Source organism: Brienomyrus brachyistius, unplaced genomic scaffold (genome assembly GCF_023856365.1).
Source record: "Brienomyrus brachyistius isolate T26 unplaced genomic scaffold, BBRACH_0.4 scaffold175, whole genome shotgun sequence".
NCBI lineage: Eukaryota > Metazoa > Chordata > Actinopteri > Osteoglossiformes > Mormyridae > Brienomyrus > Brienomyrus brachyistius.
In genome coordinates, this window is record NW_026042450.1 from 47,161 (window position 1) to 191,339 (window position 144,179).

General features: G+C 41.6%; 3 protein-coding genes, 1 long non-coding RNA gene and 1 pseudogene across 6 annotated transcripts; 3 read left to right on the forward strand and 2 right to left on the reverse strand.

Moving 5' to 3' along the window:
* Nucleotides 1–5,271: 5,271 nt before the first annotated feature.
* On the reverse strand, nucleotides 5,272–9,549 carry LOC125728155 (uncharacterized). The gene is made up of 2 exons (XM_049005229.1): nucleotides 9,412–9,549; nucleotides 5,272–7,872 (listed from the first exon to the last, which is right to left on the reverse strand). The coding sequence occupies exons 1-2, from the start codon at nucleotides 9,417–9,419 to the stop codon at nucleotides 7,107–7,109; spliced, it is 774 nt and encodes a 257-aa protein (XP_048861186.1). The 5' UTR covers nucleotides 9,420–9,549; the 3' UTR covers nucleotides 5,272–7,106.
* A 54,870-nt stretch (nucleotides 9,550–64,419) lies between these two features.
* Nucleotides 64,420–77,033, forward strand: LOC125728153 (cytohesin-2-like; annotated as a pseudogene).
* A 23,754-nt stretch (nucleotides 77,034–100,787) lies between these two features.
* Nucleotides 100,788–115,090, forward strand: LOC125728157 (uncharacterized). 2 transcript variants are annotated; one of them, XR_007388942.1, is made up of 3 exons: nucleotides 100,788–100,875; nucleotides 102,562–102,615; nucleotides 114,968–115,090. It is a non-coding gene; the product is annotated as an uncharacterized LOC125728157 (long non-coding RNA). The 2 variants fall into 2 exon arrangements; XR_007388943.1 differs by lacking the exon at nucleotides 114,968–115,090 and adding an exon at nucleotides 104,018–104,093.
* LOC125728156 (uncharacterized) lies at nucleotides 106,131–108,635 on the forward strand. The gene is made up of 2 exons (XM_049005230.1): nucleotides 106,131–106,239; nucleotides 107,762–108,635. The coding sequence occupies exons 1-2, from the start codon at nucleotides 106,232–106,234 to the stop codon at nucleotides 108,525–108,527; spliced, it is 774 nt and encodes a 257-aa protein (XP_048861187.1). The 5' UTR covers nucleotides 106,131–106,231; the 3' UTR covers nucleotides 108,528–108,635.
* A 15,505-nt stretch (nucleotides 115,091–130,595) lies between the features above and the next one.
* LOC125728154 (uncharacterized) lies at nucleotides 130,596–133,848 on the reverse strand. 2 transcript variants are annotated; one of them, XM_049005226.1, is made up of 12 exons: nucleotides 133,759–133,842; nucleotides 133,486–133,654; nucleotides 132,901–132,937; nucleotides 132,344–132,459; nucleotides 132,225–132,266; nucleotides 132,063–132,134; nucleotides 131,920–131,985; nucleotides 131,706–131,794; nucleotides 131,500–131,611; nucleotides 131,025–131,133; nucleotides 130,842–130,912; nucleotides 130,596–130,739 (listed from the first exon to the last, which is right to left on the reverse strand). In XM_049005226.1, the coding sequence occupies exons 2-12, from the start codon at nucleotides 133,534–133,536 to the stop codon at nucleotides 130,644–130,646; spliced, it is 861 nt and encodes a 286-aa protein (XP_048861183.1). In that variant the 5' UTR covers nucleotides 133,537–133,654; nucleotides 133,759–133,842; the 3' UTR covers nucleotides 130,596–130,643. The 2 variants fall into 2 exon arrangements, with proteins under 2 accessions (XP_048861183.1, XP_048861185.1); XM_049005228.1 differs by lacking the exon at nucleotides 132,901–132,937 and having other exon boundaries at nucleotides 133,759–133,848.
* Nucleotides 133,849–144,179: the final 10,331 nt, after the last annotated feature.

The following is a 144,179-nucleotide window of genomic DNA, read 5'->3' on the forward strand; positions in this document are numbered from 1 at the left end:
GAACTGTCTATATTATATGTCTATATTATATTTTTATTTATGTCATAATATGTGAATTTGATCTGTTGTTTTTCAGTGAGTTGCAGGGATTTGACAAAAGCATCCTTTTAGAAATGCGTGAGGAAGTAAGTTCTTTTCTTTTTGACAAGTAGTGTATCTGTCAGGTCACACAACAGAGAAATTAAATATTTTATTTCACTCCTCAGGGTCAAGACTCTGGTCTCCAGCTCACCGCTCTTTCTTACATTTCCATGGCCATTTTGTCCGATAGTATTATTGGATTTTTCTATGCTATATATATATTTTTTATGTTTAGTTATTCTGTGCTCCATAATTATAAATAATAGTTTATTTTCCTTGTGACGTGTCTGTGCTTAATAGTATTAAATAAGAGTTTAAACAACTACAGTTTCCTCAGTAATGTATTTCATGAACTGATACTTCCCCAACAAAACCCATGCATGCATTCAAGTCTCTGTCATGGTTTGTACATAATATTTGCAACAACCATTATGAAATTTTTGCAGAATATGTACTACAAGCCTCTCCAGTTGCAGCCACACCCATATCCAAACTCACATATAAGGTATATTTGTATATGTGTGTTTCCAAGGTACCAACATTCCTACAGAACCATGTTACATAATATATCCAAATATAGGGAATTTCAGCGTGAGTCCTGATGCATTATGCATACTGCTTTCAAATCTGTGATCAAAGCACTGACTGCAAAAAACATGGAGACCATAACGTCTCTAAAAGGTGAAAACTCTACATGTCAAGCGCCCCCTACTGGCTAGCTGCAGTACCATTATTAGCACCACCCATCCCCATGTGTTTCAGTGGTAAGAGGCGATTTTCCACATCACTTTCATGTCTTTCCATCCACATAATGACAAACCTTTTGTAAACCCCACAAAGACATGGGGGGAAACCGGAGTACTCAGAGGAAACCCCACGACGACATGGGGGGAAACCGGAGTACTCAGAGGAAACCCCACAGCGACATGGGGGGAAACCGGAGTACTCAGAGGAAACCCCACGACGACATGGGGGGAAACCGGAGTACTCAGAGGAAACCCCACGACGACATGGGGGGAAACCGGAGTACTCAGAGGAAACCCCACGACGACATGGGGGGAAACCGGAGTACTCAGAGGAAACCCCACGACGACATGGGGGGAAACCGGAGTACTCAGAGGAAACCCCACGACGACATGGGGGGAAACCGGAGTACTCAGAGGAAACCCCACGACGACATGGGGGGAAACCGGAGTACTCAGAGGAAACCCCACAGCGACATGGGGGGAAACCGGAGTACTCAGAGGAAACCCCACGACGACATGGGGGGAAACCGGAGTACTCAGAGGAAACCCCACGACGACATGGGGGGAAACCGGAGTACTCAGAGGAAACCCCACAGCGACATGGGGGGAAACCGGAGTACTCAGAGGAAACCCCACGACGACATGGGGGGAAACCGGAGTACTCAGAGGAAACCCCACAGCGACATGGGGGGAACGTGCAAACTCCACACACATGGAGCCATGAAGACTGTGAGGCAGCAGTGATAACCACAGCACCACCATGCAGGCCCTCAAAAGTGAATCGCTTCAGGAAATGTTTAAACAGACTCTCTACCAGCAGTCATACACATGAGTTCGCACCGCTGACAGGTGACCAGGGGAGGAAGCATAATGCCTCAGCATGCAGTGCTGGGGGGCTGCAGAGCAGCTACATAAATAAATCATCCATTCTTATTATTGTTAAAAACAATCCACTGCCAGTTCTGACAGTTAAAATGTGTCAAGGTTTTTAATGATTTGACTCCCTTAATAGAAATATTTTGTTACCCACCTCCATATAATAGTAATAGAATTTCTCTGATGTAGTTCGTAGTGTATTGCTAGAAGACACTGCAAATAATTTCATCTCAAACTTTTCTCTTTTTTATTCCCTCATATTAACTGGGGAGTCAGAGTGCAGAAATACTAGCATTCAGATCTTTGGAATGGTTCCTGTATCCCACTGGGTCGCGGGGGGTCCGGGGCCTATCCCGGAAGCAATGGGCACGAGGCAGGGAACAACCCAGGATGGGGGGCCAGCCCATCGCAGGGCACACTCACACACCATTCACTCACACATGCACACCTATGGGCAATTTAGCAAGTCCAATTAGGCTCAGAATGTATTTGAACTGTGGGAGGAAACCGGAGTACCTGGAGGAAACCCCACGACGACATGGGGAAAACATGCAAACTCCACACACACGTAACCCAGGTGGAGACTCGAACCCGGGTCCCAGAGGTGTGAGGCAACAGTGCTGACCACTGCACCACCATGCCGCCCCCCCTAGGTCAATCCATTCAACAGTTATTAGCCACAAGGCATGTTTACTTATTGCAACACCACCTAGTGGTGGAATGACACTCTTTTTGTTCTTATTCCTCAGAATTGGCCCCAAGTCCAGTCACCAAATCAATTTTAACCAATCAAAGTTTTGTTGAGATATGGCCACACATCCTGTTCAGTGGCTTTGTCATCAAATTCATTGGATGATAGTGGCCATAGCATCTGACTTTTAGTAACTTTTGGTCACAATCCCTTCTAGATGATGCACCCCAAATTTGATGATGATTTGATCAACAGCTTAGGTTTCCAAAAAACATTTTTTCAGAAAAATTCAAAATGACAATATGACAGACTTAATTAATGAGTGCAATCGAAGTTAGACAAGCCATGGCTTTAAACACACCAAAGATCATAATCCCAGGTTTAAGAATTCAGAATTTACATGCAGAAACATATCTTGAAATTTGACCTGATGGTGTTGGTACAGGAATGAATGGATTAAACCCAAATTTGGTGAGCCAGTATTTTGGATGGGCCTCTGTCAGGGTGCCAAATTACAAAGTAGAAGATTGGACAAAATTTTTGGCCTGTGCAAAATAAGTAGGTTTTCTGAAAAATTCAGAATGACAGAAAATCCAATAAAGAAATTAACGGCAATGGATGAATTTGAATGGGGATGAGCAAAGGATTCAGAGGAATGAAAGATCACAAATCTAGGCCAAGGGGTGTTAACATACTTCATATATCAAGTATAATACCCGTAAGAAATGAGTTTATTATAAGAACGTCCGCTAAAGTCAGCTAAAACTGCTTAATTTCATTCTTTTTAGCTTTGCTCTGACTTTAGCTGAGTATTTTGTTCACCCTGGTGCTTGTTGGTAATACCCCAGTGAGTACAGTGCACACCCCCTCCCCCAAACAGATTCTTCCCCAAAAAATGCGCCAACTTCCTTCACGAGGGAAAGATTTGGGATCCATTTAGCCTTTATTTATTTTTAATAGAGTATAAACGACTGACATATTTTAATTAATTACTTACATTCAGTGCTGTGTGTGGTTGTGGATTGACTTTAATAGGAAGGAGTGTCTGCAGGTTTTCTGCCACACACAGGTACCAGCCCGTGTCCTTCCTCTCCAGTCGCCTCATTGTGACGCTGAGCACTTTATTAACTCTTTCATCACTGACCTCCACAGGCCTCCCATCCAAACTCCCAGAATTCCCTACCCAGGAGCCCCTGCCCATCCTACACCACATCATGTCAATGTAAATGTCAGTATAGTGACACTGAATACTGACAGTGTCTCCTTTCATAGGCGTCACCTCCTGTTTGTCCACAAGCTGCCCTGGAGATCCTGAAGACACAAATCAGAAACAAAGGAAGCACTAACGTTTGCATAACAATAAGATATTCTCACTATGATTATGAACCAGTAACAAGATGTTTATATCGTCTTTCCGTACATTTTATGCATATCTATAGCTAAGCTATGACATTTGTCATATTACTTATCATACTTAACACGGGGGCAGCATGGTGGCACAGTGGTTTGCCCTGCTGCCTTACAGCAAGAAGGTCCTGTGTTCAATCCCAAGTCCTTTCTGCGTGGAGTTTGCACGCTCTCCCTCTGTTTGTCTGAGTTTTCACCAAGCGCTGTAGTTTCCTCCCACGGTCCAAAAGCATTCAAGAGGGGTTGAATGGTGAGTCTAAATTGGTCCTGTAGTTGTGTGTGCACCCTGTGGTGTGTTGGTGATTCCCCAGGGTTGGTTCCCACTTGTGCCCAGTGTTCTTGGGATAGGTTCCAGTCCCCAGGCAACCCCAGTTGGAATTAAGTGGCTTCAGAAAATGGATGGATGGATACTTAACCCCCTGTAGAAGCCCATGTAAACTGATATGGTTACTTTTTCCACGCTACATTTATCATATTGGGAAAAATTTAAATGCATAGCAATGCGGCCCTTCTACCTTCGACGAGCTAAAAGGTGTGGCACAAGTCCCCTTATCCTCAGGACACTTTATAACTGTGTCATCAAGAGCATCCTAACTGGATGCGTCGCCGGCTGGTATGATAGCCACACCACCTACCCCAGCAGAGCTCTGCAAGAAGTAGCACGGTGTGGGGAATATCATTATGAGATGAGCTTCCTGTCAGGGTCAGCTCCTGTTGTCCCAGTCTTGCATCCATAGCTTCTGGCTTTGACCTTGAATAGGATAAGTGCTACAGCCAATGGATGGATATTCCATACTTACATGCACTTCACACATTAATGTCAAATGAGAGTATAATTTTCTTTACATGCATTGTTAAGTATTAACATGGTCTATATGAGTAATTATGTAACTAATATTTAATAAATTTAAAGAATATATACCATGCAGTGCTGGCCTCCCATCTGCAGGGTAGGCCACACGAATCCCAGCCATAGTCTGTGCCTATGTGTATAGACTTTGCATGTCCTGAATATGTCACATTAGACATGGATTGATATCAAGCTTGGTACTTCATGATTAAAGCTAAATCAATAACGTAAAACATTCCCATTTAAATATTCAATTGCTTGGAAAAAGGCCTATTTACCAATTAAACCAGTAGCAATAGCACATAAATCCATTAAATACACAGATTACGTTTAATTTGGTCTCAGATATTACAAAACTTCATGAATAATACACTGACATTAGGTCTATATATTTGTGTGTTTTTTTCCCCATTAGCCTAGCCTACTTTTTGTCTCTGGGGAAAAGGATACGAATGAACTCGCATGTCCGCTAAACATGACTTTATACACAAACACGGAATGTAGTGTCCAGTGTTCAAACTCATTGATTTCAGGTCATTTTCACCTGTTGAAATGATTGAAGACAACAAAAAGATCATTTAAAGCATAAATGCATTTATTTTCTAATTAGATGTCAGCAAAACATTAAACATTTGTATGTAGTAATTGCAAGAAAACAAAAAGAAAACAAAATGTACCATTTTAAGTTTCTGGTACTGTGACATAACACTGATATCAGCGCATTTAACAACGTTACACATGACAGGTTAAACTATTCCTTCTAAGCTAGGAATCCTAAACTCAGTACGTCCAAACAAAAGCAAAAACATAAATACTGTCACAGGTCCAGGGCGGATTGAGAGCGACAGCGTGTCATGGAGCAAGCAGAAACAGAGAGTGGACGACTCACTCAGGGATTCAAAGGAGGAAAGGGGAAAAACACTAGAGACACTAATAAAAACAAAAGCAGACCACGAGGGGTCAAAAACAAGACAAGGAACAACAGTAATCAAATAAGAAATCGGTCGGTGGGTCACAAGCTTTTTTTTTTTTTTTTTTCCCTCCACCACCCCCCCTCTGCGGAGGACCACTTTATTGTGCCCGAGATGTTATTTCAGGTGGAGTCTAGGACCCAACCTGACACGTGTGTATAGACAAACAGGCACACACATATACAAGCATACGTTCCCACCCTCATGCAGACATAAACAAATATTTACACATTCACCCAACATTTAGACACACAGAAATGAACGCTGTACACATACTCTCACTCCCCATGTATACTCTATGTGGACCCCTATTTTTCCTCTGGGGAGGAGACCAGAAGATCACCCCGGACCCCGCAGTAGCCGAGAAGCCCACCAGCCCAGACCCCGACCAGACGGCCAGCTCTTCCTCTCAGCCCCAAATGGCGAACAGGGAACGGGGGTGTGAAAAGACCCCATGCCCCCCTTCGCCCGCTCAGATGTGGTGTTGGTGTGTGTTGTTCTAAAGTGCTTTTAAAACAGGTGAAGGGCATGGCACTAACCACCCCCTGCCGACCAACAGCTGGTGTTAGCTCGGCCTCTCCCCAGAGCCCTCAATGTCTATGTGTGATTAAAATTGAGATGTGGGCCCTGGCACCAGAGGTAAGGCTGAATGAACAGACCGCCCTCTGGATGCCATTCTGTGTGCCCATCCCCAACGCCCTAAATGTATGTGTCATGAGAGAGTAAGTAATGAGAGTGTCTACGTTGTAGTGTATGAATGAGGTACAGGTGGTCGCGAGGGGACAGAGGAGGAATACCTACCCTGCATCCCAGCAACGCACCTACACCTCAAAGCCCTACATGTGTGGTGGTGTGATGGAGCGGGAGGAGGGAAGCATTTAGGGATGGGGAGGAAAGGAATGGGGGGGGGCAAAATACCTCCCCCCCAAGGCAGCAGCACCACCGGGCCCCACAGAGCCCAAGGCGCCCCACCGGACCCCACTACAAAGGAAAAGCTACCCCCGCCCCAGCATTCAGTCAACTCCCAGACTGCACAAGACAAAAGACATCCAAAGACATTGTACCTCTCTGAAAGGTAGAAACGTTTCACCGCTCGTCCAAGCAGCTTTGCATGTGCTTCAACAGAGGTAGAGGCATTAGGCACGACCTGTCTCCAATTTAACCTGCGGCCCTCTCATCATTTGCCAAAACAAAAATTATTCCCAGGAAAAAAACAGACCCAATTCACACCTCCACCAGGTGGACCACCCTTAACGACCCACTCTATTGGAGTAGGAGGGACTGGTTACATCTACCCGCAACTCCCCCCCCCCCCCACTTTGTTTCACTCAACGAGCCCCCTTAGACTACTTACCCAGGAGGATAAATATGTGGACACTTACTACCTCCCTCAGTCTGAAGAAGCTGCTTGGATGAGCAGCGAAACGTTTCTAACTTTCAGAGACAAGTCCAGTTGCCACGAGTCAACCACCAGAGAGTATGGTCTAAGGTTGCCTGGTCCTTCTGTTCCTCTGTGGCGAAGGGTACCTTAAGGGTACCTTCACCACATTGCCATTTGACACTGACACCTTCACATTGCCTGCTTCTAAATCGCCAATGATCAGTTCTTCCAATAATAATTTGTCCACCTTAGTTTCAACAATATCCAAATTTATAGCATTCAGCTGGATTTCACTGTTTATAACTTCTACTGCCACATCCACAATTTCCAATTCAAATGCTTTTTCAAAAGCCTTTTCTCTAGTCTCCTCCACTTTGACTTCTCCAATTTGTACTTGTACAATTTCAAAATTAAATTTACTTTGATCTAAATATTCGAGATCAAACTGGCAGAGGTCTACCAGCACAGCTCCTATCTCCAGACTGTCTCGATGGTTGTCTACAGGCTTTATGGAGATTGTCCTGTTATTTATCACAAAAGCCTCCAACCCATGTACATCTATCCCCTTATCCCTCCCAAGCTGGCTAGTGGGTGGAGTTACTTGGGAGCACTCCTCTTCATCACCCCAGCAGATGATCTCTTCCCACTTGTCCCAGGCTGCCCAATAAGCATCATCCGTCCAGCTAACTGCCTTGGCAATTCGCCTTCGGGAATGTGACTCAGTGGAACTGTCAGCCTGGTCAGAAGGTGATTCTGCTGGGGAGCACAGCTCTTTCTCATCTCCCCAGTCAATCACCTCTCCCCACTTGTCCCAAGTTGCCCAGTATCTGTCATCGCTCCAGCAAACAGCTTTCTCAAATCGTCTGATTCTGAATGAGGAAAAACAACATACAGGCAATGCAATGGAGCTGTCAGTCACTCCTGACATGTGGACTACACTTCTGCACTGACCCACACCTTCCCAATCAACAACCGCATTACTGCACAGGCAGAGCTGCTATCTTTGGTCAGCTGGCTGGCGTGAGATTCTCAATTCCAGACAAGTCTGCACATTCATCTCCATATGTGTAACAGTCTTACTACCTTGTAAATAGTCTGGAGGGTTTGCAGACTACCCCAACACTTTTGATGCAGCTAATTTTAGGCTTATAATGGAACAAAACAGATTGACTACAAGACATCTTGAGTGAGGGTTGGCAACCCTGCATATGACACTAACTAACCTGCACATAAAATTTAAATATAATCCAAACAATATACGGAATTTTACACAAACATATTTCAATATACAGTCATACCTCGGCTTACGAACTTAGTTCCTGACGTGAAAAGTGCGTGACCTCAATCAATTTCTCCCATTTCAAATAATGTAAATATGTATTATGTTCAATATGTTTAAACTTCAGAAACGCTGCATTTTCTTCAATTTTTAATATTTTTCTGTGACCAAGAATCCATCCATCCATTTTCCAAACCGCTTATCCTACTCGTTTGCCTATCCCGGAAGCAATGGGCACGAGGCAGGGAAAAATCGAGGATGGGGGGGGGGGGCAGCCCATTGCAGGGCACACTCACACACCATTCACTCACACATGCACTCCTACGGGCAATTTAGCAAGTACCCGGAGGAAAGCCCACGACGACATGGGGAGAACGCGACCAAGAATATAGACTTAAATTAAAATAACCTTACTTGTAACAAATAATGCTGTTGGCACGTCAAACTGTCGGTGCAGCGGTAAGAAAATCGGGAGAAGACTAACAATAATAGAGGATTTATGAATGGAAAAATAAGTTCACACAACACGTTATTCACCATGAACTAGGACATATCGCCGTCTTTCGCTTTAGGTCACTCTATACATACATATATACAATTCGAGCACACGCAGTACAACTCAACACCCCCTACCGTACAATCAAATTATGACAGACTGTGCACATATAACTGAGAGCATACATTTACATTTACATGCTAACAAATGCTAAATTAAATAAAACATTAAAACTGAGCATACGCTGGTCGCTCGAAACACGCCAAAACACGGAAAAGAACCACAAAACATCCCCCCAAAACACTAAACAATCAACATTAAAAGACTGAGTAACAGTCAAATGCAGTAATTTCGAAAATATGATTTTTTTTAATTATTATTATACTGGACATTTCTTCGCGTTTCGGGTGGTTCTTTGGGGAGCTTTCATTGGACCCTTTTGGGGACGTTTGTGTGTTCGCGGCCGAAACACGGTTCGAAACCGGTACAAAACATTTTGGAACATCTGGTTCGTAACCCGATTTATTCATGATCAGGACTGTTCGTGGGTCGAGGTACCACTGTACATACAAAGACAGATACTAAATAATAAGATAATTTATACGATAAAATGGGAGCAGAAATGCAACGTACCTTGCCATCTTGGTGCAGAAAAGCAAGTGAAGCCGCGTCTTTCAAACCGGTAGCTTCCCACGTGCGGAGGCATCAAATGTAACCAAGCAACAACATAACTAAATAATAACATCATAATACGTATAGTTGTTATATAATAATGACAGTTTTATAAGTTTTTTTATTTACTTTTAGAAGTAAATAAGAAAAAAAAATTGTGTAAGAAGTGCAAAGCAAGAATATAGTAGTAAGCATGAATCACACATTCAGCTCTGGATAATATCAGACAATGACTTAAAGACACGTGAAATGAACTGCACTCTTGGAGTCTGTCTCTCCCCAAAGCACTATGCACGGTAACTTGTTTAATATGGGAATTATAAAATGACACTTTGGTAACATTGCAAACTGTTGTATCGCGATACATAGCGATCAGTATGTCGAACTGTCACGCCCAGCTCGTACGATCCTCATGTGTGCCACGCCCCCCTAATTATCCACATGTGCTTCCCCCTTGTACTCAGCTGTCTGATTATTTTCGCCCAGTCCTGTCTATTTCAGTCCATGTCTTGCTTTCGTTCCTGGTCCGCCATTGATGTTAGTTAGTCGATGTTCGTGCTTCGTCCCGTTTTAGTGCTAATAAATCCCAGTTTCCCCGTGTTCTGCCTGCCTGTTTCCTGCCCATGCGATCGCGCTCGCAACCAGCCCAAAACCTGACACGAAAAAGGTTATACATCACACAAGCTTCCCACAAGAACCTGTAATTAGACTAAGCGCGTACCACACTGGGCCCGGCTGCCTTATACGGCAACAGAGCACGATCGCATCCTGCCCCCCTCCCCAGTTCTGCCCCCCTGTTGCACTTACTGGTCCGGACGCGAGCACGTTTTGTCATCAACCTGCAACTTTTTGTGTGAAAGAAACATAAGAAGCAAAGCTGTGTACCACAGTAGGGTAGAATTCATGGTTAATTTCGTGGCTTATTTGGGGCGGTTTTGAGTATGATGACACACACAGATTTGTCAAGTATACAAAGCAGAGGTTTTTATTTATTCGTGCTGCACGTATAAGAAGATCCACACTTTATCAAATATCTCAGGCAGACTGATGCTGCGCGGGATACCGGTGCCAAAAAGGTATTGCGGTACCGCATTTTTGAAAGCTGTTCGGTATTACATTACATTACATTTCTTTAGTACTTGTACTAATTACACTATTTTCGCTTCCGCTAACTATGGGATCATGACGATGGACTCTATATTTCAAAACCACTGCCGAAACTAAGTTATACACTAAGTTAGATCTGCACCCATCATGCTATATAAAATACTAAAACGTCAGCTAGTTAAGTATGATGTCCATAGCTTCACGTCAGTGATTTATGTCAGGGATATCCATTGACGTCATCAAAGTTTGATGTTTGAATAATAAATAGATAATAAAGCATAATGTGCTGCGTGGGAAGTGTTTTATATGTGATCAGGTCATCAGAGCTGTATTATGGGATGTCACCAAGACAGGTAATGCTAATACTTAAAAGTAAATAGCATAATCATACAATGATAAGAAAGAGAATAAGGCAAAAACATTTCTTGAAATTTGGCCTGAGGGTGGCGCTAGAGTGATGGATGGATTGAACCCAAATTTGGTATGAATAGTTGGAACTGACCTCTATCGATGTGCCAAATTTCAAAAAAGTTGCCAATCAGCTCTATGGGCTGCCATAGACTCCCATGGCAAAAAGCATAATAATAGTGAAAACTACTAAAAACTATAGGTATCCTAATAATAATAGACTGTCATCTCTAAATTGCCCACAGTGTGTGAGTGAGTGCATTCCCTGCAATGGACTGGCATCCCATCCAAAAGTATACCACTGTGTCCTATGCTACCTGGGATAAGCTGCAGGCCCTCGTCTCCAGGATATGCGGTACGAGGATGGATGAATAATAATCATGTTTATTTCAATTTCAATTATTGGCAAATATAAACATGTACCAAGGATAATAGCAATAAATACAGTATGCCAAAATAAATGCTAGAGGAGAATCCTGCAATTCCTGCCCCAGTCCTGGGTCTGGGGAGTTTATTCTCACTGAGATTGCATAGGATTCCTCTGGCTGCTGTTTTTCTCCCGTACACGTGAAGTGCTACTTCTTCATTGCCCACATGTGAGCCAGTATGTGAGCCCTGATCCGGGCTACCATCCCGCCCAAGGCATTTCCTCTGTATGCTGCTTCCTGCAGCCCTGCAGTGGATAAAAGGAAAGGACAATGGTTTGTTGATTTATAGCACATATATTATTATATTTTATATTGTTCAAATATACATTACTCAGTAATAACTCAGTAACTACTCAAGTACAAATGATGAACAAATACAGTAACTGTTATGATTAAGAATGAACGAACGTGGGATCAGTATATAACTAATACTTTCTGGTTAATTAATAAATTAAGTAAGAGTGTACTACTTCAGGAGCGGCATGGTGGTGCTCTCATGCCCGGCTCGTACGATCCTCGTGTGTGCCACGCCCCCTGATTACCCACGTGTGCTTCCCTGATCTTATTTTCGCCCAGTCTCGTCTATTTCAGTCCATGTCTTGCCTTAATTTCTGGTCTGTCATTGATGTTAGTTAGTCTTAGTGCTGTCTGCTCCGTCCCGATCCCGAATAAATCCTCGTTTTCCCCGTATTCCGCCTGCTTCCTGCCCGCTTGTCAGACTGTGCGCACTACCCACTTTAACCAGCGAACTCTGACAGGTGCACTGGTTAGCACTGTTGCCTCACACCTCTGGGACCCGGGTTCGAGTCTCCGCCTGGGTCACATGTGTGCGGAGTTTGCATGTTCTCCCCATGTCGTCGTGGGGTTTCCCCCCACAGTCCAAAAAACATACTGAGGCTAACTGGAGTTGCTAAATTGCCCGTAGGTGTGTGTGTGAGTGTGCCCTGCGACAGGCTGGCCCCTCATCCTGGGTTGTTCCCTGCCTTGTGCACATTACTTCCGGGATAGGCTCTGGACCCCCCGCGACCCAGTAGGATAAGTGGTCTGGAACATAGATGGATGGATATACTACGACATTATTTGTGCCCCCTCAAGTAAAGTGTTGCTCCTAACTCATCTGCTCTTTTTATATGTTGTTAAAACATACTGAATTAATCCCTGCAAGAAATTCTTTGAGGGGGTTAGAGAGAAAATGCAGGAGACTGAATCCAGGACCTCAGCTATATCTTTTTTAAGTGTTTACGTGTAAACAGTCAAGACTTAACTATATGGGCTCATACTAAAATTAAAAATTCATGGCAAAGTGTTACTCCATTTTGAACAATATGAGCAGAGTATGCACAACCTTTTTATGTGAGACACAGCTATATGCACTATATATTTGTGCTTCCCCTAGACTTCCTGAGACCTTAAATAGTGTGACATTTGCAATAGCGAAAGCCTTTGTTTTAAAGATGACTTTTCATGTTTTCACTTGAAATCATGTGGAAAGATCACATCTCCACCCACAAAGCTCTTTCATATTTCCTGCGAGCCTGCTCCAGTGGGCTCTTGGGCAGGCAATATTGTATGTTACAGACCAATAAAGGAGGATCACTGTTTGAGGGTACTATTATAGCACTTGAATTATATTACTTATTATCCTCAGTCTTGATAGAATGGTACACTTCATTGATAAGGACCTACAGTGGTCTGTCAGTAAACCTACAGCTTGGACCACTACCTTCATTTCAGATCAGGTCAGGTCAGGTCAGGTTGGGGAGATTGCACTGGAATAGGGTATTAGGGACCCTGCGAGCTGGATCAACCTCAGGGAATCATGCCACATGGTCATAGTGCTGTACCTGACACTTACAATGCAGGTAACCTGACTCACGCGGGACTCCCTGAGCAACCACTCATTTGACACGAAGTCAAACCAGTGGTAGCCAAGGATTCTCCGAAGAGACACAATACCAAAGGAGTCCAGTCTTCATCTCTGGTCACTGGATAACGTCCATGTCTAGCAGCCACACAGCAAAATAAGGAGCACCAGGAGTCTAAAGACCTTCACCGTCTTACAAAAATATCAGGAGTGCCACAGACCCCATTCCAGCGACTACATGATCCCCATGCTCTCCCAATCCATCTACTGACATGATAGGAAGAGGCACGAGAGACATGAATGTCACTGCTGAGGTAAGTGATCCTCTCAAGGTTGACAATCTCTCTTTTTCTGAACTACATTTCACTGTAAACAGTACATCTACTGTAGATTCCCATTCATATTCCATTACTGCTTCTCCAGTACAGGGAACTGCTGTGCTGGGAGCTTACAACAGGACCCAAGGTACCCAGAGTAGTATACACACAGTCACAGTTCACACAGTCTGTTGATGGAAACTAGTGAACACAGAAAACTTGCAACATCATACTGATTTTTTGTCAGGGTCAGAACTGAACTCACAGCTCCGTAATTGTGGGGCCATGGTGTTACTCACTGAGCAAAACAAGCTCATGTCTGGATGTCTGCAAAGACCCCTATGAAGAGAAACAGAGAGGACCCTGTAACTTTGCCAGGATTAGGGTTAACAGGGTCCTGCCCAGGGGCGATTTTAGCCCATTTTTGTGGCTGCTTCAGCACCCCCAAAATGAATAAAAGCACCCCAAGGATTTCTAAAGATTTCTAACTTTTTTTGACAGTTCATGCTGTTTATGTGAGACAGTATTAAAATATGAAAAATCATTCAGATGTAATATTTCAATAACTAGTATAGATACCCCCCCCCCCCCCCCAGCCCCGAAAAATGGTTCGTTCCAGCTTCACTCTCCGCTACTCTGACTGGCTCCAGCGCTCCTGCCAGAGCAATGGTGGCTGAGACCCATTGCAGCAGTGGTGTGAGTACTTGGCTTAAAACAGGACATGTTAGCTGCATTTAACCTTCAGTAACTCTTTCTTTATATAGTTAGGTAGTAGGAGTCTGACCATGTCTCTTATTAGCTGAAAAACATTACCTTCACAGGTAAACTGCAGTGTTGAAAACACGTTTTCTGACGATGTTTGCTACCCTACAATCCGCCCTACTCTGTAGGAAAATCAGCAACATTTTGACCGTCCTGTTGCTCCCATTGAAATTTATATAGCCTAAATCTACAAACTTAAATTGCCAACCGTTTCACCAGTCCTCTTTGAAATGGAACGAGAGAAGCTGGTTATTTTTTCATGTTCCGAATATTAAACCTAAGGTAGCTAACTGACTGGATGCCCATTAACTTAATAACTTCTGGTGTGTGTGTGTGTATTTTGCACAGAAAGACAGCCAGGTTCATAATGGATATAAGGAAGTTTTTTCAAAAAAAGGACGGGCATTCAGGTAAAAGTAGAAGATCATGATCTGTCAATCAAGAATAATGTTGGATCAGTGTTTAAATAGTTATATATTTTATTAAATGTACACGTGGTTTGGTTATTTGCCTTTTGATTGAAAGTACACTGAGAGAAGAGTTTTTTTATTAGTGATGTTAATAGTATTTTTTTATATTAATGTAATTTCTTTATCTAATTGAATACAATATATTTGTGTATGATTGTCAAGAGGGAGAGAGGAAAGAGCAGACAGTGAGGAGAAAGTACAAGGTCAGGAAGAACCAGGTAAGAAAACAAACAGGGAATAGTCAGTGACAGGCAAAACAGAAACTGTTAAACTGACAGAAAAAGATCCTAATTTTACTCATACAATCTGGAAGTTGTGTTCTCTCTATATTAAAGCTGCTATACAGAATCTGCAAAACAAACTGTGTTGAAGCAGTTTTTGCCTCTTTAACAATATTCCAACATAACATTATTATCATTAATTGGGCAGAATAAAATTAATGATATATTTTTCTGTGGTTCAACCACAAATCTACAAAACCTCAGCCAATAGTAGGTAGGTCAACTTTTGGACCATCTAGTCTGTATGACTGCTGCAGTACGTGCCCCCCACATTTGCGCACTATCAGAAAGTGCCAAACAGTGTCCTGGTGGAGTGAGGAGTTGTAAAGAGAAGCATAGTGCTCAGTTTATATATATACTAAGAATGTTTTAAGCTAGTTTATTTCATAGTTTCTGTACAGCAGCTTTAAATGTTTTCCAAAAGCACATAAACTTGCCTTATCAGTGTTTCTCACACTTTTTACAGCGTGTACCACCTGAGAAAATGTTAAGCTCTCCCAAGTACCACTATGAAAGCATGAAACTCATAAATCTTACAAGACAAAATTCCAATTTGTTCCTAAAATGAAAAGTTACGCTAAAAAGTAAGTGCATTAAGTCAGAATGAGCATCCTAAGAACGTGAAAATTTAGCAGGCTGACATTGAAACAAGAAGAAAAGGGAAGACAATGCTTAGTATATTCGAAATATGAATTTAGTGTACTTTAGGTATTTTAATTCAAAGTTTTGTACTTTTTTGATTGAATTGTACACGTTTGAAGTATTTTTATTTTCAAAAGATGCTTATAACTTTCCTCCAAGTACCACAATGGGGAGCTCACGTACCAGGTACCACAGTTTGAGAATCATGATCTTATATCATTAGACTTCATTCTGAAATGTAAACAGGACACCTTCATTACATTTTCCTATTTATCGATATGATTTACTGTTTGGTTAATCTCATTACACAAGGAGGCGAAGAACAGGGAGAGACTCTGAGAAAGCAGACCAGGGAACAAGATGAGGAGAGGCAGAAAGAACCAACCAGTGAAAGAGATGAGGAGAGACAGACAGGGCAGAGTTCCAGTCAGCAATCCAAAGATGTTCAAGATATGGCTCTTGATTTGGGGGATAAGACTACTGGTCCTAAACAGTTAAAACTGTCCCAGTACCCTCTCACTCAGTTTGGCACACAAAAAAGATCCTTCCAAGAAAACTGGTTCAAAAGCTTTAAATGGTTAGAATATTCTTCCAAAAAAAATGCTGCTTTCTGCTACGCTTGTCGAGTCTTTGGCAAAAGTCTTAGATATGACACATTAGTGAACGATGGAGTCAGTAATTGGCAAAAGGCACTGAGCAAGTTTCAAAAACATGAATGCACTCAGTCACACAAGGACAGTGTAGTTTGTTGGAACAGCTACGAAGCAAGTCTGTCACAAGGCAATATTGTGGAACAGATAGAGGCAGCAAGTGCCGCAGAAGTAAGTGAAAGAAGGGAGTACCTAGAAAGTTTGATCGATTCTTGCAGAGGTACACACCCCCATCAAACACAACATACATCTCTTGTAGTAGTCAGAATGAGATGATTGAATGTTGTTCACAAGAGGTAACTGCAGCTATTGTTCATGAGATGACGGAATCACAGATGTATGCCATTATGGCTGATGAGGCCAGAGATGGAAAGACAGAACAGTTGGCCCTCTGTGTGAGGTATGTGTCTGTGGAAGTTAAAGAGAGCTTCCTAGCCCTGACAGAGATGCCAAAGTTTGATGCTGCCTCAATAAATGCTGCTATTGAGAATCAGCTGCAAGAAAAGGGAATTGAGCAGTTGAAATGTGTGGCACAGACCTATGATGGAGCAGCTGTCATGAGCGGAACAGTTGGGGGGGTGCAATCCCATTTTCAAAAGAAGCACCCTGAGGCCATATATGTTCATTGCTATGCACATGAGTTAAATCTCATCCTATGTCACACATGCAGAGCTGTTTCTGAAACTGTAGAGTTCTTTAACATGCTTGAAAGTCTCCATTCCTTCTTTAGTGTGTCTCTTGTAAACCATCATAAGTTCATGGACACTCAGAAGAAATTAGGATTGGAGCAAAGTGAACTTGTGCAACTGTCAAACACACGCTGGGCATGCCAGGTTCGTTCAGTAACGGCTGTGCTTAACAACTTCCATGCCATAATTGAGTGCCTCTCCACTATCAACACACCTATTGCGGTGGGATTAAAGGCAAAACTCAGTAAATTCTCCTGTGTATTTGCTGATTGTTTTCAAGGATCTACTGTCTGTAACCGCATGTTTACACAGATACCTACAAAAGGAGACCATAGATATTGCCCAGGCACAGACATACAAAGATGCGGTGGTTGAGACTCTGAAGCAGAAGCGCAGTGATGCCACTGCTACTGATATTCATGCAAGGACAAAGGCTTTGTGTGAGGCAAACCAGGTAGCTGTTTTGGAGCAGTCTTCTGGACAGAGGCAGAAATGAAAGAAAATGGATGGATTTGCTGTTGAGTCAACCTGTGGGGCAGGCAGTGAAGTCTGTGGCTCTTCTGTGTCAGAAGAGCTTAAAAGGAAATTGTTGTTTCCTTGTCTGGACAGAATGATCTCTGAACTTGAGAAGCGTTTTCTGGTGTTAGTCAGGAATTGCTTAATGGGATTCAGGCGTGTAGTCCAACCTCAAACCAATTCTTGTCTGAGCCTCATTTGTCAGCCCTGGCACTGCATTAGCATATTGAACTTCAGTTAGAGGAAGTTGCAGTTGCCAAAAACTTTTTGAAGCTCCAGAGTGAAGCTGGTGCCATTCCAGATATGTTAACATTATACAAACTTCTGGATAAGATCTTCCCCACACTGAATACTGTTATTCAGGTTGCCCTAACAATCCCAGTTAGCAGCTGTAGCTGTGAGAGATCTTTCAGTGTCTTGCGTCGGCTCCATACCTGGCTGAGAAGGACCATGGGTCAAAGCAGACTCCAGCACCTGGCTGTGATGTCAGTTGAGAAGGAGATGCTTGAGAGAGTTGACCATCAAAAAGTGACAGACAGATTTGCCAGCCACAAGGTGAGGCGACATAGGTTAAAATAAAAAAACAAATCTGCAGAGTCATAGTAGTATCTGCAGTAAAGATCTTTTCATACATTGCATACATTGTACCATAGGCAAAGTTGCCTCCATCTTTATAATTTTTTTTATTAATATTTTGTACATTTGTGTATTTCACACTGTTCTATTTTTTGAGGGTATTTTTTATGTATCTGTATTATATTATACATACACATTAAGAGTGAATCCCTGTCCAAAAAATGCACTCCGTTTACTTTTTACTCACTATTAGCATCATTCATTACTCTCCTCCAGTAATTAAGGTTAGGATATGTATTTTTTATTCCAATCCATTCTTCTTTTGCAGTTGTGGTCTTTTGCAGCATTTAAAAAAAAACTTTATCAAATTTGATGGTCTTGTTAAAGACTTTTCCAAAAAATGTTTTGCTTTTCTTACACAAATGTTGGAATTAAATTGTTAAAATGTACAAAACAGTCATGTCATGTTTTTTGACAAGGACCCAGGCACAGAGAAACTCTTAGGATTTAATAAAGAAATTTGCAGACTTGCACAGAGATGGTAAAATGATGACTGATGACGGAGACAAAGACAACAGACGAAAAGGACAGGGAGGAACAGGGGTTTAAATGCAAAAAGGAGACAGTCAGATAGAACTCGGGACAACTGGAGACATTTAAGGATGCGGGGACTGAAAGAGGCAGGGAAAAAGTCTCATTGTGACAAGTAAAGTGTATCTTGCCTTGCTGGGCAGCTCTCTGGGTGCTCAGCACCCCCAAAGCTCTGAACCTAGAATCGCCCCTGCACTACAGTTTTGCAGTCTGTTCTGCCAAACAATGTATTAAAAAGTGTAGTGTTATACATGACACTGTAATTAATTCAAGAGATGTACAATCAAATTATAATAGTGTGATTATCATAATCACACAAATATATGAATTCCTCCGATGCTGAATTAAACAACCCGTCATGCTGTCCCTTATGTGAATTAGTAAAAATTTCCACACCTTTTTCACTATAGCCAACCATTCTCTCCATAGTCATATGCAATTCCAATTCCCCCTTTTATTTATTTTATGGCAGACAGACAGCAGTGTTTCCCCTATCATTATATTAGGGTGCCCCCCCCCCCCCCCCCCCCGCAGAAGGTCAAGTTCATCTTATTTAATTACATTTTCTATATAGCGTCAGATCACAGCAGAAGTCATTTACTGAAAGGTTACCTTTACAATGGAATAGCTCTATACATTGTCCTTTTAATAAACAGATTAAATAGCCTTTTGTTATTTATCTTCTTTGCACAACAGCTTGTCATTTTTGTCTCTATACCAGAGGTGCCCGATACATCGATAGCGATCTACTGGTCGATCGCAAAGAGTGAGTAGATCGCATGACATAAAAAATAGAGGAAGGATGACGCGATCAACCGCGCCAGCTGCTGCAAAACTCCAGTAAGCAACCGAGTCGCCTCCAATTTATTTCTACTAAACTTAAGAGAGGGTATAAAACTGAATGGGGGAGCAGGACCAAGTACGAAGCCAATAACCTACCACTTCCATACGGAATGAAAGGAGGAGTATTTTTTCCCCACAAGGTCATATTCGAAGTGCGTTTGTTGCATCTGTCAGTCTACCACTGCTATTCCGAAGAAGGGAAATGTGGAGCGGCATTTTCGGACTGCTCATAAAAACTACGGCATTAACTTCCCTCCGAAAAGCGAGCTAGAAAGAGAAAGGTGAAGGAACTAAAATCCCAGTTCAATTCAAAAATGCTTCATTTATGCCAAAGGGAAATTAATAATAATGATAAACAATATTAAATAATAACAATAATAATAACAACAATAAATAATAACGAATATCTATAAATATATAAATAACAATATGTTTTGCATTTTTATAGTAGATCATTTTGACTTGGTCATTCATAAGTAGCTCGCAAGCTGAAAAAGTGTGGACACCCCTGCTCTACACTTTCGCGCATGGCGGAGTTCCGTCCCGATGCGCGCTCACAGACACGTGCGCGCACACACAGGTGAGCACACTCCCACCAGCGGACAGAGAGCGCACGTCAGAAAATATGTAGCGTCAGCCACCTGAAAAGCAGAGAAAAATATCTGCGTTTTTTAAACGCTCCCAGGGTGATAAAGGCGTTTCACAATGGAATTTTCTGCTTTAAACTATCACCATTTTATGCTATCAGCTATCGTTTTTAAAGCCTAACAGTTAATATATTTTCAGCTCGAGCCAAACATCCGCAATAGGCTGCCAGGAGACCACCTTGTAGCTTTCATGCGGAACATACTTGCTTTACCATAAGGGGCTCTATAAACTCTGTATAGACCCCTCATGTTGATCTATTTCTTTTTATGTTAATTTAATTTATTTATTTCAGTTTCATCATGTAAAAACATTGCAGTGGGTGAGCTGGCCGTAGAGGAGGGACATATTAGGAGGGGAAAAAAGAAGGAAAAGGAGAAAAAAAAGACAGGAAAAAGAAAAAAAGGAGTGATAGATTCAGAAAGGAATAAACAAAATTATAGCGTGCAGAAAGTAACACAACTATACAAGCATATAAAATCTTAGTGTGTGCTTGGATGGGTGCGTGCAAGTATATGTACATGTGTGCTCAATTGTGTAGGCGAGATGCAGGCTAGTGTGCGTGCCCACTCACTCAGAGGTAGAGTGTTGGATGCGTGTGGAGATGTATGGGACTGTATGTAGTGTAGGGGTGAGTATGACTGTTGAGAAACTAAGATGAATTTAAAATTGACGGGCGCTGCTTGTGAACAGCTCTCCTCCACATCACTCCCCCATCAAGACCCTGAATGTATATGGTCTGAGTAAAATTGGGGGGCGGCAGCAGCACAGAGGCGAGTGATACCACCAGCCTCTGAGTAGTGCCCCCGCCCCCAAGGCCCTGTGTGTATACTGGCATGTGATGACTAAAGTGCAATTAAAACAGGGGGAGGCAGAAGGCCGCACAGCACAGTGAGTCAGGCCACGTAAATGGCCCTCCCCACCGTAGTATGCACGGCATACACCCCCCCCTTCCCCCGAGGCCCTACATGTGTGCGCGGCATATTGTGAATGAGGGGGGAGAGGGGCTGGGATTCATAAGGCCAGGGGGCAGATTGCTCACCCCCTGGCAAAAGAGAGCCAGCTAACCAGCTGGCTCAGTAGGCACCCCAGCCCCCCACCGCCGAGCAGGAAGGAGCGGACCCGGGGCCCCCGGCGACCACACCCCAGGGCACTGCCAGCACCACTTGTGTATGCTTGTGTACACTTTGCTTGGCGTTGTGTACACTTTGTGTCATTATTTATGCTGTGCATTGAGCATATGGCAATATGGAGAAAATGGGAAGGTAACAGAAATGTGATGCAGAGAAAAAGTAGTGAGAAAACGTGGGAGGAGCCTTAAGTGAACTAAAACAGTGCAGGAGCCAAAGCAACATCGCAAAGTGACAACAGCAATCAACAGGGGAAAAACAAGGGACAAAAAGAAAGAGAGAAGAAAAGGATAATAATAATAATAATAATAATAATAATAATAATAATAATAATAATAATAATAATAATAATAAAAGAAGAGAGACGATGACAATGCCTTAAGCTCATTAGACCGGCAATTATTATTACATCTAGATCTCTTAGATAATCTATGGATTATTACATCAAGAATGTTGGTGTGGATACAGATCACCTGTTGCAGATTCAGAACAGCCAGGGGGTGGAATTCTGGTGGCAACAGAGCCGTCCGCTGACGTACAGTTTGTCGACCGCAATGACAGCAAGGGAGCCTCCGTCGATGAATGTTTTCCGTATAGGGAACAGGATCTTCCTTCTTTCCAGGATATCCTTGGGAAACTGGTCGTTGATACTAAGGTTCGTTCCTTTTAGTTCCCGGCCGCGGCTTTTAACCAGTTCTTTTTGTTTAAAGTGCTACAATTTGGCCACTATTGGTCTGGGTCTGCGTCCGTCGGGTCTCTTCCCTCCTAAGCAGTGAACTCGATGGAAACTGATGGTTTTTACTGTGTCCTCCGGGAGTTTTAGCTGAGTTTGGATGAACTCTTTCACCGTAATAATAATAATAATAATAATAATAATAATAATAATAAATTTTATTTGTAATGCACTTTATATTTTAACAATTTCAAAGTGCTAAACTCTGCTTTCGTAATAATGCCTGAAATTACTAAATTGTCTCTCATGCTGCAGGCCTGGAGGTCAATGATAGTTTCTTTAATTTTTTTTTTTTCCTCCGAAAGGCACGTCAATCTGTGAGGGATTTTACCGATTCCCTGAAGGTCGCATTCTCTGCAGCGAGTGATTCCACCTGCTGTTGGCTGTACTCCACTGACTCACGCAAAGCCTGGAACTCTTTATGGAGAATTTCCATTAGGGACAGATGCGCATCTAAGCTGGATAGTCGTTTATCTATAGACTCCAAAATGTCTGTCACGTCGTTGGTATTAGGAGAAGCCGCTTTCGGCGGATTCCTCGGGGCGGCTTCTCTTGGAGGATGAGTTGTTTTTACAGGTGGAGGAAGTCGGTGTTTTGTCTGATTTCCCCATAGCAATTCTCTCGAAGCACTCGTCCATAAAAATTTATAAACTGTTCAGAATTTCACTGTGCTCCAACATGCTAAAGTTTTTACGGATACAACTGAAATGTATTTTGATTACCTTTAAGGCTGTCTAGAGATAAGTTGGCGTGGAAAGAATACAATTGATAACCTTTTTGTAGTCAGTTGCGTGCCGCCATGTTCAATACTGCCGTGGTTCTCGTGGTCTCGTGTTGTTACAGCATGCCGCTATCCCAACGGAGGACACTGCTCGTACGATCCTCCTGTGTGCCCTACAACAAAGACGGCGAAATTGAATTACAAACCTTCAATTAATTCAGTATAGCGTTATTTATAGATCACATATAACTCAGTATGAAATGTCCAATGTGGGCCTTGCTGATGCAGACATGTTCTGGGCAGCAGTAACTCAGACATTACCATCTATACTGAGTTATAGGATATATTAATGCCAAAATTGGAAGCACATAATTGTCTAAAATGCCATGGTATGTTGAAATTTCTCAGTGCACAGTTTTTCTGCAATTATTGAGTCAACAAAGCATTAGCAACTTTGCACCTTAGCACTCTGTTACATTATGTGGCCTGCCACTTTTTAGCACAGTTTTTGTTATTCCTAAAGACATTCACTTTGCAATAATACCACTGACAGTTCACTATGGGATATATAGCAGGAAAGGAATTTCAAAAACTGCCTAATTGCAAAGGTGGCATTCCATGATAGTACCATGCTTGAATTCACTGAGGTCTTCAGAACAACCCATATTTTCACAAATGTTTGTAAACCTGTCTGCATGGCTAGGTGCTTGATCTTATGCACCTTTGGCAATGGGTCTCAGTGAAACACCTGAAAAGTTTAAATCTAGCATGTGTCACGCCCAGCTCGTACGATCCTCGTGTGCTTCCCTGATCGTGCCCAGCTGTGTCTAGTTATTTTGATCAGTCCTGTCTATTTCAGTCCATGTCTGGCCTGAGTTCATTGTCTGTCATTGATGTTAGTTGGCGTCTGATGTTTCCCGCACCTAGTTCATCCAATAAATCCCCGTTTCCCCGTCTTCCGCTTGCCTGCCTGCTTCTTGCCTGCTCGCCTGCCCGAACGGCCGCCCGCTTCACCCAGCGATCGCGACCAACCCTGACAGCATGTTTCATGGGTTCACTGCATTTCCCTCCACAATGATCATCTAACTGATGAAGTTGAAGACAGAGCTAAAAATTTGTTAAATTATGACTTCAAGAGTTATCCAAGGGACAAGAGATTCTGAAAAATCAGAGATAGAACTACTGGTTGGGCTGGTCATTGCCTCCTTTTTCTAAATGAAGTTTCAAACTACTTAATTAATGTATGTAAATCTGTTTTATAATGTTTAAACAAAAAAGCTTTTTAATGGATTTGCATCTTATATATCCTACAGTGTGCTTGCGCATTTGATTCCTCCTTGATTCAGGTGAAACAGAAAATAACTGGCAAGAGAGACAGAGAGAAACGTCTGGGAAGATTTGTTGTCCAAAGTTGAACTGAGTGTCCAAACCCTTTTGGATGTCAAATTTACATTTACATTTACATTTACAGGATTTGGCAGACGCCCTTAGCCAGAGCGACTTACATAAGTGCTTTGAGACTCTGCAATGAATTTCCAATGCTAGCTCAATAAGGACCCAAGCTATGAATACTATCTCTGAGAACTCCATTGAGTAGTGCAGAATTTATTTTTTTTATTTTTTTATTTTTTTTAAACACACACCAGAATAAGAGTCGAGAAAGAATATAGAAGTTCTACGTCAGGTATTTCTGAAAAAGAAAAGTTTTGAGTCGTCGCTTGAAGACAGTCAAGGATTCAGCTGTTCGGACATCTAGGGGGAGTTCATTCCACCAATTAGGTGCCAGGACAGAGAAGAGCCGAGATGCGTGTCTTCCTTGTGCCTTGAGGGGAGGAGGGACCAGTCGAGCAGTGCTGGAGGATCGGAGAGATCGTGGTGCAGAGCGGGGTGTGATGAGGTCCTTTAGGTAGGATGGTGCCAGAGAATTTTTGGCTTTGTATGCGAGCATCAGTGTTTTGAATCTGATGCGTGCAGCTACAGGAAGCCAGTGGAGGGAGCGCAGCAAAGGAGTGGTGTGGGAGAACTTGGGAAGGTTGAAAACAAGACGAGCAGCTGCATTCTGAATCAGTTGGAGGGGACGGATGGCACTCAGTGGCAAACCCGCTAGAAGCGAGTTACAGTAGTCAAGGCGTGAGATGACGAGGGACTGGACGAGTATCTGGGTAGCCTGAGTGGAACGAAATGGACGTATCCTCCTGATGTTAAAGAGGAGAAACCGACAAGAGCGAGAAAGACTGGCGATATGTGAGGAAAATGACAACCGATCATCTATGGTAACTCCAAGGTTTCTAGCAGAAACCGAAGGACGGATCAGGGAGTTGTCGAAAGAGATCGCAAGGTCCTGGAGGGGGGATGAGTCAGCCGGGATGTAAAGCAGCTCAGTTTTACTAGTGTTGAGTTTTAGCTGGTGAGTGGTCATCCAAGATGAGATGTCTGCCAAGCATGTAGAGATCTTAGTGGAGACATGAGTGTCTGAGGGAGGGAAGGAGAGGATGAGTTGAGTGTCATCGGCATAGCAGTGGTAGGAGAAGCCATGTGAGGATATAACTTCGCCAAGAGATTTAGTGTAGAGGGAGAATAGGAGAGGGCCAAGAACCGAGCCCTGAGGGACACCGGTGGAAAGACAACGTGGAGTAGATGTGGATCCATTCCATGTCACTTGGTATGTTCGGCCTTCTAGGTAGGAAGCCAGCCAGCGCCAGGCCAGGCCACCAATGCCAAGACTCCTAAGGATGGATAGGAGAGTTTTGTGGTTGACCGTGTCAAATGCTGCTGATAGGTCAAGAAGGATGAGGACAGATGACAGTTTGGCCGATCTGGCAGCATGTAGCTTCTCCGTGACTGCTAAGAGGGCAGTCTCTGTAGAGTGAGCTGCTTTAAAGCCAGACTGATTAGGATCCTGGAGGTTGTTCTGAGAGAGATAGAGAGAAAGCTGGTTGTAGACTGTACGTTCGAGGATTTTTGAAAGGAAGGAAAGAAGCGATACTGGTCGGTAGCTGCAAGTGTCTGAGGGATGTAGAGTGGGTTTTTTTAGGATGGGAATGACCCTGGCTATTTTGAATGCTGTTGGTACATGACCGGAGGTTATGGAGCCATTAATGATAGTCGTGATGAAGGGGAGAAGGTCTAGAGAGATTGTCTGAAACAATGCAGAAGGGATTGGATCAAGTAGGCAGGTGGTAGGGTTGGAAGATGAGATGACTTTCATGATCTCATCTGCCGTAAGACCGGAAAACTGGGCCAGTGAGGGGGGAGGGAAATCCTTAGTGTGTAGTGTAGTGGATGAGGGAGAGAATGTCTGACAGATTCTGTCAATCTTCTCGGCAAAGAAGTTGGCAAAATCTTCAGCAGTCAGGAAGGAAGGAGCAGGAGGAGGGGGAGGGTTGAGAAGAGACGAAAAGATGTTATGGAGTTTGCGAGGATCTCGTGAGGATAATTCAAGTTTGTCTTTGTAAAAGGCAGTTTTAGCTGCAGTCACGTCCATAGAGAATTTGGATAACAGAGTACGGTAGGAAGACAGATCTGCATCAAGCTTAGATTTCTTCCACATCCTCTCTGCTACCCGCAATTCTCTTCGGTTAGTACGTAATGCAGCTGAAAGCCAAGGAGTAGGCCGAGTTTTCCTTGGTTTGGAAGACAGCGGGCAGAGGTTGTCCAAGGATGTGTGAAGTGAGGAGATGAGAGTATCAGTTGCAGACTCCAGTGCCAAGGAGGAAAAGGAGTCAGGGTCAGGAAGGTAAGACAGGGTGCAGGAAGCAACAGAAGAAGGGGAGACAGAGTGGAGGTTTGGTCGAGTGGGGAGGAAACGTTGAAAACTGGGATTGGGCAAGACGGGTAGGGCAATGGTAAAGGATACAAAGTGGTGATCAGAAATGTGTAGAGGAGTAGAAGAGATGTCAGTAGCCGGAGAGGGGCGGCTGAAAACCAGGTCGAGGACGTTACCTCCTTTGTGTGTCGGAGAGGAGCTGTTGGATGTTAGAGAGAAGGAATCGAGAAAAGGGAGGAGACCAGAAGAAGGGAGCTTGTCATGGGGGAGGTTGAAGTCACCAAGGAGAATGAGAGAGGAGCTGTCAGTGGGGAAGAGACTGAGGAGAGTATCAAGCTCCTCTAGAAAGCAGCCTAGGGGGCCAGGAGGGCGGTAGACAACAATGATCCGAATATCGAGTGGAGAGGTAACAGCAACTCCATGGAATTCAAAGGATGAAATTTCATCTAGGTTCATCTAAATCACCCATTACCCACTGTAATCCTTTCAATACCAACCTCTGTAGACGTCACACAGCATCACTGCCAACAAAATAAGAGGGTTATAGTTAAATTAGATAAAGGAATTTTGCGTAAAATTTGCCAATCCGGGTTTTCAGCACCATGGACAGCAACCTACTGTTGCTTAAAGGTGCATTATTATGCTCACTTTCAGTTTAAAATTGTATTTTTAGGCTCTACTAGAATAGCGTTTGCATGCTTCAGTATTCCAAAATCACATATCATTTCTCAATAATGCACATCTCTATTCACCCTCTGTCTAATCCCACCCCCAATGAGTCCAGTGTGGTTTGATTGGTCAGCTTACCCTTCATTCCCCTGTCTTGCAGTCGGCAGATGGATCCTTGCAGGTAGACAGCCAATAAGGATTGTGTTATGAAGAGACCTCATCATGTTGTAAAAGTAAGGGCTGGAATTCCAATGAGGTGTTTTAGGCAGATGAGAGAAGAGTGGTTTCTGTGGTGAGAGTTACTCCCTTTGCTATGTACTTTGCGTCTTAAGACTTTGCAGACTGTTTACATGCACCTGAAGCCATATAACACACGAATAGAAAGGGAAAAGCATAATAGGTCACATTTAGTGAGTGTTATACCAGTTTCCAGTACATTATTTTATATTTATACTACGGGACCGTTGAATGCTTTAATCTGATTGGCTGACGAACGTTTTGAGGTGTGCAATTATTTTCAGATAAACGCACGGTGAACGTAGTTCCAGGTAGCTCTCTTGACCGCATTACAGTTCCATATCACTTTGCATAGTTAACTGTAATAACGAAAATTAGCATACAGTACCTATACAGCACACAGGACTAACAAAAACAACAACATGACAGACGATTTTCCGAAAGTAAATTTTAATATTTACGGTGAATATGAAACTTTCAACAACTGGGCTGCAGCAGTATTAGTTAGCCTAGTGTAGCAACTTAAAGGCTACACATGACATTTCTCACTAGCGAGGTAATAACAGCGCTGCATCTTAAAGCAGACTTACAGTTTAGAGACGGTGCTTCAGAACACTGTTGAGGGACACACAGAGGTAGCCTAATTCATACAAGTCTCTTTCGCTCTCTTTCTAATAACTTCATTATTAACTGTATTAGTCTGCTATCAACGGCTCAAGCCTCCATTGCCAGCTTTAAAATGACGTTTTGGAACTAGCAAAAGAGTCGTTGGATGAGATGCGGAAGAAATAATCCTACTCACAATAGCGATTTAAGTAGAAAAACTGGACGAATCCCTTGAAATATATCATCTGATCGATGTATTGAGGTGTGGCAACCGTAGTATAAGCGGAATAATTGACTCCGGACCGTTGAATTATTAGAAAATAATGCACACCCGAGGTGTAACAGCATTACACCTCGGGTGTGCATTATTTTCTAATAATTCAACGGCCGTCGTCAATTATTCCTTACGTAAATCTCTTTTGATGTTGACCAGAAGGTATGTGATATCTTTCTCCCCTTACCCCATATCGGATAAGTAAGAGCTGCTGTCAGCTGAGACAAGCTGGTGTGATTCATTTCAATTTAATTCAATGTTACTTCTGTCGCGCATTTTCACAACATTATATTGTCTCAAAGCACTTTACCTCATCCCTGCCCAAAGCCCCCAGAGAGCAAGCCAGTGGCAAGGAAAAACTCCCTAGAAGGAAGAAACCTTGGGAGGAACCAGACTCACAGGGGAAGCCCATCCTCCAAGTGCCGGCACAGGACGTGATATGAGCAAAATGGCAAAGTCCCAATTCACACTGTCTATATTTTAAGATTTGAGTCTCAAAGTGGGCAGGTGATGGCAGGCAGGTGCTGGTGCTGCTTCCGATGACAGGAGGAACTGTGGTACAGCAACAGGGCATAAAGGAGAGACGTTACAGGCTGAGAAAAAAGTGGGCTGTCCTGATTTCATGTCTTTCATCAAGATGGTCACTGATTGGTGGGCTTTGAGGGGGAGCTGTGATCTGAAAACCACAACCATTTACATTTAATTTTGAAATATTTGTAAAATATAAATTCAATCAGAATATTTATTAAATCAAAATCATGAGAAATATTGAATTTTTAAGAATTAATAAGCAATGCAATAAGATTTTTACTTTCACTAATGAATAAACCAATTTTAATCTTTGACCAGAAGGTGGCAGCAAAGCACGTGTGAAGAAGAGGCCATCAGCAGTACAAAGCACCGGCTGTACAGGTTCCCAGCAGACAATCCAAACCTCCTTGATTAACTGACTCTCATGGTATGACTAGACAGACTGAGCAGGGCTGCGTGAAAGAGGCCTCACTGCAGTTAGCATAACCATTTATTTTACAGCTCTTCTGTCTCATTCTACTCCATAAAGGTCACATCCCCCTTCCAGCTTCCTCTGACGCAAGGAGATTCATGCACAAATAAGTAGCTAGAGCCCTTTATGTTTCTACTGATTAATCTATCAATTATTTTAATGATTGGTCGATCAATCTAAGCAATTAATTTTCCTGCAGAAAATCACATTGAGCGTGTAATTTAAGTTTAATTTTGACAACAACAAACTGTATGTTGCAGGGCTATAGAGAATAACTACTCCAATAATTACATAGTGATATTGAAGAAAGACATGTCATGGACTACGTCACGGAAGCCTTAATGCATATATCAAGAAAATGGTGTGTATATACAAAATGGTACTTTAATACGTATTATATCTGTTTACGTGATAAAGACCTAAATATATAAGCTATTTGCTGTAGATATGTGACTCATGTTTGAGAAAAACGCAATAACAGGAATGACCGACATATAGTGCCAAACAGATAAGGTGCAAAGACAGAACTCGTAGTACAAACAAAGTAAACTGAGCACAGAAGCGCTTAAGATAGTCGGCGTTGCTGGTGGAGGGAGCTGCATTTATGGGTTTCTATTCTGTAATGGCTTGAATGTCCTGTGTATTAAGACGAACTCGCGGACTAATACGTCGCCCACATAACATAGAATGAATAAGAGTTGTTTACTGTCCGCCTGTTACTGTAATATTCTGGGAAGTTGTGATTGTTCAACTCCACTACGCACGGTTAGGAGCAACTCCAACTTCACCTAGGAGAAATTTGTAGTCTAACAAAACGCAGTTTAAAGAAAGTAGCTTACCTGGCGAAATTGCAAAAAAACATATAATCGGGGTATATCCAACAAAAAGCAGTTTTTGAAAACCTAGCCTACATGGCGAAATTGAATTACTTTCTGGACCAACAAACGCAACCAGGCATGAACATTATGCACCTTCCTAGTCTTGATGTATGTCGTCAGACGGATGAGGACGTTAGGGAGCCTTTAGATCCTACCCATAATACACTACAGTTTTATGCAAATTCATCAAACAGAAAACTACTAAATCCAAAAGGAGCAGCTTAGTTTGACTTCAAAACATTACTATGTATTATATTTTAAGTTTGTTGTAGTGATTTTACAGAATTTCTTTACTAAAACGTACACCATACGTCCACCACAATAAGAAGGTATACAACAAATGACAGATATATAAGATTAAAAGTTAAAGCTTGAGAAAAAAAAGGTTGCTTTACCAGTCAAGAGCTTCGGGGAAGTGATATCAGTATAGTAAGTGTACTTTGAAGGTAGAGAAATGGACTTTGAGGAACATCCCGAAAAGACAAACAGCATTAATATACCATCAATGGCACAGAAATGTTCCTCAGAGTTCAATTAACTACAACTAGGAGTACAATTGGAAGACCCTTGAGGGTTTGGCCTCAGTGAGAAGCAAAGGTACAAATTTTTAGTGTAAAAAGTGTACTTGGGCCTGCAGTATCGTAAAACAAAGAGCTACTGCACACTGCCGCACATCAGCTGAGCCTAACCTGAGCCTTCATACGGTCTGGGTCTTTGCCGTGTATATAAGTGTCTGCCTTCAGCACACTCTCCAGCTCATCACTGAGGTCAGTGTTAAGTGGGCACAGAATGCTGCAGCTGCTATGAATAAGGCCCATCAGCACCTTTACTCCCTTAGCTGTCTGAGGGAGGCCTGGATGTTACCTGCAGTTCTGGCAAGCAGGTCCATCCTCACAAGCAGCATAACCTCCTGGCAGCTCCTTCTGTCTTTTTTGGTTTGAACTGTGTCTACTTCTTCCCACTTCGTCTATTGCGTGATGCGATAGCCGGCTGCAAACTCGCCATCAACCACCAGGGGGCAATCAGACCATGCATGCTAATATTAACCATGGTTTCCTCTTTGTGGGCCGTAAGGGGTGATACGCGGGCATGGCTGGTGACCCCAGTTTGGCCCAGCCAAGGGGTGCAGCTGTCCCTGCCAAGGCTCGCTTGTAAGCACGGTGAGAAAATCCTGAATTTCTTCTCTATTTCTTTTTGTTTAACCAAAAGGTTATTTTTTTTGCAAACCAGTGTACAATTACTGCCCACATTCTTGCTATGCATGTGTATTTTGATGAGAATATACATTTTTTATATCTGTGTGTAAGTTTTTTCATTGTCAATTTTTGATTTTGGGTTTTGTTTATAGTTCTGCTAAATTGTGCAGTTTCCCGAGAATTGTGTGTAACCAGTCGAGCAAAACTGTAAAGATAAAATAACGTAGGATTAGGGCATAACTTTGCCTGGAACATTGGAGGTGTTGAGGTCTCCACCCATTACTGGGGAAAAATTATTATTGATTCTGGAATTGCCTTAATCCATACTAAATGTAATTGTAAATAATGAAACTTCAAACAATAAACTGGTAATAAGATAATTTATTGTGCGAGTTTACAAAATGTAGGCTGCACATCAGGGTCTCTCCTTTTCTCCAGATGTCCACAGCTGCTGTGACGTATGAGAATGAATGTTGACGTATGAGATCCTGAGATTGGGCCGCTGCTCCAAGGATGAGTGGCAGGAGGCTTTTCCCAGGAACTGCAGGATGGAGATGCCTGAGGATTTGTTCTGGCGCGAAGACAGAAAGAGAAGAAGGGAAGAAACAGAGGCTGTGGGGAGAAAAAGACTGCAGAAGCAGTTAAAGTTGTACAGATGAAGTGTACAAAATGCCCTTGAAGTCTCCGTCTACGAGGGATCCTGTGCTTAACAAAAATAGACAATAAATTAATTCTAATTAATCTAAAGCCGAATCATTTCTATCTGTTCATGAGTTAAACATCTAAAATCAACTTACCTGGTGATTTTGTAACTTCCGAATCCAAAGTAAAATAATACTGATTAAATCTAAATGCATCATATTACTTGGGGAAAAATAAATAGATTCAATAAGATACTAACTCTGGACGTTAAAACAAAAACAACTGGGATTTATCTGGGATAAATATAATTTTAAGGGTGTTCAATACATTTTTCCTGCATATGTTCCCTTGTAGGGTGGCATGGTGGTGCAGTGGTTAGCACTGCTGCCTCACACCTCTGGGACCCGGGTTCGAGTCTCCGCCTGGGTCACATGTGTTTGGAGTTTGCATGTTCTCCCCGTGTTGTCGTGGGGTTTCCTCCGGGTACTCCGGTTTCCCCCCACAGTCCAAAAACATGCTGAGGCTAATTGGCGTCGCTGAATTGCCCATAGGTGTGCATGTGTGAGTGACTGGTGTGTGAGTGTGCCCTGCGATGGGCTGGCCCCCCATCCTGGGTTGTTCCCTGTCTCGTGCCCATTGCTTCCAGGATAGGCTCCGGACCCCCCGCGACCCAATAGGATAAGCGGTTTGGAAAATGGATGGATGGATGTTCCCTTGTATATTGATATAGACATCCATCCATCCATTTTCCAAACCGCTTATCCTACTGGGTCGCGGGGGGTCTGGAACCTATCCCGGAAGCAATGAGCACGAGGCAGGGAACAACCCAGGATGGGGGGCCAGCCCATCGCAGGGCACACTCACTCACCATTCACTCACACATGCACTCCTACGGGCAATTTAGCAAGTCTAATTAGCCTCAGCATGTTTTTGGACTGTGAGGGAAAACCGGAGTACCCGGAGGAAACCCCACGACGACATGGGGAGAACATGCAAACTCCACACACATGTGACCCAGGCGGAGACTCAAACCCGGGTCCCAGAGGTGTTAGGCAACAGTGCTAACCACTGCACCACCATGCCACCCCCTACTTACGATTCGTAAATTATTTATTGATTTAAAACTTTCTTTGATTTAGTAAAATTGCAATTAGTGTAACAATATGGAAAAGAAGAGATCAGGAGGGGCTGAAAAGGTCAGGCTAAGAAAAAAAAAGAGCGTTGGAGGAGGATGCAGAGAAATGTGCCAAAATCACAGAGATTTTTTCAAAAGAATGAAAAGAACTGGGAACAGGTAAATGTTGCAGGTAAACCTGCAGCAAAATATTAAACCAATTCAAATATTAGTGCATTTCTATGGCTTATCGTGACAGATCAATGTGTTCACAAATGTAATTTTAAGAAAAAATATACATATAAAAATCTAAAGCACAATCTATGGATGCAGTAAAATGACCATTTAACCATTTTGTAGTTTCTGACCAGCAGAACCCTGTCAGTCAGTGTTCTGCCAAGAATGAGGGACTGATTAGCAGTGAGGACGCCAGGCTGGCTGAGAGGTCTGCTATTAAATATGAATTAAAGTTACTTAATATACTCATACACACACACAAGTGATAGATGGATTCCATATGAAATTCAGATATTCAGAAGTCGATGAGATTTACAGATTAGATTCAGAGGTAAACTACACAGCAGTGTATTAGTGAAATTAAAAGACTGATAAGTCAAATGTTTTTGTACAGCATATTTCAGGCACAAACATATTGTGATGTATATGAAAAGATATTTTGACACTTTCAATCACTCACTGACTCCGGAGCACTTGGAGGCCTTTGTGCTAATGTGCACAGAGAAGGAAATCCTTATGTTTATAGATAATGAGACAGTAATAAAGAAAGTTGCAGAGACCATCAGGGGCGCTGCTAAGGATTTTGGGCCCCATGAAAAGAATCTTGACAGGGCCCCCAACACAGTTTATTGGGGGCTTCTCTGGGCCCCCTCTCAGTCATGGGCCCCGAGAATCGTCATCGTTTACCCCCCCTTTACAGCGCCCCTGGAGACCATTACACTACTCAGGCGGCTGTTACTGTTATAAATGTCATGTTATTGTTGTTTAAGCCATTTACAGTTAAAAATCTGTATAGTAGTGCAACAAGCCTCACGTGAAGAACTGCGAGATTCATTTTGACATTGTTTTATTTGAAAAGATATTTTGACACTTTCAATCACTCACTGACTGTTGTTAAGCCATTTACAGTTAGAAATTTGTATATATTAATTTTGATATTATTTTATTTATTCATTTGACTAATGTTTCGTTCATATTTGAAAAAGCAAATAAAACTACTGAATAATAAGAATTGAGGTATTGCTTCATTTATCCAGTTTTCACCTTCCTGAAAAAAGTGGGCTGGTAATGGGCATGAAACTCCCGAGCTGAAAACTGGCTCCACTGCGGCACTGTCCACCACTGTAGCTGCATCAGTGATTGTAATGTAGTTACTAATATTCATTTAGCAGACACTTAGCAGACCCAACAACCTTCTGGTACCAGGCACAGTGTCCAAACCCCATGAGTCACACATACCCTGCCCTCTAAACTGGCTCGATCCACCAGAAATTGGTGTTGATAGAACTTGGTTAACCTGAGGCTTGAACCCAATTGACCAATATAGCTAATACTTCAAAAATAAGGCTGTTTCTCACATGTTATTTCCACTATTTTGCCCACCCCTGTAATACCGAACAAGGAATAATTACACAATGCTATACTGCATGTCTATATGTAGTTATGGAAGATGGATGGGTAGATATTTAAAAAAACCTGGTTGACAATAAGTAGTGACACTGACATTTATTTAATAAGAAAATGCCATTTATTTAATATGAAAAAGACATTTACTTAACAAAGACATTATCTTTTCTTATATACACGTCCTCTTTGTCATTTGAGGATTAGGTCAGTAGTGAAACATTCATTGTGACCCCCCCCCCCGTCCTTTTTGTTTCTGTTACCCTGTACTTTAGTCCTCAATAAAGCCTCCATCGATCTGTCCCATCTCCATTGTATCCTCACAAATAAATAAGTGGCAGCGCCTTTCTCTGCCTTGTCTTGCTGGGGCTTTTAATTCTTTGTGATCAGGGTCCCTTCTCTTCTTTCTGGACCCTCTGTCTCTCTGCCTCCATGTCAAGAAGGTCTTTCCATGTGTCCTACATTAGCAAAATCATTTTCAAAATCAAATCTATGTGTCTGAATATTAAAATTCATGATTATTAAACAAGATTAACATAAGTGCTTCATGCTACTCCAATAGAAGTATTGATATTTCATTTCTCAGGTCGAGACCGACATAGACACAGGTTAGATTAGGGCACTATGCAGAAACATAAAGCAGCAGGGGATTCTAATATTAAAAATGAGATGTACTCTGAGTACAGATGCCTCATTACATTATAAGGACTGTTCAGGTTGTTTTCTTACCATCTCTTCTCCAGCCCCAGTCATGTCATCATGTTCCACGTCTGTGTCGTCCTCAGACAAGACACTGTACTGGAACTGCTTTCTTTGCTCAATATACTTCCTAAAGTTCTTCAGGAAGCTCATTTTCCATTTATTTGTGCTTTTAGTGTCTATGTTGTCCTCAGTCAAGACACTGTTGCGGAACTGTGTTCGTTCCTTGAAAACCTTCTTCAAGTTTTGTAGGAAGCTCATTTTCATTTTAGTTCCACTTTTAGTGTCTGAATCGTCCTCGTGCAAGACACTGTATTGGAACTGTTTCCTTTGCTTAATGTATTTAAGGAGGCTCATTTTGAATTTAAAGAGGTGCTGTCTTCCAAGGCGTCTGTTTGTCAAATGATAAAAACTTTCTACCCAGCCTGTATATATATGGTAATGGTCCTAGATTCTAGAACGTAGCGTTGCTAGGATACGGGGCAGAGGTGGATATCGCGATAGATGTCTGTCACTGTTATGCGCCGACTTTATTAAAACTTGTTAACTGTGATCACGTCCAGTTATTTGTGTTCTGCCTGACAAAACAAGACCTCCGGTTGACATAATTGCCGTTTGATAGACGCAAAAGTCGATTTTAGGGACTTTAGATTATAAGATTTTGGATTATAAAATACCATAGTCTCCAGGTAATGACGTCATTAGCAGGCGTGTGGAACAGTGTGTGGACTACACGTTTGTGAGCTAGATGATCATAGGCAAGTGTATCTGCAGTCATCCAACGGCTGGATTCCAACCTCTCCGGAGGAACAGGTGTTGTGCTGAATTCTGTACCCCTGACGTGAAATGCGCCCCCTATCGGGAGCGCGCACCGCGCTTTTCTTCGATTCGAAGGGAGAAAAGCCGTATAGTTCCGTCAATCTAAATGTGCAACAGACATATTAAATTGCGTTTGCACATTTATAACTGTGTCACTTAACGAAGGCTGTATTTAACCCATATAAAACTGATAAACCGTTAGACGATGAGCTCCGAACGAGAACGTAGGCTATTTATTTTTATGTCTCGTCATTAGTTTGCTAGTTTGTAAACAATGACTTATACATATTTTGTTATTTATTTTACTCCACAGTGAAGAGAATGTTCTGCTACATGCAGTGATCTGAAATACCTAAACAAATAAGATGTTTGTCTTTATGACGGCTTACCTGGCAGGAGATCCATTTCAATTCTCTCCTTTGATTCTATCACTAAAGGCTGTTAGCAACCAACACATTTAACGAAATAGATAATTATTACTGAATTTCATAAATGTCACATCACGTGCAGCGCGGGAGGGTGCATTTTACGGCAGCTTTCGTATTTAAGAAACTGGCCCAGGCTTCTAAATGTGCAAACGCAATTTAATATGCCTGTTGCACATTTAGATTGACGGAACTATACGGCTTTTCTCCCTTCGAATCGAAGAAAAGAGCGGTGCGCGCTCCCGATTTCAATTCTTATTATTCAGTAGTTTTATTTGCTTTTTCAAATATGAACGAAACACTAGTCAAATGAATAATTAAAATAATATCAAAATTAATCTATGCACATTGCTAACTGTAAATGGCTTAACAACAGTCAGTGAGTGATTGAAAGTGTCAAAATATCTTTTCAAATAAAACAATATCAAAATGAATCTCGCAGTTCTTCACGTGAGGCATGTTGCACTACTATACAGATTTTTAACTGTAAATGGCTTAAACAACAATAGCATAACATTTATAACAGTAACAGCCGCCTGAGTAGTGTAATGGTCTCTGCAACTTTCTTTATTACTGTCTCATTATCTATAAACATAAGGATTTCCTTCTCTGTGCACATTAGCACAAAGGCCTCCAAGTGCTCCGGAGTCAGTGAGTGATTGAAAGTGTCAAAATATCTTTTCATATACATCACAATATGTTTGTGCCTGAAATATGCTGTACAAAAACATTTGACTTATCAGTCTTTTAATTTCACTAATACACCTCTGTGTAGTTTACCTCTGAATCTAAACTGTAAATCTCATCGACTTCTGAATATCTGAATTTCATATGGAATCCATCTATCACTTGTGTGTGTGCATGAGTATATTAAGTAACTTTAATTCATATTTAATAGCAGACCTCTCAGCCAGCCTGGCATCCTCACTGCTAATCAGTCCCTCATTCTTGGCAGAACACTGACTGACAGGGTTCTGCTGGTCAGAAACTACAAAATGGTTAAATGGTCATTTTACTGCATCTATAGATTGTGCTTTAGATTTTTATATGTATATTTTTTCTTAAAATTACATTTGTGAACACATTGATCTGTCATGATAAGCCATAGAAATGCACTAATATTTGAATTGGTTTAATATTTTGCTGCAGGTTTACCTGCAACATTTACCTGTTCCCAGTTCTTTTCATTCTTTTGAAAAAATCTCTGTGATTTTGGCACATTTCGCTGCATCCTCCTCCAACGCTCTTTTTTTTCTTAGCCTGACCTTTTCAGCCCCTCCTGATCTCTTCTTTTCCATATTGTTACACTAATTGCAATTTTACTAAATCAAAGAAAGTTTTAAATTAATAAATAATTTACGAATCGTAAGTAGGGGGTGGCATGGTGGTGCAGTGGTTAGCACTGTTGCCTAACACCTCTGGGACTCGGGTTCAAGTCTCCACCTGGGTTATATGTGTACGGAGTTTGCATGTTCTCCCCATGTCGTCATGGGGTTTCCTCCGGGTACTCCGGTTTTCCCTCACAGTCCAAAAACATGCTGAGGCTAATTGGAGTTGCTAAATTGCCCGTAGGAGTGCATGTGTGAGTGAATGGTGAGTGAGTGTGCCCTGCGATGGGCTGGCCCCCCATCCTGGGTTGTTCCCTGCCTCGTGCCCATTGCTTCTGGGATAGGCTCCGGACCCCCCACGACCCAGTAGGAGAAGCAGCTTGGAAAATGGATGCATGGATGGTTGTGGTTTTCAGATCACAGCTCCCCCTCAAAGCCCACCAATCAGTGACCATCTTGATGAAAGACATGAAATCAGGACAGCCCACTTTTTTCTCAGCCTGTAACGTCTCTCCTTTATGCCCTGTTGCTGTACCACAGTTCCTCCTGTCATCGGAAGCAGCACCAGCACCTGCCTGCCATCACCTGCCCACTTTGAGACTCAAATCTTAAAATATAGACAGTGTGAATTGGGACTTTGCCATTTTGCTCATATCACGTCCTGTGCCGGCACTTGGAGGATGGGCTTCCCCTGTGAGTCTGGTTCCTCCCAAGGTTTCTTCCTTCTAGGGAGTTTTTCCTTGCCACTGGCTTGCTCTCTGGGGGCTTTGGGCAGGGATGAGGTAAAGTGCTTTGAGACAATATAATGTTGTGAAAATGCGCGACAGAAGTAACATTGAATTAAATTGAAATGAATCACACCAGCTTGTCTCAGCTGACAGCAGCTCTTACTTATCCGATATGGGGTAAGGGGAGAAAGATATCACATACCTTCTGGTCAACATCAAAAGAGATTTACGTAAGGAATAATTGACGACGGCCGTTGAATTATTAGAAAATAATGCACACCCGAGGTGTAATGCTGTTACACCTCGGGTGTGCATTATTTTCTAATAATTCAACGGTCCGGAGTCAATTATTCCGCTTATACTACGGTTGCCACACCTCAATACATCGATCAGATGATATATTTCAAGGGATTCGTCCAGTTTTTCTACTTAAATCGCTATTGTGAGTAGGATTATTTCTTCCGCATCTCATCCAACGACTCTTTTGCTAGTTCCAAAACGTCATTTTAAAGCTGGCAATGGAGGCTTGAGCCGTTGATAGCAGACTAATACAGTTAATAATGAAGTTATTAGAAAGAGAGCGAAAGAGACTTGTATGAATTAGGCTACCTCTGTGTGTCCCTCAACAGTGTTCTGAAGCACCGTCTCTAAACTGTAAGTCTGCTTTAAGATGCAGCGCTGTTATTACCTCGCTAGTGAGAAATGTCATGTGTAGCCTTTAAGTTGCTACACTAGGCTAACTAATACTGCTGCAGCCCAGTTGTTGAAAGTTTCATATTCACCGTAAATATTAAAATTTACTTTCGGAAAATCGTCTGTCATGTTGTTGTTTTTGTTAGTCCTGTGTGCTGTATAGGTACTGTATGCTAATTTTCGTTATTACAGTTAACTATGCGAAGTGATATGGAACTGTAATGCGGTCAAGAGAGCTACCTGGAACTACGTTCACCGTGCGTTTATCTGAAAATAATTGCACACCTCAAAACGTTCGTCAGCCAATCAGATTAAAGCATTCAACGGTCCCGTAGTATAAATATAAAATAATGTACTGGAAACTGGTATAACACTCACTAAATGTGACCTATTATGCTTTTCCCTTTCTATTCGTGTGTTATATGGCTTCAGGTGCATGTAAACAGTCTGCAAAGTCTTAAGACGCAAAGTACATAGCAAAGGGAGTAACTCTCACCACAGAAACCACTCTTCTCTCATCTGCCTAAAACACCTCATTGGAATTCCAGCCCTTACTTTTACAACATGATGAGGTCTCTTCATAACACAATCCTTATTGGCTGTCTACCTGCAAGGATCCATCTGCCGACTGCAAGACAGGGGAATAAAGGGTAAGCTGACCAATCAAACCACACTGGACTCATTGGGGGTGGGATTAGACAGAGGGTGAATAGAGATGTGCATTATTGAGAAATGATATGTGTTTTTGGAACACTGAAGCATGCAAACTCTATTCTAGTAGAGCCTAAAAGTACAATTTTAAACTGAAAGTGAGCATAATAATGCACCTTTAAGCAACAGTAGGTTGCTGGCCATGGTGCTGAAAGCCCGGATTGGCAAATTTTACACAAAATTCCTTTATCTAATTTAACTATAACCCTCTTATTTTGTTGGCAGTGATGCTGTGTGACGTCTACAGAGGTTGGTATTGAAAGGATTACAGTGGGTAATGGATGATTTAGATGAACCTAGATGAAATTTGACATCCAAAAGGGTTTGGACACTCAGTTCAACTTTGGACAACAAATCTTCCCAGAAGTTTCTCTCTGTCTCTCTTGCCAGTTATTTTCTGTTTCACCTGAATCAAGGAGGAATCAAATGCACAAGTACACTGTAGGATATATAAGATGCAAATCCATTAAAAGCTTTTTGTTTAAACATTATAAAACAGATTTACATACATTAATTAAGTAGTTTGAAACTTCATTTAGAAAAAGGAGGCAATGACCAGCCCAACCAGTAGTTCCATCTCTGATTTTTCAGAATCTCTTGTCCCTTGGATAACTCTTGAAGTCATGATTTAACTAATTTTTAGCTCTGTCTTCAACTTCATCAGTTAGATGATCATTGTGGAGGGAAATGCAGTGAAGCCATGAAACATGCTGTCAGGGTTGGTCGCGATTGCTGGGTGAAGCGGGCGGCCGTTCGGGCAGGCGAGCAGGCAAGAAGCAGGCAGGCAAGCGGAAGACGGGGAAACGGGGATTTATTGGATGAACTAGGTGCGGGAAACATCAGACGCCAACTAACATCAATGACAGACAATGAACTCAGGACAGACATGGACTGAAATAGACAGGACTGATCAAAATAACTAGACACAGAAAAACCATCAGCTTCCATCGCGTTCACTGCTTAGGAGGGAAGAGACCCGACGGACGCAGACCCAGACCAATAGTGGCCAAATTGTAGCACTTTAAACAAAAAGAACTGGTTAAAAGCCGCGGCCGGGAACTAAAAGGAACGAACCTTAGTATCAACGACCAGTTTCCCAAGGATATCCTGGAAAGAAGGAAGATCCTGTTTCCTATACGGAAAACATTCATCGACGGAGGCTCCCTTGCTGTCATTGCGGTCGACAAACTGTACATCAGCGGACGGCTCTGTTGCCACCAGAATTCCACCCCCTGGCTGTTCTGAATCTGCAACAGGTGATCTGTATCCACACCAACAATCTTGATATAATAATCCATAGATTATCTAAGAGATCTAGATATAATAATAATTGCCGGTCTAATGAGCTTAAGGCATTGTCATCGTCTCTCTTCTTTTATTATTATGATTATAATTATTATTATTATTATCCTTTTCTTCTCTCTTTCTTTTTGTCCCTTGTTTTTCCCCTGTTGATTGCTGTTGTCACTTTGCGATGTTGCTTTGGCTCCTGCACTGTTTTAGTTCACTTAAGGCTCCTCCCACGTTTTCTCACTACTTTTTCTCTGCATCACATTTCTGTTACCTTCCCATTTTCTCCATGTTGCCATATGCTCAATGCACAGCATAAATAATGACACAAAGTGTACACAACGCCAAGCAAAGTGTACACAAGCATACACAAGTGGTGCTGGCAGTGCCCTGGGGTGTGGTCGCCGGGGGCCCCGGGTCCGCTCCTTCCTGCTCGGCGGTGGGGGGCTGGGGTGCCTACTGAGCCAGCTGGTTAGCTGGCTCTCTTTTGCCAGGGGGTGAGCAATCTGCCCCCTGGCCTTATGAATCCCAGCCCCTCTCCCCCCTCATTCACAATATGCCAAGCACACATGTAGGGCCTCGGGGGAAGGGGGGGGGTGTATGCCGTGCATTCTACGGTGGGGAGGGCCGTTTATGTGGCCTGACTCACTGTGCTGTGCGGCCTTCTGCCTCCCCCTGTTTTAATTGCACTTTAGTCATCACATGCCAGTATACACACAGGGCCTTGGGGGCCGGGGGCACTACTCAGAGGCTGGTGGTATCACTCGCCTCTGTGCTGCTGCCGCCCCCCAATTTTACTCACACCATATACATTCAGGGTCTTGATAGGGGAGTGATGTGGAGGAGGGCTGTTCACAAGCAGCGCCCGTCAATTTTAAATTCATCTTAGTTTCTCAACAGTCATACTCACCCCTACACTACATACAGTCTCATACATCTCCACACGCATCCAACACTCTATCTCTGAGAGTGGTCACGCACGCTAGCCTGCATCTCGCCTACACAATTGAGCACACATGTACATATACTTGCACGCACCCATCCAAGCACACACTAAGATTTTATATGCTTGTATAGTGGTGTTACTTTCTGCACGCTATAATTTTGTTTATTCCTTTCTGAATCTATCACTCCTTTTTTTTCTTTTTTCCTGTCTTTTTTTCTCCTTTTCCTTTTTTCCCCTCCTAATATGTCCCTCCTCTACGGCCAGCTCACCCACTGCAATGTTTTTACATGATGAAACTGAAATAAATAAATTAAATTAACATAAAAAGAAATAGATCAACATGGACTGATAACTGGTTAACAGATAGGAAACAGCGAGTAGTTATAAGAGGCACAATGTCACAGTGGGCTTGCGTTCATAGTGGGGTACCGCAGGGTTCGATTTTAGGACCACTATTGTTCCTAATTTACATAAATGATATGGATACCAATATATACAGTAAACTGGTGAAATTTGCAGATGACACCAAGGTGGGTGGTGTAGCAGATACTGAATTAGTGGCTCAGCAGCTACAGCGGGATCTTGATTTAATTAGTGACTGGGCCGATACCTGGCAGATGAAATTTAACGTCGATAAATGTAAGGTACTCCATCTAGGGAGCAGAAATATAAAGTACAGGTATTTCATGGGTGTCACTGAAATAAAGGTAGCTGATCATGAGAAAGACCTTGGTGTGTATGTTGATGCTTCCATGTCCCATTCTCGCCAGTGTGGGGAAGCAATAAAAAAGGCCAATAGGATGTTGGGGTATATCTCCAGGTGTGTGGAGTTTAAGTCAAGGGAGGTAATGCTAAGATTATACAATTCCTTGGTGAGACCTCACCTAGAATATTGTGTGCAGGTTTGGTCACCATATCTTAAAAAGGACATTGTGGCCTTAGAAAAGGTGCAGCGTAGGGCCACAAGAATGATTCCTGGTCTTAGAGGAATGTCATACGAGGAACGGTTACTTGAGCTAAATCTGTTCAGTCTCAAGCAAAGGAGATTGAGGGGGGACATGATCCAGGTATATAAGATTCTAACAGGTTTGGATGCTGTTCAACCAAATAGTTACTTCAGCATTAGTGTAAAATACACGAACTCGTGGCCATAGGTGGAAATTAGCGGGAGAACATTTCAAGCTGGATTTAAGGAAGCACTTCTTTACGCAGCGTGTAGTCAGAGTATGGAATAGCCTTCCTGATAAAGTAGTGCAAGCTGAATCCTTGGGTTCCTTTAAATCAGAGCTAGATAAGATTTTAACGACTCTGAGCTATTAGTTTAGTTCTCCCCAAGCGAGCTTGATGGGCCGAATGGCCTCCTCTCGTTTGTATAGTTCTTATGTTCTTATGTTCTTATGAGGGGTCTATACAGAGTTTATAGAGCCCCTTATGGTAAAGCAAGTATGTTTGGCACAGCAGTGCATTCAGACCATGATTCTGCTAAAGCTGCCAGACAGAACAAGGGGAAAAAAGAGAACATTTCTAGAGCCTCATGATATGGGAAGTCAGAAACGTCAGGTCTATTTATTGAGATCCGCATGAAAGCTACAAGGTGGACTCCTGGCAGCCTATTGCGGATGTTTGGCTTGAGCTGAAAATATATTAACTGTTAGGCTTTAAAAACGATAGCTGATAGCATAAAATGGTGATAGTTTAAAGCAGAAAATTCCATTGTGAAACGCCTTTATCACCCTGGGAGCGTTTAAAAAACGCAGATATTTTTCTCTGCTTTTCAGGTGGCTGACGCTACATATTTTCTGACGTGCGCTCTCTGTCCGCTGGTGGGAGTGTGCTCACCTGTGTGTGCGCGCACGTGTCTGTGAGCGCGCATCGGGACGGAACTCCGCCATGCGCGAAAGTGTAGAGCAGGGGTGTCCACACTTTTTCAGCTTGCGAGCTACTTATAAATGACCAAGTCAAAATGATCTACTATAAAAATGCAAAACATATTATTATTTATAGATTTATAGATATTCGTTATTATTTATTGTTGTTATTATTATTGTTATTATTTAATATTGTTTATCATTATTATTAATTTCCCTTTGGCATAAATGAAGCATTTTTGAATTGAACTGGGATTTTAGTTCCTTCACCTTTCTCTTTCTAGCTCGCTTTTCGGAGGGAAGTTAATGCCGTAGTTTTCATGAGCAGTCCGAAAATGCCGCTGCACATTTCCCTTCTTCGGAATAGCAATGGTAGACTGACAGATGAAACAAACGCACTTCGAAGATGACCTTGTGGGGAAAAAATACTCCTCCTTTCATTCCGTATGGAAGTGGTAGGTTATTGGCTTCGTACTTGGTCCTGCTCCCCCATTCAGTTTTATACCCTCTCTTAAGTTTAGTAGAAATAAATTGGAGGCGACTCGGTTGCTTACTGGAGTTTTGCAGCAGCTGGCGCGGTTGATCGCATCATCCTTCCTCTATTTTTTATGTCGTGCGATCTACTCACTCTTTGCGATCGACCAGTAGATCGCTATCGATGTATTGGGCACCTCTGGTATAGAGACAAAAATGACAAGCTGTTGTGCAAAAAAGATAAATAACAAAAGGCTATTTAATCTGTTTATTAAAAGGACAATGTATAGAGCTATTCCATAGTAAAGGTAACCTTTCAGTAAATGACTTCTGCTGTGATCTGACGCTATATAGAAAATGTAATTAAATAACATGAACTTGACCTTCTGCGGGGGGGCACCCTAATATAATGATAGGGGAAACACTGCTGTCTGTCTGCCATAAAATAAATAAAAGGGGGAATTGGAATTGCATATGACTATGGAGAGAATGGTTGGCTATAGTGAAAAAGGTGTGGAAATTTTTACTAATTCACATAAGGGACAGCATGAAGGGTTGTTTAATTCAGCATCGGAGGAATTCATATATTTGTGTGATTATGATAATCACACTATTATAATTTGATTGTACATCTCTTGAATTAATTACAGTGTCATGTATAACACTACACTTTTTAATACATTGTTTAGCAGAACAGACTGCAAAACTGTAGTGCAGGGGCGATTCTAGGTTCAGAGCTTTGGGGGTGCTGAGCACCCAGGGAGCTGCCCAGCAAGGCAAGATACACTTTACTCGTCACAATGAGACTTTTTCCCTGCCTCTTTCAGGCCCCGCATCCCCCCCATTACATTTCAGAATGAAGTCTAATGATATAAGATCATGATTCTCAAACTGTGGTACCTGGTACGTGAGGCTCCCCATTGTGGTACTTGGAGGAAAGTTATAAGCATCTTTTTAAAATAAAAATACTTCAAACATGTACAATTCAATCAAAAAAGTACAAATCTTTGAATTAAAATACCTAAAGTATACTAAATTCATATTTCGAATATACTAAGCATTGTCTTCCCTTTTCTTCTTGTTTCAATGTCAGCCTGCTAAATTTTCACGTTCTTAGGATGCTCATTTTGACTTAATGCAAATGTGGGGGGCACGTACTGCGGCAGTCATACAGACTAGATGGTCCAAAAGGTGACCTACCTACTATTGGCTGAGGTTTTGTAGATTTGTGGCTGAACCACATAAAAATATATCATTAATTTTATTCTGCCCAATTAATGATAATAATGTTATGTTGGAATATTGTTAAAGAGGCAAAAACTGCTTCAACACAGTTTGTTTTGCAGATTCTGTATAGCAGCTTTAATATAGAGAGAACACAACTTCCAGATTGTATGAGTAAAATTAGGATCTTTTTCTGTCAGTTTAACAGTTTCTGTTTTGCCTGTCACTGACTATTCCCTGTTTGTTTTCTTACCTGGTTCTTCCTGACCTTGTACTTTCTCCTCACTGTCTGCTCTTTCCTCTCTCCCTCTTGACAATCATACACAAATATATTGTATTCAATTAGATAAAGAAATTACATTAATATAAAAAAATGCTATTGACATCACTAATAAAAAAACTCTTCTCTCAGTGCACTTTCAATCAAAAGGCAAATAACCAAACCACGTGTGCATTTAATAAAATATATGACTATTTAAACACTGATCCAACATTATTCTTGATTGACAGATCATGATCTTCTCCTTTTATCTGAATGCCCGTCCTTTTTTTGAAAAAACTTCCTTATATCCATTATGAACCTGGCTGTCTTTCTGTGCAAAATACACACACACACACACACACACACACACACACACACACACACACACACACACACCAGAAGTTATAAAGTTAATGGGCATCCAGTCAGTTAGCTACCTTAGGTTTAATATTCGGAACATGAAAAAATAACCAGCTTCTCTCGTTCCATTTCAAAGAGGACTCGTAAAACGGTTGGCAATTTAAGTTTTAAATTTAGGCTATATAAATTTCAATGGGAGCAACAGGACGGTCAAAATGTTGCTGATTTTCCTACAGAGTAGGGCGGATTGTAGAGTAGCAAACATCGTCAGAAAACGTGTTTTCAACACTGCAGTTTACCTGTGAGGGTAATGTTTTTCAGCTAATAAGAGACATGGTCAGACTCCTACTACCTAACTATATAAAGAAAGAGTTACTGAAGGTTAAATGCAGCTAACATGTCCTGTTTTAAGCCAAGTACTCACACCACCGCTGCAATGCGTCTCAGCCACCATTGCTCTGGCAGGAGCGCTGGAGCCAGTCAGAGTAGCGGAGAGTGAAGCTGGAACGAACCATTTTTCGGGGCTGGGGGGGGGTATCTATACTAGTTATTAAAATATTACATCTGAATGCTTTTTCATATTTTAATACTGTCTCACATAAACAGCATGAACTGTCAAAAAAATTAGAAATCTTTTGAAATCTTTGGGGGTGCTTTTATTCATTTTATTCATTCAAAATGGGCTAAAATCGCCCTTGGGCAGGACCCTGTTAACCCTAATCCAGGCAAAGTTACAGGGTCCTCTCTGTTTCTCTTCATAGGGGTCTTTGCAGACATCCAGACATGAGCTTGTTTTGCTCAGTGAGTAACACCATGGCCCCACAATTACGGAGCTGTGAGTTCAGTTCTGACAAGTTTTCTGTATTCACTAGTTTCCATCAGCAGACTGTGTGAACTATGACTGTGTGTATACTACTCTGGGTACCTTGGGTCCTGTTGTAAGCTCCCAGCACAGCAGTTCCCTGTACTGGAGAAGCAGTAATGGAATATGAATGGGAATCTACAGTAGATGTACTGTTTACAGTGAAATGTAGTTCAGAAAAAGAGAGAATGTCAACCTTGAGAGGATCACTTACCTCAGCAGTGACATTCATGTCTCTCGTGCCTCTTCCTATCATGTCAGTAGATGGATTGGGAGAGCATGGGGGTCATGTAGTCGCTGGAATGGGGTCTGTGGCACTCCTGATATTTTTGTAAGACGGTGAAGGTCTCCTGGTGCTCCTTATTTTGCTGTGTGGCTGCTAGACATGGACGTTATCCAGTGACCAGAGATGAAGACTGGACTCCTTTGGTACTGTTTCTCTTCGGAGAATCCTTGGCTACCACTGGTTTGACTTCGTGTCAAATGAGTGGTTGCTCAGGGAGTCCCGCGTGAGTCAGGTTACCTGCATTGTAAGTGTCAGGTATAGCACTATGACCATGTGGCATGATTCCCTGAGGGTGATCCAGCTCGTAGGGTCCCTACTACCCTATTCCAGTGCAATCTCCCCAACCTGACCTGATCTAAAATTAAGGTAGTGGTCCAAGCTGTAGGTTTACTGACAGACCACTGTAGGTCCTTATCAATGAAGTGTACCATTCTATCAAGACTGAGGATAATAAGTAATATAATTCAAGTGCTATAATAGTACCCTCAAACAGTGATCCTCCTTTATTGGTCTGTAACATACAATATTGCCTGCCCAAGAGCCCACTGGAGCAGGCTCGCAGGAAATATGAAAGACCTTTGTGGGTGGAGATGTGATCTTTCCACATGATTTCAAGTGAAAACATGAAAAGGCATCTTTAAAACGAAGGCTTTCGCTATTGCAAATGTCACACTATTTAAGGTCTCAGGAAGTCTAGGGGAAGCACAAATATATAGTGCATATAGCTGTGTCTCACATAAAAAGGTTGTGCATACTCTGCTCATATTGTTCAAAATGGAGTAACACTTTGCCATGAATTTTTAATTTTAGTATGAGCCCATATAGTTAAGTCTTGACTGTTTACACGTAAACACTTAAAAAAGATATAGCTGAGGTCCTGGATTCAGTCTCCTGCATTTTCTCTCTAACACCCTCAAAGAATTTCTTGCAGGGATTAATTCAGTATGTTTTAACAACATATAAAAAGACCAGATGAGTTAGGAGCAACACTTTACTTGAGGGGGCACAAATAATGTAGTAGTACATCCATCCATCTATTTTCCAAACCGCTTATCCTACTGGGTCGCGGGGGGTCCGGAGCCTAACCCGGAAGCAATGGGCACGAGGCAGGGAACAACCGAGGATAGGGGGCCAGCCCATTCACACACCATTCACTCACACATGCACACCTACGGGCAATTTAGCAACTCCAGTTAGCCTCAGCATGTTTTTGGACTGTGGGGGGAAACCCCATGACGACATGGGGAGAACATGCAAACTCCACACACATGTGACCCAGGCGGAGACTCGAACCCGGGTCCCAGAGGTGTGAGGCAACAGAGCTAACCAGTGCACCTGTCAGCGTTCGCTGGTTAAAGCGGGTAGTGCGCACAGGCTGACAAGCGGGCAGGAAGCAGGCGGAGTACAGGGAAAACGAGGATTTATTCGGGATCGGGACGGAGCAGACAGCACTAAGACTAACTAACATCAATGACAGACCAGAAATTAAGGCAAGACATGGACTGAAATAGATGAGATTGGGCGAAAATAAGTGGACACAGCTGGGCAAGATCAGGGAAGCACACGTGGGTAATCAGGGGGCGTGGCACACACGAGGATCGTACGAGCCGGGCATGACAGCACCACTATGCCGCCCCTGAAGTAGTGCACTCTTACTTAATTTATTAATTAACCAGAAAGTATTAGTTATATACTGATCCCACGTTCGTTCATTCTTAATCATAACAGTTACTGTATTTGTTCATCATTTGTACTTGAGTAGTTACTGAGTTATTACTGAGTAATGTATATTTGAATAATATAAAATATAACAATACATGTGCTATAAATCAATAAACCATTGTCCTTTAGTTTTATCCACTGCAGGGCTGCAGGAAGCAGCATACTGAGGAAATGCCTTGGGCGGGATGGTAGCCCGGATCAGGGCTCACATACTGGCTCACATGTGGGCAATGAAGAAGTAGCACTTCACGTGTACGGGAGAAAAACAGCAGCCAGAGGAATCCTATGCAATCTCAGTGAGAATAAACTCCCCAGACCCAGGACTGGGGCAGAAATTGCAGGATTCTCCTCTAGCATTTATTTTGGCATACTGTATTTATTGCTATTATCCTTGGTACATGTTTATATTTGCCAATAATTGAAATTGAAATAAACATGATTATTATTCATCCATCCTTGTACCGCATATCCTGGAGACGAGGGCCTGGAGCTTATCCCAGGTAGCATAGGACACAATGGTATACTTTTGGATGGGATGCCAGTCCATTGCAGGGAATGCACTCACTCACACACTGTGGGCAATTTAGAGATGACAGTCTATTATTATTAGGATACCTATAGTTTTTAGTAGTTTTCACTATTATTATGCTTTTTGCCATGGGAGTCTATGGCAGCCCATAGAGCTGATTGGCAACTTTTTTGGAATTTGGCACATCGATAGAGATCATACCATGCATTTGTTGGTATTCATACCAAATTTGGGTTCAATCCATCCATCACTCTAGCGCCACCCTCAGGCCAAATTTCAAGAAATGTTTTTGCCTTATTCTCTTTCTTATCATTGTATGATTATGCTATTTACTTTTAAGTATTATGGAATATTACTTAGCACTATATAACGTAGAATACAAGTATTATGACATTATTAAATAGTATGTCAAATATCCATGATGTAATCATTACAATATAAACATTATAATGTAATCAACACAATGTAATCAACTGAGTATGTATTTGCACCTTTTGTTAGTCTGAGATTCTGTTATCTACTTTATGTTAGTCCTGAATCTATGAATATTCACTTTTATTAACGTATATTTTATCACAATGTTAAAGGATAAATATATTATCAACCTTTTAGTTAGACAATGTGTAAAAGGCTGAAACTGCCTAGGTTTACTACTGAAGGAAGGGATTCGCCTGAGTTCACCCGAAGTTCACAGCTGAGCATTTTTAAAAAACCAAGTGGAGCTGCTCGCGCCACCAGTATGTTCAGCCGAGAGACCAAACGGTAAAAGAAATGATGGACAAACTTGTCACCTAGGGGTGTGGATTAAGGGAAAAAACAATTGTGAATGGCTGAAGGAATGATGATGCTTAAGTGGCGAGATATTGTTAAATGATAAGAACTTATATAAAAATTGGTGTAAAACAGTATTGGACACACTTTTACGTGTCCAGCCTTGGTTGTAACTTCATTGTTGCAATAAAGACTGAATTCTGGATACTGCACAAGCGGACCTCTGACTTCTGATTTGGCGGGGAAGGAGAAAAAACCACGACAGCATCTCACTCAAGGGCGCTGATTGGCTGAATTCATGTTGCTATGTGCATATCTTGTCATAGAAGTTCTAGAATTTTCAAGTATTATATAACTTTGACCTATCACCAGTGGAGCTCATTCTTGATCAAGATGGCTAGGTAAGTGGTAGACTTCTATACAGTTCTGAACTAGGATTAAATATTGGCACTTGATTTTTGAGTCCCCCAAAATACATTTTGCAGGGGGGTGGGGGCGGGTCCCCCACAAAAGAATTAGCGCAGTGATGGGGACGGGGGCAGGGCGTTCCTGGGTTAACACTGATCAACCGGCTAACATTGACAGCTAATGACAATTTGCTGAACAAGAGGGCAAGGTGGTCTTCCATAATGCACTGCTACACTGTTACTTATAAATTTTGGTACTTGGGGAGTGGCAAAGGAAAACCAGTTTTAAACTTTTTTGGCGATTTCTCTCGAAATAAAATCAGTTACAGATTTTCATCCATAATCATCGTTATCGTCAACGACATTTATTTTCAGACTAAAACGAGACGATATCTAAATAAAAATGATTTTGCGAGACCTAAGACTATGACGAAGCGTATTGACACTTTCGTCAACAAATAAAAACGAGAGGAAAATGTTTGCCAGAGACGACATACAATCAGAACTAATGTAGTTCGCATAAGGCAGGGGTATTCAGCTAAAAGTTAAAGAGGTCCATTTGGAGAATTTCTTGAAGCGAAGGTCTCGAAGATCATAATGTCTAACTCTGATATGTGACATATTAAGTATCCTATTAGTTGTATCAACATTGCATGTAATCAAAATCTAACTATCAAATTAATTCAGTACAATTCAAAGACTTTTTGACAATATTTATTGTTACGTGACATAGAGCTGAACATACATGTATGAGTGCCGATATGTTTTATAATGTTCTCTCATTTACTAGGTTTAAAAGGACAAAAGTTGTAAAAGTATACAGGACTGCATTTCAAAATTAGATAAAATAAAGTGCTTAACTTAAACCGTAAAACCTTAATACAATCGTTTTTATGTCATATATTTTACTATTCATGGATTTAAGTATTGGTTTGTATACTGTAATTCCACACCGGTAATTAAATTAAAGTCTCGTTTTAATATAAATACATACGAACTTATCACTTCAATCGCAATTAGAGTAGGATATGGGCGGTCTTATTATTTCGAAACATGTATAAAACGTGACATGTTCTTCTTATATTAGCTTTATATTTGTCGGAGTAACAACGCAAACGGAATGACAAGCGGTTTCAGACGAGAACAGCGTATTTTACTTTTCTTTTCAAATAAAACGCGGGGTTGCCAACTTCGGCTAGCTGGCTGGAGTTAGATTTTCAGTTCGAGTTGTCAGCACACATATGTAACAGTTTGTACCGTGTAAATAGTCTGCTTTTGTATTTAACCGTATAAATTGGACGTAATTTTAGGTTTATAATGGTATAATACAGTAAGATTGCCGTAATATTTCCTGCGTGAGTCTGAAAGCGTATCATGCCAGAAGCTTAAGATCTGGCAACCATGAAAACGTACGTTTTTTTTTGTTTCAACTGATTTGTATAACATATAACATTACTTTATACAGTTGTTTAAAAGCGGAAACTTCAACGAACATGAAATCACCTGAAAGAGAGTTTTTTTGCCTCTATATACTCATAAAATTGTTGCCTTGGGGTAATTATTTTGATGTTGAAAATGTTCAAATGGAATGGTTGCAATTCCTGCTTCTGATAGCCGTTGAGAGGTATGTTTTCTATGTTTGGATTTTTTTTTCTTGATAATGGGTATAAATCCCTTATTGGTCTTTTTCTTTAAACATATTTGAGAATTTCAGGTGAAACATTTAACAGCGAACAATAGCAAATAAAAATATTGCAAATATTTATTTTAATATTTTTATTTTAATATTCAGAGAGAGCAGGCCAGGTGGCACTATAGCCTGTGCACTTTTTCTTTATTTTTGCACTAATGGCATTACTGATTTTAGTTTCCAGGTGAATGAACATGTTTATGTTTCAAATAAGAGTGAAATCTTTGTCACTGTGCACTGCACAGTCAGACCTTAAAACCGTTCCTTAACATTGGTTTAATTTCATTTTGGTGAACATAATGACTTTCAGAAATCGAAGGGAAACTTTAAACATTATTCTTTGTACTTTTCATTTTAGTCGACTAAATCAACTGGTTTTACTCAACTGTAATCTTATGAAATATAGTTGACCAAAACTAAAATATTTTAGATGACCAAATTATCACTGAAACTAAATTACATTTTAGTCAGAAGACTACGACTAAAACTAAATAAAAATTTGTCAAAATTAACACTGGTTCGTATTAAGTGGATAACTTTTGCCAAGTGATACATTTTATTGACCGGGGGAGGGGGGGCGCCACGAGAATTAATACCATACAGGAGAATGCTCGGTATGCCATATGCTCTGTATTTGTATTTCCTGTAGCTGCAGTGAGTATATTAGCATTATTGTTCATATGTGTACTGCCACTATAACAAGTGCATATATATGTGACAGTAAAACTTTCTGGGCATCTACATTGATAAAACTTAGGTGATAGTACTGTTTTGTTATTAAGTACAATTATTAGATTGAACCGGCTTATTTATTTGCTCTTTAAGAGGTTTTTACTGTTGTCTGGTGTGCTGTAGAGCAACCTGTCTGACCGAAACCTATTTCTCCTCTCAGCACTAGGAGAATGGAGAAAGCAGTGGATTGGACAGATGACAAGTACTGGGCAGCCTGGGATAAGTGGGATGAGGTGATAGATTGGGGAGATGAAAAGTCTTCACCCACAACACCTCCCTCTATTCAGGCTGGCACCAGCACTGGAGACGTGGATGTTGGGGTGGAACATCACCAGCAGCCAGTATTCAAACGTATGTATTTCAGAGCTTTTTTTTAACATGAATTGGAGACAGTCTGATCATAATTGGAGTTTAAAAAATTGGTCGGCACTATGAAAATGATTCTCACTGATTGAATAACAGCAGAATAGTTGCTGAAATTATATTACAATGTACAATAAAGAGAAATGTTTCTGTGCAACAGGCCAGCAAAAGAAACTGGTTTTGAGGATGCAAATTCATCTCAGTGTGCAGCCTCAGCCTCAACAAGCGGCGCAGAACGTAAATGACAGGGAGGAAGAAGCCCCAGTTCTGTCTAACCTGTCATCTTGGAGGGAACCTGTTACTCAGGAACACAGGGAGTCAAAAAGGCATAAGGACCCATTCTCCGTGCCTGGATATGAGACCCACCACTGGCCCAGAGAAAAATACTGGTCGCGACAGCCAGCAAAGACAGTCATTGATGAAAATATCATCCTGGGCTTCTGCAATGGCCTGATGGCTTTTTCACTGTCGTGAAAATTATGAATTTTAAGAATTTATATTTATTATGTAATAAAAATTTCAAGCTAATGCTGTCTCAGCCAAATTCTGTCCTCTATGTCCATCAATAATGCAATGAAAAAGAAAATATATCAAGCATCTCAGTAGATACTGACTGTATTGAATTGCACTGGGATAGTGAATCCCTGGGAGAAAGTTCGATGTAGGCAGGGTTTCATCTATTCTGTTATATAATCATGTGTGACAAATTGCAGTAATGGAAAAAAATAATCCTATTAGAATCTTACATACCTGGATCATGTCCCTCCTTAGTCTCCTTTGCTCAAGGCTGAATAGATTCAGCTCAGCTAACCTCTCCTCATAAGACATTCCTCTAAGACCAGGAATCATTCTTGTAGCCCTACGTTGAACCCTTTCAAAGGCAGCAATGTCCTTTTTAAGGTAAGCTGGATTTATGAATTTAACGCTATTGTGCATTTAAAACACACAAATAGTTCAAATCAGCAGTTATGGTTTTAACGGTAAGGTGACCAAACCTGCACACAAAATTCTAGGTGGGCTCTTACCAAGGAATTATATAATCTAAATATCACCTCCCTTGACCTAAACTACACACAGCTAGAGATGTAACCCAATATCCTATTGGCCTTTTTAATTGCTTCCCCACATTTGTGAGAGTGGGACATGGCAGCATCAACATACACACCAAGGGTAGTCTACCATTTTGTCTTAGATTATAGCTTCCATTACTTTTCCAGAAGCCTATAGTTTGATGGATTACTTCTATCCTTTTCAATATGGGTGTTATATTAGCATGCTTCCAATCAGAAGGTACCACAAAAACAGAAACAGATTTATGAAATTATTAAAGGTCGACAAATAATATCCCTCATCTCTTTTAAAACTATAGGTAAGATGCTGTTATGATATCCTGTCTAGGGTTGGAGTGTAACAGTATTCACGGGAAAGGGGAATGGGATAAAGGGACAAACAGGGTGAGGGCAAGAAGGGAACACCAGTGGACAAAGGGATATTTTTTTGTATTTTATTCATACACAATACTGACACTAGGAACTAAAACTGGGCCGTCACTGGATCTTCCAACAGGACCATGATCCTAAGCACATGTCCAAATCAACACAAAAATAGTTAGCTGACTATAGGATGAAGCTTCTGCCATGGTCATCTCAGTCCCCTGACCTGAACCTCCCTGGGATCAGTGGAAGACTACAACCACTTCCTATACAACGACTTCCTACAGTGGTGGCCAGGAGCACCAGTGCAAGGGATGAGCGCCCCAGGAGCCGGGCAGCGTGCCTTCCTGGGGCAACCCGATGGATCCAGCACAATCCCCTCATGACTCCACCCGGAAGAGTGAGCGGATACACTACAGTAGAGGGGAGCTTCTCCAACTGCGGTCGTCTATCACCTCAAGGCCGGCAGTTGCTCTTCCTCCGGAGTTTCGCCTGAGTAAAAGAGGTAGGCGAGGAGGTGTATGCTCCAAGCTGAGGAGGAGACCCTTCAGACCACCGCTACTGCCCATCATACTGGCCAATGTATGTTCACTCCAGAATAAAATGGACTTATTGCATGCCAAGTGTCGGGTGGAGCGGTATCACCTATGTTATTGCCCTGACTGAAACCTGGCTTGATGACACCATCTCAGACTCAGGTTATTCTCTCCAATCAAATCAGGTTATTCTCTCCAATTTTATGATCTGGCGGACTGACAGGACGTCTCAGTCAGGTAAGAAGTGGGGTGGTAGGGTCTGCATCTTTGTCAACGAGCGGTGGTACACGAATATTAAAGTACACTGCATTGTTTGTACACCTGACAGAGATGCTGATTCTATCTGTACGCCCCTTCTACCTTCCGTGGGAATTCCCTACTGTAGTAATTAGCTGTGTCTACATTCCACCAAGCACCAACACCAAGGCAGCGGCGGAGCTAGTGTGTGAGGACGCCAGCTCCATGACGGCAAGATATCCCGACGCCCCGGAGTTACTGCGAGTGATTTTAACAACTATAATCTCAACGCTGTTTTGCCATCTTTTTATCAGTATGTGGATATTCCCACTAGGAAGCTTAATACTCTGGACTTATGTTACAGTAACATCTCTGACGCCTTCATCGCGCGTGTACATCCTCCACTTGGCCACTCTGACCACAATGTTGTCTTCCTGCTACCTCACTGCAAACCAGAACTGAAGCACATTAAACCGCATGTGCACCTGGCCACCCTCTGGTCGGAGGAGGCAATTGAACGACTATAAGGTTCACTTGCATGTACAGATTGGGACATTTTCCAGGGTGATCAGAACCATAAAGTTTCTGTAATTACAGACTACATCAAGTTTTGTATTTATTCCACTATTCCCACCAGAACTGTCTGGAGATATCCTACCTACAAACCCAATATCACTTCCCATGTTAAGCACAGCTTGAAGGAAAAACACAAAGCATTTCTATACAAGGACTGGTCTTCTGTCCAGTCACTCAGTAGACAAGTAAAGAATGAGATAATCAATGCCAAACTCAAATATAAGGGTTGGCTGGATCAGGAGTTCAGTACAATGAACACCAAACAGGCCTTTTGGTTACTCACTGGTCAAATACCCTACCATGACCTTCATCCCATAGGCACTGATCTTACAACTTTTGCTGACTCCTTAAACTCCTTCTATACAATGTTCGATAAGCAGGACTACTCTGCTGTCTGTGAGGAGCTGCTCAATGACCTTCCCTCTGACGATCCTACAAACCCTCTCTTTACTGTAGAGGACGTGAGGCAGCAGCTAAGCAGATGCAAAGCTGGCCAGGCCGCCGGGCCTGATCGTGTACCAGCTAAAGTTTTCAAGCTATTCGCCACAGAACAAGCTCCCATCCTTCATTCCATCTTCTGAAACTCATATAGATTGGTGATCATTCCTACAATTTGGAAAACTTCTACCATCGTCCCGGGTGCTAAGAAACCTCTGAGCTAAATCATTACCGGCCAGCAGCACTCACATCGATAATAATGAAATGCCTAAAAAAAATTATACTCCATATCATCCAGCCAGCTGTCAGACCGCAGCTGGACTCATACCAGTTTGCCTCCTGGGTGAAGAGCAGAACAGAGGGTACTGTAGTATGTCTCCTCCACTCCCTTCTCCAACACCTTGAATCTCCAGGCACCTTCGCTACTGTCCTCTTCATTAACTCCAGTTCCGCTTTTATTATCATTCAACGCCACCAGATGATCAAGAAGCTTCTTCAATTGAACATTTCCCCATCTCTCATCCGTTGGGTCCATAATTTCCTCAGCAATAGACCACAGATTGTAAGGATAGGCACAGCCAGATCAGCAACTGTGATCAACAACACTGGACCCCCTCAAGGGTGTGTCCTCAGCCCCTTCCTCTTTACACTCTATACCAATGACTGCATTCTTTTTCTAACTTTTTCAGTGTGAGATGAAGCTACTTCAGAAAATGTACATTTTTTCTAACCCTTTTCACAAATATTTACAAGGGCTGCCAATAATTGTGGAGGGCGCTGTAGCTTCTTTAGCTATATTTTTATCAGTGAGCTCCCTTGCCTGCAAGTTTTCTTTTACATATTCTGCAGCACCACCTCCCTTCTTGCTTATCTGGTCCCTACTATGTAAATGATTCTCACTGACTGAACAACATTGAAATAATTGCTGTAGTTATGTTACAGTTTACTATGAAATGTTTCTGTGCAACAGGTCAGCAAAAGAAATGGGTGTGCAGAGGCCTAACAGTGAGGATACGTAAAGACCACCATCCTCAGCCTCAGCAAGTGGTCCATCAACGTCAAGCGGATGACAGTGAACAGCAAACCCCAGTTCTGCCAACCATAGTTACCCCATCAGCTTGGAGGGAATCTGTGGCTGAGGAGATGAGGAAATCCACGGGGCGGAAGGACCCATTCTCTGTGCCTGAGTACGAGATCCACCACTGGTCCGGAGTGAGATACTGGTCACGAGAGGCAAAGAAGACATCTGTAAATGAAAAATCCATTCTGGACCTTTGTAATGCCCTGCAGTCGTTTACTCTCTCTTGAGGGGGAGCATTATAGATTTCTAAGGCTAACAGGATGTCCAACACCCAGAATTGTATTTAAACCTTTAAAATTATAAAATAAGTTCAGTCTGATATTGTGTCAGCCAAATAGTGTCATCAATGTGCATCATAAATAAAACACATAGCTTATGGTGGACCTAAATTTTCCAAACAAACCAGAAATCATATGAATCATGTCAGTGCACTTTGTACTGGATTGCTCAGGTATAGTGATGTATGCAGGGTTTCATCTATTCCCTTACATAGTCATGTGTGACGTATTGCTGTAATGCATTTTTTTTTTAAACTTCCCATTCATTTGTGTTCCTGCCACTCTATAGATAAGTACAAACATTAAATGCCAAAGGCATAGCGGAAACTCGATGAGCGCATTTGACTGAGATCCAGTGATGGATGTCATCTTCTCCTGGACTGTGAGTGTTAATGTCTCGGCCCCAACATGCATTTTACCATAGATTACACAGATCCATTCATGTCACTTTTGCAGGCTTGTTTATAATTTGCTGAGCTTCCATTGTGAGTCAAGTGTCCCGGTCATAAGCTCAGGTCTGCCGGTTGCCCCACTGGCCAAATGCCCACGGCCCCTTCAGTGCCCCGGAGCTGGATATCGTGGTTTTAAGTCCCATCTGGGGTGATTCTTTTTTTACTTTTCCCTGCTGCCTTCTGCTTTGTGATATAATAAATATTGCAATAAGTTTCATCTTCATTTTCAATTAATCAAACTGTATGAAAACTATATTTGCAGCAATTACAGCTTTGCAGTCCTTTGCCATTAGAGCTGTCCGTTTATGACAATATTAGGGGAAATTTCACTCCTGCTATTCCCAGAGGTGGGACTGGCTTGGTATTTTCTCTGACCTCACGGTGAAGCTGGTCTCACATGAGCTTGATAGGCTGGAGATGTGATGATTCTGTAGGCCAGTCAAGCAGGACAGTTCTCTGGATTCCTCATCTTTCACCAGTGTGCTTTGAATCAGCCTTGCTGCTTGATAGGAGTGCTGACCACAGGGGGTGGCATGAGTTGTAAAACAGAGCGGTAACCTTGCTGGTTCATTGCACCTTGTACTCTGTGTAAATCACCCACCTTACCAGCACCAAAGCAGTCCCATACCGTTTTACTCCCTCTGCCATGCTAGACAGAAGCATGGCAGCTATTCTTTTAAGTTGTGCTTCTAAGGCCAGCATACAAGTTGTATTTTCCCTGTTGAAAAAAACACTGGTAGAGATGGCACAACGAGGCACTGAAGGTTTGAGCCTTGTTACGTGCCGTAAGGTTTGGGGGGGGATTGTCCTGATCGTTGTCCGGCTGCCTTCGTCTCCGCCTCCCGGACCTGGCCACGCCCCGAGCTATACGCTACTTCCGCATTTATGATTTAAAAGGCCGTGGCGGGAGAGTAGCAGCAGCTCTCCTCACAGTTGGTTGTTGCGTTATTGGTTTGCTTGTGTTCTTTTGATTGATCGTGTATGACAGTTTTGGTTTTCTGGTTTTCGTCTCTTGCCTTATCCCTCTGTACCTTTGCCTTTGGTTTTGACTGCTTTCTGGTTTGTGATCTATTGCCTTCCTCCTGACTCCTCTCTTGCTTCGCCCCTCGGATACTGTGTTTCGGCTTTGGTGTTCTGTATGTCCGTTTCTGTTAAGTGCGTAGGGAGTGACGGCTGTTTTGTTTTGCGTACGTGTTGCTTATTCTGTGTTTTGGTTAGGGAGTTAGGATTAGTCTGTGTCATTTTCTTTTCGTTTAGAGTTAGCTTAGTTTGGGACGTGTTCGTTAGTGGTGTTTTGTTTATTGTTTTGGCGGTGTCACTCCCGAAGTCTGTTGCCCTATTGTGTGTGAAAGTCTTTGTGAATAAACATAAAAAAAATACAAAAAAAGATCCCTTTGTCTCCCGTGTTCCCTTTTCCCATACCCTGGTTGTCTCGTTTCCCCCTCTCCTTTCCCTTTACCTTTCTGGCGGTCCTCAACCCTAGACTGAGGATCGTAACAGCCTTTTTAACCATTGTATTGAAAACTGGTTCACTACTCAAAGACAGTGCACATGGGTGACATATCGTGGTGAAAGTACCACTCCTGACTATATATATACATTTATGAATGCATTTGACTGTGTGTGTGTGTGTGTGTGTGTGTGTGTATGTGTGTGTGTGTTTGTGCGTGTGTGTGTGTGTGTGTGTGTGTGTGCATGCAAACTGACAGACTGAGAAAATGAATTCAGAAGTTTTGTCTTGCTAAAAGTAAATTCTTTTTTAGAGAAAATTAGTTACAAATGAAAACAAAAGAAACTGATGGATTTTTCTCTCTTTTCTATTAAGAGAAGCAATAATAAAAGAAGACTTAGTTAGTTATTGAATTTATATAAAGAATAACAATCTGCCATTCTTTGCGGTCCCTTTTGCCAAGTTTAATGCCCTTTCTTGTCAATGACCATCATGAGCCTGGTATCAGTTCACACACACACACACACACACACACACTCACAAGCAACTAGGACAACCTCCTAGATGCCGCTCTGAGAAGTGTAATGTTTGTGATCGTGGTTAATCTTATGCTACATTAAGGCCCCATAGTTAATGATGGGGATTAAATCAGGCGATGAAGACAGCCAGGTTACAATTTCATCACCTTCCAAGCTGGTTTTAAGGTGATGTCATGGTCTGTGCCTATTCTTGAAGTTTCAACTTGTGAGCCTTGTGCATTGTATTAAGCTGATGTCTTTGTCAAAGTACGCATGAAAGAAAATAAGAGTATTTTACTGGGGAACGAGGATCATGACTACAGACTGTTGTGTGTCTGGCTGTAGTACCAACAGCAAGAAAATCCCAGATAGAACACTTTAAACCCAAATCTAAGTTTGTTCTTAGGTCCTACAGGCTTGTTGGCTCTGCATGTAATATGCATGTTCTGCTGCTTGTTTCCTTGTGCCTGTGTGTGTCTGTGTCTGTCAGTGAGTCCTATGACGCACTGACCTTCTTGGCAGAATATTCCCCTTCCTTACAGTATGTCCTATTGTGACTCCCCTATGATCCTGTACTGAATAGATTATAAAATGCATGGACATAATCAAATGCTACATCTTCCTTAACTATTCATTTAACATTTTTTAAATGATTTATTTTTTCACTTTTACGTTTAGTGGTCACTCCATAAGAGCTGTCCTTTAACGTGCTGCGCAGTGTCCCTGGATGCTTTGCAGTCCACTGCAAGGCTTGGACTTGAGGAGTCGATTCATTATGAAATGACTCCCAGTCTGAGCTGTGAGCTAATGCACAATAACCAGAAGCCAGGTAGTGACTCTTGGTTGTTGTAGTTGTTCTCTTCTGACCTGGGAGGTGTTCCACTAAGCAGGATTTCTCAGTTAGCGGAGTTAACTTAAGCTAGAAGTCATGATTGTTCAATAGGAATGCTCCTTATCTCTTATTGGACAATTATGAGTGAGCCAGTGTCTTGTTTAATAAGAGAAAATCTGTATCCATCTTCTGAATTATTCTGAATTATTCTACTTCAAAACAAACAGTTATCCTCAGAGGCAGCATAACATCCTGGCAACTGCTCAATGCAGCATTAAAAAGCACTACAGAGAGTAATGAGCTCACAGATGTAATGAGCACAGAGCATCACCAGCACGCTGCTCTCAGCAGTTGAGGACATTAATCTTTCCCCACAGAATACTCTGCTTGTGTAGTGTTTGTACTTGGCCTGATACTGAAGGGGCATAAGTGATAATTAAGTGACATGATAATAAAGTGCATTGCTGGGTGTCTCTTTGCCAACCTCACATGAAACAGTACTGTGATGCAAGACAGGGAGCTCGCACTCCCTCATTCAGAGAAGGGCACAGAGTGCGGCTGTGGAAACCAGCGCATGTGCAAAAAGGGCATCAGAAATTCTCTGCACCCATCGAGGCCCATCCTGGCTGACGGGAAAGCATGGCATGCTGCCCATTTGGCCTCAGTACCCAGTGGACTTCCCAAATTTCCAGCCCTGCCAAAGACTGGTCCTGAAAGAACAGTTGAGCTTAGAATGGCCTAAGGAACTGGAAGCTGTGCAGCCAGGGCACACAAACCATCATCGGCTCAAGGACTATGGAACTTCACAGAATTAAACAAAGAAATGAAATGCATGTTCTGACCGTGATTTTCTGGTTAGAAAGAGATACCTTAAAGGAAAAGATAGATTCAGTGTAAAATATATAACAGTTGTTCATAGATCCTCTTACTGTGGTCCTCAGTGAATGGAACATTTCTAATTGTAATTGATTTCTGTTGGAAGCAAAACAGGCAGTTCATAGTGAAAAGGTTGTGCAGTTACAGGAAGGCACAAGCACAATGTGTTTTGTTGAACTTACATTATTGTTTTGTCTGGGGTGTAGTGACCTTAAAGGAAGAAATGTTACAGGTAAGGCGTGTCATGCCCGGCTCGTCCGCTCCTCGTCTGTGCCACGCCCCCTGATTACCCACGTGTATTTCCCTGATCGTCTCCAGCTTTGTCTAGTTACTTTGATTAGTCCTGTGTATTTAAGTCCTGGTCTCCCCGGTTTTCCTTGTCCGTCATTGATGTTTGTAGGTGTGCTATGTTTTCCAGTCCTCGTTCGCCCATTAAATCCCTGGTTTTGCCCCGACTTCACCTGTCTGCCTGCTATTTCCACGCCTGCCCGCGATCGTGACAGCGTGTCTTTTATAGAATACAGTGCTGCTGCAGGAAGAAGAATACATAAGTAAAGGGGGGATGTTGCGTTCAGTTAGTAATTGTTCTGGTTTCCATATTACTGTATGTCACAAGAGGGTGCTGTAAGGCTGTTTGATTCGACTTCAATTCCTATTCCAAGAGTCAAGAATGGATAGTTGATCCCAGGCAGCAGTTTTCCAGATTATCAACTTCAAAAACTAAAAAATATGATAGGAAAAAAGTCTTTTTAAAATTAAGAAGTATATAATACTATGAATGACAAGGGGTCTTAATACTTTTCATTTAATTTTATTAACTCAATCTTTTGCTGGGAAGTATACCTTTTAAATTATATACATAACAGTACAACTGCATTATTTGTGTTTTGTATGCACACTTCATACAAAGCAAAAGGTTAGGGCGGCTACTTCATTAATAGTGTTTCTTATTGATACTTTACAATTCCGTTCTATTGCCCAACTCCCAAAGGATCATACATTTTTATTAAAACATAGTAGTCTATGGAAATGTCAATACTAATCATACATTCCAGTGACATAACTAAATAGACATATGTTGACACACAGACACAGATAAAAACAATTAAACTCCCTCTATGTGAAAATGACATGTGACACACGTCCTCAATGTTAAAATCCATGAGTGTAAAAAATGACCATCGTTGCTAATGTTATATCTCAGGTCTCAGATTACTTCGTTAAGTGTCAATTAAACTGAAAAAAAAATCACAGAAAAAGGCAAGCTTATTTGCCGACATTTAGTAACCGACAAGCTGATTAAGGAGGACTAAACCTGTACCTGGCTTTCCTGTCAGCTCCTTGGGGATGGCTAATCTTCAAATTTTATTAAAAATACTACAACTTTATTTTGTGCCTTGCTTAAAGTAAAATATCTCCAGACTACTAAATACCGCGTTAATGGTGACATTTTAAACTGATTCGCTTCTTTCGCCTCACTCTTCTCTATGTGACGGGTGGGCGTGGTTGATCTAGCCGGCTCCCGATTGGCGGGTATTCGGTAGCTCCTGTGTCATGTGACTGGTAGTAGCGTAGGCAGCACCGCCATAGATTTGAAACCCTGTATGCCGATACGCGATGTTGGCATGGTAATTGTGAAATAGAGGATTCATAGATATGACTTAGTGAACCGACTATTTTCGAAACTGCAACAACATGAGGAATGTTAAAACTAGAAAACAGGGAACCACATTTCACAGGTAAAAAAATCTGCGGTACGGTCAAATAAGATACATTACATGTTTACTAGCCTGTGACACTGACGGGATACTAGCATTAGTTTTTGTTGAGAATACTATGAGCAGTACTACATAAATTTGGGGGGGGGGCAGTAGTGGTGGGCTTGTTTATTTATTCTACATAATTGTAAGATATAAATGCGTTAATTAGTAAAGAAGTTATGGCCAAAAGATCTTTCCATCTACACCCTGACATGTTGCTTGTTTATGTCTAATTATCGCTCTAAGATGGTGGCGCTGCTGACACGTTGTGGAAAAGCTAGATGAGGCATCTAGGCTTTCAAATTCATGAGCACCACGATGTACTTCGTTTAAATGGGAGGTTCACCCCAAAACTATAAAAAGATATTTTAGAGGGGTCTTAATGTTATCTATTCATCAAAGTTCTGCTGGGAGTTGTTCAGGTTTGGAAATATCAGCCGTAGAAATGTCGTGCTTCTATCGAAGTACACTACTCGTATCACTGTGCATTAGACACAAGCGCGAGCTCCCTGGCGATATCTGCTGCGCAGTGATATTATTGGTGTGTGGAGTCGGGTAGAAGGAAATAGTTCGTATATTAAACTGCTCGCGACGAAGTCTGTGGATTTTCTTAACCTGTTCCTGATTTCTGGTAAGAGATATTGCTGTTGAATTTTTCAAATACGTTGTTCTGGTGCTTTAAGTAGTGAAAGCAAAATTGAATCTTATTATATTGCTTATTCATTAATAAGTAGCTATAACATGTATACTGCCAAATGTTTTGATTTAATAAATATTTAAAATTAATAAATATTTCAAAAATACTTCAACATTTAAAATAGTTCATGATTTTCAGGAGCAGTACAGTGGTTAGCACTGTTGCCTCACACCTCTGGGTTCCAGGTTCGAGTCTCGGCATGGGTCACATGTGTGCGGAGTTTGCATGTTCTCCCCATGTCGTCGTGGGGTTTCCTCTGGGTACTTCGGTTTCCCCCCACATTCCAAAGACATGCTGAGGCTAATTGGACTTGCTAAATTGCCCGTAGGAGAGCATGTGTGAGTGAATGGTGTGTGAGTGTGCCCTGTGATGGGCTGGCCCCCCATCCTGGGTTGATTGATGGATGATTTTCAGGTCACACCGCCCCCTCAGAGCCCACCAATCAGTGACTGTCTCATAGTGTGATGTAATACACAATGTCCGCACCACCCACTTTTCAGTGAGCAGTAAAAACACACCAGCTTGTCTCAGCGGACAGCAGCTCTTATCAGATAAGGGGAAAAGGACGAGATATCAAAAGTAAAAATAAATATATCACATTTGGTTAACATCAAATGAAAACAGCCCTGCAATAATATATTGGATTCTAGGATATCACCTATTAAAAGGGTGAATCTATTCTAGCAGACCATAAAAATCCAATTATGAACAGTGAAAATTGGCATAATAGGTCCCTATAAACGACAGGTTTCTGTCCATGGTGCTGAAAACCAGGATTGGCAGATTTTAAATTACAGCGATTCCCCCACTATATCGCGGATTTTCCTCTGATGCCTCACGATTCTCTGCGTATCCCGTACATTGTTTGTGGTCCGATTGTTTTCGTTTTGTTCTAAGCCCTACGATGGAAGACGTTGACCATTCAGGAGAAGGTAAAACTTCTGGATGTGCTTCGGGAAGGAAAGCGTTATGCGGACGGCGTTCGCCATTATGGTTTGAATGAATCAACAGTACGCTACATGAAGAAGGATGAAAAGAATGTGTAAGAGCCATATATGTTTTAATTTTTATATATTCCATTACATATATAGAGAGAAAGTTGTGTGTGTGTGTGTATATATATTAAAAATTATTATTTTATTATTATTATTATTATTATTATTATTATTGTTATTATTATTATTATTATTATTATGTCACTCATATCCTTAGCCCGACATACAGATATATGTGCTGTTTTAATGAGTTTACATGTGTTTAAAGCATGTGGGAGGGGTATTTTAAAGCTTAAACTTCAAAAAAGATTTATATGATCCTTCTGTATCGTGGATTTTCACCTATCGCTGATGGGTCTGGAACGCATCTTCCGCGATCGGGGGAGGGTCAAATTTACCTTTTTAACCTGATTTAACTTCAACCCTCTTATTTTGTTAACAGAGTGTGCGGGGGGAATACAAAGGGTTACAGTGGGTAATAGGTGATTTATATTGACCTTAATTATCACCCAAGTGACTCTGGACAATCAGCTCAATAATGCTTCCCAAACGTTTCTCTCTTTTTCACTAGTTACACTTCATTACACCAAAATCAAGGAAGAATCAAATGTACAAGCACATTATACAAAATATAAGATGCAAACACATACAAAAATATTTTGTAAAAACATTAAAAACAGATTAATATATATTGTGCAATTTGAAACTTTACATTTAGACCTCACTTAGAAAACGCAGGTGATGACCAGCCCAACCAGCAGTTCCGTCTGGTTGTACAGAATACCTACTCAATTAAATTTTGAGGTCATGACTAAACTAAATTTCAGCTCTGCCTTTAACATCAGCAGTTAGATGAAACTGATCATTCCAGAGGGAAATACAGTGAAGCCATGAAACATACTAGATGTAAATATATTAATTTTCACATACACTTGAGCTCAGTGAATTCAAGCGCGTCATACACTGTAAAAAAAAAAGAATCCACCAAAAAACGGTTTTAAGTTAATGGACTCTTCCTTCAATTTACAAATATTGTATATTCAGTTTTCCACAGTTTCTTAAATGATAGTTTATTTTCATTTTTAATTCTTCATTCTGCCAATGCAGATTTGTTTGTTTAATAAATGGTGTTGTTCATAAAAGTACAAGTAACAAGTAATTTGAGAATATAGTGATTCACTACATTGATTATTTTTCATAACTCAATGGCCCATAAACATACAGTTATCCATCTGAAGCTGGATTTAAACCAGCAAACTTTGGATTACAAGCCCAAATACTTGAGCTACTGAGCCACACACTTACACTGACTCAGCTTAAGTTGCAGAGACACAGTGCACTTTCTGTTGGATGTCAGACAGAACGGCAAAGGACCCCTCACTAACAGGAACCTAAAACACACAAACACTTGGGAACACTTCAAATGCGTGATCTGACTCTGCAGGGGGAGAACATGTTCATGTGGAGTCTTGGCTTTTCACAATGTTTCATTCCTGCTTATAGCGAAGGTTTTTTTTAGCCGTCGTCACTCTAAGGTTGCCCATTAATGGTTTGGAATTGGGAATGTAAAGCTGTTTTGTTAGCATGTCTGCCTTACAATTCCTTTACTGTAAGTCAAGGCCTGCTGGAGCTCAATTCTGCTTCATGGCGCTTGTATTTACTCTTTATTTTGTATTACATTATGTGTGAGACTAACCCCTTTGTCTACCTCTCCATTCCTCCTGTCGAGCTCCATACAGAACTAGTGGAGAAAAGGGGTGCTTGGAGGGGGGACGATATCTCTGGATGCCCACTTAAGAAAGATCTGCGTTACCTTCCAATACACCTTCCAAACTTAAGTGGATTGAACATGGGTGCTGTTGAATTAATAAAAAAAATGCACTGTATTAAAATTATTTTGTTTATATAACATAAAATTGAACTATAAACATGAAATTTAAATCTGTTGAGTTTATATATTGACAAAATAATAATTCAGAATTTTGAACCCTCATTGAACAAAATTAAACCTAATATGGACAAATGGAAAGCATTGAAATTATCCTCATGGGGGGAAGGTTAATGTTACTAAAATGGTTGTGGTGCCTCAAGTTAATTATCTCTCTATGATGCTTCCATTTAATATTCCGGAAAGGATATTTGAACAGTACGAGAGTATAGTAAAAGATTTTTGTTGGGAAAGAATAAACCTAGGATTAAAATTACTTCGCCCAGAGACAAGGGAGGTCTAGGATTGCCAGATGTTAGATTATATAGCATGTCATTTTAAATAGCCAAACTCTACTATCACTGGAAGAATGTGAATTCTGATGTGGACTGGATAGCTATCGAGAGCAATTTGGCTTCACTATTTCAACCTCTGCACATTCTGTCACAATGGGGGGACAATATAAGAAACACAAACCCGATAATATCTTTTTCGAGGAATATATGGATCAAAATACATAAGAAGCTTAAAGTATCACATGACATGCAGCCATATTCCTCAATTTGGCACAATCCTCAAATACAAATAGGAAAAAGTATGGAAACAATGGCAACCCAAAGGGGTGAAAACTCTTTGGGATTTATTCGTAAATGGGATGTTTATGTCATAATCAGACTTAAAGAGTAAGTATGATGTAGGAGGAGGAGGGAGTTTTTGGAAGTTTTTGCAACTGAGGCATTGAGTCACAAGTGTTAAAATGCAGAAGATGAATGGTCAAGAATACTTTCTAGAGTGGGGAAATATTATAGGGAAGTAAAAGGTAAATTTATTCAGTATAAAATTATACACAGATAGTACTGGACACTAGTTAGACTAAATAGAACTGGACTAATTAATACTGATCAGTGTTGGAATTTTAGAAGGCAGGTGGGGGTTTATTTACACATGCTGTGGCAGTGCTCTCAGGTATATCCATTTTGGGGTAGAGTTCTTGGTCTCCTGGACAAATGGCTAGGCTTTACTTTACCCCGCAAACCTGACCCTGTCTGCTAGGAGATAGAGTGGAATTGCCAAAGGTGAATAATAAACAGTTTAAGGCTGTGATGGTGGGACTCATAACTGCCATGAGGGTAATATTAAGGCATTTGAAATCCTCAACAATCCCCAATATAAAGGAATGGACCGATGAGATGATTAAGGCAGCTTCATATGAAAAAATGTTGGACAGACTAAATGGGAAACGAGGTATAATGAAAATGTGGGAATGTTTCTAGGGCCATGTTTTTGAAGGATAAATGGCTGGGAGGTTGAACTAGTGATTGGTCATATTGTTTTATAAATGTGAATGGCTGAAGTGTATTATATGAGACTGCTGTAACTTTTTGGTTTGAAAAATAAGAAAAATTTGAATTACAAAATAAAATGTTCTTAGAAAGTAATTTCATGTAACCACTAGTCTTAAAATTAATTACATCCAACAGTACATTTTTTAGTGTAGGTAAGTAGATGGATCGATAAAATTAAATAATTATTACAAATCACAAATAACTATTACAGTCATGGCCAAAAATATTGGCACCCCTGCACTTGTGTCAAAAAACACACCCCTTCTCCTAGAAAATTGTTGCAATTACAGATGCTTTGGCATTGTCATTAATTTCTCTTGTTGGCACTTGAAGAAAACAAAAAGAGGAAGAAGGAAAAACAGGAATCGGAGACATTCCACGCAAAAGGGCACCTGCCCTTCTCATATTGTCTCAAAAACCCAAAGCCAGTCAGAGTGGTCTGGGGGTGATTGTACACCCAAATAGGCCATTTCATTCATGTTGATCTTAGTCTTTCTCATGATGGTGGGTAAATCTGGGGTGGCTCTTGTGGTCCTCATATGAGGTCTTTGGTGCACATTAAGTGAGGCAGATACAGGCCACCCATTGTGTACTTCTGTGCCATTTAAATGGGCTTGCAATCTGAAGAGGTGTGAGGTCACAGTGATTTAACACTGGTCCACTTTTTCTTATGGCCTTGAGCCAGGTCATGACAATATCTTGTGTAGCACTAATGACGTAATGGCATCTGCTCATGTTATCTCATAACTTGAGGCTGTTTGTGCAGCACAACCCACACGGCACCAACAAGACATTGAGAACAATCCCAGCAGCCCTCGGCTCTCTTACCCAATGCTGTTATAAGGGGACCAAACTTCTTTAAATTTCGCTTCCACGGTGGCTTTTGAAAAAAATAAGCAAATCACGCAATGCTATTGAAATTATTAAAACATAGAGATTAACAGTCAGATATGTTTTGTGATTTTAAATGAGGAAGTGATATATTGGATATAACATGAATGTATTTCTTATTTCTTTTTTTTTGGGCTTTCTGTGGTGAGAAATGAAAGCTACAGGCATGTAAATATTGCTTCCTGTAGTAACTTGTAAAATGTTCCTCATTGTTAACAATCACATTACATGTGAAGGTGTCAGTCAGTGGAAACACATAGTGAGGCACGCTGGCCAGCCATTGTATTCGTTCAGGACCAGCCCATCAAGTAAAGGTTTCAGCACCACGGACAGTGACCTGTGTTAAACTGACCTCAGGTTCCTACATTGGCTCTATGGAATTTTCTGTAAATAATTAAATGCCACTGGCCCCCTACATGCGGAAATGTTTCCCCCTCCCCCAGACTTCTTCAGAGAGCTTTGGAGGACATTGTCTGCACGCTACCAGAGGCAACTAAGAATGTGCTTGAGTTAGGAGGAGGCAGTAGGCCCCATTTTTCCCTCCTGCTGTAGAGGGTCATCGGGAGGAGGTGGGTTTGCTGCTCTCTTTCGTGTCTCTTCAGCAGGTGGCTCTTAGAGATTTGTCTAAGAAAGGTCTGTACCAGGCTTGTGTTAAAGTGCTGCATTTTCGGGAACTGAGTGGACTGGCGGATTCTAGGTGGTCAGGTTTGTTGAGGCCTGGATCTTCCCCGCGGGGATGTTGGAGGTCCCTGTACAAGCCCCCCATTGAGAATGGTGATGCACATTGATTCCACAGGGTGGGAATTGGTTTTCTTAGCTAATCTGTTTCTTTAAAACAAAGAAATGGATTGTTTACTTGTGTCTTTTATTCTACATCATAGATAATGTGAACCTTCATATAAGTAAGAGGTAATATTTTGCTCAGTATCAGTTCAAGTTCAAATACTTCAGGTTTTTTATTTGACAAAACACATAAAATTGTCATGCAAAGTCATTGATTTATTTTTAAAACTATTGCACTGTGATATATTTAACATCATATTTTCTGTTCTGCCAAATCTCTTATTGACATCTTAGTGGTTTTCTAACAGCTTGTGGTGTCACATGGTGGTCGAAAATGATATTACAGGCTTTTGTTGAAATTACCTTAAAATTCATCTGGAATGTATTGATTTATGCTGTAATTAATGATGCAAATTAACACAGATGGGGCCATTTTGACCCCATTTTGATGTTTTTGAAGAGGTAGACGGGTCCAGTTGGCTGTATTAGTCAGAGTGCTAAGAAACATAGTGCCAACAAGCCCATGGCCCCTTTTCATGTAAAACTTCGTACAGGAGGCTGTTTGTGCAGTTTAGTGCCTTTGTTAGCCTCGGCTCCTGTAAATCATATAAGCACACCCACCACACCCCCAGGAGCATTCCGCGTGCCCCCACCGGCCAACCTGCTTGTCCCCCCCAACCCACAGACCGTCTGTAGTTCTGAAATTTATCCACATGGCTGCTGACCAAGTCTAAGGTAAAATTTCATAAATAAAATTTTCAGTAAAATACAATTTTTTCCTCTAATCTGGGAGACAGTGCAGAATTATTGGAGTCGGTCCTAACTCTGTCTTGAATATGTACCCAGCAGGCACCTAGGACTCGTATCTCCCTCTGAGAATTTCTTCTAATGCGCTCAGCAGCAGAAATTCTCCATCCTAGATGAGCCTGCAAAGTTCTGTTGAAGTCAAATATACTTTAGTCAAATAAAGGATGAGACAATTTACTTAAAGCATGATATAGTTCATATTGCTCTTCAGGCTTCGTGATTAAATATTAAAATTATGGAGTACAAAGTTGTACATGCAAAGAAAACAATGCACAGTGGCAGAGTGCCTGGCCCAGAGGGTCTAATGGAATTTATCTTAATGTCTTTATTCGATTTTACTTTAATTTTTACCATATTATTCATTGTATTGTTCTTTCGATTTTATTTCTATTTTATTATTGCTAATACACCGGATCTGAGTGCCTCATTTTGTTCCCTTCATGTAGAACACGTTTTGTAATGACAATAAAACATCCTTATCCTCATCTAAATCACACTGTCTAACTACTAACCTGTTTAAATAATATAATTGGATCTCAAAGGTTAATTTTCACTCAATTTCCCCCTCAGCCCAACAGTACCACAAACACCCAACATGCACGGAAATTTTCTCCTAAGTTGTTTTCCCTGCCTGGAACAATACCACAGCAGTCACATGGACTAATGTTTCAAAACATTTCAGAAACCTTGCATTGAGACTTGAGGTGTTTAGAAGGGATCAGTCCTGGGTGGCAAAGTTGCCATCACAAAGGTTTTTGATTAAGGGATTCATGATGCCAGGTAGCCATCTTTCACAAGCTGGTGGCCTGTGCCACTGATGCCTTTGCTTTGGTTTTATATGTCTGTCCTGGTTTGTGTTCTTGCCACTTCAGGTTCCCTGGTTTTGCTCTACATTCCTCGGTCCTCTGCTGTGGAGTCTACCTTCTGCTTCACCTCATTCTGGAGTCGCCCATCCAGTCAGCGGCCCATGTCCCCCTGGTTCCCTGTTTCCAGAGGTTGGTATGTTAGTCTCCGGGGCCAGGGGGCAGAAATCTGCCATGTTGGATGGGCGGCCCAGGTTGGGGTGCTCCATCATAGACTGGAACATGAATGATTATAAATGGTTTTTAACCAGTATGTACCGAGTGTGCGTCGTGACGAAAAGAATGTCATGGGAACATTTAGGACTGACTGCAGTATTAGTTCAAAGCATGATTGTGTTTTTCTTAATTTTTATTGATTTATTTTTGGATTATTAATTTTTTAAAGTAACTTGATTCAGTTAATAGGGGTTTGTCCATTTGCTTTAGCAGAAGTTCGTGTAAGTATGATGTTCACCTTCCCTTTTCATAGTCTAGTCTTTGCCAAGTTTTATGCTTATTTCCCCTGGTTAAGTTAATCTGACGTGTGTTTAGGAGGGTCATACAGGCTTTTTGTTTGTAATGGAAGCACAGGGTCTGTACTTGCAGCTTATTTGCCATGCTAATGGAAGCATTTTACCTTCCTCTCTAATCTCTTTTTTTCTTGGCTCTCACTGCAGTCTCCTCTATGCCAGGGTTTCTCAACCCAGTCCTTGGACCCCACTGCAAAGATCCACAGTTTTGCTCTGTCCAAGCTCTCAGCACAGCAGTAAAAGGTGACTGTTTGGTTCATGCATGCAGGGATCTGGGACAGAGCAAAAACGTGGAGCTGTCTGGTGGGCTGAGGAATGAGTTTGGAAATGCTGCTGTATGAAGTATTAAACCATTTGACCGGTTGGATAAATGTTAAAATGTTTTCTCAAAATATAAAAAGAGATAATCTTCTGTTTTGCGTCTCATTACAAGCAAACTTGTTTTTTGTTTTTATGTCATGTTAGTGTTTATGTTAGTATTTGATATCTAATTTTCAGTCTTCTGGCAATATAATCTGGTGAATGGGGAAAGACTTCCAGCAGGGGCTCCGGTTTCCTCCCACAGTCCAAAAGTGTGCAGGGTAGGTTAATTGGCAAATCTGAGTTGTGAGTGTTTGTGCCCTGCAGAGTGTTGACTCCTGCCCAGGGTTGGTTCCTGCCTACGCCTGTTGTTCCAAGGACAGGCTCCGGTCCCCCCCGCGACCTCAGTTTGGCTTGCTGTCTCCCCGCTTGGTTTTCTTTGGTTTACGTCTTCACTAGCCCCCTCGTTGCTTTGACTTGTGTGTAAGTTATGTATGTGTGATTGTATTGCTGCATAGGGAGTGACTGCTATTTTGTTCTGCAAGTGTGTGTTGGACTCTGTTTATTTGGTTAGGGAGTGAGGTGGAGTGTTTGTCTTTTGGTTTCCTTTTCTTTTGCACTTAGGTGAGATTAGCTGTGGGTCGCACTTGATAGTTGGGGATTTTGTTTGTTATTTTGGCTGTGGTCACTCCCAAAGTCTTTTGCACCGGGTTATTTGTTCAGTGTCAGTATTATACATGAAAAAAAATGAAAATACAAAAAATATCCCTTTGCCCACTGGTGTTCCCTTCTTGCCCTCACCCCGTTTGTCCCTTTGTCCCATTCCCCTTTCCCGTGAATACTGTTACACTCCAACCCTAGACAGGATATCAAAACAGCATCTTACCATGAGGGATATTAATCATTGACCTTTATCTTTGCTATTTCAGAAATCCGTATCTGCTACCTTGTGACTGGAAGTATACACTGTAAAAAAAGGTAAAATTTGTCACAGTTTTAAACGATTTTATATCAGCCAATTTGACTACAGTATAATTATTTTTTTCCTCTTATGTTAAATGACAGAAAAGTTTTATCAAAACTACATTGCATAACTGGCATCGTAGTACTGATTAGCACCGATTCAGACATCCCGATGAACAAATATGAAGTTCATTTAAACTGTGGTACCTTAAATCCGTCAAGTTACCTCGATAAGCCAGTAACCCTGATTCGTAGTATAGGCCACTGATCACAAGCACTCTGTGTAAACGTATTGTTTAACCGGCGCTGTTGCATTACCAGGGTGAGAGGTTGACTTGCTGGTTAGCTATAAAAACAGACGTTAGTGCAACTCCACGTTAATGGTGCGGTCATCATGGCTTATAAATGCTTATTATCGTTCATCATTGTTTGTGTCAGTAACGATAACATAAACAAGGGTAGGCACCAGGAGAACATCATTGGCTCTTGCATCGATTACTTTTCCCGTAACACCCTTTAGATTGTTTCCCTGAAGGGCAGCAAACCGACAATTTCGGTGTGATTGAGCTGATCACGTGTGCATGGGGAGGGAATGCGGACCACATGACCTTCCCGGCGAGCTCAGCACATCCAGCATCGCTTCGCAAATACAATCAAAATGTTTTATCTTTATTCACACTTTCTATCTTTATTTATTATCTCTACGATCTAACTGCTGGACGAATGCCTGGCATTCAGAGCATTCTTTATTAGCCATTTGCCTTTGGATGCAGTTTATTTGCATGCCCCAAAGCTTCCAGGCATCAGTAATTGCTTCCCACGTTACTCCCGTCCTGGGGTCTTCTGTAACTGCCCTTTGGGATTACATATATTCAGCATATGCTTTTGTCCGAAGTGATGAGAGTTTGGGGTCAGAGCACTTGGGTCTAAGGGACTTGCTCAAGGGCTTAACAATGTTACGATTACTCTGCCATGGGAGTTGAACCAACAACCAAACTGGCAGAGATGGCCAACCTGCTGAGCTCCACACCCGCTGATGATCTCCTTTTCCTGTCTGCTGCAGTCTCCATGGACCTGAGTCCAGAGAAGCACTCTGAACTTGAGGACATCCGGCTGAGGAGAGGAGCCCTTCTGCTGGAGATCCAGAGGCTGCGGGAGACGCTGAGAGAGGCCCTCATGGAAGTGGAGGGCCTTGAATCCAGCACCAAACGCAGCCAAATCTTAGAAAAGAATAAGCATGTCGCCATGGGAAGAAAGAAATTCAACATGGACCCTAAGAAGGGTATCCTGTTCATGGTACAAAACAATCTTCTCCGGCACACGTCTGAGGACATCGCCCAGCTCCTATACAAGGGAGAGGGGCTGAACAAAACAGCCATTGGGGATTACCTGGGTGAGAGAGACGACTTCAATATCCAAGTCCTCCAAACATTTCTTGGGCTTCATGAATTCGCAGGGTTCAACCTGGTACAGGCTCTCAGGCAGTTCCTCTGGAGTTTCCGTCTGCCAGGAGAAGCACAAAAGATTGACAGGATGATGGAGGCCTTTGCGCAGAGGTACTGTCAATGTAATCCTGGAGTCTTCCAAAACATTGACACCTGCTATGTACTTTCATTTTCCATCATCATGCTAAACACTAGCCTTCATAATCCAAATGTGTGAGACAAGCCCAGTGTGGACAGGTTCATCTCCATGAATCGAGGAATCAATGATGGAGGCAACCTGCCAGATGATCTCCTCCGAAATCTTTATAAGAGCATAAAGAATGAGCCATTCAAGATTCCTGAAGACAATGGGAACAATGCCTTCTTCAACCCTGACAGAGAGGGTTGGCTCTTCAAAATGGGAGGAGGACGGGTGAAAACATGGAAAAGGCGGTGGTTCATCCTGATGGACAACTGCCTTTACTACTTTAAACATACTACGGATAAGAAACCCAGGGTGATCATTCCGCTGGAGAATCTGAGCATCCGTGAGGTGAAGGATCTCAGGAAGCCTAACTGCTTTGAACTGTACATCCCTAACAACAGCAGACAGCTGATGAAAGCCTGAAAAACGGAGGCGGACGGCCGCCTGGTAGAGGGCAATCATGTGGTGTACCGCATCTCGGCGCCAACCCCTGAGGAGAAGGACAAGTGGATACAGAGCATCACTGCTGCTGTGAGCACTGACCCTTTTTATGAGATGCTGGCAGTAAGAAAAAAACGGCTGAATAAATAAATAACGATAAAGACTGTGTGAATATGGTTGGATGTGCTATTGCAGAAAGTATTTATTTCAGAACAAGGAACTTTGCACAAAGTAATGTTTAACCTTAAGGTAGCATGACCGAATACCAGGTTTTGTTTTGATGCGACATATTGTTCACTACAGATTTTATCATCGAAATGCCCTGTCCTTTTTTTGTATAAATGTTAAATTAAATGTTATTTGCACTGTATTGCTGATCTTTATGTCAGAGTACCTTTTTTTCTGAGAATCCACACTGCTGTAAATTTGCATTAACATGATTGGGATTGGGATGGAAAAATTATTTTCCATCTTAACCCATATTCTAAGCATATTGATTTCTGTTGTAAATTTTACTTTTACAGCAGTATGATTTAAGACACTAACAGCAATTCATTTTTCAACCAGTAATTGTTAATGTGATAGGAATTGCATTCAACAGCAAATGCGTTCAACTTAACCAAATGTATAAATCTTACATATTCTGATGATTTGACATTCCCCCGACGTCTGTGTGATGTATTTCAGCAACAACACGCAGTTAATGAGATCACTATGCGGAATTTAGCCGACTGTTATTTTACTGATTAGGATATATCACCCAAGATTGGGGTATACTATATATCAAGGGTCAGCAACCTTTTTGAAACTGAGAGCTACTTCACGGGTACTGAGCCATACAAAGGCTACCAGAACAGACTTTACCTAAACTTATCTAAACTTCATGAAGAATAAACATGTTTTAAATGCTTTTTTGGATATTGTCATTTTCAAATCTATATAAATACAAATGTGATTAAAGAAGAATAGCAACAAGATAAAATTAAATTTTAGTCGCTGCCCACTGGTGAGTTGTGGTATTTTTAGAACAGGTCCGTGGGTGACTCAGGTGGTCCTTGGGGGCATCCTGGTGCCAGTGGGCACCATGTTGGTGACCCCTGTTCTAAATGGTATGTAGGGTTTGCAAACTACACCAACGCTTCTGATGTAGCTACATTTAGGCTTATAGTGGAATAATATAGTGGAAGATTCCTTGCGTGAGTGTCTGAGAGCGTGAAAGTCATGCCAGATGCATGGTAGTCAGCAGCCCTGCTTTCCGTGTGCATCTGTCTCTTACTTTAGGTGGCTAGAGATCCAGCATTACTCAGGATTAGGAGCCACTTGCACTGATAATAATTAGTTTATTTTTCCCCTTGCAGTCTGCTGCTGTATAACATTATGAAATCAGCCCAAAAATCCGCAACCCATGACCTCCTAATATTTACCCGAAACTATGTTTTCAAAATAGCACAACTGGGCATGAACACCGCGGACCTGGAAACTGCTGAGCATTGAGAATCAGCGTGCAAAGGCTCTTAATTTGGATATGTTTGTGAAATGTTCTGCTGCACAGCACAACAAAGAAAAACAACTTGTCAGTGATAATGAAAAGTACAATCGGCATTGTTTTAACCATGAGAGTCCAAATGCTTAGATAAATTGTCACTTTTTCAGTGTAAGTATGCTCCTGAGCTCCACGATTCTGAATGATAGTCGGTTTCTCACTGAACCTCCATGCCACTCTGTTAAAATCTCTTGCCACCCCATGTAAAATTTTCTAGATCCACCACTGTGCCAGAGTAAAGACTTACAGTAAGAATCTTGAGTATTATTTCAACATAAACTTTGCTTGGGTGCTTCATACTTTAAATTAAATATAAATTATGGCAACGTGCAAAACTATTAAGCAAAATGCAACGTATTTGTTTTTCATTTACGTAATTATATATGTTGATTATGATTCTTTTTAGTTCCACAGTACATGCAGATACTACAATCCAAGCATGCACTCTTAGGTTAATTGCTATCAGTTTATATAAAGATTTATAGAAATTTCAGTCAGAGACTAGCTTCTGATATAGAAAGAATGTTTACATTTTTTTTGGCCGTGGAATAGTTTTTCAGTGCTGCATGTAGTTTCTCTTTATTTTTTGAATAGGGCACACTTACACATCAACAAGTGCAGTGGCAGTTGTGATGTCCTCGCATATGAGAAAATACACGGACAACTTTTATTAAAGAAAACGAAAGGCTTTACTCTCCATACTCCAGTCAATTGCATGCATAGGCCTACTGCCGCATCTCACTTTGCCAACTTCCGCTTCCGTGCGGCTCAGGAGGATCTGGCTGCAGAACACTGGAAAGGGGTCCACAGCTCAAGGGGACCACCAGAGGACAGATGGAGTGGAACCGGGAACCAAGGGATTTGCCAGTGACTGGCACTCACTGTTGTTTTCGACTACAATAAAAACAGCTGTACTGGCTAAATAATGAGCATACAAAAAGAAAAAAAGGCATGGATAGGAATAAAAAAGTAATTAAAAATAGAAAAACAACTGAAGAGTCATTCACACTGAACACGCGTCTCTGCTCTCAGGACGATGATCCTGCCAACTGCGCCAGACTGTGACAGACCGAACCACAAAACTGTAGACTCAGTGGACAGCTGACTACGCCACCCTAGGAATTTCATCCAGCTTTCCATTGAGACTACAGTTTTGCAGTCTGTTCTGCCAAACAATGTATTAAAAAGTGCAGTGTTATACATGACACTGTAATTAGTTCAATTCAAGAGATGTACTATCAAGTTATAATCGTGTGATTATCATAATCACACAAATATATGAATTCCTCTGATACTGAATTAAACAACCCTTTATGCTGTCCCTTATGTGAATTAGTAAAAATCTCCATAGTCATATGCAATTCCAATTCCCCCTTTTATTTATTTTATGGCAGACAGACAGCAGTGTATTATTATATTATAATTATATTATATTTATTATAATTATATAATTATATTATATTATAATTATTATATATATCATTATATTAGGGTGCCCCTCGCAGAAGGTAAATTTAATCTTATTTAATTACATTTTCTATATAGCGTCAGATGACAGCAGACGTCATTTACTGTAAGGTTACCTTTACTATAGAAGATATAACAGCTCCCAAAGTTCTTCATCTGGTACAGAAAACATACGCCTGACAGATGTTGAAGTTTATTCCGTCTTTATTCTTCTAGACGCCGTGAAAAACTATAAAATAAACATATTATTAAATTCCTGCATTACATTTAATCTTACAAGACATTCTAAAAGATCCATGATATTACCGCTAAACAGCGGCTCATACATCACCGCAATTCCACTTTTCAATACAAGACAACAAGTAAATACAATAAATATAAATTACCGTGTGCGCCTTCTGACCAAATGCTTAGGAGTTATTACAGATCCTGCCGTGACAAGCCGACAAACCACAAGTTGACTCCATGAATCTCCCAGCATGCATTTACTCCTACCCTATTCCGTCACCTGACCATGTATTCAAGGGTTAACACGGATCAATTAAATAGTCAGCAGAGGGCACTGGCATACATTTCACAGTATACATTCTATATTAAATCAAACCAGCAAAAGGTGATTATAAAATAACCGTCTTAGCGACAGTTACAGAGTGGCGTAGTCACCCTTTCGCTCTATAGCGCCCCCTACCCCTACTACGTTTATAATTATAATAATTGCCTCATGTGCAGTTACGCTGGTTAAATTACCTGGAAATGTTATTAACTGCACATTCTCCTAGAAACTAACAACGGTGCTCACTCAGGTATATTTATAATGGTCAGAAAGCTGATGTAAAGTCTGATATAGTGCTGAATGTGTTATTTTGTAGACAGTAATAGGTTTAATTAATTTTATATTCCATTACTGTAGAAAGCTATACTTGCTTACTTAAGGTATTTTGCGTTATTAATGTGTGATTTAAATGCAGGTAGTTTTATTACAGTCAGCTTTTATTCACAGTGAGTAGCTTGTCATCATGAAGAGGAAGTGTGACAATCGTGAGGTTTTGGGCAACCACAGAAAAGCAGGAAAGTAAGTAGAGACAGTGAGATAATTAGTGCCAGTCAGATGATAGACGTATACAGTATGTGAGTCAAAGGTTCTTCATATATTAATCATCCCATTCAGGTAACAAATCCTTAGAAATCCATTCCTGAGCATCATGCCAAGAAACACCACTTGTTTACTGATAACTGCTTTCATGTAAACTCTGCTGTGCTGAGAGTAAAGATGAAGAGGGAGAGACAGCAAGAGGCTGCTGACGGCAGAGAATGCAGGCGACATGGAGGGGAGTGAGAAAAGGAGCAAATATTGATGGTTAAGAGTGAATAATGACGTCACAGCAGCCTGATCCTGATGTTAGTTTAATATGCTTCTTAGTTTGGCCTGTGGTGTGTATTTCAGATACAGCATTTAATCAGGGAGACTGAGTGTGAGTCAATGGCAGAGAGAGAGAGAGAGAGAGAGAGAGAGAGAGAGAGAGAGAGCAGACAGGCAGATGAAGATGAAGGTGTATTAGGGAGGAGGGGGGAGGAGCTTGGACCTTCACCAAATCAGCCAAATGTAAATGCCACGTCTATCAAACAGGAGACCCTGCTTTCAGGAGAAATGGTTTAAAGATCACACTGGGCTCCCTTACAGCCCCCCCTCATCTTAAGGGGGGTTCTTTGTTTCTACTGTATAATTTGTAACACAAATGTCTAAACTGGCATGAAAGACACATTCAGCTCTTGTGAAGACTGGCATGTGAAACTGGAAAAGGCACTGGGGAAATTCAGTGCACATAAAGACAGGCAGTGCCACAGATTAGCACTGATGACATGGATTCAGAAGATCAATCCTGTTAATATTCAACCTTCAGATGAGCTGGAAAGAGCAGCAGCAAGTGAGGAAAAATCTTCTGAAGTTAAGTACTTGGCACGGCAAGGCCTGGCTTCTCGAGGTGTTGGTAAGGAGAGTGGGAATTTCAAGCAGCTTCTAATGCAAACAGCAGAGGGCGATGCAGAGCTGACCATGTGGCTGAAAGGTCACTTTGATTTCACCAGTGCTGTTTAACTGTAACGCCTGTTCCTGGGTTGCCCTCAGTCCTTGTTATTGGTTATGATTCTCACTGTCCTGCATTGTGTCTTGTTAGCTGTGTATTTAAGTGCCTGTTCTGCTTCTGTTCTTTGATGCTTCATTATAGCTGTATGTTGTATGTATGTATATAGTTCTCTAGTTGTGTTTATTCCATCATTTAGTTCATTCCTGGTCATTTGCAGTTTATTTTGGATCCATCCTGATCCTTTTGGTTTTGATGTGTGTGTTGTAATAAACCCTATTTTTCCAGCCGTGTCATGCACTGCCGCAACCAGAAGAGGGCAGAAGATCCATCCATCCATCCATTTTCCAAACCGCTTATCCTACTGGGTCGCGGGTGGTCCGGAGCCTATCCCGGAAGCAATGGGCACGAGGCTGGGAACAACCCAGGATGGGGGGCCAGCCCATCACAGGGCACACTCACACACCATTCACTCACACATGCACACCTAAGGGCAATTTAGCAACTCCAATTAGCCTCAGCATGTTTTTGGACTGTGGGGGGAAACCGGAGGACCCGGAGGAAACCCCACGACGACATGGGGAGAACATGCAAACTCCACACACATGTGACCCAGGCGGAGACTCGAACCCGGGTCCCAGAGGTGCGAGGCAACAGTGCTAACCACTGCACCACCATGCTGCCAGGGCAGAAGATATGGCACAAAAACAAAGGAAGAAGCCTAACTTTAAAAAGAACAAAAAACATCAAGACTCATCCAGCATGGGGTGGTGGGTTAACGAATAACACAAACAAAGAATAAGCAAACAAATGAAAAAAGATGCAGAGATGACTGAGAAGCAGGGGATGACTGGAGAAGAGACGACAGGACCAAAAGACAGGAGGGATACAGGGAGAGCGGAGAAGACAGTATAACTGAAGAATGGGAGAAGAGGAGAGACTGCAGAGGAAGGAGAACATAGATGACTGGAGGGGAGGGAATATAGGTGCAACAGAGAGAAGGAGGAAGGGCTGCGGAGGAGAAGACAGGATAAGAGGGGAAAATGTGAGCAGAGAAGAACAAACACCCCCACTGCCCACCAAAGTGGACTTTTAAGTAAACCACAATTTTAGCCTTGGGCTCAATATCTGGACTTGTCTCTGTGTAGCGATGCATAGAATCCCTGACACTGGTTATGACTGTACTGTATTAGTCCTAAACCTGCCATTATAGTGTAAGGAGAAAAGATTTTTTTTTAAATAAATCATTTAAAAAAAAAGGTAGAGCAATGTAGCCGCCGGAGAAGTCCCCCCCCCCCCCCCCCCCCCCAAAGCCCTGTTTATTCCCTTCTAGCTACCAGATGAAACTCACAATGCACCCCAACGCCACCTAACTTCTCTTCCACATGATGCACCTTATTTACCCTCTGAATCCTGTCTATTATTGAGCGTTTTTCTATCCATTTGATTATAAGCTTATTACACTGTATGTACATTAGTCAGCCACATATGCTGTACGGCTTTGTTTTCCGGACAGTCTGGGCTACTCAGATGTGTCATAATTCGATTTGTAAATGCTGACAGTCTTGATATTATCCTTCTTATCAGGAAAAACTACTTCTGCATATAGATATTTCTCAATTTTTAGTCTCATCTAATATAAAAATTGGCAGGTAGTACAAATATAATCTTATAAATGCTGAGATTAGAGTATCTGCGATGCAGGAATGCAGGGGTTTCATTGGGGCCCTTTCTATGGCTTAGTACTGTGAAGGAGTACATGGTTAGTGCCAGGCGCAAATGAATATCTTTGATTTTGCATCCATGTGGTAACTTGTTGAAGTTGTCTGATAGTCAGTAATACATGGTTTAATTATTATGATTCTTTATTTATTACTTTATAACATCTAAAAGAAACTGAAATAGGAAAGCTTATTTTAATTTATGGTCCACTGGATAAACACAGACATTACAGACGGTTTTAGAGTCTAATGTTTTTTGCGATCATTTTTCTGCCTGCGTATGCTGTGATTGGTGCAGTGAAATTTGAGAATGTGTTTGTGGTCAGTATCATAGCCTCAGACAACAAACCAACGCTGTAGCGTGTCACTGTGTTTACATGTGAGAGGGGTTCCAGTTACATAATGAACTCGTTCTAATTGTTTTGACGGAGATCGACAAACCTAAAAAATAAATGCTGGTGTTATCAAAAACTATGTCATATAGCTATATTCCAGATTTATTACAGCCAAACACATCTCGGAGCTCCGAGGAACCTCCTTCTCCTTACATTTCCCTCCATCCCACTCTTCTCATCCCTCCATCCCTCAAATACTGTTACATTTGTCTTTTTTCCACACTCACACCCTATCTTGATCATACTCTGACTGCATGGCATCCATATGCAGGGCAAACTATTTTACAGTCTTATCTAGTATAATAGGACATAAACATTGAATTTGATAGTTATCTTTTATTTACACATTAGAACACAATGCATGAACATGAAGGGATCGTTTGCATTTGCAACCAACACCTCCGCAAACCCCCCTGCGGAATACTGGCCGCGGACAGGGGTGGGAATCCCCAAGCTGGAAGACTGTACTGCGTCATGTTAACATTAGCTAGCTAGTTAGCATGGATACAGAGTGCACCGGACTAAAACTATAAAGGACGTAAGGTGTGTGATATAGTAAAACACTTACTAACTGGTAATGCACGTTAGCATTACGTTAAATGACAACTTTACCTGTTACCAGAATAGCCTCCTACACGTTCGCCGAATGACAGCAGGCGGAAGGCGGTGCGTTTTTCAGAAACACACCAGAGTTAAATTTACTCCGCATTATTTACCGGCACTTCTAACACCAACATTTGCAGCCATTAACTCATATGTGGTAGTAACACTGAAATTACTTTCTCTGCGTCAAAATAAGGCAACACTGTGATTTTGATACTTTATCATTTATACTTAACTGTACCTTCCTCCCATTCCTCCGTCTCTGCTTACTGACATTTAGGAGAGTGTCAGATATAAATTAACAATTCAAAATTATCAAACAAAGACAGACACAACACTGAAGAGATGACAAAGACACAGTTTGAAAAGTAAATATGTTTTATTGCAAATCTCTTATCTTAACATAGCCTACCTTATCATATGTTAACTTAACCCATCTTATATTTTAACTTAGCCTATCATCATATTTTAACTTAGCCTATCTTATGATATTTTAACTTAGCCTATCTTATCATATGTTAACTTAGGCTAAGATAAAATATGATAGGCTATCTTATTATATTTTAACTTAGCCTATCTTATCATATAACTTAACCTATCTTATCTTATTATATTTCAACTTAGCTTATATTAATATATTTCGTCTTAGCCTATCTTATATTTTAACTTAGCATATCTTATCCTATCGTATCTTATAGCTACATTAACACTTAAACAGTATCTCTTTCCGTTGGGTCCCGCGGGATCCCAGTCCCAATGCAGGGCTCTAACACGGGTATTCTAAGAAAAAGAAAATAAACACTTTACTTAACTTTACTTAAAGCAGTCATATAACTAATGAATAAATAAATAAATACCCAATTAATGCCTTATAAATCATTTATAAAAGTATTAAAAACACGGCTGTAAATCCTTATACAAAGGCATAACACATTATAGCTATCTTGATAATGCATTATGAATGCTCTGATCTATATATACACAATAAATATCTTCATAATACATTATATCGGCCATTAATCCATAATAAACATGGCTATAATGTGTTATGATTTTTTTTCTTCAATATAATATATTTATGGATGCATTACAGTGCATTGTGAAGGTGTCAATAATGCAGTTATATTACTGCTTTAAGTCATTTGTAAACCTGAATTCACAACCTTATAATTACTGCCTCTTGCTACTTCTTCTGAAGGGCAGGGGACAGCAGAAGAAGCACCACTTCATCTTCTTCTTCTTCTTCTTGTGGCTCTTCTCAGTTGCATCTTCAGAAAGATCTTCGGCATTCACATGGAATGATACTTCTTCTTCACTGTAGATCTTCTCGGCAGCATCAGCATCTTCTTTTGTTTTATCTGTCTTCATCACTTCAGTCTCGTCCTCTTCCTCAGGTCCTTCTTCTGGTATAGTAAGTAGCTGTGATCTGTCTTCAGATGCCACCATACACTGAAACCTGACCAGTGTGGTAGCATCAGCATCTTCTGCCTGCTGGAATACCACATCAGCTTCTTCATTTTCCTCAGGTCCATCTTCCTGTAAAGTCTGCAGCCATATTCTGGCTACATATGCCGCCATGCACTGCCAACTGTCCACTGTGGCAGCATCAGTGTCTTCTGCTTCCTGAAGCTCCTCATCTCTTTCTTCATCTTCCTCAAGGTCTTCCTCCTGGATGGGTTCTAGCCAAGTTCTGCCTACTTGTGACACCACATATTCCACAGCATTCCCTGTACTTTTCCCTCCTCCTCCCTTAACCTCCTCCACATTCACTCCCACCTCACATACATTCTCCTCACCTCCATTTAGCATATCCATTATACTAATACCAGCCTCTGTCCCCTCCATCACAACCCTGGAGGCCTTCCCCTCAAATGTTCCCCACTCTGGTACCTCCACATATTCCTCACTACTCTGCCCCCTTACCTCACCCTCCCCCCGGCTTGTCCGGTCCTTCCTGACTTTCTTTTTTTTGTTAAGGTAGCAAGTTTTATAAATTTCCCAGTCTTCAGATGAAAGGCCGTAATTACTCTGAAGACTTTGAGATGAAATACTAGTGCTGGCTAGCAGTCCATCCTTTCCCACACTCTCCCCTCCCTTACCCAAATCAGTAGACCCCCCCAATCCCCCCTTAACCCCCCCAGCCTGGACAGTGGGGAGTGTCACTGGTGAGAACTCCTCCACACCTTCTCCCCAGTTGATCACTTCATCCCACAGGTTCCAGGCTTCCCAGTGTTGGGTGTTGGTCCATCGATCAGCTCTCTCAATTCGCTCTCTGGGGAATAAATGAGAGATTAACCAGCACTTAACAGAGATAATAAAATAAATAAAGAGCTGGAAATTCTTCAACCATACAGATAATACAATTGTTATAATTATTATAATAAATAATTACAGGGTTCACATATATAAAAAAGAAAGAATAAAAGAAACAGCGAGCAAGATTGCAAAAAAAATCTACTGTAAAATGCACGATACTGTAAGTGCAATAGCATATTAAACAGTAATGTCACCAAATTATAACTAGAATCAAATACGAAACAACTGTACTCCACATCAAATGAATACCCAGATGAATACTACCAAGCACTGAGTTAACACTAACCAAGCTAAGAATATTTGAAAGTGTTAATCCTGTGTAACAATGTAAATAGATGTAATGATAAACTTAGAAGCATCTAGCCAACTCCGAAAGTAATGGCCCAAATTTTTTTTAACAATTTACCTACCACCATGTACAGTAGGGGGTCCCAACTTCCGGTCGGTGTTCCGGTACCGTCCGCGCGGAGTATTGCACCGGGCGGCAGACAACCGGGGGTAGAGGAGCCAGCCGTCCCGTTTATTAGGGGATCGCGCCGTTTTGGAAAGAAAGCTGCCCGTATTGATGTACGGAAATACGCCATTAGCCCCGCATGTCCGTATACACCGTCAATCTCCCGCCGCTCGGCGAGGGAACCCCCAAATTATACCGCCGTCTTACCCATCCGTGACACTTTTCTACGACGGAAACCGATCCGCGGACATCGAAAGGTTGGGAAGCCCTACTAAACTAGCATGTTTGAGATGAATTTACTAACCAAATAGTCTGTCATTATTTAAATATTAGCAACCACAGTAGCAATAAAAACCACTGCACTTTAAATGACGTTAAAAAATATGTAATATTAAAAAAATGTAATGTTTTTTATTGTATTATAGACATTTACTATGTCATTATAGTATAAAAGGCTAAATAATCAAAGTAGCACAACATCAGTTGAAGAATTCAAAGACATTTTGGAGAGCTAACAAGCTACTCACCTCTGCGCCATTTTCACTCAGAGTTTGTTGTGCTTCAAACGGTAAAGTTTGTTTACGTTGTTTCTATGGAAACTGCTCTGACTCTCCGCTTGACCGTAATATAAAGGCATGTATGCAGTAATTTTCTGATTGCAGATTTGATCCCTATGCAGTAATTGACCACTGACCTCTTGGACCCTCTGGGCTGCCTTCACCTGCATTGAGGCAGCTGTTACGTTTGCTGTCATTACATTCAGCCCAAAATATCAAAGTACAGGATTTAAGATTTGAATTAGTAACAGGACCGTGGGAAACAAAACATATATGTTATTGATCCCTCGAAGAAAGTTTTCAATTTTCTCCTTCTTTCAGTTCTTAAATAACGTGTCAGTTTTTGCTCTGTTTGGTTGGGATTTACCATTTTAACATTGTAGCAGTTCCTAGGCAATACACAGACAAATTCTTTTTTTTAGGATGGAATTGTTATGCTATAAACGATTACCTTCACGTTTCAACAAAGGTACTTGCTTTTGATATATAATTTTTTGTACATGTGTACTCTGGTCATACCCCTTGTACATATGGATGGCATGGAAGGACAGTCACTGCTGTCACCTATACTGTCCCTGTCTGCTTTTCTCATTTAAGTGTTGATACGGCAAAAGAAGATGGACCTTTTGTAGAAATTTCCAGCCAGAGACTTGGTTCCTATATGAAGAGAATATTTTATTTTAATTCAGGCTTGCATGTGATCTCCCCTTTACTGCACAAGGAGGGCACACACATCAACAATTAGCAATGTAGCAAAATACAGATGAACAATTTCTCACAGTTTCAGAATAAATCAGATTTCTCTGTAATTCAGAGATTGTCTAAGATTAGATCATTTTCTGCACTTGAACCTAATTTCAAGATAAATGACACCTGGGTCTATTAAAAGAAGGTGATGCTGCCTGACCCACCAACCAAGGCTGGGAGGAAAGGGAGGAATACTAGTCAAAGGAAGGAAGAAAAGCAGCCCACCCTATCTCATGGTCATGGATACAAAAGTCAGGGAGTGTTACGAAGAAGACACCACACTTAAGACCATTGGTTTTATGCACTGAATTACACCAGATAGAGTTTTTGCATTCTAGCTGTGTTACGTAACATTCCTCAGCCTTCATTTGTTTCCACAGAATGCAGGACATAATTTAGGGTGCCAAACAAGACAGCGGAACTGCAGTATAGCCAATTATTTGTTTCAGTAGTTTTATAACAACTCGAACATAAAATGTTTGTTTTTCTTAGATAAAAGTCCAGTTGAAACAGACTTTATTTTTAAAAGTTAGATTGGATTTAAGAGATGGAACATGTTGCTTGTGTTAATACTGCTTTGATTTTGAGGATGAAGTCTGAAGTGTAGGTGACGTGTAACAGGTTGTTATTTTACTTTTAATTTATAATTATACAAGATTCTGTTTTCCTTCTTCTGTCTAACCTGATGGGTACAATATCCTTTAAACTTTCCCATGATGCTTTTGTCCTGCATCGCCCCTCCCTCTGTCTTTTCCCCTTAATAAGGGTCCCGACCTCATTTCCTCTTCCCTTTGGTGTATTGCACACGCGGGAAGAGGTGAGGATCTAGTGGCACGGTCCCCCGAGTTAGTAAATCAATTGTATAATTATGACCCATATATATTATATTTGATTTATTATTCATCATAAGCAGGGGATAGAAAACACGTCTATACATAAGTATATACATTGTTTTACTTTGTGCAGAGAGAGCGAGAGGGCCAGAGCATATGAAGTTTACCCCTTTCCTTATTGTTCCCAACAGTTTCAATAAAATCCAGGAACGACAACGGCGTCTGTAATATCCCTTCCTCCTGCACCCGACACACACCTGATAACACCCCAAAACACAATGCAGAGTATAGGCAGGGAATGACCGGTTACATAGGTACACTAGTGTGGCTTGTAAATATGCCCTTAATTTATGCCTGAATATCCCTCCCATATAGTGGCTGACCACATATCATGTGAAAGACCCGGAGAGAGTGAGTGTATATATATATATATATATATGTATGATGTACATGTGAGAGACACCATCGGAAGTCTGGTTCAGTTCCTCAGAGGCACTACTATGGAGGCGCTTACAGTAATAAACTTGCTGACCGCAGAAACTGGCACTATGATGGAAGTTATGCAGAAGTGCAGAGTAGATGGAATAATTTTTGTACCTCAATAAGATTGTATGCCTTTTGCCTGTGTCTCCAGCCAGTGCCGGGGGTGAAACGCGCTTGCAATTATCAGCGGGATAACATTATCGTTTTTTTTATTCTGTGGAAAATGAAAGACTGATTTGCTGGCCAGATTTATTTATGAATCATAAACATGTTGTGGGCTATATAAGTAAAGTCAGGGCTCTCAAGTCTTATGCATTGACTGTGAGACACTTGCATTTCAACCAGTTCACATGTTCACACACCGCACCTTATGTTTGTCAAGCTGAGAAGTAAGGGTTAGGGTTATAATTATCAATAAATAATGTACTTCCCTGTGAAACAATGATGCTGGATGTTTATTTGCATATCATGATATGGTGCAGCCTTTTAATAGGTTTCTGTTTTTCTGTTAATCCATTCATGGTGTTGAATAAGTCAGCAAGCATAAGTCTAAGGCTAGTGAGTGACTGGTGTTTTCGGGGGAGACTCCCTAGAGCTGGAGAGAAATACCTTAAGGCACGGGATGAAAAATCCCAAATCTTCCAGGAAAAATGTCAGCATTATATGTATTTGCCACACAGAACAGAACAAAAAATTCCTTAGGGAATCACACGCCTACCATAGTCACTATACTACTCAGAACGCCTGGCAGCCACCAAATCAAACATAGGAAAAGGTCCGGATTTATAGCGTTAGAATGTGGTAGAGACTAATATCCATAATGTACCATCCTAGAACACACTGTGCTCTAAAATTTAAGCCCAATTAAAATCTGAATATTAAATGAGGAAAATAATTTGATTTGTTCTTCTATCCCAAGTTGTGGTCTAAAAGCAATAAGACCACCATCCATTATACCTGCTTTGGGGAAAATGCACTCCTGTAGCCACTAGGGGAGCTCTCACCTCTTCTGGGCCCAGCTAAATAATTATGTTACGCATTCTAACAAGCTTTATTATCTGTGTCAATAAGCCCTGCTTTTACACTAACACTCCTGCTGAGAGGCTAGTTTGATTACCAGTCTTGCCCTTGTCATTAGGAACACATGAGAATTTGCGCAGTGCTGTTTCACAGTGGATTCTCACTGGTTTTCCCCAAGACTGGTACGATACATTTTATTCAGTTTCATACCACAGGTTATTGCAAGAGGGATCAATTGGTTTACTTTTATACTGGTGCAAGGAAACTATTATTATGATGGTGGGTTATCAAACACAGTAGCTGGCTACCTCAGACATAAGACGCCCATTATGTACCTGTGTGTCACCTATATGGGCTTGGAATCTGTATATCAATTGAAATAATTATTCATAGCCCAGATAGCATCATATTATTGTTTCAGCGTTGAAGTATAGTTAAATGCATTGAATTATGGTCAGTGTTAAATTATCAGCATTGAAACTGAATTGATTTTTGGTCAGATTTTCAATATTGAAAAATTAATGGTGGCGAAACCTTGATATAAAGTGACTTTTTCAACATTGAAAATAAGATGCTGAGTTAACATCAATATTATTGAAAATAAAAATGGAAAAATGAATTTATGGGGGGCGGCATGATGGTGCAGTGGTCAGCACTGTTGCCTCACACCTCTGGGACCCGGGTTTGAGACTCTGCCTGGGTCACGTGTGTGGAGTTTGCATGTTCTCCCCATGTCGTCGTGAGGTTTCCTCCGGGTACTCTGGTTTCCCCCCACAGTCCAAAACCACGGTGAGGCTAATTGCAGTTGCTAAATTGCCCGTAGGTGTGTGTGTGAGAGTGACTGGTGTGTGAGTGTGCCCTGCAATGGGCTGGCCCCCCATCCTGGGTTGTTCCCTGCCTCATGCCCATTGCTTCCAGGATAGGCTCCGGACCCCCCGCGACCCAGTAGGATAAGCGGTTTGGAAAATGGATGGATGGATGATGACATAACTGGTCTGTGAACATTAGTGAGCATATGATGTAGGCTGTCCAGGAATGTAATAATGTGTGCAGTGTTACATGGGCCCAGGGTTGCATGATGGTGAACAGCACCGTTCTGACTTATAGCTGCGCACATAGTTATGTTACCACCACGCTGTCCTGGGACATTGATTATGGCACCGTGTACAATAATGTTCCTGCCATGCTAACGCGCTCACTGTTTCTTTCAAAAGGGACTCTGTAAATGTGCTTCATCCTGATTCTGTTGCATGCCAGTACACGAGATAATGCAGAGATGCTCACATTGTTCATGTTTTGGGAGATGGTGTCATCCTCTGTTATACGCTGCTGTATTTCTCATAGCCTAATGGAATTATTTGTGATCACCATATTGACTATATGGGTCTCTCGTTCTTCAGTGAACATTCTTCCTCTGCCCCCAGATTCTGGATGTCTAGCAGGTCTGTAGAGTAACCATTTCAGTTTTTACCTGTACAGCATTGTTGTGTTTCTCATTAGAGTATAGTACTATTACAAAACGTACTGTGAAGTAACTGTACTAACCGATTCTCATTTGGAACCGTCCTTATGATGCCTGCTACAGCGTAGCGGCTCAGGTCAGGCTGAACCCATTGGCCAGCTTCCCTCAGGGTCATTCCATGGTTGATCACATGATCCACTGTTGTAGCTCTGATGACATCAGTTATTCTATTTCTTCTTACCCTTCCTCCTTCCTCTTCACCTCCTCATCCTCTAAATTCACCTCCTAGTCTTCATCCTCTTCCTCGCCGTTCTCTAATTCTCACTCTTCTCAGTCTTCCTTCTCCCTCCATTGTTCTCCACACTGAAAGCTTACTGTACCTGTGGCTTATTTATAGCGCTCATGCTGATTGCAAAGTGAACTAATTATCTAAAACCGTTTTCACATGTGACAGTGTGGCCAGACAGCTGGCAAAGTAGTGTAATAAATAGCTATAAATGTGTATAGTTTTACTAGGAGTGTGTTGATCATTTAGAAATTGTGTGTAAAACAGTGAGTTGTGTTTACAGTTCCGCAAAAAGAGTGCTGTGCAGTGGATTGTATTTACACATTTGCAAATTGTGTGTTACAAAAGTGCAAACTGAGTGCAAAACAGTGAGTAATTTTGCTATAACTATTAATAGTTTTATAAGAATCATTGTTAGTGTTTAAGTATTCAGAAAAACTAAAAAAATTAAACGGGGGTGACTGTCCATTAAGCTAATCTGCAATCCTATTACACATAGCATGACACAGTACTGTTTTTGACTTTTTCTTTAAATCCACCGCTATTGTGATGAATGGGGCAAGAGAACAAAAACCACAGAAATGGCTCTTTGCATGCTATCCAGTGACTACGCGAGATGGTATAGTCTCTATGGTTTAACTAGAGAAGGCTTGGAGGAAAATGCTATGGAAAACTGATTATTTTGTGTCTCATGCCTGGGCTCTCTAGGAAAAGCATAGAGACCGTATGTATCTCTACAATTGTGGAGATTTCTGTGGGGTGCACATATATAGTATATATCAAATTTATATTATATAGATTATATCTAAGCATCATTCATACTCAAGTGAGAAGACAGTTATAAATCCATGTTAAGAAAAGGTTTCTGTGTCGGAAAGGTACAGAAAGAGCCTAACGCAGGTTTACAGGAAACAATCATGTGGTGTAGAACACAAGGACATGGACAGAGAAAGGCAATGGCACAACCCCTCAATATGATCAATTCATCTACTCTGTGTCTTCCTCCCAGCTGTCAAAGTAATTGTCAGCAAATGATGTACTTGACACGTACATTATTTACGTGTCAAGCCGTTCGGACGTTTTAACACGTCATGTCCAGTTACGTGTACTTTACTGTTTACAGTAACTGGCAGTCATTGGACATAGTGCAATTATTATTATCATCATTATTTGTTATTATTATTATCCATCCATTTTCCAAACCGCTTATCCTACTGGGTCGTGGGGGGTCCGGAGCCTATCCCGGAAGCAATGGGCACGAGGCAGGGAACAACCCAGGATGTGGGACCAGCCCATCGCAGGGCACACTCACACACCATGCATTCACACATGCACACCTACAGGCAATTTAGCAAGTCCAATTAGGCTCAGCATGTATTTGGACTGTGGGGGGAAACCGGAGTACCCGGAGGAATCCCCATGACGACATGGGGAGAACATGCAAACTTTGCACACATGTGACCCAGGCAGAGACTCGAACCCGGGTTCCAAAGGTGTGAGGCAACACTGCACCACCATGCCGCCCCACTCTCAAGACCACATCATCTAATATAATCTCAATATGTGACTGTGTATATTTCTCACACAAGGATAACTGAGAGGTTATCTGATAATGCTCCAGTCCAGTGTCCATAATATACACTTCTTCATTACGCTAATCATTATCAATCGCATTTTCAGATGCAGAACTATGGGGACAGAAGCAAAAAAGTTACTCATTGATGCCTTTAGTATAACTGAGCTACAAAAAATTACATCTGCTCAATTTTTGCTCCACTTCTCTTTTCCTGCATTTCCATGAAACTTTCAAGTTGGCGCTGGGGCTTGTGGTCAACCAATAGGAAAAGTTTATCACTATAAGCCCCACCCAGTAAGTCTTGGTCGAGAAAAAAGTATGTTCTTTTTGGAACTAAAAAATGGTTCAGGAACTACCTCCTAAGACCTTCAGTTGGGCCAAGTTCGTGCAGTAGGAAATCGCCTTATGACCTGCACCCACAATGGCTTGTTTAGAGACACCGGTTCAGCTGCCTGTATGCTTTTTCACCTGCGGCAGAAACAGCAGGCAAACCAGCACAAACAAGGTACGAACATGCAGTAATGGGGGTTCAAATCCCCAGACAGCGCCACCCACTGGGCCACATAGCATTTAATTTATCTGCAAATGTATATTTAAACCTTTGAGGTCCATGTCAGGCTCTTTGCAAGCAGAGATCAGGTCACTGAAATCTGAAGCAGTGTGTTACTAGTCTTACTAAAGCATGACAGAAGTGCTCACTTCTTTAACATTTATTCTGTGATCAAAGCATTGACTGCAAAAAACAAGGAGACCATAACATCTATAAAAGGTGAAAACACCAAATGTCAAGCGCCCCCCCCCCCCCCCCTTAAAGGGGGTTCTTTGTTTCTACTATGCAAAATAAGTAAGTAAACTTTAAGGTATTTTGTGTCATTAATGTATGATTTAAATGCAGGTAGTTTTTTTACAGTCAGGATCCTTATGGAGAATCTCTATTAATCCATTTAAAACCTAAAACTGGCTAGATCAAAAGTGTTTGGGCAGTTTGCAAATCCTAAAGATTATTTACAAGGTAATAAAACGGTTATATAAATGTGAATACGTGTGTAGACTTGTCTCGAAATGAAAATCTCACGCCAACCAGCTGACCAAAGTTGGCAACCCTGCGTAAGTCGGCCCTTTATTTTATATGCAAACATGATCATATGCAGGGGGCACATAACTGGTATGAAAGTACTTATTCGCCGTTTAAACCGATATGCGCGGTAATGTCTTGTAGCAGCGCAAATACGTGTTTATTTTATGTACATTCGCAATGTTATGACAAGAAATCATTGTGCATTGTAGCCTTCATGCCGCAGACGAAGTACAAATTAGCCACATAAATGTTAAGATGCAGGGTAATTTCTTTTCATAACAGCGTGAATGCACATAAAATAAATGGTACGCATTTGCGCTGCTACAACAAGGAGTTGCCGCGAGTGTACAGGGAATGCGTACTTGCGCACCATGCAGTTATGTGATCCTGATCATATGTATAGTATATTGTACAATAAATGCTATGACATTTAAGTTGTATTGTTGGATCTTTTTTAATCATAATTTTCTTCGTTCATTCCTGCCGACAGTTGGGGCAGAGACTGTCATATGCTCTGGGTAACACAGCCAGACGCGGCCTAACAGTAAAACATTTAGAAATGTGACAAAAGGTCTTCTGTTTGTCCATTTATTCCTACATAGAGTTTTAATCCCGTTTACATGAAAAGCTGTACTTTTTGTGTCCCTGACAATTCCAAATTTCTTTTTGCAGCAAACTGACAAAAAGAATAAGTCCAGGATACTGGAAAATACTTGAAAAACATGGTAAAGTGGATTTCAGCATTTTCTGTCGTCACATTTGTATTAGAATTGTAACAAATGTCTTCGTTAGTACTATATTGTATTTCGCAGGATGTTCCTTGACAGATTGGTTCTGTGGACTGTGGTGCGTTCATGTTGATTGTTGTCACGTCACGGATCGGGGAAGCAGGAGCAGGAAGACGGAGAATCGGGAAACAAAGGATTTATTGGGGAAACCAGCTAGGAACAAGGGGCAATAGAAGTAGCGACTTAAATGACATGATTGGGGAAACATATTTTGAAGCGGAGTTAAATACATAGGACTAATGAAAACAACTGGAAACAGCGAATGACATCGGGATTCCACACGAGGTTAACGAGGGGGCGTGGCACACGGGAGGAGCGGACAAGCGGCGCATGACAATTGTAAGAGAGACCACCTTGAATTGTTGGAGGTAACACTTGTGATACAGAGAATGTATTGAAGTGTTTTTCCCCTCCCTTTTATCAGTATGCACTGTGCATGGCCTTGGTGTGTCTTGAGTATTACAAAATGCACCATGAACTGTCTATATTATATTTTTCTTTTAAGTCATAATATGTGAATTTGATCTGTTGTTTTTCAGTGAGTTGCAGGGATTTGACAAAAACATCCTTTTAGAAATGCGTGAGGAAGTAAGTTCTTTTCTTTTTGACAAGTAGTGTATCTGTCAGGTTTGTGACACAACAGAGAAATTAAATATTTTATTTCACTCCTCAGGGTCAAGACTCTGGTCTCCAGCTCACCGCTCTCTCTTACATTTCCATGGCCATTTTGTCCGATAGTATTATTGGATTTTTCTATGCTATATATATATTTTTTATGTTTAGTTATTCTGTGCTCCATAATTATAAATAATAGTTTATTTTCCTTGTGACGTGTCTGTGCTTAATAGTATTAAATAAGAGTTTAAACAACTACAGTTTCCTCAGTAATGTATTTCATGAACTGATACTTCCCCAACAAAACCCATGCATGCATTCAAGTCTCTGTCATGGTTTGTACATAATATTTGCAGCAACCATTATGAAATTTTTGCAGAATATGTACTACAAGCCTCTCCAGTTGCAGCCACACCCATATCCAAACTCGCATATAAGGTATATTTGTATATGTGTGTTTCCAAGGTACCAACATTCCTACAGAACCATGTTACATAATATATCCAAATATAGGGAATTTCAGCATGAGCCCTGATGCATTATGCATACTGCTTTCAAATCTGTGATCAAAGCACTGACTGCAAAAACATGGAGACCATTACGTCTCTAAAAGGTGAAAACTCTACATGTCAAGCGCCCCCTACTGGCTAGCTGCAGTACCATTATTAGCACCACCCATCCCCATGTGTTTCAGTGGTAAGAGGCGATTTTCCACATCAATTTCATGTCTTTCCATCCACATAATGACAAACCATTTCTTCTCAATGTATTATTAGCTATGTAATTAATGTAATCTGAAAATGAACGTCACTAATATTATTATTACAATTAATTTGCATATTTTCAAAATCTATACTTTTCTTCAAAACAAAGTGCAGCTTCTATCCCAAGCACAATCCATATTATTACTTAAAAGCTTATTGACCCCCTGATTCTGGTATCAGTTACTTTTCAGTATTTTCAAGTAAACATTATCTGTGCTGTATTTGTATGATGAAACCAATCCTTGAGTCCAATATAAAATAACTGAAATAAACACACAGTCATTCAAACTTCTGCATTTTTTAATTTTGTTTTGTCTTTCAATAAAAGCTGAAAAGGCTAAAAAGTAAATGCTGGTGTTATCAAAAACTATGTCATATAACTATATTCCAGATTTATTACAGCCAAACACATCTCGGAGCTCCGAGGAACCTCCTTCTCCTTACATTTGGGGAAGATGGTGGCGCAGGAGGTAGTGCTATCGTTTAGCAACCAGAGAGTTGCAGGTTCGAGCCCTGGTTTCTCGTGACCCCATCAAAGTGTCCTTGAGCAAGACACTGAACCCCAAATTGCTCCTGGCATGCAGGTTGGCGCCTTGCATGGCAGCCTCCGCCACCGGTGTGTGGATGGGTGAATGTGAGGCATGAATTGTAAGGTGCTTTCAGTTCTCATAAAAGTAGAAAAGCACATTTATCATGTGTGTTTTGGATTTGGATTGTATTGGTGTGTAGTCAGTCGCTCATGTACATGCTCAATCGCAGTAACATTTTCACAGGAATTTGGGAGGTTGAAGTGCTAATTCCATGGGGGTGTATTCAGTGGGAAAGGTGTGTATGTAGGGCATGTCCCCCCCCCCCCCTTTGTGGTGTTAGATATTCTGTTTCCCCCCCTGTGTGTTAAGTAGTGGGTTGCTCTTGCATGTTTAATAAAAGATTGTACTACACTGCTTGTCCTGGCATATTGCCTGTGGTTTGGGGGGAGGTTAATCTGTGTGTGTGACCTTGAGTGACGCGACATGTGTGCTACAGTATACATCCAGTATGTAACTGTATAAAGTAAAACTGTGTAATATTAAATGCAAATGGATACTGTAATATGAAGCATTGCAGTAAGAGGACAATATTACAGTACAGGGCACATTGTTGGATTACATACCTGCTGGCTCTATGAAATGTTTGAATGGTTGAGGACATGGTTGTTCTCCCATCATTCGGCCGACCAGCCTCAGCCATTGTAAGGCCATGATTGAGGACCTAAATATATATATACAGTACTGTGCAAAAGTCTTAGGCAGGCAAAGAAAATGATGTTTAGATTATCCTCGTGTTGGTATAAAACTATGATATGATGCCTGTCAAAGTGTGTCAGCTTCGCCATTTCAGAACCTCTGCTAAAATCATCCTAGTATTTGCAGCGACCGTCCAGTGCAGCCATGTGTTTTTTGACTTGGCCACTAGCAGACCTCATACAGCTAGTCAATCTGTCACTGACTTTTTAAACCAATATATTTATATATTTAATTGAGCTATTTGTGAAATTTAACAAAATCATGGAACGGCTGAGGTGCCCCTGAGGAGAAGTTTGGGAACTGAAGCGGTGTTCATCTAGCCATCCAACTAGATATCAGTAACTTTTTAGAAAACAGAAGAAATTATTACTAGTTTTTATTGTGTTACTCTTAATTTGCACACGTTCTAATGTTAAATTGTATTTTTTGTTCTAAGCCAAAGTACACTTGCTACCCAGATAAACAGCTTTAAACATTTCTTTGGACTGCCTAAGACTTTTGCACAGTACTGTACTGTATATGGTAATGCTAAATTGATAACTCCTATCAGTGTTGTGTTTTTGGGAAATATGCTAAATTTGCTGATGCAGTCTTCTCAGTTGCCCCTTTGTCCGCCTTACTTACTGTTGCTATGCCTGCTATGTGCTCACTCTGCGTGCCTTAATTATATTATGGGGTTTTATTATTAATTTATTCATAATCATTGTTATTTTTTCAACCTCTGTGTGGCCATAATATTTTGGGTTTTATAGTTACAGTCATGTGAATTAATCTATTTTCTCTGTTTTACCATGAAGTATAAGGTGTGACAGGGGATGATTTTGTGGACATTGGAGAGCAAGATGTTTACCTTTTGTTCCCCAAAAACCTCAGACTGAGGAAATCCCTAATTTACATTTTAAAACTAAAGGCAAGTAAACTGTCTGTTTGATAGCAAGCTCTGTGTTTTTTGTGGTTTCACAGACATACTGCTGTCAGGTCATGGTTACAGAATATATCATATTTAGTTTCATGATCTTTCCCTCAATCAGTCTGGAGTGGAAGCAGAAGACTTCCTAAAAAATAAGCAGGGAAGTCAGCGGCAACACCTGAACAAAAGAGATTCAGTGTAAGTATCACACAGTCCTGGAAATAGAAACTAAAGTGGACAGAGCTGTTAAAACACAGACAGCGCAGGTGGAAGTAGAATCAGCAGAATAAGTGGTTCTCACATCAGAAATACTGCTACCATTCATTCTGCTCATTCTATGTCCACCTGCACTCCTCTGTATTCTAACGTTTTTGGTACAAAACTGATATCTTTCTTTTTTCTACACGTCTCCACCAGGCTGTTGTAAGATCATCCCTGGGTGCATCAAAAATGTGTACCACTGCCTGCAAGGGAGCGGAAATTGACTGGAACCCTGTCATAAGCAAAATCTGTACCTCATATAATTGTTTAAAATCAATATTTCTAATCAAATAGTTTAATTTCTCTATTTTACTTTTTTACCACTTAAAGCACAATGAGGGCTTAAAATTTCTATTCACAAGGTAAAACACCAAATAAAGTGTTTTAACAGAATATTTAATGTAATTTCAAGGTCACGGCAGAGTTGCCCTGCAGCCTCGTCGGCAAAGAGCAGGAAATTCTGAAAAAAACCCTTAAAAATGCTCCGAAACAGGAGGGAGGACCTCCGAAGGTCAGGAAAGGTAATACATACGGTACATAGGGAACCTGCAAGCAAGTTAAAATTATTCAGTCCCTTACAATCAAATTAAATCATGAATGTAATGTCCGGAATACAGACCTAGTCAGCCAAGGCTGAATAATGTTCCTGTTCATGTTCTGCTTCACTTTCCTGGCTTCTCATGTCGTGGCAAAACTTCATTTCTATTGATTCCATTGTCTAGAAGAGAGAAGGACTTCAGCTTCACTCCAACGGTATGTAGCTTTTCTGTATTTATACCTTATCATTGTGTAATATATATAGTAATACGTTTCATAATTTAGCTTCTAAAATATTGTGCAATCACCAGCCCAATTGATATTTTTGCCATCTTAATCCTCTCAGGATCAGTACAGTATATTTGCAAACATATTTTATGTCTTTACAGACATGTAAGACTGCTGAAAAAAGGTTGGAGAACAGTGGCTCTTGGAGGTAAAATGTGTTTTTACATTTTCCCAGTCCTGCTGCATGATTCACTGTACTGCAGTGTCAGGTTTCCCATTGCTCAGCACACCTCATTTGGCTAAAGAACTTGATGATGTTACGATGATCAGTGTGTTGGCCAGTGAAACTGACAATGTGCTGAACTTTGGGAAATTTTGAAATTTATTATGAACACAGTATATTAATCTGCACAATGTAGCAAAATAGTCTGAAATGTAACTGAGATACAGAGGTTATACACTGATCAGCCATAACATGTGAAGCGAATAATATTGATTATTTGGTTACAGTGGCATCTGGCTGTGGGGGGGTTATACAGGTCCTTCTCAAAACATTAGCATATTGTGAAAAAGTTCATTATTTTCTGTAATGTACTGATAAACATTAGACTTTCATATATTTTAGATTCATTACACACAACTGAAGTAGTTCAAGCCTTTTATTGTTTTAATATTGATGATTTTGGCATACAGCTCATGAAAACCCAAAATCTCAAAAAATTTGCATATTTCATCCGACCAATAAAAGAAAAGTGTTTTTAGTACCAAAAAAGTCAACCTTCAAATAATTATGTTCAGTTATGCACTCAATACTTGGTCGGGAATCCTTTTGCAGAAATGACTGCTTCAATGCGGCGTGGCATGGAGGCAATCAGCCTGTGGCACTGCTGAGGTGTTATGGAGGCCCAGGATGCTACGATTGCGGCCTTAAGCTCATCCAGAGTGTTGGGTCTTGCGTCTCTCAACTTTCTCTTCACAATATCCCACAGATTCTCTATGGGGTTCAGGTCAGGAGAGTTGGCAGGCCAATTGAGCACAGTAATACCATGGTCAGTAAACCATTTACCAGTGGTTTTGGCACTGTGAGCAGGTGCCAGGTCGTGCTGAAAAATGAAATCTTCATCTCCATAAAGCTTTTCAGCAGATGGAAGCATGAAGTGCTCCAAAATTTTGATTTCCGAATGACAGAAGCGCCTGACCCGGGCTACAGAGAAGCAGCACTGGACTGTTGCTCAGTGGTCCAAAGTACTTTTTTCGGATGAAAGCAAATTTTGCATGTCATTCGGAAATCAAGTACCCACAGTCAGTGATGATCTGGGGTGCCATGTCAGCTGCTGGTGTTGGTCCACTGTGTTTTATCAAGGGCAGGGTCAATGCAGCTAGCTATCAGGAGATTTTGGAGCACTTTTTCATGAGCTGTTTGCCGAAATCATCATTATTAAAACAATAAAAGGCTTGAACTACTTCAGTTGTGTGTAATGAATCTAAAATATATGAAAGTCTAATGTTTATCAGTACATTACAGAAAATAATGAACTTTTTCACAATATGCTAATTTTTTGAGAAGGACCTGTGCAGTATATAATGTTATATATCAGGCTTCCCCAATTCCAGTCCTGGAGAACCAGTTTGCAAGGACCTGTCAAATACACCTACTAAACCTGGCAATTGGCTGGTGAGCTGAATAAGGTGTTTGAGTATTAAAATCTGGGTGCAGACTAGGCCTGCAGGACTGGAACTGGGGAATCGTGGGGAATTGAAAGTTACCATCACCAAAAATAACTTTTATTTTAAAGTTTCATGATGAAATTAATTTGCTCATCAGGATGTTCTGTTTGGCAAAGTATTCCAGTACTTGGGTTTTAAATTATCCATCGTAAATCTTTGTCACCAGATGCACAGTAATCATCCCGCTAAAGCAGAACTACACTGTCATCGTATTAAAGGGGTGAGTGTGCACACAGCATCGGTTACTTCAGCATCCACAGTGTCATTCTCCCAAGTTACTATACAGCAATTAACAATCACTGACAGCCGCTAGTAATTAAATGCCTAATAACCATCATGTAGTGATTGAAAGTGATTCAGTCTCAGCCATGGCAAATGTAATCTTATGCATAGCTATTTAACAACAATAGTATTCCCAGATTGAGGTGAGTACGAGGACAATCTTTTCATAGCTATTTCCTAGCATGGAGTATGGCGTAAGAGGCAAGTTTATGCATGCAGACAATTGCATATTTCAACTGATATGGGAATGCCACTTTGGGGCCAATGACATGCTGACCTCAGTAAAATTCCAGAAGATATTTTTCAGCCTGGATACTTCTCTCCCGTGTAGTAGTTCTCCGCTTTACAGCAACAAGAACTTAACATACATGATGGTACATAAATGTGATCTGCTGATTTCAGATCTGTAAGCATAAATTACCTTTGTTGTATTCCCTGGCCTTCAGGCTAATTGGAGTTGCTAAATTGCCCGTAGGAGTGCATGTGTGCATGAATGGTGTGTGAGTGTGCCCTGTGATGGGCTGGCCCCCCATCCTGGGTTGTTCCCAGCCTCGTGCCCATTGCTTCCGGGATAGGCTCCGGACCCCCCGCGACCCAGTAGGATAAGCGGTTTAGAAAATGGATGGATGGATGGTATTCCCTGGCCTTCAGGGAATACTTTTGGTTTCAGCACTGTTCCCCTGTCGCTGCAGATACTTTGGCATGCAAGCCAATAACTCAAAAACCATTCGACGAATCCTTTTCAAACTTTGTACAGGTATTGGTGAGGAACTAGAACTGATTTAATTTTGTAACAGTACCAAAATGCAAGCAGCGCCACATAGTGATAATGAAAAAAGCAGCAGTTTTGATGCTTGACCCTGCTAAGACCATAATTCAATAACCGTTTGATGGCTCTTTTTCAGTCTTTGCAGAGGCATTATAGGGGGCTGGAATGGAACTGATAAAATTTTGAGACAGCTCGCCAGCAAATATGAAATATGGCTCTCAGGAAATATGAAAGAGCTTTGTGCGTGGAGATGTGATCTTTCCACATGATTTCAAGTGAAAACATGAAAAGTCATCTTTAAAACGAAGGCTTTCGCTATTGCAAATGTCACACTATTTGGCCTGAAGTACTACACTCTTACTTAATTTATTAATTAACCAGAAAGTATTAGTTATATACTGATCCCACGTTCGTTCATTCTTAATCATAACAGTTACTGTATTTGTTCATCATTTGTACTTGAGTAGTTACTGAGTTATTACTGAGTAATGTATATTTGAATAATATAAAATATAACAATACATGTGCTATAAATCAACAAACCATTGTCCTTTCCTTTTATCCACTGCAGGGCTGCAGGAAGCAGCATACAGAGGAAATGCCTTGGGCGGGATGGTAGCCCGGATCAGGGCTCACATACTGGCTCACATGTGAGCAATGAAGAAGTAGCACTTCATGTGTACAGGAGAAAAACAGCAACCAGAGGAATCCTATGCAATCTCAGTGAGAATAAACTCCCCAGACCCAGGACTGGGGCAGGAATTGCAGGATTCTCCTCTAGCATTTATTTTGGCATACTGTATTTATTGCTATTATCCTTGGTACATGTTTATATTTGCCAATAATTGAAATTGAAATAAACATGATTATTATTCATCCATCCTCATACCGCATATCCTGGAGACGAGGGCCTGGAGCTTATCCCAGGTAGCATAGGACACAATGGTATACTTTTGGATGGGATGCCAGTCCATTGCAGGGAATGCACTCACTCACACACTGTGGGCAATTTAGAGATGATAGTCTATTATTATTAGGATACCTATAGTTTTTAGTAGTTTTCATTATTATTATGCTTTTTGCCATGGGAGTCTATGGCAGCCCATAGAGCTGATTGGCAACTTTTTTGAAATTTGGCACATCGATAGAGGTCAGTTCCAACTATTCATACCAAATTTGGGTTCAATCCATCCATCACTCTAGCGCCACCCTCAGGCCAAATTTCAAGAAATGTTTTTGCCTTATTCTCTTTCTTATCATTGTATGATTATGCTATTTACTTTTAAGTATTAGCATTACCTGTCTTGGTGACATCCCATAATACAGCTCTGATGACCTGATCACATATAAAACACGTCCCACGCAGCACATTATGCTTTATTATCTATTTATTATTCAAACATCAAACTTTGATGACGTCAATGTATATCCCTGACATAAATCACTGATGTGAAGCTATGGACATCATACTTAACTAGCTGACGTTTTAGTATTTTATATAGCATGATGGGTGCAGGTCTAACTTAGTGTATAACTTAGTTTCGGCAGTGGTTTTGCTATATAGAGTCCATCGTCATGATCCCATAGTTAGCGGAAGCGAAAATAGTGTAATTAGTACAAGTACTAAAGAAATGTAATGTAATACCGAACAGCTTTCAAAAATGCGGTACTGCAATACCTTTTTGGCACCGGTATCCCGCGCAGCATCAGTCTGCCTGAGATATTTGATAAAGTGTGGATCTTCCTATACGTGCAGCACGAATAAATAAAAACCTCTGCTTTGTATACTTGACAAATCTGTGTGTGTCATCATACTCAAAACCGCCCCAAATAAGCCACGAAATTAACCATGAATTCTACCCTACTGTGGTACACAGCTTTGCTTCTTATGTTTCTTTCACACAAAAAGTTGCAGGTTGATGACAAAACGTGCTCGCGTCCTGACCAGTAAGTGCAACAGGGGGGCAGAACTGGGAAGGGGGGCAGGATGCGATCGTGCTCGGTTGCCGTATAAGGCAGCCGGGCCCAGTGTGGTACGCGCTTAGTCTAATTACAGGTTCTTGTGGGAAGCTTGTGTGACGTATAACCTTGTTCATGTCAGGTTTTGGACTGGTTGCGAGCGCGATCGCACCGGCAGGAAACAGGCAGGCAGAACACGGGGAAACTGGGATTTATTAGCACTAAAACGGGACGAAGCACGAACATCGACTAACTAACATCAATGACGGACCAGGAAAGAAAGCAAGACATGGACTGAAATAGACAGGACTGGGCGAAAATAATCGGACACAGCTGGGTATAATGGGGAAGCACACGTGGATAATCAGGGGGGCATGGCACACATGAGGATCGTACGAGCTGGGCGTGACAGTTCGACATACTGATCGCTATGTATCGCGATACAACAGTTTGCAATGTTACCAAAGTGTCATTTTATAATTCCCATATTAAATAAGTTACCGTGCATAGTGCTTTGGGGAGAGACAGACTCCAAGAGTGCAGTTCATTTCACGTGTCTTTAAGTCATTGTCTGATATTATCCAGAGCTGAATGTGTGATTCATGCTTACTACTATATTCTTGCTTTGCAGTTCTTACACAATTTTTTTTCTTATTTACTTCTAAAAGTAAATAAAAAACTTATAAAACTGCCATTATTATATAAGAACTATACGTATTATGATGTTATTATTTAGTTATGTTGTTGCTTGGTTACATTTGATGCCTCCGCACGTGGGAAGCTACCGGTTTGAAAGACGCGGCTTCACTTGCTTTTCTGCACCAAGATGGCAAGGTACGTTGCATTTCTGCTCCCATTTTATCGTATAACTTATCTTATTATTTAGTATCTGTCTTTGTATGTACAGTGGTACCTCGACCCACGAACAGTCCTGATCACGAATAAATCGGGTTACGAACCAGATGTTCCAAAATGTTTTGTACCGGTTGTCGAACCGTGTTTCGGACACACAAACGTCCCGAAAAGGGTCCAATGAAAGCTCCCCAAAGAACCACCCGAAACGCGAAGAAATGTCCAGTATAATAATAAAAAAAATATATATTTTCGAAATTACTGCATTTGACTGTTACTTAGTCTTTTAATGTTGATTGTTTAGTTTTTTGGGGGGATGTTTTGTGGTTCTTTTCCGTGTTTTTGGCGTCTTTCGAGCGACCAGCGTATGCTCAGTTTTAATGTTTTATTTAATTTAGCATTTGTTAGCATGTAAATGTATGCTCTCAGTTGTATGTGCACAGTCTGTCATAATTTGATTGTACGGTAGGGGGCGTTGAGTTGTACTGCGCGTGCTCGAAGTGTATATATGTATGTATAGAGTGACCTAAAGAGAAAGACGGCGATATGTCATAGTTCATGGTGAATAACTTGTTGTGTGAACTTATTTTTCCATTTATAAATCCTCTATTATTGTTAGTCTTCTCCCGATTTTCTTACCGCTGCACCGACAGTTTGACGTGCCAACAGCATTATTTGTTACAAGTAAGGTTATTTTAATTTAAGTCTATATTCTTGGTCGCGTTCTCCCCATGTCGTCGTGGGGTTTACTCCGGGTACTTGCTAAATTGCCCGTAGGAGTGCATGTGTGAGTGAATGGTGTGTGAGTGTGCCCTGCAATGGGCTGGCCCCCCCATCCTCGATTTTTCCCTGCCTCGTGCCCATTGCTTCCGGGATAGGCAACCCAGTAGGATAAGCGGTTTGGAAAATGGATGGATGGATTCTTGGTCACAGAAAAGTTTTAAAAATTGAAGAAAATGCAGCGTTTCTGAGGTTTAAACATATTGAACATAATACATATTTACATTATTTGAAATGGGAGAAATTGATTGAGGTCACGCACTTTTCAGGTGAGGAACTAAGTTCGTGAGCCGAGGTATGACTGTATATTGAAATATGTTTGTGTAAAATTCAGTATATTGTTTGGATTATATTTAAATTTTATGTGCAGGTTAGTTAGTGTCATATGCAGGGTTGCCAACCCTCACTCAAGATGTCTTGTAGTCAGTCTGTTTTGTTCCATTATAAACCTAAAATTAGCTCCATCAAAAGTGTTGGGGTAGTCTGCAAACCCTCCAGACTATTTACAAGGCAGTAAGACTGTTACACATATGGAGATGAATGTGCAGACTTGTCTGGAATTGAGAATCTCACGCCAGCCAGCTGACCAAAGATAGCAGCTCTGCCTGTGCAGTAATGCAGTTGTTGATTGGGAAGGTGTGGGTCAGTGCAGAAGTGTAGTCCACATGTCAGGAGTGACTGACAGCTCCAATGCATTGCCTGTATGTTGTTTTTCCTCATTCAGAATCAGACGAATGGAGAAAGCTGTTTGCTGGAGCGACGACAGATACTGGGCAACTTGGGACAAGTGGGGAGAGGTGATTGACTGGGGAGATGAGAAAGAGCTGTGCTCCCCAGCAGAATCACCTTCTGACCAGGCTGACAGTTCCACTGAGTCACATTCCCGAAGGCGAATTGCCAAGGCAGTTAGCTGGACGGATGATGCTTATTGGGCAGCCTGGGACAAGTGGGAAGAGATCATCTGCTGGGGTGATGAAGAGGAGTGCTCCCAAGTAACTCCACCCACTAGCCAGCTTGGGAGGGATAAGGGGATAGATGTACATGGGTTGGAGGCTTTTGTGATAAATAACAGGACAATCTCCATAAAGCCTGTAGACAACCATCAAGACAGTCTGAAGATAGGAGCTGTGCTGGTAGACCTCTGCCAGTTTGATCTCGAATATTTAGATCAAAGTAAATTTAATTTCGAAATTGTACAAGTACAAATTGGAGAAGTTGAAGTGGAGGAGACTAGAGAAAAGTCTTTTGAAAAAGCATTTGAACTGGAAATTGTGGATGTGGCAGTAGAAGTTGTAAACAGTGAATTCCAGCTGAATGCTATAAATTTGGATATTGTTGAAACTAAGGTGGACAAATTATTATTGGAAGAACTGATCGTTGGCGATTTAGAAGCAGGCAATGTGAAGGTGTCAGTATCAAATGGCAATGTGGTGAAGGTACCCTTAAGGTACCCTTCACCACAGAGGAACAGAAGGACCAGGCAACCTTAGACCATACTCTCTGGTGGTTGACTCGTGGCAACTGGACTTGTCTCTGAAAGTTAGAAACGTTTCGCTGCTCATCCAAGCAGCTTCTTCAGCCTGAGGGAGGTAGTAAGTGTCCACATGTTTATCCTCCTGGGTAAGTAGTATAAGGGGGCTCGTTGAGTGAAACAAAGTGGGGGGGGGAGTTGCGGGTAGATGTAACCAGTCCCTCCTACTCCGATAGAGTGGGTCGTTAAGGGTGGTCCACCTGGTGGAGGTGTGAATTGGGTCTGTTTTTTTCCTGGGAATTATTTTTGTTTTGGCAAATGATGAGAGGGCCGCAGGTTAAATTGGAGACAGGTTGTGCCTAATGCCTCTACCTCTGTTGATTGAGGGGTTGTGCATTTGCACATGCAAAGCTGCTTGGACGAGCGGTGAAACGTTTCTACCTTTCAGAGAGGTACAATGTCTTTGGATGTCTTTTGTCTTGTGCAGTCTGGGAGTTGACTGAATGCTGGGGCGGGGGTAGCTTTTCCTTTGTAGTGGGGTCCGGTGGGGCGCCTTGGGCTCTGTGGGGCCCGGTGGTGCTGCTGCTTTGGGCCCCGGTCTGGATGGGCCTGGGCCCCCCTCCCTGGATGGATTTCGGGGAACGGGGAGTGCCTATGGGGGTCAGCGGGGGAGCTGGCTCCGGGGGGGGAGGTATTTTGCCCCCCCCCCATTCCTTTCCTCCCCATCCCTAAATGCTTCCCTCCTCCCGCTCCATCACACCACCACACATGTAGGGCTTTGAGGTGTAGGTGCGTTGCTGGGATGCAGGGTAGGTATTCCTCCTCTGTCCCCTCGCGACCACCTGTACCTCATTCATACACTACAACGTAGACACTCTCATTACTTACTCTCTCATGACACATACATTTAGGGCGTTGGGGATGGGCACACAGAATGGCATCCAGAGGGCGGTCTGTTCATTCAGCCTTACCTCTGGTGCCAGGGCCCACATCTCAATTTTAATCACACACAGACATTGAGGGCTCTGGGGAGAGGCCGAGCTAACACCAGCTGTTGGTCGGCAGGGGGTGGTTAGTGCCATGCCCTTCACCTGTTTTAAAAGCACTTTAGAACAACATTCACCAACACCACATCTGAGCGGGCGAAGGGGGGCATGGGGTCTTTTCACACCCCCGTTCCCTGTTCGCCATTTGGGGCTGAGAGGAACAGCTGGTCGGGGTCTGGGCTGGTGGGCTTCTCGGCTACTGCGGGGTCCGGGGTGATCTTCTGGTCTCCTCGCCAGAGGAAAAATAGGGGTCCACATAGAGTATACATGGGGAGTGAGAGTATGTGTACAGCGTTCATTTCTGTGTGTCTAAATGTTGGGTGAATGTGTAAATATTTGTTTATGTCTGCATGAGGGTGGGAACGTATGCTTGTATATGTGTGTGCCTGTTTGTCTATACACACGTGTCAGGTTGGGTCCTAGACTCCACCTGAAATAACATCTCGGGCACAATAAAGTGGTCCTCCGCAGAGGGGGGGTGGTGGAGGGAAAAAAAAAAAAAAAAGCTTGTGACCCACCGACCGATTTCTTATTTGATTACTGTTGTTCCTTGTCTTGTTTTTGACCCCTCGTGGTCTGCTTTTGTTTTTATTAGTGTCTCTAGTGTTTTTCCCCTTTCCTCCTTTGAATCCCTGAGTGAGTCGTCCACTCTCTGTTTCTGCTTGCTCCATGACACGCTGTCGCTCTCAATCCGCCCTGGACCTGTGACAGTATTTCTGTTTTTGCTTTTGTTTGGACGTACTGAGTTTAGGATACCTAGCTTAGAAGGAATAGTTTAGCCTGTCATGTGTAACGTTGTTAAATGCGCTGATATCAGTGTTATGTCACAGTACCAGAAACTTAAAATGGTACATTTTGTTTTCTTTTTGTTTTCTTGCAATTACTACATACAAATGTTTAATGTTTTGCTGGCATCTAATTAGAAAATAAATGCATTTATGCTTTAAATGATCTTTTTGTTGTCTTCAATCATTTCAACAGGTGAAAATGACCTGAAATCAATGAGTTTGAACACTGGACACTACATTCCGTGTTTGTGTATAAAGTCATGTTTAGCGTACATGCGAGTTCATTCGTATCCTTTTCCCCAGAGACAAAAAGTAGGCTAGGCTAATGGGGAAAAAAACACACAAATATATATAGACCTAATGCCAGTGTATTATTCATGAGGTTTTGTAATATCTGAGACCAAATTAAACTTAATCTGTGTATTTAATGGATTTATGTGCTATTGCTACTGGTTTAATTGGTAAATAGGCCTTTTTCCAAGCAATTGAATATTTAAATGGGAATGTTTTACGTTATTGATTTAGCTTTAATCATGAAGTACCAAGCCTGATATCAATCCATGTCTAATGTGACATATTCAGGACATGCAAAGTCTATACACATAGGCACAGACTATGGCTGGGATTCGTGTGGCCTACCCTGCAGATGGGAGGCCAACACTGCATGGTATATATTCTTTAAATTTATTTAATATTAGTTACATAATTACTCATATAGACCATGTTAATACTTAATAGTGCATGTAAAGAAAATTATACTCTCATATACTATACTGTGTGAAGTGTATGTAAGTATGGAATATCCATCCATTGGCTGTAGCACTTATCCTATTCAAGGTCAAAGCCAGAAGCTATGGATGCAAGACTGGGACAACAGGAGCTGACCCTGACAGGAAGCTCATCTCATAATGATATTCCCCACACCGTGCTACTTCTTGCAGAGCTTTGCTGGGGTAGGTGGTGTGGCTATCATACCAGCCGGCGACGCATCCAGTTAGGATGCTCTTGATGACACAGTTATAAAGTGTCCTGAGGATAAGGGGACTTGTGCCACACCTTTTAGCTCGTCGGAGGTAGAAGGGCCGCTGCTATGCATTTAAATTTTTCCCAATATGATAAATGTAGCGTGGAAAAAGTAACCATATCAGTTTACATGGGCTTCTACAGGGGGTTAAGTATCCATCCATCCATTTTCTGAAGCCACTTAATTCCAACTGGGGTTGCCTGGGGACTGGAACCTATCCCAAGAACACTGGGCACAAGTGGGAACCAACCCTGGGGAATCACCAACACACCACAGGGTGCACACACAACTACAGCACCAATTTAGACTCACCATTCAACCCCTCTTGAATGCTTTTGGACCGTGGGAGGAAACTACAGCGCCTGGTGAAAACTCAGACAAACAGAGGGAGAGCGTGCAAACTCCACGCAGAAAGGACTTGGGATTGAACACAGGACCTTCTTGCTGTAAGGCAGCAGGGCAAACCACTGCGCCACCATGCTGCCCCCGTGTTAAGTATGATAAGTAATATGACAAATGTCATAGCTCAGCTATAGATATGCATAAAATGTACGGAAAGACGATATAAACATCTGGTTACTGGTCCATAATCATAGTGAGAATATCTTATTGTTATGCAAACGTTAGTGCTTCCTTTGTTTCTGATTTGTGTCTTCAGGATCTCCAGGGCAGCTTGTGGACAAACAGGAGGTGATGCCTATGAAAGGAGACACTGTCAGTATTCAGTGTCACTATACTGACATTTACATTGACATGATGTGGTGTAGGATGGGCAAGGGCTCCTGTGTAGAGAATTCTGGGAGTTTGGATGGGAGGCCTGTGGAGCTCAGTGATGAAAGAGTTTATAAAGTGCTCAGCATCACAATGAGGCGACTGGAGAGGAAGGACACGGGCTGGTACCTGTGTGTGGCAGGACACCTGCAGACACTCCTTCCTATTAAAGTCAATGCACAACCACACACAGCACTGAATGTAAGTAATTAATTAAAATATGTGAGTCGTTTATACTCTATTACAAATAAATAAAGGCTAAATGGATCCCAAATCTTTCCCTCGTGAAGGAAGTTGGCGCATTTTTTTGGGAAGAATCTGTTTGGGGGAGGGGGCGTGCACTGTACTCACTGGGGTATTACCAACAAGCACCAGGGTGAACAAAATACTCAGCTAAAGTCAGAGCAAAGCTAAAAAGAATGAAATTAAGCAGTTTTAGCTGACTTTAGCGGACATTCTTATAATAAACTAATTTCTTACGGGTATTATACTTGATATATGAAGTATGTTAACACCCCTTGGCCTAGATTTGTGATCTTTCATTCCTCTGAATTCTTTGCTCATCCCCATTCAAATTCATCCATTGCCGTTAATTTCCTTATTGGATTTTCTGTCATTCAGAATTTTTCAAAAAACCTACTTATTTTGCACAGGCCAAAAATTTTGTCCAGTCTTCTGCTTTGTAATTTGGCACCCTGACAGAGGCCCATCCAAAATACTGGCTCACCTAATTTGGGTTTAATCCATCCATTCCTGTAGCAAAAGCATCAGGTCAAATTTCAAGATATGTTTCTGCATGTAAATTCTGAATTCTTAAACCTGGGATTATGATCTTTGGTGTGTTTAAAGCCATGGCTTGTCTAACTTCGATTGCACTCATTAATTAAGTCTGTCATATTGTCATTTTGAATTTTTCTGAAAAAAAAGTTTTTTGGAAACCTAGGCTGTTGATCCAATCATCATCAAATTTGGGGTGCATCATCTAGAAGGGATTGTGACCAAAAATTACTAAAAGTCAGATGCTATGGCCACTATCATCCAATGAATTTGATGACAAAGCCACTGAACAGGATGTGTGGCTATATCTCAACAAAACTTTGATTGGTTATAATTGATTTGGTGACTGGACTTGGGGCCCAATTCTGAGGAATAAGAACAAAAATAGTGTCATTCCACCACTAGGTGGTGTTGCAATAAGTAAACATGCCTTGTGGCTAATAACTGTTGAATGGATTGACCTAGGGGGGCGGCATGGTGGTGCAGTGGTCAGCACTGTTGCCTCACACCTCTGGGACCCGGGTTCGAGTCTCCACCTGGGTTACGTGTGTGTGGAGTTTGCATGTTCTCCCCATGTCGTCGTGGGGTTTCCTCCGGGTACTCTGGTTTCCCCCCACAGTCCAAATACATGCTGAGGCTAATTGGACTTGCTAAATTGCCCGTAGGAGTGCATGTGTGCGTGAATGGTATGTGAGTGTGCCCTGTGATGGGCTGGCCCCCATCCTGGGTTGTTCCCAGCCTCGTGCCCATTGATTCCGGGATAGGCTCCGGACCCCCCGCGACCCAGTAGGATAAGCGGTTTGGAAAATGGATGGATGGATGGTATTCCCTGGCCTTCAGGGAATACTTTTGGTTTTAGCACTGTTCCCCTTTCGCTGCAGATACTTTGGCATGCAAGCCAATAACTCAAAAACCGTTCGACGAATCCTTTTCAATCTTTGTACAGGTATTGGTGAGGAACTAGAACTGATTTAATTTTGAAACAGTCCCAAAATGGAAGCAGCGCCACATAGTGATAATGAAAAAAGCAGCAGTTTTGATGCTTGACCCTGCTAAGACCATAATTCAATAACCGTTTGATGGATCTTTTTCAGTCTTTGCAGAGGCATTATAGGGGGCTGGAATGGAACTGATAAAATTTTGAAACAGCTCGCCAGCAAATTTAAGTAGCAGTGATAGTAAGAAAAGAGGGCATCCATCCATCCATTTTCCAAACCGCTTATCCTACTGGGTCGCAGGGGGTCCGGAGCCTATCCTGGAAGCAATGTGCACAAGGCAGGGAACAACCGAGGATGAGGGGCCAGCCCGTCGCAGGGCACACACACACCATTCACTCTCACACACACCCCTACGGGCAATTTAGCAACTCCAGTTAGCCTCAGCATGTTTTTGGACTGTGGGGGGAAACCCCACGACGACATGGGGAGAACATGCAAACTCCACACACATGTGACCCAGGCGGAGACTCGAACCCGGGACCCAGAGGTGTGAGGCAACAGTGCTAACCAGTGCAGCTGTCAGAGTTCGCTGGTTAAAGCGGGTAGTGCGCACAGGCTGACAAACGGACAGGAAGCAGGCAAGCAGGCGGAGTACGGGGAAAACGGGGATTTATTCGGGATCGGGACGGAGCAGACAGCACTAAGACTAACTAACATCAATGACGGACCAGAAACTAAGGCAAGTCATGGACTGAAATAGACGAGACTGGGCGAAAATAAGTGGACACAGCTGGGCAAGATCAGGGAAGCACACGTGGGTAATCAGGGGGCGTGGCACACACGAGGATCGTACGAGCCGGGCATGACAGCACCACCATGCCGCCCCTGAAGTAGTACACTCTTACTTAATTCATTAATTAACCAGAAAGTATTAGTTATATACTGATCCCACGTTCGTTCATTCTTAATCATAACAGTTACTGTATTTGTTCATCATTTGTACTTGAGTAGTTACTGAGTTATTACTGAGTAATGTATACTTGAATAATATAAAATATAACAATACATGTGCTATAAATCAACAAACCATTGTCCTTTCCTTTTATCCACTGCAGGGCTGCAGGAAGCAGCATACAGAGGAAATGCCTTGGGCGGGATGGTAGCCCGGATCAGGGCTCACATACTGGCTCACATGTGGGCAATGAAGAAGTAGCACTTCACGTGTACGGGAGAAAAACAGCAGCCAGAGGAATCCTATGCAATCTCAGTGAGAATAAACTCCCCAGACCTAGGACTGGGGCAGGAATTGCAGGATTCTCCTCTAGCATTTATTTTGGCATACTGTATTTATTGCTATTATCCTTCATACATGTTTATATTTGTCAATAATTGAAATTGAAATAAACATGATTATTATTCATCCATCCTCATACCACATATCCTGGAGACGAGGGCCTGGAGCTTATCCCAGGTAGCATAGGACACAATGGTATACTTTTGGATGGGATGCCAGTCCATTGCAGGGAATGCACTCACTCACACACTGTGGGCAATTTAGAGATGACAGTCTATTATTATTAGGATATGTTAGGTTGAAGAAACTGTTATTAATCATTTGTTGTGCCAGATGTGCCAAACCCACACCTTTTGCTCAATTCTCTGACCCCTGATAAGAAGTATTTTTCAGTAGTGGATCTGAGTAATGCCTTTTTCTCAGTACCACTACATCCTGATTCACAACACTTATTTGGTTTCACTTATAAAGGACATAAATACACATACACTAGACTCCCTCAAGGGTTTTCAGAAAATCCACATGTGTATACAATGGCTCTTAGATACTCAATGAGTTCCTGTAAAATAACGCCCCATAGTCAAGTGCTATTGTATGTAGATGATATATTAATTGCCTCAGATACAAAACAACATTGCAAAGAAGCCACACTGTTAGTGTTACAGCATTTGTATGATACAGGACATAAAGCATCAAAACAAAAATTACAGTATTGCAGAGAGGAAGTTATATATCTTGGACATAAACTCTGCCAACAAGGTCGATCGTTATTAGAAACTAGAAAACAGGCAATACAAGAGGCACCAAAACCAAAGACTAAACAGCAAATGATGTCCTTCTTAGGACTTTGCAATTATTGCAGAGAATGGCTACCTGATTATGCTGCACTCGTCCAACCTTTACAAACCCTGATTTATGGGAAGGACATGGCACTGAAAGATAAAATTCAGTGGACAAAAGAAGGAGAATTGGCATTCACAAATCTAAAAATGATGTTACAAACTAATGTGACACTTGCTCTGCCAGATTATCAACAACCATTTACCCTATGTGTTGATGCAAATCAAGGGTATATGAAAGCAGTATTAACACAGCCATTCGGCGCAAAAGAGAGGCCATTAGCATTCTATTCTAAACGATTAGATGCAGTGGCAGCTGGTTTTCTGCAGTGTTTACAGGCATGTGCAGCTGCTGCAGAAGCAGAGAAATTATCAGCAGAACTAGTGTTGTGTCACCCACTCACCCTGAAGGTGCCACATTCGGTCTCATTGGTTCTTTTGCAGACGCCGCTACCGTTCCTCACACATGCTAGACATCTGACCTTAGTCTCACTCCTGCTTTCACAGTCAAACATTACTATACAGCGATGTGGTCCTCTCAACCCTAGCACCCTTCTTCCGACAACGGAAGATGGAGAACCACATTCGTGCAAAGCAGTTGTGGAAGAACAAACTAAACCCAGAGCAGATATTTTACAGACCCCAATACCAGACTCAACGGTTGTTTTTGTAGATGGATCAGCATCAAAAATGACATGGGGAAGAACAAGGTTGGATATGCTGTAGTTACATCTACTGAAGTGTTAGAGGCCAATGCACTCCCCCCTGCTTGTTCAGCACAAGCGGCTGAACTCTATGCTGTAATTAGGGCATGCGAGCTTTTCAAAAACAAGCCACTTACTATATACACTGATAGTCAATATGTGTTTGGAGCTGTTCATCACCATGCAAGAGTGTGGAAAAATAGAGGATTCAAGACATCTTTAACTCATACGAACTTATTACTCAGGTTGTTAGATGTTGTGCAATTACCAAATTGCCTTGCGATATGCAAATGTAAGGCACACCAAACTGATGCTTCCGCAATAGCTAAAGGAAACAGTTTTGCGGACATGACGGCAAAAAGTGCTGCACAAAAACAACCTGCCTTAAATGTTACAGATGTCTTGTTGATAGATAGTGATGTATTATGTGATGCACAGACTCATGCACATAAAACAGAAATACAGAGCTGGATTAAGAAGGGAGCAATACAACAAGGGAAAGTTTATTATATGAATGACAAGCCCATCCTACCAAAAAATTTATACAAGACAGCTGCCTTAGTGAGCCATGGAAATACTCATGTCTCAACAGGAGGGATGATACATATTATCCAACAATACTTTTATACTATAAATTTTTCAGATTATGCAAAACAATTTTGTCGAGCGTGCTTAATTTGCTGTAAACACAATGCACAGGGTAACATGAGACCAAAACGTGGCCAGTTTCCCGCAGCTGAGTATCCATTTCAAATTGTACATATGGATTTCATTGAATTATCTTGGTCACAAGGGAAGAAGTACTGTCTAGTCATTATAGACACCTTTTCTAAGTGGGTAGAGATATACCCTGTAAAACACTGTGATGCAATGACCGTTGCAAAATGTTTGGTAGGCCATTATTTCCCTACCTATGGCATACCTCATATTATAAGATCGGACAATGGGACTCATTTTGTGAATCAAACCATGTCCCTCTGCTCACAAGCACTCGGGTTTACGATAAAAAATCATTGTGCTTATCACCCCCAGAGCGCAGGCTTAGTGGAGAGAACTAATGGCACCATTAAAACAAGGCTCAGAAAGACAGTGGAAGAGACAAAAAGGCCGTGGCCAGAATGTTTGTCTCTAGTAAAATTATGGATGAGAATAACTCCCACTCCTGCAGGATTGACACCATTTGAAATAGTGTATGGTAGACCGTTTCCCTTAGCAACCGAAATGAGTGATATAGGGAAAGCGGACAGAGAAAATACGTTAGCCGATTGGATGCATAAACTACTAACATCACAACAAAAACATAGCCCCAGTAGTCTGCCGGTAAATTCTGTTTCTGTTCAACAGGATAACTTGCAGCCAGGAGATTGGATCCTGGTCAAGGTCCTGTTGCGAAAGGATTGGAGCACTCCTCGGTGGGACGGTCCTTATCAAGTCCTCCTCACAACACCAACAGCGGTGAAAATAGCAGAGCGACCTTCCTGGATACATAAGAGTCACTGTAAGCCCATCAAGCCCATATCAGAGACCTCTTCACCTTCGGAGTAGCAGTGGAAGTCCGCTACAAAGGCGCAGCAATCAATAGGATACTGACGTCTCAACCCGGTGAAGAAAACAGCTGATCTGCACTCCATTTAGAATGGCTCTGATTGGGTGGGGATGTGGTAAGGTGACTCTCGGTGTAATTCTCTTTATGGGAATTGTTGGTCTGCTCTTGCACTCACCAGAGCAGGTGTTTCATCCACCTAGATGGACACATGATGGTTCCTACCTGAGACCTATCTCCACAAATGAGACCCATCCTTTCCTACAAAATTACTGGTATCGTTATGTTTATGATTCAGCAAAGAAAGACAATTTAACTAACTGTTATGTCTGTACACATATGTCCCTGGATCCCCATGCCAGTCCCTCATGGTTGGACTGGCTTCTCACTGGGTCCTGGTGGCAGTTACTGCTAAAGTTCTCACTCCCCATTCTTGTTACATTATTATTTGTATGTTGTTGTTTCATTTGTATTATACCCTGCCTCCGTTCCATGATACAACACACTTTTAGTTCTGTTTTTCTGCTATACACTGCAGAAGAACGAATGGATTTACTAACCTTGTCTAGCCCTCTTAATAATAATGATGATGTGATCTAAATGACGGTTGTGCTGAAAGTGCTTTTGCAATTTGTACAATACTGATGTTTCTGATCATACTGTCATGATAAACAGGAGGGACTGTTAGGTTGAAGAAACTGTTATTAATCATTTGTTATCATTTCTGTATAATCAGCAATGAGTGTAAATATGTATATACATTATTTTGTTTTTCTTTACCTTCATAATTTAGATTATATTAGTTTACACGTATCCTGAGCACGTGTTTAAATAGTTGTCCACCTGAGGAAAACCACAACTTCTTCTTACTCTCACAGTCCTTTCTTTGTTCTCACTCCAAGACCCCTGCCCCCCATCGACTATAAATAAAGGTGCCAAGGGGAACCACCCTTTGTAACACATTCCTTTGTAGCCTAGCATGCAGAGAGTGTGGTTACCCTTGTGCAAGTAAAACTCTAAGTGTGTTGTCTCGTAATTAATGGTGTGTGCAGAGTTGGAGTGGAAAGCCTGACGCTTTCTCCAACACGCCGCTTCAGATTCCTGAAAGTTGAGCCAGGTGAGACGCCACGTGAACTGTATGTAAGGTTGAAGGACTTGTTTTCAAGATGGATTAAACCTGAAAACTTAACTGTAGAAGAAATATCTGAGCAGATAATTCTGGAGCAGTTTTTGAGAATGGTTAATCCAGAGCTGGAGATCTGGATACGGGAGCATGACCCGAGGACGGCAAAGGAAGCAGCCAGCCTCGCGGAGGTTTTCACTGCAGCTAGAAAGGGAAGCAGGAGCATCCATTTCAGCCGGGAGACCCACTACGCCCAAACAAGTAAGTCCATTGGGGGTGAACAGGGGTCTGGTCAAATGCAGGCTAGGGATTTTTCTAGCTCTAGGCAGCTTCCTTCCAATAGACCTTATAATGTGAAGAAATCCTTTAAATCTTCAGTTCAGGATATTGAATGTTATCATTGTCATAATTTTGGCCATACACAACAATTTTGTCCGGCCCTTAAGTCAAAACCATCTCTTTTGTGTGCAGTTCCAAGGCCAGCTGTAGAGCCGGTAGGAAAGGAAGCTTGTACTGTCCCGGTGTTAATTAATGGGCGTAAAGAAGAAGCATTGCTTGACTCTGGCTGTTTTCAAACGTTAGTACATTCTAGTATAATTTCAGGAGAAAAGTTAAATGGGGGGGGGGGGACTACAATAAGGTGTGTGCATGGAGATGAATATAGGTACCCCACTGCTGAGGTTTACCTGACGGTGGGAGGGCAGACCTACTTGTTAGTGGTAGCTGTGGTTCCCAGTTTGCCATATTCAGTAATACTTGGTAATGATATTCCCACTCTTTTTGATCTGATATATCAGTCAGATTATGGCCCTCAGGGGAGTAGTGAGAAAGATATTCATGGCTCAGGTGATGAAGCTGGAGGTTTACTTCCTCTAGAGGGGACAGTTCACGGATTCACGGAAATCCTGTCATGTAGTCACAAGAGCACAAAGGGCAAAGGAAATGATGTGAGAGCTACCTTTTTTTGAGGACTCTCTGGAGATGGAGCCAGGAAAGATTAGGAAGTCGAGGGCTCAGAAGAGAAGGGAAAAGTTCAAAAGCTCAGGGGAGAAGGGTATAACATTGTTCCCTAAGCCAAATAATCAACTTGAGTTTGACGTTCCCTCAGATTTAGGTGCACTCCAAAGAAGCGACCCGACTCTAAAACCCTGGTATGAGAAGGTAACGGAGGTAGAGGGAGTTAGTCAAGGTCAGGTAAGTTGTCTTGCAGATACTATGTATTTGATTAAGGGAGGCATCTTGTATCAGAGGAAGGGGAAGTGTGAAGCAATGGCACTCCCTCAACAGTTTAGAAACAAAGTTATGGATTTGGGTCATTCAATTCCATGGGCAGGTCATATGGCTTTTTATAAAACACTGAATAGGATCAGTATCCGGTTTGTTTGGCCAGGGATGTATGTACAGGTTTCTGAGTTCTGTCGTTCTTGTGAAAAATGTCAGTTGATCTCGGGCAAAGGAGTAGCGTCAGCCCAGTTGCAACCATTACCAATTATTGAAACACCTTTTGAGAGGCTAGGCATGGATATTGTGGGTCCTTTAGAGAGGAGTGCCACAAGCCATCGCTATATATTGGTTATATGTGACTATGCGACACGGTTTCCGGAGGCCTTTCCACTCAGATCAATTAAAGCTCGTCATGTTGCTAATTGTCTGCTGCAGCTTTTCTCGAGGGTAGGGATACCAAGAGAAATTTTGACGGATTGTGGCACGAACTTTCTATCCAAGTTGTTGCAGCAAGTTTATAAGCTGTTAGGGATAAAGGGACTTAAGACCACCCCTTATCACCCCCAAACGGACGGGCTAGTGGAGAGATACAACCAGACTCTCAAAAATATGCTGCGCAAGTTTGTTTCTGATACAGGTGCTGACTGGGATCAATGGCTGCCTTACCTTCTGTTTGCCTACCGAGAGGTCCCACAGGTTTCTACTGGCTTCTCACCTTTTGAACTGTTGTATGGTTATCAAGTGAGAGGCCCACTGGATCTGCTTAAGGACTGTTGGGAGGATTCTAAAGCAGAGGGTGAAAACATCGCTGCTTATGTCATCAACATGAGAGAGAGATTGAAGAGAATGGCATCGTTGGTGCAGGACAACATGAAAGCAGCACAAAAACATCAGAAGACATGGTATGATCAGAAGGCGAGGGATAGAGGCTTTGTTCCGGGCCAGAAGGTACTGTTGTTGCTTCCTACCAGCGATAACAAGTTGTTGACAAAATGGCATGGGCCATATGAAATTGTCAGGCAAGTAAGTAAAGTCACTTATGAATTGAATATGCCAGAAAGAGCTAAAAAATATCAGACATTTCATGTGAACTTGTTGAAAGAATTCCACAGCCGACAAGGGCCGGTCCATCAGTTACTGGTGCGTTCAGTTAGGGATGAGGAGGTGACGGAGAGGTTTTTTCCAACTAACACTGCAGATTGTACTTCGGTTGACCTTTCTCATTTGTCCCCTACGGAGCAGGTTGATATAAAACCACTCGTGGATCCACAGCTCTTTCGAGAGACGCCAGGGTTTACATCGCTGGTTCAACATAACATACGGGTGAAGGAGGACGCACCCGGTCGTCAAAATAGTTACAGGATTCCAGAACGGTTGGTGCCAGTGCTGAAGAAGGAGATAAAACTGATGTTGGATCTAGGAATTATTGAGGGGTCGAGTAGTGAGTGGTGCAGTCCGATTGTCTTGGTACCGAAAAAAGATGATACCTTGAGATTCTGTATTGATTTCAGATATTTGAATGCAGTATCCAGGTTTGATCCCTACCCAATGCCCAGGGTAGATGACCTGTTGGAGAGGGTTGGATCAGCAAGGTATATCACGACACTGGATCTGTGTAAGGGTTACTGGCAAGTGGCGTTGGCACCAGAAGCGAAAGAACTGACGGCCTTCAAAACTCCGTTTGGTATGTACCAATTTAAAGTCATGCCATTTGGGCTTCAAGGGGCACCAGCGACGTTCCAAAGATTAATGGATCATGTACTGAGGGATGTGTCAGCATTTTCTGCAGCTTATCTGGACGACGTGGTGGTGTACAGTGAGTCCTGGGAAGAGCATGGTATGCATTTACAGAAGGTGCTACATTGCATCAGAATGGCTGGATTGACTATTAACCCCAAGAAGTGTTCCATAGCCCAGAGAGAAGTGGAGTACTTGGGCTTTGTGGTTGGCTCTGGGAAGATAAAGCCACAGGTTGGGAAGATCGAAGCAATCCAGGCTTTCCCTGTTCCGATGACGAAGAGGAAGGTGAGAGGTTTTCTGGGCCTGGTAGGCTGGTACAGGAAATTCATACCTTCTTTTGCAGAGCGATCTGCTGCACTGAATGACCTCACGAAGGGCTCAGCCCCCAACAAAGTACGGTGGACAGAAGAATGTGAGCAAGCATTTAGAGATCTCAAGGAAGCAGTTTGCACATATCCAGTCCTACACAGTCCAGACTTCAATAGGCCATTCATCTTGCAAACGGATGCTTCAGGAGTGGGCCTTGGAGCAGTTCTTCAGCAAGAGGTGGATGGTGAAAGAAGGCCTGTGGTGTTTCTGAGTCGGAAACTACTGGACAGGGAGACGAGGTATTCGACGGTGGAGAAAGAGTGTTTGGCCATGAAATGGGCTGTTGAGGCCTTGAGGTATTATCTTCTGGGACGTCATTTCACCCTAGAGACGGATCATCGCGCTCTCCAGTGGTTGAACCGCATGAGGGATGCAAATGTTCGCATTGCAGGATGGTACCTGGCTTTGCAGCCTTATGACTTTACGGTCCAGTATAGGCCAGGGAAGTCAAATGTGGTTGCTGATTGTTTATCTAGGATGACAGAGGACTGAGGTGCTCGCGCTTAAGAGAGGGGGGAGGAAATGTAAGGGAGAGGATTCCCTTACTATTTTATTGTAATTGATAGTATGTTAGTGATACACTCTTTCTTTATTTTAATAAATAGTATTTTATTTAGCATTGTACTTTACCCAGGGATTTGCATAGGAGAACAGTGGCATACACGGGTTTGCTGGTTTATTGGATCTTGAAGTCAGTTGGTGGCCTTGGTTCAGATCCTGCGCAGTGCCTCCTCATCAAGGAAGGTGGTGGGGTCTGTGAAAAGGAATGGTGATTGAGGGAGAATAAGGTTACCAGTAAGAACAATTGATGCAAAGAACTGATTGTAAGATGTGGTTACTCACCTTTCTTCTTGTGTTTCTCCAAGGTGTTTGGGCAAATATGTCCCCTGGGTCCAGACACCATTTAAAGGTTCCGGGAGAGACCAGGGCTTAAGGGAGAGTGGGGAATCTGTTGTGCTGGGGATTTTGGGTTTTATAATATGGGGTTTGTGTAAGATTAAAGAGGGAGATATGTATTAATATGAATGTTAAATGTAGTTAAGTATATATGTAGGTTGATGTGTTGTGTATTATGGTGGAAGGGGGGAATTTAAGAAACTACCTGTGAGTGGAAGAATGGTTTAGTCGGTGACAGCTGGAAGTATTTAAGGCTGCCAGTTGTCAGAGGGTTTTTTCTGTTCTTCTGTTGTGCTGTAAAGATGCTAGATGTGAAGTTCTTGTAGGAAGAGCTGCATGGAAAATAAAGATGTGTTGTTCCACTGCATTTGGGGAAGTCTTCTCACTGTAAATCCAGCCGCTGCAGGTCTCCATATGACAGGGTCCTTAGGCAAGACCTCCTCACGCTATACTGTGCCTACCTCAAATATGAGAGACAAACATAAGAATAGAGTCATGCCGGCTCAGACGTCGCCCGGATTAACAAGGTCTGCGCCAGATGTTGAGGAACCAGGACAATCTGACGATAAGTGGGCTACTGGAACAAGAATAAGACATGCATGGACAAGAGATGAGAACAAGGGACTGTTGGAATGCTACTATACAAGTAACCCCAGTGAAAGAGGTTACATGAAGCAGATGTGGGACCTATGGATTCTTCAACACCCCACATCAAGACTAACACCAAAACAACTAGTAGCTCAATGTTCCAACATCCGCAAGAAACAACTGCTATCACAACTAGAGATTGATGAGGTACAACACGAATGCTATGACAAGGGGGAGCCAGGACGACAGGTCAGGGGGGAGATATCATCATCATCATCCCCACATTCCGAGATTGGGTACCAAGCCCCAAGAACTACAAGCCCTAGTAGGCTGAATACAAGAGCAGCTGAGAAATAAGATCATGGCTAAGCTGGAAACCTGGACCCTCCGACACCGATTACCAAGAATGCGTGAAGTACCCTCAGAAGGTCTACTAGAAGATGTGAATGCAGCACTACGGACAATCCCTACTACAACCATCACTGACACCAACCAGCTGATCTACACCACAGCAACAGTGATCCTTGAGGTGCTTGGCTATAAGATGAACAACAGCCGCAAGGAGCAGTATCCCCCATGGAAGAGAAGGTTAGAGGCTAAAATCAAGGCAGCACGGAGGGAAGTTAGCCAGCTATCAGAATTACAGAAAGGTGTGATGAAAAAAGAGTATAAGTATAAGAGTATAAGAAGTATAACAAGCTGTCCATAGCTGAGGCCTTAGAAACTGCCAAGCAAAGACTCACAGCCTTGGCTACCCGTCTGAAGAGGTACACCAGAGATATAGAAGCCAGGAGAATAAACCGGACCTTCTCCACTGAACCATCCAAGGTGTACTCTCAGTGGCAGGGTAATAGCATGAAGATAGACCCACCAAGGCTAGAGACTGAGCAATACTGGAAGAGCATATGGGAGAAAGAGGCATCACATAACAACAATGCACAGTGGCTTGTGGAACTAAGAGCAGACCACAGTAACCTCCCTGAACAAGCCCCAGTAACCATCACATTGGCAGACATCCAAGAAAGAGTCTCAAACATGAAGAACTGGACAGCACCAGGTCCCGACATGATCCACGCCTACTGGCTAAAGAAGTTAACTGCACTCCATGAGCGCCTGGCAGCACAGATGAACCAGCTGCTAATGGATGGGACCCACCCGGAATGGCTGACCAAAGGTAGGACAGTCCTGATACCGAAGGACCCCCAGAAGGGACCGGTCCCATCCAACTACCGACCAATAACCTGCCTCTGCACAACATGGAAGCTCCTATCAGGCATCATAGCGGCTAAGATGAATAGGCACATGGATCAATACATGAGCGGGACCCAGAAAGGAATTGGTAGAGATACCAGAGGAGCAAAACACCAGCTACTGGTAGATAGAGCAGTCACTCAAGACTGTAAGACCAGACATACCAACCTGAGCACCGCCTGGATTGATTACAAGAAAGCATATGACTCAATGCCTCACACATGGATCCTAGAATGCTTGGAACTGTACAAGATCAACAGGACTCTAAGAGCCTTCATCAGGAATTCAATGGGGCTGTGGAAAACAACTCTAGAGGCCAACTTCAAGCCAATAGCACAGGTTACCATTAAGTGCGGGATTTACCAAGGAGATGCCCTGTCCCCGTTGCTGTTCTGCATAGGCCTTAACCCTCTCAGCCAGATCATCAACAAGACTGGCTACGGATACCGACTACGGAATGGGGCGAACATCAGCCACCTCCTCTACATGGATGACATCAAGCTGTATGCCAAGAGTGAACGAGACATCGATTCACTGATCCACACCACCAGGATCTACAGCAATGACATCGGAATGTCATTCGGGCTGGATAAGTGTAGTCGAATGGTAACAAAGAGGGGAAAAGTAGTCAGAACCGAGGGGATCGTACTGCCAGAGGGCAGCATAGCAGACATTGAGGATAGCTACAAGTACCTTGGAATCCCGCAGGCAAACGGGAACCATGAAGAGGCCACAAGGAAAGCAGCAACAACCAAATACCTGCAACGAGTAAGGCAAGTCCTGAGAAGTCAGCTGAATGGGAGGAACAAGATCCGGGCAATCAATACCTACGCCCTACCAGTCATCAGATACCCCGCTGGCGTTATAAGCTGGCCAAAGGAGGAGATGGAAGCCACTGACATCAAGACAAGGAAGCTCCTCACAATGCATGGCGGGTTTCACCCCAAATCCAGCACACTGAGACTGTACACTAAGCGGAAAGAAGGAGGCAGAGGACTAGTGAGCGTCAAAGCCACTATCCAGGATGAAACATCGAAGATCCATGATTACATCAGGAAGATGGCCCCGACTGATGACGTGCTCAGTGAATACCTCAGGCAACAGAAACCCAAGAAGGAAGAGGAGCAAGAACAGGAACCATCATGGAAAGATAAACCCCTGCACGGCATGTACCACCGGCAGATAGAGGAAGTGGCTGACATTGAAAAATCCTACCAGTGGCTGGACAAAGCTGGACTGAAAGACAGCACAGAGGCATTAATCATGGCAGCACAGGAACAAGCTCTAAGTACAAGATCAATAGAGGCTGGGGTCTACCACACCAGGCAGGACCCCAGGTGCAGGCTGTGCAAAGATGCCCCCGAGACGATCCAGCACATAACAGCAGGGTGCAAGATGCTAGCAGGCAAGGCGTACATGGAACGCCATAACCAAGTGGCTGGCATAGTGTACAGGAACATCTGCGGGGAGTATGGGCTGGAAGTCCCAGGGTCAAGATGGGAGACACCTCCAAAGGTGGCTGAGAATGATAAGGCTAAGATCCTGTGGGACTTCCAGATACAGACTGACAAACTGGTAATGGCTAACCAACCGGACATAGTAGTGGTGGACAAGCAGAGGAAGAAGGCCGTAGTGATAGACGTAGCAATCCCAAGCGATGGTAACATCAGGAAGAAGGAACATGAGAAGCTCGAGAAATACCAAGGGCTGAGAGAAGAGCTAGAAAAGATGTGGAAGGTGAAGGTAACAGTGGTCCCAGTGGTAATTGGAACACTCGGGGCAGTAACGCCCAAACTGGGAGAGTGGCTCCAACAGATTCCAGGAATGACATCTGAGATCTCTGTCCAGAAGAGCGCAATCCTAGGAACAGCTAAGATACTGCGCAGGACCCTCAAGCTCCCAGGCCTCTGGTAGAGGACCCGAGCTTGAAGGACAAAGACCGCCCACAGGAGGGCGAGTGGGGAATTTTTATTAGGCAGTCACATAAACTTTTAAAATGATCTCCATGTTGATTTAAACCTATGATATTATGTCTGTCAAACTGTTTGCCCTTAACCGTTTCAAAATCTCTCCTAAAGTCATCCCAGTATTGGCAGTATTTTCAATATACTCATGTATTTTTTGACATGACCACTAGCTCACCTCATATAGCTAATCAATACCTCAGTGACTTTTCAAAACTAGTTTCATGAATTAATTGAGCTGGTGGTGAAATTTAACAAATACATGAAATGGCCGAGGTGAACCTGAGGAGAGGTTTAGGAACCATATTGGTGTTCATCTAGCCATCCAACAAGATATCAGTAACTTTTTGGAGAACATAAGAAATTCCTTTTAGTTTTTTTTGTTTTACTCATAATTTGCACATGTTCTAATATTAAAATTTGTTTTTAATACTGAGAAAATATAAATTTACTACCCAGATAAATAGCTTTAAACATTTCCTATGACTCCCTAAGACTTTTGCACAGTACTGTATATATCTCAGGATTCCTAATGAAACAGGATTTATCTGATTTTTTTCTGGTAATTGGTAATCACCTACACTGCTTCATTGATGATCAGGTGCCTTTCTGTTGTTGTTGTACTAACGTGACTTATTAAGATTTTATGTTATTTATGTTTACTTAGTTAATATATGATTAATTTGATTATGTTATTATCTTTACTAAGTTACCTCAGGACCGCTGTAGGTTTTGAGTTAATAAACTGTCTGCCGTCTGCCGCCCCCTGCTGGCCAAAGCGTCGCCGCTGCGATATCAGGCTGCTGCGCTCAGTGAGCAGAGAGCGCGGATTAAGTCTGTTACTCAGTTACGTTCTGGGCAGCGCGGAACCGGGACATTAATGGGATAGAATAGGAAGCCTTTATTGTCAGTGTACAGGTAGCAAATACAATATATAGACCGAAATATAAAATATACATATAGAGGGGAGGGGAAAAGCTCCCCCCACTCATCAGGCTTAGATTTCATTACATTTTATTTTATTCAGAATCAAAATTCACTCCATTGGTACAACTGCATGTACTATGAATTTGTTTAGGCAGTTTTGGTGCATTAACAGCCAACATAGAACATACGTCAGAGAAAAACAGTCATTTTGTATGTTTGTTCAGCTTACAGAACCCAATTACTTGTTTTATTAACATACATCACACTTCAGACAGAGTAAAAAGGGTTATACTGGTTATAAAGCAGAGATTTTACCTTTTTGCCACGGAGAAGCAGCGACATGTGAGACTCTGATACGGTAAAAATGATTCCTCCAGCACACAGTGAACTATCCCAGCATGCACAGCGACACGGGGGAGTTTGCCCCCCCATGTCACCTTCCTGTCCCCCCCTGACAGAGACACTTCTCTGTTTGCAGTGTTGGGGTCCAGCGTCAGCTGGCAGGAGCCTGTAGGCAAGAGGAAGAGCGATTGATCCCATGACGAAGCCCAGCATCTCCATCATTATCACTGTCACACCTCACACACTCACTCACACAGAACTCGCTCCAATACACACATTTTATCCCCAATATACTCATGTAGCCGCCCGAATCTGCGGCGCTCCGGCTGCCCCCTGCGCTGTGAGACACGCCGCGCTGAGAGACTCGCTGGGGCCGAACTGCACTTTAGCCTGCGCTCTATTATTCTGTACGATACATAAAATTTAAAAAGTCAAATATGTGAATGACCTCAGGAAATGTTGGTCGCCCGCGCGACGCCGGTGGGAAGACGCGCCGAAATGACGCGGGTGTTAAACTAATAGGCTTAATTACAGGTAAATAAAATTACAAACAGCATTCATCAAACATATTAACCATAAAATTACACAACAAAGATTACCACTAAAAGTGAGTTTGTCTTTAGGTCACAATATGAACGTCTTTTAATCCACTTTGGACACACACCTCTCTCCAGCAGCGCGCCGACGCGACGCTCCCAACGCAGACGCATCTAGGCTGGTTCTCCGCAAAGCGCAGCACTCGCGTATTACACCGCGTATGCGTACATGGAAACGTTCATATTTCTCTGGTCAAGCTGTGTACTTTACACATGTGCACGTGCCCTATTTAAGTATTAGTAGTAATTCTGATATTCCCTGCACACGTACCACAGCCGCGAGGTCTGTGTATGTTTCCCTACGTTTTACAAATTCAGAGCGGCAGTTCACGGGGCTGCCAACTTTGATCAACTGGCTGGCGTGAGATTTTCAATTTGGGACAAGTCTGCACACATATGCATACGCATTTATATGTATGCAACAGTTCTATTACCTTGAAAATTGGCTGTAGGGTTTGCAAACTACCCCAATCCTCATCAAAATCATCTATGTTGGCGTTTAAAGACAAATTTGGAGTGCGGCAGGCGGTCGTCCGCGGAGGAGTAAAATGCATCATAAAAGTCTATACAAACACGTCCGCTTATACGTGCGCGGAGAGGTATCAGTCTGGCCGCCACGGGTTTTCTGTGTTGATTCCGGTGTTCTAACGATTCATCCTACCTTATCAGATTTTCCTACCGTAGCGCAATGTTATAGTTTTAACCATCAGTTTTTCCTACCTTATCAGAAAATGCTACCTGTATAAATGGGAGGTATTTAATTGAACTGCACTACATAACAATATCCTACCGCATGTTATGGTAGCATAATTTTATTTACACACTTCAACCCCATGAAATTATGCTACCATAACGAGGGGTAGGATTTTTTTATGACACACTTCAACCCCATGAAATTATGCTACCATAACGAGGGGTAGGATTTTTTTATGACACACTTCAACCCCATGAAATTATGCTACCATAACGAGGGGTAGGATTTTTTTATGACACACTTCAACCCCATGAAATTATGCTACCATAACGAGGGGTAGGATTTTTTTATGACACACTTCAACCCCATGAAATTATGCTACCATAACGAGGGGTAGGATTTTTTTATGACACACTTCAACCCCATTAAATTATGCTACCATAAAGTGGGGTAGGATTTTTTTATGACACACTTCAACCCCATGAAATTATGCTACCATAACGAGGGGTAGGATTTTTTTATGACACACTTCAACCCCATGAAATTATGCTACCATAAAGTGGGGTAGGATTTTTTTATGACACACTTCAACCCCATGAAGTATAATGTTATTTTGTGGTGGAATTGAACAAAATGACAACACAAAAGTACTGGTACTTTAATATGTATTTGAAGCCAAAAAGAAAAAAAAAACTTTCACAAACACTTTGTACAAATGAAAGCAAACTGATTCTTTGGATCAAAATTTGCACATTGAAAATGTGCCCATCTGTTGCAGTGGTCGCATTGGACCTGTAAGTATAAAAAAGTAATAAATTAGAATCTTTTGTAGACAGAACAAAGTAATACTCTATATATATTGTTGTATATATTTAATGACCTGCAAAAATTTACCATTTCAATTAGGGTTTTGTCAGCATCGCCTTCCATCATGGAGCAAATGACACAGTAGTCCAATGCCTTGCCTACACACACAGAAGTTCCCATAAGCTTTTTGTGCTTTTATTATGAAATGTGTATGACTGAAGCAACACAGTTAGATGATTATTGTGGATATTTAATTACTCTAGAACCCACCCTGATATTCCAGGAGGGAACAGGCTATTTCCAATCGGGCATTTGTCACGAAATCTGAAGTCGTCTGAACTCGACTGATGTCTCCCTCTGAAAGGAGATGTTCAGCAAACTGCAAAAAAGAATAAACAAGTATATCAATATCACTATAAATTTGTCACAATATGAGTACATATCCTCGACCCTAAACTGAGGTTCAGCATAAATCTTTTCATTTCAGCATATGCAATACACCATGAAGTGCAATGTTGCTGGTATAGAACTAAAGCTGAAGAAATCAATAGAACAACTACAAATATTTATTTAAAATGTGCTTTTTGGGTATTTCAAGGTCGCTGTACACAACAACAAATAAATAACACACAGCAATGATAGCTGTGTCATTATTATTCCTTCTGCAAAACCAACACCTGTATACAACAAATTATAAACTGGAATAGGTTTAAAAGCATCAATGAAAAGTTTTTAAAACATTTACCTTCAAAATTAAAACGCCGCAACTGCTACCATCTCTCTGCTTGTTGTGTTGCAGGGTTGCTACTGTCCATGTTGCTCTGTTCTCATCATCCCCTCTCTGTTTCATAAAATTCCTAAAACATAAAGGTCATTACATTCACATATAACAAAGTAAAGACATTATAATTTTTCCAAAAGAAAATATTCAATATACTTGAACTGTGATACCTCCAGTTGCGCAAAATTCTCCTCTCATAGGAGGCTTCATTTCCAAATGGGTCTATCAGAATGATTTTTTTGAGGGGAATGTCGACAACCTAGAAATATTTTGATGCAATCAAACATACATAATATTAGTTATGATATTTTTAATAATATAAAAAATATGTAATTGTAATATTTATTGTTTCACAATGATATAGTGTTCCTAATTCCCACTCACCAAAAGTATCCAATGGGCTCCAACATTCACGGGGCATGCCCACTTCTCCACCACAGGAAATTTCATCTGTGGTAAGTGGTAAGAGTAAGTTAGTAATACTTAATCATGCAAGATATAAAATGTTACACTATGTTATGATTTACCTTCATGAGAGTTCGGAATTTGCCAGTAAACAAAGATGTTGCCACAACTGCACACATCTGGTGTATTGGTTTCTGTAAAAAATAAATAATCTTGTCTTTTATAGATTGAATATGTAGTTTAAAAATGGACAAATGTTAACTGTTTTCATAATTGATACTTGCCTGTTGTTTCTCCAAAATGTAGTGCACATATGCATCAATAACCTGTAGACAACAGGTTTATAGGCAACATGCAAAACTACCGTATTAATATGTTGGACAACTTATTTTCCTTCTCTTACTTCATCCGAAAGCCACTCATTCCCCTGCAGGGTGCGAAAAGAATGATCATACAGTTTGTATGGGCCAACAACTGCTTCAACTCTCCCAGTGTCCTTTGCAGCCCAAAGCATCATCACTAAAAAGCAAATGTAAAACAGTTAGTGTTACAATAAAGAGGTCCATCAGACCAAGTCAAAAGCAAGAAATATCTAAAGAATTGGATCAGTGGGTTGTGTAGTGGGTTGTGAGCTCCTTCTGTATGGCTTCAGGTGGCTGATGTTATATTTGTTTCTCAATATTGCTCCTTCGCGATTTTTTAGTGTTACAATTTTCCCACTGATTGTCTCTATAGTGTATGGTCCAGAGAAATCAGGTTCCATTCTGCCACCCTTCCTTCCATATTTTCTTATGTTGGCCAAAAGAACTTCATCTCCAACTTTGTACACAACATTTTTGTATTTCTTTTGCACCCTTTTCACATAAGCTGCCTGTTGCTTTTCCTGTGATTTCTTTATATTTTCTTCTGTGGTAGCTTTAATGCCCTCCATTGTTTTGTTTTTCAACTGTTTGAACTCACCGTAACTTGCTTCATCAGGGAGGATGATTGTGGAAAGCTAACAAGTAAGATCACAATGGCAAGACAGAAATCACAATTTATGATTAACATTTTCCCTGTCCTGCATGGCCTTAACATGAAGTGAAACAAAACAGGTTGAAAAGTCATACAAATTATAACAATTGTGCACAGGGAGAACAAACTCCCCAAAGAAAGGTCCCATTCAAACGGATTTGAAACCAGGACCTTATTGCTGTGAGGCAACAGTGCCAACCGCTAACCCATCGTGCTGCCCCTAAATGTAAACAATTTAAGAAATAAAAAGGTGAAAACATCTACACCCCCTGTATGTACATAGAAAGCTGTGGAAAACTTTCAAGACATAGTTCTACCACAGGACAGTTTGCAAAAACAGCACAAACATCTGCATTGAAACTACAAGACCTTATATTTGATTATAAAATAGATATATAAAAAACGGAACATGTCGTAGCTGTTTTCAGAAGCAATTGCCATGGCTGTTCAAGCCCCAATTCATTAGCTTGCAATCACCTTGTCACAAGAAACTATGCTAAACTATGTCAAGATATGAGTAATTGTACTTACTGGCAATTCAATGGGAACCTGTGAAGGAAACACTGCCTCTCTTCCGTACATAAGCAGAAATGGTGAATGTTTAGTGGTTGTATGGACCTTTGACCTTAAAGAAAATAATGTTGCATCCAGATAGATGTCCCAGTCATTCTGCTGGTTGTTAACCAGTTTCTTCAGAGCTCTTAACAGATAATTTAAAATAAAAAAATAATAAAATTAGTAAATATAACAAATCTGGTCACAACACACAAAAAATAAAACATCCAAAAAAAATAAAACACCAACCGTTTTATATTGTCGTTTGTTTTTTCATCCAGTCCATTTGTTTGTGGATGGTAGGCTGCAGTTACACTTCTCTCAATGTGCAACATCTCATACAGGCTGCGGTTGAGCTTTAAAAGAAAAACAAAGTTATTAAATACTAAATAAATAAATTTGTAAATAAACAAAGAAAGAAATTCATTACTTCATTACTTCATTGACAAATTCTCTTCCTTGATCTGACAGAATTCTTTTCGGACATCCGTGTCTGTAAATCATGGAACAGAGATGCCTTCCAACTTCAGTTGCAGACTTTCCTTTCAAAGGAAATGCTTCAACCCATTTAGAGAAGTAATCTGTCGCTGTAAGGATATACTGGTAGCCATCAGTGGTTTTAGGCAATGGTCCAGTGAAATCTATTCCAACCAGCTCCCACACAGCAGACACCTATAACAAAAACACACTATGTTTGTGTGTATTTACTCTTGGGGTAAATACTAGTAAATACAATTTGAAATTTGTAAAAGTACATGTAGAGATTGGAGTATGAACTGTATATACATACTGCATGCATTTATTTATAGCCATTTAGCATCTTAATGTCTCTAAAAAAAATTTATGGATTACCTTAATACACTCCAGTGTCTGTACAGCTGTCAAAGGCCTCCCTACCTTTTGGCACTCATCACATTCCAAGATCTAAAGGATATAAAAACATTTCATGCCTGTAGAGTCTTCACATTCATTTGAAGAAAATACATCAACTCATACATACCCAGTTTTCAATGTCCACTGACATGCCATACCAGTAGAATCTGGAACATATGGCATTCCGTGTCTTGTTGATCCCGGTGTGCCCTCCCAAAGGTGATGAATGGAACTCACTGAAGATTGACCTGGCCTCCTCTTTTGTTTTGATCACTCTCCTTGTTCCATATTGAAGTTCTCCATCTAGGTTTGCACAGTAACATTGGTTATAGGGACATGGTTAAAACGGGGGCAAGGGGTTCACGACTGCAGGTTCAATTCCCCACCTGGGGCTCTGTGTGCAGAGTTTGCATGTTGTCCCTGTGTTTGGTGGGTTTACTCAAAGTGCTATGGTTTTCTCCTATAGTCACATGCATTGTAGCCTGACTGGTGGCCAAACTGATAATAGTGTGTGAATGTGAGTGTAATTGTGCCCTGTGATGGATTGTACCATTGTACCCAGCCCTGTTTTCCCTGGGATGGGCCCCTGGTTCCCCTGACCCCTGAGGAATGAGTTCTCCATCTACATAAAGAACATTAAAAAAAACATAATATTGGCTATTATTAAAAATATTCAATTGTTTGACTAATTCTGTAGCTGATGTGCATGTTACAAGTAATTTCTTGTTTTTGTTTTGTAATGGTTTGACATATAGTGCTATATATTACTTTTATTAAAAAAAAGTAATTAGTAAAAAAAACAAACATACCCTTTAGAGTAAATTTTGAGGCATATCTTCTTAAATTTTGCTTTTGTGCTTTCTCGAATCCAGATGGGTATGATCCCACAGAAAGAAAATCATAAATCTCTGTCCATTTATTCTCCATTTCTATAAAGAAAAAAGATGAATTAGTGATAATGAAAAAAAAAATCAATGGGCAATTTAGCAATAAATACAAACTAATCTGAGTGTCCACAAAGTAAAAAAATTGTCATGACCATTAAAATTAAGTTTTACTTAACCTTCCTATTATCTACAGAATCATATGAACACTTAAGGATCATTTGATTGTCTTTGGTGCATTGATTTTTAGAGTCTAGGTGTTTTCGCTGCCATGAAAACTAGTTAGGTAGCTAGTTCAATTGTTAGTAATTATTTGTGTAGCGAAAACAATATAAAATAAATCCACACAAACGGTAAAAATGTGTACGACGTGTACGACTAGGACAAGCTACTACAGGTTAGCATAAAAAATAACGTTATACATGTGTTCTGTCTTAAAATATACTAATAGTATATTCATAAACTGTTACAGTTAACATACAATCAAAGTTAACATAAAATCACTCAAACAAGAAAACGTTACCATAAAATCTGACAAACAAGAAAAAATAAATATATATCTTTATATACTCACCGCAGGTAACGTTAACCACAAGAGCAGCACGGATTTATGGGCGTTCCGCAAAAGTGGAAAAATATTCAGAAGCACATGCGCGGTGAGCGTAAGTAGGACGGATTCACGGGTAGGATGAATTTATAGAACACCGGCTTCGTCTGTGCACTTACATGAGGATAACAAGACGCATGCGCGACGTGCAGTGCTACCAGAAATTGGGGTGGCAGTATGGTCACGTTTTGTCACGGAACATTGTCTTTACTAACGGTACAGATAGTATTAAAGTAGCATCTGATTTTTTTAGGAATGAGTGTCCAGAAGACCTGTATATTTTCACAGACAAGAAAAAAATATTCCGATCACTATTGTGTCCTTCTTTGTACAGCGTCTTCAAAATTTAATGGCAGTATAAGTTTCTAAGAAAGCAGTGTCATGCGTACAAGGTACAATGAAATTCTAACCTGAAATTCTTACTTGCCTACTTTCATAAGCAGCATTATTTTTCATACAGTTCCATCCATCCATCGATTTTTCTGGCACTTATCTAATATATAACATATAATCTATTTGTGTGTGTGTGTGTGTGCGGTTATATATATATATATATATATATATATATATATATATATCCATCCATCCATTTTCCAAACCGCTTATCCTACTGGGTCGTGGGGGGTCCGGAGCCTATCCCGGAAGCAATGGGCACGAGGCAGGGAACAACCCAGGATGGGGGGCCAGCCCATCACAGGGCACACTCACACACCATTCACTCACACATGCACACCTATGGGCAATTTAGTAACTCTAATTAGCCTCAGCATGTCTTTGGACTGTGGGGGCAAACTGGAGTACCCGGAGGAAACCCCACGACGACATAGGTAGAACATGCAATCTTTGTCATCGTCTACTGGATATAAAATATCTTCCAACGGGATATTAAACAGTTCAATCTTGAGAAATAAATTAGCTATTTTAAACATAGAATAATTAACTGACTTACACTGGAACAGACCCAATACAGAAAAAAGTATTGCAATAATAACATGATGTAGCAAAATTTGTCAGAAGGTTTAGTAGTGACTTGGGCTCAAATCGGAAGAGATGAAGAAAAGAAAATTATAAATGAGATTTACTGCTTTAACCTGCAAACCAGTCATTCGTCTTACTGATACAGAAAATAATGTAGGAGGTGCCTTACAGAATAAATTGTATGATTATATATAAACATAAGGCAGAAGGAGCCTTTGTTAGATTGTGGCAAAAATGGCTTGAACAAGGTGAGCAGAACTCAGCCTATTTCTTTAGGCTAGAAAGTCAGCAAGCCTATCATCAAGCTAATCATGACTATGTATAGTTATTGCAGTCACTGGATGATTAAATAAAACCAGACAGTAGTAAAACTGCATATAGTTCACAGTACATGGTAAACAAAACAAGTCGGCTTGCAGCTCTAATCAAAGCGTGTTCTTCAGAGTGCCGTCTTGACTCCTTCGTCCTTGTACAACATTTAATGCCACAACCTCATACTAACAAGTGAGACTGGAAACGAAGGAACCGACCAAGATGGTTTTCTCGCACTGCCCCCTGGTGGACATGACCTTCAATCCTCCAGATAGATGTAAACTACGCACGCAAGTGTAGTCGTGTCGTGTGAAGTCATGGCCCTAAAGCACAGACTTAGGAGATGTTCAGTGTCACAGCCAGTTTGGGTAAGACTGCAGGTGCCGTCTTAGGACAATATTAATGAATCTGAAAAAAAGTACAGTCAGCGAATAGACAAAAAGGGCAAATGTGAGGGAAGGAAGCCCCCCCCCCCCCCCGGACCTCACTGCTCATAGACAGCTCACACAAGATAAGGATGCAGATAAAAGGTTTTGATGAGCTGTTACTGAGTGATACCAAACGTTCCTGCTACCCAAACAAAGCGAGGGCAGTTTCCCAGCTTTCAGCATTACAGTGCATGATGACACCTAGGACAGGCTGGGCTCTTACCCCACCGCCCGCCGCTTACTTGGTTTGGATCCCCTGCTGTAGCTACAGCCCACACTAGGCAGTGAGGAGCAGCCCCAGTGTCAGCCATTCCTGCTCTGACTGACTTCAGGGGGAACAAAGTGCATCAAAGCCCACAGCTACTCTCTCTCATCTGACTCCAGTTGTGTGTCACCTACACACTGGGTCAGACAATGTGTTTAATACATTAAACTGATCTTTACTGAATATCAGGTCTGTGGCTGGAAAATCAGTATTAATGACTGATTGTATTATCAGGATAAACCTTGATTTTTATGCTTTAAACTGAAATGGGGTCAAATGAAAACTATGCAGCAGCCCTGATCAAACCAGCTACTCCTACCTGCCCTTTATCAGTGAGACTAGAGCACTTAGGGAAGGAGGTGGAGCCGCCGCCTTATTTAATGGGTTTGAATAATTTTTACAAGTCAGGCACTACTTTCTGTCAGAAGGGTAATTATGAATCTGAATGAACAGAAATTACATGTGGAGTTCCTCAAGGGTCCGTTATTGGCAGTGGGCAGTGGTGGCTTAATGGTTGTTGGATTGAATCCCCGACCAGCAAGGCACTGCTGAGGGACCCTAAGCAAAGCACTGTTCTCTGGGCACTGAATTAGCTGCCCCTTGCTATGTCACGATGTCACATATGGGTTAAATGCAGAGGACACATTTCGGTGTTGTGCACTGTGTGCTGTGGTGTGTCAACACTGATCACCAATTAGAATTATAATCCTCACTGAGCCTCTTTGTTCAACATCTACATGCTTCCATTTGCTCAGATTACGGAACATTATAAAATCTCTGTAACACTTAAGGCCATGTTGTTAGTAATTTAAAAAAAAATCACAACAAATAATAATCCATTGTTATGCATTATAATCATGGCTTTAAATATTTATCAAAAGGCATAACACATTATAGGCATGCTTATTATGCATAATGAATGATGTATGAAGCTCTCTTTAGTGCACTATAAATACCTTCATAATGCATTATAATGATCGGTATAAGCATTAAGGATGCTTTGTATTGCATTATGAAGGTATCTATAGTGCCTTATAGTTGAGTGTGTCATAAAGCATTCATAAAGCATTATAATTGTGGATATAATGTGTTATGCTTTTTTATAAATATTTATAGCTGTGTTTAGAATGCTTTATGAGTGCAGTATAATTAAGCAATGACATATGAGAAGATACTTTGATATATCATGGCTGTGATTCGGTCAAAGGCACAAGGCTATAAGCCACCACAAAAAAAAAAAATAGTTCTCATAACATCAGTGCAAGTGGGAGGGGCCATCGTGTCCAAACCGTCCGCATACCTGGATAATTCAGTCAATCACCAATATAGTTTTGTCTAATATTTCCGGTGCCAGCAGTAAAACAACTAGCCAGCTTATTATCGGAGTAACTTTGCATTGTAAATGAAAACCATGCCACAGGTCTGATAAATAAAATATTATGGCACTTGAGTGGCGAAGAGATCATGAGGCAGATTGCAAAGTTCAGTTATTGGCATCTTTAATAGTGCGACTGTTAAAAGGACAGTTGGCAGCTTATAAAACTTATTCTGGAACAGAAAAGAATAAATCCAACAAAACGGAATACATATGTGTGATGCCCGGCCCGTCCGCTCCTCGTGTGTGCTACGCCCCCTGATTACCCACGTGTTCTTTCCCGATTGTACCCAGCTGTGTCCGATTATTTTCAATCAGTCCTGTGTATTTCAGTCCGTGTCTTACCTGAGTCCTTTGTCTGTCATTGATATTAGTTGGCGTTTCATGTCTCCTGCTCCCTGTTTATTTATTAAATCCCTGGTTTACCCCGACTTCCGCCTGTCCGCCTGCTTCCTGCCCGTTCGCCTCGCACGATCGCCGTTCCGTCCGGCTTTGAACGTGACAATATGAACCTTTACTGTCACTGTCACCTATGTTCATTTTCTAAACTGGTGGAAACACAGGCAGGTTCTGAAAAGGTATCAAGTGACAACCAGCCAGTGTTGTGCATGAACGAGTTCAAAAGAACGCGTTCATTGAATACGTTCATATTTCAGTGAACTTTGAACTGAACGCAACTTATTAGTAAATCTAACTTGAACGTGAATTTTATGTGTGATGAACGGCGTAGACGTCGTTCACTGTTAGAATGCAATTAAACATCGGGATTTATTTTCACCTGATATGTCGAGTGACAAGGTCGGCTCACACATTTAAACAGCATGTTGCGTTGTCACTCAAGCACTAGCGAAGGGCTCCTCCGCTCGAAAAATAAAATGCTCAGGCTGACTCTCGCTCAGTGCTTGTGTGCAGTGCATCTTGGGTAACGTAGTGTAAAGCCAAGGACAGTCGAATCTAATGTCTTTAGCTTCACACTACGTTTCCCATAATGCACACACACACACTTCTCAAAGGGCACAGCCTTGGCAACGCATGAGCGCGAAGCAAACTGCTGCAGCAGTAACCATGGCAAGCGCAGAGGAGGAAAGCTCAACCACCAGTGGAGCTGGCACAGAAAACACGGATGATGCTGGCTGTAACTTTGACAATTTACGGGCATTTTACACACTGTCTCACAGAGACTCTGACGGTAAAAACCTAACCTTTCTGTGCAAGCTTTGTCCACCTGCGCTGAAAAAACAAGTTAGAACATCAATGACCTCATTTTCCAATTTGAAAAGACACGTTGAGTTGAAGCATTCGTCCAGCGTGAAAGCATATATGCAAGCCCTTCAAGGTCATAGAGGGAAGGGCAAAACCCCCAGCCAAAGTCCCCAAACGACTCAAGTCACACTGCCTGCTTCCTTCAGGGGTATAATCTCCCAGCAACAGGTAGACAGATTAATAATAGACTACATTGTTGGAGATTTACAGCCACTGAGTAAGGTTGAAAAACCCTCCTTCATAAAACTAGTAACTGGTTTGCAACCAGGCAGACATGTGCCCTCAAGAAGACAGGTGCAGGGACTACTGAATAAGGAATTCATTGAGGTTATCAGTAATTTAAAAGCTGAACTTGCTGAGCTTGACTTTGTATGCACAACAGCTGACTGCTGGTCAGCTGTCAACAAAGGATTCATGGGCATCACAATTCATTGGCTTGATAAAAATGATGTGTCACTCAGGAGATCAGCAGCCCTTGCATGTCGTCGTGTCAGAGGGTCACACACATATGATGTCCTGGCTAAAGTGCTGACAGATGTGTACAAGGAATTTAAAATTCAAAACAAAATTGTGTGCACAGTGACTGACAATGCTTCCAATTTCGTCAAAGCATTCAGCTGTTTTGGAGACAGTGTTGTTATTAGAGCAGCTGATGAGGTGACTGAAGGCAGTGACACAGGATCTACCCCTGCTGAGAGCTCCGATGATGAGGACGATGGTCTTGAGCCTGCACCTCTGTCAGAGTTAGAGGATCCCTGCCTCCCACCTCATAGAAGGTGCATGGCCCATACTTTAAATCTTGTTGCCACAGATGCAAAGAATGTAACGGATAGGCTGTACAACAAATTAGCGAGGCCTGTATTTTCCAAGGCATCTGCTCTGTGGAATAGGGTGAAAAGGAGTGCGAAAGCCTCAGATTTTGTTGAGTAAAAGCTAAAGATTGGCTTTGTCACTCCGAACGACACACGTTGGAATTCTATGTTCCTCTCAATGCAGCGCCTGGCTCACATAGCCACCTTGACTCCCCAGACCAGCAATCTAACAGTGCCATTGGATGCCACTCCTGAGTATGACAGACTCCTTCTGCACACCATCTGTGATGAGTTTGGGCTTCGTCGATTCACTCCAGAGGAAATAGACTTCATCAACAAGTTTGTGAGTGTGATGGGTCCCTTGGCATGTGCTCTGAACATCCTTCAGGGGGAAAAAAACACATTCCTCGGCTACCTGGCTCCTACCATTGTGCAATTGAAAAATGATTTGGATGGTCTGTTGGATGAGAGTTCAAAGCCTACAGCTACACCAGGTCTGACGGCATGCCGCCCCCTCATCCAAACCTTTATTTTAACCCCCTGATGACCTTGAGGGGAAAAAGAGTGCTTCATCCTTTTTTAAGTTCAAGCAAAGCCCATCAGCTGTCAATAAGTCTGAGGTGGACATCTATCTGGACGCCCCAACCACTGACGAGTTTACTGAATACATGCTGCTGCCCAAACTGAAGAAGCTCTTCATCAAATATAACACAGCAATCCCATCAAGTGCTCCAGTGGAGAGACTCTTCAATACTGGTGGCCAGATATTTAGGCCCAGGAGAAACCGATTGGGAGATGCCAACTTTGAAAAGCAACTGCTGTTAAACGTGAACAAAAAACAGTTTGGACTGAAGCCGTAGGCATGGTCTGTGGAGTGTTCATTACTTACTACAACAATGGCTTCTGTATGTGAAAGTTTTTATTTTTAATAGTTCAGTGAGATGGTGCCACACACCTTCAAGAAGCGTGAGAGTTTTTTTTTTTTTTTAAATAAAACTAAAGAGATATTTTGCTGAATAATAAATATTCTGTTCTGTCTAGTTTTCATTTCAGATGGATATGATGCCGATATGTGTTTACAGTACTTTTCTTTTCCTTCCCTTATCTAGTATTGGGGCAAGAGATAAATAAACCATAAATAAGAATAATATTTTGTGTCCTTTGTCTATACATGTCCATATATGCAAGAATGTAGGTAGGTTATAGATGTATGTTAAAACAAAATAAATTTTGATTTAGACTATATATTGCACCTAAAAATAAAATGAACTGAACTTTGAACTAGTTCAAAAATTTAAATTGTGAGCTATGAATGTGAACAGTTCACTTTGAGCATGCATGAACTGAACTTTGAACTAGATCATGAAAAGTGTGAACTTGCACAACACTGCTCCATTCTGAGAGCACAGTGATATCCACAAGCATCACAAACCAGCCAATCACAGGTTGGAGAATTTAGCCAACTGGTCCTGTGTGTATATTAAATGTTTAATGTACATGACAATAAAACGTCATGCTTTTTAAAGCCATTTAAGGCGTTGTTTGTCAATTAAACCATTTTTAATGCTATGTAAGACCAAATTGGTTTAATTACTTCTAATCCTAATAAATGTCCCACGGAAACCCAGTCTTAGAGCTGTCCAGAAAAAAAATATTTTGATGATATTTCAAGGAAATTACTTTGTAACGGTGCTTAATAGGAGGTGTGATGTCCTGGAGGCAAACCTCAAGTGCTTCTGTTCTTTCTACAAGAAACCACAAACATTTCAGGTATGTAGCAATTTGAAACATTGTTCAAAATTAAGTTCAGTTCACTCCACACAAGCAATAGCTTCCATTATTTCCATTCCACATTTAATATTTCAGAATTAGGTTAAATGACTGATATTTTAAACTGTATTTGTCAAACACTGCGCCCACTAACAGGTGAATAATATTGATTACCTGGTAATAGTGGCACCTGCTAGTAGGTGGGACCTATTAGGCAGCAAATAAACAATGTGTAGGATATACTGGGATGCAGAAAAGTGGACAAGCCTAAAGATTTGAGTGACAAGGGCCAAGTTGTGATGGCTTGATGATTCGGTCACAGCATCTCCAAAACTGTAGGGAAATATGTGAACGGGTGACGGAGGCTCATTACATGTCAGATAGTACAGCAAACCTTCAGAGGTCTAGAGGAATCCACGCCCTGATGAGTCATGGCTATTTTGGCGGCAAAGGTGAGCCTGGGCCCCACCATGAACCTGCTGACCACTGCAGGACCATCTCACAAGAGCTGGGGGTTATGATCCAGCTCTCTAGCCATCACCAAATGGCCCATATCAAAGTCACTCCCATCCTTACACTTGCACATTGTTTCTGCTTCCAACACATCAGCTTCAAGGACAAAGCATCCACCTGCTGCCTAATATAACCCCCCCACAGCCAGATGCCACTGTAACCAAATAATCAATGTTATTCGCTTCACATGTTATGGCTGATCAGTGTATAACCTCTGTATCTCAGTTACGTTTCAGACTGTTTTGCTACATTGTGCAGATTAAAATACTGTGTTTATAATACATTTCAAAATTTCCCAAAATTCAGCACATTGTCAGTTTCACTGGCCAACACACTGATCATCGTAACATCATCAAGTTCTTTAGCCAAATTAGGTGTGCTGAGCAATGGGAAACCTGACACTGCAGTACAGTGAATCATGCAGCAGCACTGGGAAAATGTAAAAACACATTTGACCTCCAAGGGCCACTGTTCTCCCACCTTTTTTCATTAGTCTTACACGTCTGTAAACACATAAAATATGTTTGCACATATACTGTACTGATCCTGAGAGGATTAAGATGGCAAAAATATCAATTGGGCTGGTGATT

Excerpts from the sequence above, each read along its gene's own strand:
- LOC125728154 (XM_049005226.1), bottom strand. The coding sequence starts at position 133,536 with ATGTACGGAAGAGAGGCAGTGTTTCCTTCACAGGTTCCCATTGAATTG. Across the intron at positions 132,460-132,900 it reads CCCTGATGAAGCAAGTTACG|TGATGATGCTTTGGGCTGCA; the intron begins GTGAGTTCAAAC and ends TTTGCTTTTTAG. Across the intron at positions 131,795-131,919 it reads GAGCCCATTGGATACTTTTG|GTTGTCGACATTCCCCTCAA; the intron begins GTGAGTGGGAAT and ends AAATATTTCTAG.